Source organism: Octopus sinensis, linkage group LG22 (genome assembly GCF_006345805.1).
Source record: "Octopus sinensis linkage group LG22, ASM634580v1, whole genome shotgun sequence".
NCBI classification, from domain to species: Eukaryota; Metazoa; Mollusca; class Cephalopoda; order Octopoda; family Octopodidae; genus Octopus; species Octopus sinensis.
The window spans coordinates 12,095,165-12,239,343 of record NC_043018.1 but is presented as its reverse complement, the minus strand read 5'-3'; the positions used below and the strand labels follow the sequence as shown (position 1 = coordinate 12,239,343).

General features: G+C 39.0%; 5 protein-coding genes across 9 annotated transcripts in view; 2 read left to right on the top strand and 3 right to left on the bottom strand.

Moving 5' to 3' along the window:
- Positions 1 to 47,549, top strand: part of LOC115223180 (integrator complex subunit 1) — a 71,450-nt gene extending 23,901 nt beyond the window's left edge. Inside the window, exons 16-46 of one of the 2 annotated variants that reach the window (XM_029793625.2) lie at positions 1,633 to 1,724; positions 2,769 to 2,829; positions 4,915 to 4,990; positions 7,196 to 7,320; positions 8,856 to 8,985; positions 10,962 to 11,126; positions 12,655 to 12,804; positions 13,575 to 13,757; positions 14,499 to 14,603; positions 15,350 to 15,514; positions 16,754 to 16,865; positions 17,257 to 17,418; positions 17,735 to 17,989; positions 19,906 to 20,021; positions 20,941 to 21,006; positions 23,006 to 23,059; positions 24,723 to 24,818; positions 26,130 to 26,343; positions 26,859 to 26,997; positions 27,129 to 27,488; positions 28,622 to 28,709; positions 30,009 to 30,265; positions 30,886 to 31,015; positions 33,142 to 33,275; positions 34,523 to 34,712; positions 35,216 to 35,343; positions 37,065 to 37,279; positions 38,738 to 38,808; positions 41,373 to 41,464; positions 44,597 to 44,706; positions 46,124 to 47,549. In XM_029793625.2, coding sequence (XP_029649485.1) covers positions 1,633 to 1,724; positions 2,769 to 2,829; positions 4,915 to 4,990; positions 7,196 to 7,320; positions 8,856 to 8,985; positions 10,962 to 11,126; positions 12,655 to 12,804; positions 13,575 to 13,757; positions 14,499 to 14,603; positions 15,350 to 15,514; positions 16,754 to 16,865; positions 17,257 to 17,418; positions 17,735 to 17,989; positions 19,906 to 20,021; positions 20,941 to 21,006; positions 23,006 to 23,059; positions 24,723 to 24,818; positions 26,130 to 26,343; positions 26,859 to 26,997; positions 27,129 to 27,488; positions 28,622 to 28,709; positions 30,009 to 30,265; positions 30,886 to 31,015; positions 33,142 to 33,275; positions 34,523 to 34,712; positions 35,216 to 35,343; positions 37,065 to 37,279; positions 38,738 to 38,808; positions 41,373 to 41,464; positions 44,597 to 44,706; positions 46,124 to 46,239 — 4,357 coding nt within the window. In that variant the 3' untranslated portion in view covers positions 46,240 to 47,549. The other variant, XM_036512117.1, reaches the window with a different exon arrangement.
- Positions 47,550 to 52,072: 4,523 nt separating this feature from the next.
- On the bottom strand, positions 52,073 to 79,288 carry LOC115223105 (cytosolic Fe-S cluster assembly factor narfl). 2 transcript variants are annotated; one of them, XM_036512118.1, is made up of 9 exons: positions 79,129 to 79,288; positions 69,226 to 69,318; positions 66,984 to 67,139; positions 62,055 to 62,187; positions 58,904 to 59,038; positions 57,752 to 58,000; positions 56,678 to 56,750; positions 55,749 to 55,886; positions 52,073 to 52,880 (listed from the first exon to the last, which is right to left on the bottom strand). In XM_036512118.1, exons 1-9 carry the CDS (start codon positions 79,204 to 79,206, stop codon positions 52,475 to 52,477), a joined length of 1,461 nt encoding a protein of 486 aa, XP_036368011.1. In that variant the 5' UTR covers positions 79,207 to 79,288; the 3' UTR covers positions 52,073 to 52,474. The 2 variants fall into 2 exon arrangements, with proteins under 2 accessions (XP_036368011.1, XP_036368012.1); XM_036512119.1 differs by lacking the exon at positions 79,129 to 79,288 and adding an exon at positions 75,326 to 75,458.
- Positions 75,523 to 118,397, top strand: LOC115223161 (target of rapamycin complex subunit lst8). 3 transcript variants are annotated; one of them, XM_029793589.2, is made up of 11 exons: positions 75,523 to 75,819; positions 91,541 to 91,726; positions 97,144 to 97,195; positions 98,745 to 98,907; positions 100,817 to 100,892; positions 102,985 to 103,059; positions 105,989 to 106,066; positions 108,868 to 108,992; positions 110,255 to 110,397; positions 111,719 to 111,857; positions 117,464 to 118,397. In XM_029793589.2, the coding sequence occupies exons 1-10, from the start codon at positions 75,748 to 75,750 to the stop codon at positions 111,835 to 111,837; spliced, it is 1,089 nt and encodes a 362-aa protein (XP_029649449.1). In that variant the 5' UTR covers positions 75,523 to 75,747; the 3' UTR covers positions 111,838 to 111,857; positions 117,464 to 118,397. The 3 variants fall into 3 exon arrangements, with proteins under 3 accessions (XP_029649449.1, XP_029649448.1, XP_036368013.1); XM_029793588.2 differs by lacking the exon at positions 117,464 to 118,397 and having other exon boundaries at positions 111,719 to 114,171; XM_036512120.1 differs by lacking the exons at positions 75,523 to 75,819; positions 117,464 to 118,397 and adding an exon at positions 91,366 to 91,446 and having other exon boundaries at positions 111,719 to 114,171.
- Positions 118,398 to 125,205: 6,808 nt separating this feature from the next.
- LOC115223214 (seipin-like) lies at positions 125,206 to 127,498 on the bottom strand. The gene has a single exon (XM_029793690.2). It carries the CDS (start codon positions 126,980 to 126,982, stop codon positions 125,747 to 125,749), a length of 1,236 nt encoding a protein of 411 aa, XP_029649550.1. The 5' UTR covers positions 126,983 to 127,498; the 3' UTR covers positions 125,206 to 125,746.
- Positions 127,499 to 134,805: 7,307 nt separating this feature from the next.
- Positions 134,806 to 144,179, bottom strand: part of LOC115223307 (E3 ubiquitin-protein ligase TRAIP-like) — a 12,948-nt gene continuing 3,574 nt past the window's right edge. The window contains exons 2-4 of the mRNA XM_029793818.2: positions 143,339 to 143,581; positions 137,860 to 138,149; positions 134,806 to 135,682 (exon numbers count right to left, since the gene is read on the bottom strand). Of these exons, the coding sequence (XP_029649678.1) occupies positions 134,940 to 135,682; positions 137,860 to 138,149; positions 143,339 to 143,574 (1,269 nt within the window). The 5' untranslated portion in view covers positions 143,575 to 143,581 and the 3' untranslated portion in view covers positions 134,806 to 134,939. The remainder of the gene's footprint in view (positions 135,683 to 137,859; positions 138,150 to 143,338; positions 143,582 to 144,179) is intronic.

The following is a 144,179-nucleotide window of genomic DNA, read 5'->3' as shown; positions in this document are numbered from 1 at the left end:
AAGCACCAACTGATTGTGGCCGTAGCCAGCCTCCCCTGGCACCTGTGCCAGTAGCACATAAAGAGCACCCACTTCACTCATGGAGTGGTTGGCGTTAGGAAGGGCATCCAGCTGTAGAAACACTGCCAGATCAGACTGGAGCCTGGTGCAGCCTCCTGGCTTCCCAGACCCCGGTCGAACCATCCAACCCATGCTAGCATGGAAAATGGACGTTAAACAATGATGATGATGATTATGTTATACTAGCAAGAGCCAGAATAAATACTGAAAGCTGTTTTGTCTGACACACTAAGTTCAAATTCTACCAAATCAACTTGGCTTCTTCTCATCATTCCAATTCACTACTCTCAATTGGTGTAATTGTTAGCAAGTTTAACAAAATACTTTGTAGTATTTGTTCTGGCATTTATATTTAGAATCTATAAGATGGTGTCGTGAAAAACTGGTCTGTATCCAGCCAAAAAAATGATGTTTGGTCAATGAAAAAGCATGGAGAAAATAAATAAGGAACCACTTTTGCATTCTTCCATAAACATTTCAGAACTTTTTCCTGGTAAGGCTCCCGGTGCCGATAATGCTAAATGGAAAATGAAAAGTTAATATAAATTTTCACCAGCATCATCATTTAATGTCCATTTTTCATGCTGACATGGGTTGGACGGTTTGAGAGGAGCTGGTGTGCCGGACGACTGCATCACGCTCTACAAGTAAGCTTAAGAGAATAACAGGAGCAAATCTGTTCAGTTTTGTTTGTAAAATATCTTTTAATATAATTTTGTGTGTTTACTTAATGATTCTCCTCTTATCACTACTTTAGCAAATATGAAAACATCTCTGCATCACTGATGAGATCATAATAAGTCCAAAAATATGTCCACCTCTGACACTTGTCTGAATAAATTCAGTTATTAATCTTGACTAATCCTGTATTTTCCCTTCCTTGTGTATTTCTTTCTAATCAGCTTCTTAATGCTGGATGCATATATTCTGAAAAACTGTTTATAGCATTATACATGTACGTGTATGTACGTATACATGTACGTATGTATGTCAGACTACCGAGAAATTCAAGAAGAAATGTAACAATATAATAAAGACTGATAAAATTGTTAAATTCAATTTATTCTTTTACTTGTTTCAGTCATTTGACTGTGGCCATGCTGGAGCACCAGCTTTAGTCGAGTAAATCGACCCCAGGACTTATTCTTTGGAAGCCTAGTACTTATTCTATCAGTCTCTTTTCCCAAAGCGCTAAGTAACGGGGACATAAACACACCAGCATCGGTTGTCAAGCGATGTTGGGAGGGGACAAACACACACATACATATATATATATATATATATATATATATATATATATATATATATATATATATATACATACATACATATATACGACGGGCTTCTTTCAGTTTCCGTCTACCAAATCCACTCACAAGGCTTTGGTTGGCCCAAGGCTATAGTTGAAGACACTTGCCCAAGGTGCCACGCAGTGTGACTGAACCCGGAACCATGTAGTTGGTAAGCAAGCTACTTACCACACAGCCACTCTTATGCCAATTTGTTGATTTCCAAGATCTATATTTCATAATTTTGTATCTTCCTTTCTTGTCTATCAACCTTCTTCAACAGATATACTCCACCAACCCTGGCTATATCGGCACTTTACTGGAAAGCTTGGAATATGTTGCTTATCATTGTGGCATTCAATCCCAGTACTTTTGGTGAGTCATTTATTTCATTCTTTGGTCTGTAGTTTTGTCACAAAGAACTATGGTTGTCAACTTGGGAAATAGAAAACCTCCAAAGAAGCAGTCTGTAAGCTCCGGATACTGATCAGATTCTCTTCTTACTGTATAGTTGATATATTCTCATACCTCTTCTTATGCTGATCATAAATTTTTGCCTTATGATCGAAGTCAGAAAAATATTCATCGAGGGAAACTCGACATCTCGATCTTATTTCTCAATTTTCAACTGACATACAACATATCTCCAGTTCCTGCAAAACTGCAGCAGATGCATTGTCTCATCTGCCTATAAATTCTTTGTTGTCTCCTCTGGGAATCAACTTTGACTGTTTTATCGTCTGACCAACCTCCACTCGATTTGCTGGACACTTCATCCGCAGCTTCCGCTGCATCTAAGTTCAAGTACATGCTGTTAATCAACGGCTGATAAAGAAATATTCTGTGACGTATCCTTTAGTTCCTGACTCTGTCACATCCTGGCACTGCTGCCTCTGCAAAACTCATTTCGGCTGGATTCTTCTGGCCTCATATGAAGCGTGAAATTACTAACTGGTCTCGTTCTTGTATTCAGTGCCAGAGATCAAAGTGACAGAAGCACATTCCGTGCACCCCTCGGCACTTTTACTACTCCTGACGCTCCTTTCCATCCTATTCACATTGACCTTGTTCGACCCTGGCCTGTCAGTCACGGATTTTCTTATATCCTCACTTGTATTGATGGTTTTTCTTGCTGGCGACTAAACTGGCAACCCCATCAAACTTGCTTGGTGAGGAAGGTGACTGATGGACATCCTGCAGGATGAATTAGCTGTTGACTACGCAGTCCTTGAAGAAAAGAATTCATCAAAATGGCAGCAAAAAGAATAGGAAACTTCAGGGGCTGTAGTAGAAAACTTGGCCTCGTTGCCATGCAGTGGGACTGAACCTGAAACTATGTGGTTGGGAAGCAAACTTCTTACCACACAGCCATTCCTGTGCCTGTTGTGTGTCTTATCTTTAATTTTGTTTTCTGTTTAGGACAAACTGCCTGGGAGAATTACCCTATTTTGAAATGTCTAATGGAAATGGCAATGACCAAGTAAGTTCTTTTGTTGTTCTTATTTACACGAATAGGGAAAGCAACCGCAGCAAATGCGGTGTGTGCAGCCCCATTTTAGAACAGATGCACTGTGTATCTGCATGCTTTAAGGCATGATGGTAAAAGTTGAAAACCAGAAGGGCATCTGGACCTTAAACACCATCTCAAACGAAGGAAGCATACGTCTTGGCTCACAAGACTAATCTATTAAGAGGCAATTTGGCCTTAAAATGTTTGTAGTTGTGGTGAGAGTGTGTGTGTGTGTGTACCCATGAAGGGAAACAAAGGGGAGTGTGACGAATACGTAGATTTAAGGAGAGAGGAAGCAAGTTGATAATTGATGGCAAGTGGACTCTTTTCTGCTCTCCATCGTAAACACAAACAAACAAACACACACATACATGGCAGCTTCTAAATCCTGTTTTCTGATTGGGTGAAAATGATTAAACTTTAAACCTCAGTAACATTTTTCTGCAGTATGTTTGTATGTATGTATGTGATGCATGTGTACGAACAGCCATGCTACATGGTAGTGAAACATGGGCCGTGACTGCTGAGGATATGCGTAAGCTTGCAAGAAATGAAGCCAGTATGCTCCGATGGATGTGTAATGCCAGTGTTCATACTCGATAGAGTGTAAGTACCTTGAGAGAAAAGTTGGACCTAAGAAGCATCAGTTGTGGTGTGCAAGAGAGACGTTTGCACTGGTATGTTCATGTAGCGAGAATGGATGAAGATAGTTGTGTGAAAAAATGCCACACCCTAGTGGTTGAGGCAACCTGTGGAAGAGGTAGACCCAGGAAAACCTGGGACGAGGTGGTGAAGCACGACCTTCAAACTTTAGGTCTCACCGAGGAAAAGACTATCTGCATGAATAGTTGTCTATCACAAAATGAAAGCAAAATCATTAGACGAGGGGGAATTTTTATTAAACAAATGAAAGCAAAGCATTCCAACGACCAAAGTTGTAAGAACTTCTGAAGTTTTAATAAGTTTTTTGTTTGCTTTTAAACTTCAATTCAGTATTAAGTGTAGCAGAATTTAGATTATTATTTCTTTGGGTAAATTGACAAGGCTTTCAGATAGTAGGATTGGATTTTCAGAGGAGCAGGATTCAGATTTTTTATTTTCAGGTAAGTTGACAAGAACAGGAGCTGAATTGCAGGCTTTATTTTTATTTTGCATAAATTTTGAGTAACAAACTAACTTTGCCCTAAAAAGGGCAGGTGGCCCCTCCTGCTTGACAGTGGATGCATTGGCTATTTTGGCATTTAAAAAAATTTTATATTTACTATTCATAAGATCAGATTCTCTTCTTACTCTATAGTTGATATATTCTCATACCTCTTCTTATTTCTTTATTGCTCACAAGCGGCTAAACACAGAGGGATTAAGTCAATTACATTGACCCCAATGCGTAACTGGTACTTAATTTATCGACCCCGAAAGGATGAAAGGCAAAGTCGACCTTGGTGGAATTTGAACTTGGAACGGTAGACGAAATACCATTAAGCATTATCGTCCGGAGTGCTAACGATTCTGCCAGCTCGTTAGCTCTTCTCGTTAGCTCTTACTATTCATAGATGTAGCTCATCTATTTCTTGATTTTATAATAAAATTAGTAAGGAGGTTTTTATAACAGTTGAACTTTCAAGTCTGAGTGGCATCCATGTTATCTCCAAGAGGAATCATTAACTCAGCTAGATTCACTACTTTCTTTCACACCATATGATAATATCCAGTTTCTTTGTACCTGGAATGGGAGAAAATCCTTAGCACCCTGGTAAATCCACAACCACCTCCCAATAGCCTTTCCACTTTTCATTGCTCAGAGAAAGTTTCTTCATCAAACAGATCTGCTATCCTGAACGCATAAAAGTAATGAAATCTTTGGCTGGGTTCTCCAGTGTTTTTTTTCCTTTTTTTTTTTTGCTACTGTTGAGAGCAATTTGGTTCTTTATAGCAGTGAAGAGGAACTTAAGGACCAGTGTCTCCATGTATATCTATTCAGTGTCATTGAATAATTACAATTTGTACAGTTATATATTGTCTTGAATATTTCCACTTTTGTTCACTCATTTCCAGCAATTACAAATTTCCACCTCCAACAACAGCCACTGAAGAGAAACATATTGAAGAGATCAAAAACCATGAAAAGCAGGTATGTTTAATCTATGATTTATCATCAAAAAACCCCATCATTGTTGGGGGTTTTTGGTGAGAAGAAACTAGGTAGTTATGCACAAGTTGGAAACTAGGATCGTATCTTTACAACAGCATGGATCCCTAAACCCTAAAAGCAACTGAAGACCAGTTGGTGATGTTAAAGGAACAGATTCTCTTATCCAAGAACAGGAACCAATCCCCATGGGTTGTTTGTCTCTAAAATTTGTCCCTACTGAATTTCACTCTCAAGGCTTTTGTTAACCTAAGGTTTAAAGGCAGAAGACACTTTCCTATGGAACTGCATAGTTGCAAAACAAACCTAACTACACTGCTAGGCATGTCCCTGCAATCAAGAAAAGCTTCCTTAAAGCTCACACCACAACAAGTGAGGGGAAAAAACTAGGCTACCACTATCAACAACAACGGCAATGATGTCATATCAACAGCTACTGCCAGAGGCAGCTTGGAAATGCCTTTATCAGCTGAGAATTGAAGACAGCGGAGCCAAGGAGCCACTAACAAAAGGATAGAATGTGTGATTGTGACACGGAGCCAGAAAAACAATGGAACAGTTTGGACATCTGCTGAGTTCGTTATGTATAATGGAGATTGATATAATTGTGTTTGTCTTTTGTTTAAGAACATTAGAAACTAAATGTGGAAGGGAGTCCATGAAGCATAACTACTCTTGACGTGTTTATTTATGAAGGTGTTTAGCTCCCTTCTTTATAAAAACACACACACACACCCTTAATTTGGGTGGTAAACTTGATCCATCACTTGATGTAGGTTCCATTCTGTTGTAAGCATTCGGACCAGATCTGTAGTCTGAGGTTAGGTGACTTGACATCTGGATTTGTGTAATCTGTGTAGCTTCTTTGTGCAGCTTCTATTTCCAATGAAGCAATGGTTCCCCTCCCCCCCAACTTCTCTGCTCATTCTGGCAGCTTTGACCCTTGCATATATTTATATATATATATATATATACAAACCTGGAGGCTGTAAATTACGGAGAAGAGCGACTCACATAGGCCCTTTTTAATAATAACTATAATTATATATTATTTACTGTAATATATGCTTCATTTAAAGTGACTAAACCTAGAGTGAGAGAAAGAGAGAGAGAGAGAGTGGCTGACTGGGTAAGAAATTTGCTTCCCAACCACATGGCTTTGAGTTCAGTCCTACTTTATAGCACCTTGAGCAAGTATCTTTTACTAGAGTCTCAGGTTGACCAAAGCCTTATTTGATGATTTGGTAAAAAGAAATACTGACTGAAGCCTATCATGTTTAAGTATATTTGTATGTGTAATGATGTCTCCTTGTCTTGATGTTGCATGAGTGTTGTAAAGGAAAAGTATTCATTACCAATATTCTGCAGAAACATGCCACCCATGAGGCAATATTACCTCTTCTTCGGAAACAGGTAATGGTTGTCAATAGGAAAAGCATCCAGCCATGGAAAACTCTGATCCATGAAAGCAGGCAATAAAACAGTAGTGATGGTCACACACACACACACACACATATACTCTTAGGCTTACTGTACAGACAATATATTCACACATAAACCCATTAACTGTAGACCTGTTAGAAATAGCAGCCAAATCCTGCTTTAGTAACAGCCTAATTATATAATTTCAGATATAAGGTGTCTGACCAAAAGATGAGTTGGGTAGAATGCTGGCTCAGAGCTGGCCTTATTGCTAAACACTGACACACAGACATTTGTTTTCCTCTGAAATGTTATTGATCAAAGATATGCTGGATCAATACTGGCTCGGGACTAAACTTCTACAAGAAGAAATGCTTGATCAGGGTTGATCTGGGAGCTAAATAGCAACTACTAGCCGCCACTTTTGTTCTACATGTGTGTTGTAGTCTGCATGTCATAGCTTGCATGTTCTATTCTATGGTTTCTAATGTACTCTGGTCAGATGATGACATAGAATTTGCTCTCTGATCAATGTCAGGGTTATATATCATATGTACAATAATTAATATTTTACTTTTTCAAATTTACTTATGAAATGAGTATTAATTTTCAAAATAGAAATAATTTTCAAATTTGATGACTGGCATCTGTGCCAAGTGGAGCGTGGCTTCCTGAAACGTAAAAAGCACTATTTGAGTGTGATCGTTACCAGCATCGCCTTACACAAGTGTATGTATTCTAATGTGTGTTCTAATGTTGTTACAGCTCTATGAAAAAGAGAAACATGAGATACTTGAATTTGAGTCTCATTTAGCTGCTGCCACCAGTAAAATTACAATCACAGAGTCAAACAGTTTGCTGTTATCTCAGCTCACCACTATGGATGTCTCGTAAGTTCCACTTTTCATTTTTATTCCTTTGTTCTTTTCTACTTTTGTTTGTTCATTTGCTTCATTTATTTATTTGCATCTATTGATTCCTTCAGGGGTTCATTCTCTTCTTAACCATCCCCTTATTTTATTCCTTTCTTCCATTTTTGACTCATCCCATCATTGGATTCGTTCTTTTATTGATATGTTTGTTAATTTTAACTACTTTTATATCCCAATCGATGACTAGTAATGCCATTGATTATAGGTTTTCAATGTGCCAACCACTAGTTCATTATATTTCTGTGAAGTGGCTGGCATTTGGAAGGGCATCCAGCTGTAAAAACCATGCCAAAAACTGACCTCGACTGTGCCGGTACCACGTAAAAAGCACTCAGTCCACTCTGTGGGGTGGTTGGTGTTAGGAAGGGCATCCAGCTGTAAAACCCATGTCAAAACAGACACAGAAGCCTGATGTAGCCTTCTGGCTGGCTGGCTGGCTGGCTGGCTCCTGCCATGCTGTCCCACCCGTGTCAGCATGGAAGGCAGACTTTAAACGATGATGATGATAAATAACAAGAGAACATGTGAGACAGAGATCACCACTGACTTCATTCAGAAAGCATTCTCTTTCTCTTTGGGGCTTTCTTGCTAAGGTTTACATCCTTTGCTGATATACATCAGTGAAGGATACGCGATGTGCATTTAAACATATATGTAACCAACTGAATTACCTGGTGATACCTGGAAAAGCAAGGGGTTATTTCCAGTTCTCATTTCCATTACACTGTTTCGTGTCCTATTCCATTCCCTGTCCAGTTCCTGTTTTAGTTCCACTCTCATTCCTATCCCCAATCCTGTGGTTATTACCTGTCATGTTACACCTGATACCATTCTCATCAGCATCACTGGCATTGTTGGTGTCATTGTTCTGGAGCTGTAGAATTAGCAGGATTGTTATCTTGAGGTTTGGTGATGACAGGCCTCCTCAGATCTCCAGAGTCTTTTTGTTCTTAGGATTCTTGCAGAATACTGGATGGCACGTTTCTGCTGATCAATAATGCAAGTCTCAATCAATCACGTACCGCATCCATGATCTCACAGCACATTACAGTGGTGGTTTGACTTTGCTTTCTGTGGTGAATTTGTGCCAGTGTGAGAAACTATCACTGTCACTTGATGAAATGAGCAAAGTTGACCTGGGTAGGATTTGAATTTAGAACATAAATGAACATAACCCATTTGGTTGTTTAAGTTAGGTACCTGTATGATCTAAGCTCAAATTGTGTCGTTGTCAGCTTTGCTTTTCATCCTTCCTGGATCAATAAGAAAAATGTACTGGTCAAGTGTGAGGATCGTTTTATATTGCTATCATGCATCGTATTAAATAGAAAGCCTGAGGACAGTCTGCTACGTTGGCCATTCGCCCATCCAAACTGTCAGTCTGTCCAACAGGGTGCCACACAGCTTTCTACTTTACTACTTTCTGTTACAGCTATGTTCAATTGTGTACATTTGAAAATCTTGCCCTTTTTTTTTCTTTACTTCTACAACAGAGGGTCTTTACGCAAACCTCCTTCGACGGTCATTGAGCAGCTCGTGACTTTGAACCAGAATCTGAAAATTGGTCAGCGATTGTGCCGAAGTCGTAACCCAGACTTCCTGCTCGATATAATTCAACGTCAGGTAAATAATATCAGAACAGTGTTTTTATTTTGACTTCTACATTATGTTTTCATGTGTCTTTTAAATTGTTTTTACAGAGGTATAATTCTAAATATTTTATATATAGACTGCGAACTGGGCTTTTGTTTTTTTCCATCTTAGGCTGTGCTTGAAAATGTCTTATATGTAATCTGTCTCTTTCTATGTATTCATATATGCAGTAAATAAAAAGAACACTCAGGGAATAGATTTTCACATATGCCCAGGAGGCTTTCCACAAGAAGAGACTTTCTGTTGCTTAGGTGACCTAATTAATAGTGGTTGCTTAGGTGACCTAATTAGCAGTGGAGAAAGCTGTTCTGAAAGTATAGTAACAGGATGGAGAAAGCTCAAAGGTCCGTCACCTCTGTTAGTAACAAAAGGTTTTTCTCTTAGAGTGAAAGACAGATTGTATAATACTTGTGTATGAAGAGCACAGTAACAGGGTTAGAAGATATGGGCCCTAGATACAAAGGGCATACATTAACAAAACAAGAATGAAGTTGGTATGCACTGTTGGATGTGCAACATCAGTGTATGTGTGTGTGTATGCATATATATATATATATTATATATATATATATATATATATATATATACACACATACACACACACACAACAAAGTGCAAATATACTGAGAGAAAAATGTAATGTGCAAGAAAGAAAATGCCCTGGTTTGGCCATATGATGCTTGTGGATGGGAACAGCTGTATGAAGAAGTTCTTGACATTATATGTGAATAGAATCTAAAAAAGAGAGAATCCCAGGGGGACAAGGGACAAAGTATGAGTGTCATCTTTTCTGTAATGCTCTCAACATTTTGAAATTGAAGGACTGAGGTGCTTGAGAAGACTTGTATCTCTTATGATAAAAGTGAGGTCCTAAAGACATCATTGTACAGACTCTGTTCCTGCACCCAGTCTGCCCTTATCAACCCTTCCAACCCTATCATCTTCCCAACACTCATCCCTTCACTCTTCTAAACATTCAGCTGTTGAAATCATGAGAGCAGAATATGCACAGATTCCGTTCCCATCCTCTGCTACCAGTTATCTGCCTCCTCCCACATCTCCCTGAAACCTCTTCCTCTTGAAATCCATCCATCATTCTCAATATTATGCCTTCTCCACTTTATTTCCCACTGATTCTGTTCCTTCAGTTATGTCCCTCTTCTCTGAGCTACATCCTGATGCTGCAATATCTCATCATTTTTGACATCATCTTCTATCTGCCACTGCTGACCTCCCCAAACCTTTCATCTCACCCCTCACTCTAGTCACTCTCACATACTCTTCACATCCATTTCTGTCTGTACATCTATCTCTGACTCCCTAACCCGATCTCTCTACCAATTTATTATACTACTACTACTACTCCACTCTTTCTATACTACCACTTATCACCTCTTCCTTCCTGAGCCACTCCTGTTTCTTTCACCTGATATTTACCATTGACCACACCTCCGCCCTTGTCTCATTCGTTATGTTCACCTGTACCCCATCTCCAACCGTTTGCCATTCTACACTAACTCTAAATGAACTCTTATTCCCCCAATTTTCGATTCTCTGACCACATTCTCTCTTGTGCTAACCTTCTTGTATCTTGACAGTATGCATAACATCTTATCGCCAGCATTGTCTACTTTCCAGTCTCTTCCACCCACACACGGATCTCTCTATAGCAAGACACCTGTACCTGTCCCTCTATCACACTTTAACCTCTCAACACCTGGTGTGAAGCCACTTCCCTCTCTACTACAACCTCACTCAGTCATGGGGTGTTTTTCTTTGTTTGGGGATGAGTTACTGGGCAACCCCATGTGTCATTGTCACAGCATCCTGTGCACTCTGTAAAGCAGTTTGCATTATGAAGCGCATCCAACTGTGGAACCCATGCTGAAGTAGACGTACTATAATTTAATGTTCTCTAATGACTCTTTTAACACATTCTGATGCAGGGTACCACACAATCTATGCCATGGCTTGCTGAGTTGGTCGAATCCAATGAAGGGTCCCTGGATGTTCTCCCAGTGCAGTGTTTATGTGAGTTTCTACTTCACGATCCACAAGACTCGACAGAAGATGATGATGCAGATTTCGAAGCTGAGAAACAGAAGAAGCGGGTCAGTATTTAGTGTTTATAAGAATATACTTTTTTATTTTGTTTCTATAGGTGCAGGTATGGCTGTAGGATTAAGGAGTTTGCTTCACAGATTCATGGTTTAGTGGCACCTTGGCCAAGCGGATTTGGGAGATGGAAACTGAAATAAGCTTATCAGATATACAGTTGTGGCCAAAAGTTTGGAACATTTTTAAAAAACTAAAATTGTTATATCCAAGTACAATTCAATTCGAATATATACAATGTATATATTTAGGCATTTAATATAAAAATTCTAATTTACAGACTTATGTTCCAAACTTTTGGCCACAACTATAAATAAATAAATAAATAAATATATATATATATATATATATATATATGTACACATACATATATATATACATGAGGGAAAGTAAAAAATTCTGCATCCTCTTGTTTTCTCAGTGTACTTCCACAAAAGCAGGGGATAGACATGTCCTCACCATTTTTCACTATAGTCTCCTTCCTTTTCGATGCACTTGGTCCAGCGGTCCACAAGCTTGTGTATTCCTCCAAGAAGAAGGTTTTTGGTTGGTTGTGCAACCATTTATGCACCACTTCCTTCGCATCTTCATCCATAGGAAATCAACCATCTTTGAGTAGTCCTAAGACATGATAGTCGGAAGGGCCAAGATCTAGGCTGTAGGCAGGGTGTTCCAGCACCTCAAAACCCAATTAGTTAAGGGTTTCAATGGCCTGGGGAAGGGGCAGCTGTGTGTGGGCATGCATCATCATGCAACAACAAAGCTTTCTTCGACAATAGGCGTTTGGGGTGTTTGGTGCAAACTGCTGGCTTCCGTTTGTTGGCCAGCAAAGCACTGTGTCTTGCACTGTTGATTGTGCACCCCTTTTCCAGGTAGTCTTCCAGTTTAGACCCTTTTGAGTCCCAAAAAAGGGTTAGCAACACCTTTCCCATGGAAAACTGAGTCTTGAATCTTTTTTTGTCCCTGGCGAGCCAGGATGTTTCCACTCCATACTCTCTCTCCTGGATTCGACCTCATAATGATGGACCCACATTTCATCCCCTGTGACTATTCTGCTCAGTAATTCCTCACCCTCATTCTTGTAGCAATTGAGTAAACGTTAGCAGACTTCAAGATGTTTGTGCTTGTGCTCTGCAGTAAGCCATCTTGCACAGACTTTATGGAAGCCGAGCTCACCATTGATAATTTGATAGGCAGAACCATGATTAATCTGCAGAGAATGAGCTACTTCATCGATAACTCGCTGGTTCACCATTATCATCTCTACCTGGAAAAGTGGGGTACGATCAACAGTGCAACATACATAATTTGTGATCCTTCTTAAGAAGGGAAAGCACTTTCATGAAAACCCATTCAAATTGTACCCCTCCCCCTTTCCTTACACCAGTAATCCAATTCACTATACAATGGCTGTGCTGATTCTGCCTATAAGAAAGGAACAAGTAATACAATGTGGTTGTGGGTCATAACACCCGGGCAATGCCAGGACGCATTGCTAATGTCCATCTACTTTCTGTTTTTCAGAAAATGAAGAAACAAGAACAGCTGCTGGCCAAACTGCAAATGCTGGTGCACAGTCCATCAAGTGATAGCACCACCACTTTTGAAGTTATGGACTATTTTTTCAAGAGACTATCTTCCAGCCAAGCTTCAAGTCGAAGTCTGGCTATCAAGGTAGGTGTTACTTATCAAAGCAATAATGATAATGTTAAATCAGGTGAGTTTAAACAGAAAACTTTCATTCAAATTCACCATTTTAGCATGCTTCCATGGGCCAGATGGAATTTGTTGAAGCAGGTATTTCTACAGCGTTGATGGCCTGACATTGTTTTTTTTTTTCACAAAGGATTGGAAACAAACAACGTTGCATTTATGACAGTGATGCTCATTCACAACCATCATGTGATGTCAACACACACACACACACACACACACACTGTGCTTGAGAAGCTCCGTCAAGTGAAACCATGGTCTTGACTGATGCTGGTGTCACATAACAGGCACCCATACTAGTGGCATGTGAAAAGCACCCTTTGAACATTGGGCCTCACAGAGGCAATGATAAAGGGACTCAGAACTCTGGCAGTGAACCATGCTTGAGAAGACTTGTCAAAGCAAAGTGGAATCATTGATGAGGCTGAGGCCCTCATGCTGGTGCCATATAAAAAGCACCCATTACACTCTTGGACTGGTTGGTGCTAGGAAGGGTACCTACCATAGAAACCATGTCAGATCAAATGGGAACCTGGTGCAGCTCTCTGGCTTACCAGTTCCAGTTAAACCATCTAACCCATGCCTGCCAGGAAAGCAGAAACTAAACGAGGATGGTTGATGAGGATTAAATACAAAAAACTGAAAATTTTTTATTTCTCTAGTTTTTTACTTGGAATTTTTTTTTTGTTTGTTTGCTTATTTATTTCACTCGTTATCTGATTCATTAACAGGGTCTGTCACTTGTTGTGTCTATGTCTCACATTCCTCCATCTGAGATTGAACCCATCAAAGTGGACGAACAAGAAGAAGAGTTTCTGAAGTTGATTCCACAACACAAATGGTTACTTCTCTACCTCCCCAGTTTACCTTTGTTTGATTCCCTCCGGACCCAGGCCTGCTATGCAATTCGAAAGGTAAGTCTCCTTTTAGTGTTCTTCTCATTTTGTTGAGCCCCCACACACTTTTCTTTCCACTGGTTTGGTCCAGTGCACTGGACAAGCTTGGTCCAGTGCACTGGACTGGACCAATCTTGTTCAATCAGTTTGTTGGTCTCGTTTACCGTTGTCCATCGTTGCTCGGTCCAGCACTCGGCCACCAAGTTGGTTTTGGCCATGTACAGATAGGTTACCATATTCATTTTCTTGTTTCAGTCATTTGACTGCGGCTATGCTGGAGCACTGCCTTAAAGGGTTTTAGTTGATGGAATTAGAGGAGATGAAGCAAATGCTAGAGAAACGGAAAATGATGAAGAGGAATGGGAAACCTGGAACTGCCCCTATTGCATCCCCCCCACCTCTCATTACTTCCTTTGTTTGACACATTATGAGTGTCATCCCTTGCCACTTTATTTTCCATTGAATGCCCCTTTTCACCTCCTCCTTTCCCCCTTATACCAGTGGCAGCCCATCGACCCTTTACCTCATTCTGTCTCCCACTGTTTGAACTCGAACCTCAGAGGGTTGGAACAAATAGCACAAAACGTTCCCTCGGATGCTCTAACAACTCTGTCGATTCAGTGAAGTATCAATATTAAAGCTGCCCATCACATTTTTCCAATCAATATGTCACTGCACTTTTAACTTACCATCAATTGACCACTCTACCACCAATCCTTGTTTTGAACTTGTTGACCGATACTAATTCTGTATTTCCAGGCCTGTCGTGTTGAAACTGACCCAACTCTGGTCAGCGCGTATGTCATCTTCTTAGACCGTCATGTTAAAGATGTCAGTTTACAGAATTTAGATGACCTGGCATTTGTAAGTAATTGCTCTTCTTCTCCCCACCCCCATCTCTCTCTCTCTCTCTCTCTCTTTCTCTGAAACCCTTTTAATACCCTTCATGATTCTATGATACAAACTTCTTGTTCTAATGTGATCTAAATCAAAACCTGTTATCAGAATTCTATGGAATTGTGTTCCTAACATCATCTTGATCGAGACAGTTACCTTACGATATTTTTCTGTATTTTAAGAATGAATTGAAACAAAAGCAGAACATTCCAAAGGAAATATTGGAACACAAAAGGGGTCAATGTTATAAATAATTTTTAATCATCTACGCATAGAGGGAGAACGTTTAGTCTCTATTATTATTTTTTTTTTTTCAGGTGAATTTAGTTGTTTATTTGTTAGGAAGTTTTTCTACAATAACAAACAAAAATAAATAAGTAAATAAATAAAAAAATTTTTTAATTAAAATAAAAAGTGTAGAAAATGATTGTAAAACCTGATTAAATTTTCAGCTGTACCTATTTCTGTTATACAAACACACATGACTCCTGCAAAAAAAATAGCATGGATGTCACAACTTTCAATTGGTTTCCCAAAATCCGTAAATCCGATTCCTTAATGATTTATTCATTTGATTGCAAACAGATTTCAGTCAGTTTATTTTAATTTTAGTTTATTTTAATACAAGTGTGAACCAAATTGCAGGTAATGTTGTAGCAGAAAGTTGCTACGGAGATATTGGTGTGTTTAACTCTGCACTTTTGTACATGTAGGAAGTTGCACAGCTGATTGTTGAACGCACGACTGTGATGAGTCACGTGGTGCCTCCTGAAAGTGACAGACCAGAACTGGCAAACCGAACCTTAACTGCAGTTCTCTCCCTTTATACCAAATATATTCGCAGAGCAAAAGAACCGGATAAAGAGGCTTACGATTGGGTAAGAACGCACAAGAGCCGTCTTGGTTTCTTCATCATTTATCTTCTTTATTACCATCTTCTGGGGTGCCAAGAGCACCATCCAAGCGTGATCATTGCCAGAGCGGCTAACTGGCTTCCGTGCCGGTGGCGTGTAAAAGGCACCATTTGAGCATGATCGTTACCTGCGTCGCCTTACTGGCACCTGTGCAAAAACTTTCGAGTGAGGTCGTTGCCAGTACCACCTGACTGGCCCCTGTGCTGGTGGCACGTAAAATGCACCCACTACACTCTTGGAGTGGTTGGCGTTAGGAAGGGCATCCAGCTTTAGAAACTCTGCCAGATCAAGATTGGGGCCTGGTGCAGCCATCTGGTTCGCCAGCCCTCAGTCAAATCGTCCAACCCATGCCAGCATCAATGATGATGATGATTATTATTCTCATTGTTTTATTCACCATCATCAGCTCTTCAGTTATTATCATTTCCACCATTATTATCTTCGTCATTCTGGTAACTGGAAACTGTACAGAAGCTTCTCGTATGACACACGCACACATATACGTGACTGTGTGGTAAGAAGATTGTTTCTCCACCACATGGTTTGGGGTTCAGTCCCACTGCATGGCACTTTGGGCAAGTGTCTTCTACTATAACCTTGAACCAACCAAAGCCTTGTGAATGTATCTGGCAGACGGAAACTGAAAGAAGCCTGCTGTGTGTGTGTATGTCTCTTTGTGTCTATGTTTGTTCCTCTACCATCTGAAAGCTATTTGAATGGATGAGCCTTACATCTGAATGCTTAAAGGGTTAATGAAATAAGTACTGGGCAAATTACTGTGGTTGATAGAATTGACGAAGATATTTTTAATGCAATGCTCTGACATGGCTGCATTAAAATGGTTGGTAAAAATAAAAAAATATTTTAAAATCTCTTGGGGAATGAAGGAGACGAGTACTTTGTGGTGTCGCATGTTTTTGATCTGTGTTCAAACCCTGGCAGTTAATTATGCCATTCATTTGTCTGAAGACAATACAATAAGTAGTGATTGTATATTGGTGTTGCTTTAATCATCTTCATACCTCCAAATTTATTTCTTTGTGGTAATATTAGCCCCAGGTCAGCCCTGATCCTGCAAAAGCATTACTTGTATGGAGGGGAGGAGATTATCGTTGACACCCCACTCCTTCCTTCTTTCGTCTCATCATAATCTCAATGCATGTTTCTGTAACTAATGGAATGTTTGTTTGCTTCCTCCAACAGTCTAACACTCAGGATCAAATCATACTTCAGTGGGAGTCTGGGGACTCGGCAACAATGCTTGTGCTGGTGGTACATGCCATGATCATTTTGCTGACATATGGGCCACCTAAAGGTATAGCTTTCCCTCTTTCCTTTCTAACTTCCTATTTACTGTTTTTGTCTCAATAACGCTTGGCTGTGTAGAGGCAGAGTTCTTTTTTTTGTTGCCTCGTGGTCTCAAATTCTTGGTGGATGGAATCTGTATGGAAGCCTGTTGTATATGTTTTATTTCTTTATTGCCCACAAGGGGCTAAACATAGAGGGGACAAACAAAGGGATTAAGTCGATTACATTGACCCCAGTGCGTAACTGGTACTTAATTTATTGACCCCAAAAGGATTATCAAAGATTCAAGCCTTTAATAATGGTCAGACAAGCCTGTGTTTTCAGCACAAAATATCTAGCTGTGTCTATGTTTGTTTGAATGTAAAATTAATCTTAACCTGTTGCTATTTTGTTATCAGATGGAGAAACATATTATGAAGAATTACTCAAGATTTGGTTCCCTGAAGAAGGTAGCCCACCTAATGCCTTCCTCCTTGACACTTCAGAAGAGGCTCTTTTACTCCCAGACTGGTTGAAACTACGTATGATTAGGTCCAGCATCGAGAGACTTATTGATGCTGGTAAGTTGTTCATCTTCAGTTTGATGTTCTTAACGTTCACGTCTCATGCCATCTCCTCTTCTCCATTATTTTTTCCTTTTTCTGCCTTTGATTTTTTTTTTCTTCTTTTTACTTTTCATCCTCCTTTTTCGTTTGTGTTTCCTCCTTTCTTCCCACTCTCTTATCTCCTCTCCCTTTTTCTTTTGTCTCTTCTTGTTTTTGTCCCCTACTGTCTTTTGTATCTCCTCTTTCTTTTCTCCTTCACGTCTGTCTCTCTGCTCCCTCCTTAATACTATGTGGAAACATCAACATTTTGCCATCCTCTTTCTCTTTGCAGCGCTTCAAGACCTCGACCCTGCTCAGCTCTTCTTGTTTGTGCAATCATTTGGTATCCCTGTGTCCAGCATGACAAAACTGCTCAAGTATCTTGACCATGCTGTCAAGATGGATTGCTTGGTTCTGGACCAGGCCGGTGTTGACAAGTGTTACCTAGCCCAGCTCATTGATATCCAACACACTCGCGGGGCCGAGGGAGGTCATGTATTTCTGAAGATGCTCAAAGAAAACAGTCCTTCCACGACTAATGAAGAAGGTCAGTCAACCCATGCACCCCTCCCTCCCTCTCTCTCTCTCTCTCTCTCTCTCTCTCTCTCTTTTTCTCCCCCACTGTTTTCCACAGTGACTGCATAAACTAGAAATGAGAAGCGTGGGTGGGTAGGTAAGTTAAGAGTATGAAGAGTGACAGATGGTTAAAGATGGGATAGAGACGAATGCAGTGAGTGGTGAACACAAGTGGAGGGGTGTCCAATCAGAAGAAATAGGAGTGGGTCGGGGAAGAGGACATAAAGAGGGTGGGTGGTGAGCAACAGTATGATAAAAGCATGGACAGTTAAGAAATGTGAGATGATGGGAAGTCTGCTTTCTCTGTCAACTTCCTGCCAGTCCATTGCACTTCTGTTCATAGATTGCAGTGGAGACCCCAAATGGAATTTCTGTCAACACCTTTTCTACATATCCTGAAGAGATTAGTGATTTGTCTGTTTTCCTGCTAACTTTGGTCTGTGTCAATTTAACTTTAAGGCCTTTGATTCCAGAATTTGCTTCCACATTTGGAATGTCTCTTTGAATTCTACTTCATAACAAGGTGATCAGCATAGGGGTATTGCCATAGGTAACCATTTTTAAGCTGCTCTGTTATGGCCTGGAGGACTATGATAAATAGAGAAGGACTGAGAACTGAGCCCTGGTGAACCTCTCTCTGCACACTAAATTCATTGCTTCCTCCAGGTCAGCAGTTTGCTTTTGGCTAAATACTTTTGGTTTTTCTTTATTCGAAAGATAGCATCAATAGCATTTCTCCCTGGCACGAAACCGAACTACGTCTCATCTAGATTAACTCTCTGCAACCCTTTCTGTCACATTCATGCTTCAGTCCAGCAGCTTGATGCCTCCATGGTTACTTCTCTCCTTTACCCTTGCAACAGTTGACTGTACGGCTGCCATACCAGTTGCTAGGTATGATACCTTCCTGATTAATTATACAGGTGACTTTACTGTATCCTATTTCAACTGATTGTTTAAGCATCTTAGTGATAATTCCTGGTAGATCAAGGGCTTTCCTTGTTTTCATATCCTTCACATTAGGAACTTGCTCTTTCACCCATCTATTCTCCACATTTAATGGTATAAATTCCATGCCTCCTTCCTAACTGCAACTCTACTTTTTATCCTTTCTCTACACGTTTCTCTGCCACGATGTCTTCATTCTTCTTTGATTCATTGTCTTGCAATCTGGCATACCTCATGCTTCTGGTTCTCGTGCTGTAGAACATTGGCAAATCTCTTCCTTTCTGCTTCTCTCACCTAGCTTCTCTTCTAGCTACCTGGTATAATTCTCTACTGCATCCATTTTTCCAGTCCTGCAAGAATATTCTCTTTTCTCCTGTTACGTGTCTCCAATTCTTCAATTAGAGCGTCTCTTAATCTCTGACTGTTCAATGATTCTTAAAGCTTCCATATCTTCAATTTCTGAACTAGTTTCTGTGTTTGGGTTTCCTAGTTCTTATTCTGAAGAAACTAATCTATTTTGGGTTTTATATTCTTCACCAAGGAAGGACTTCCCATATGCAAGCATCTACCTGTCCCTGTTTTTGATGAGGATGGAGTCCATTTGTTTATTGTACCTACCAGATTGACAGGTGATCAGACGACTGGCTGGTTTATTGTGTTTTAGTGCCTTGTAATTTTATAGTATACGTGTTACATGAATTGTTGGTGGAGTATAGTATGTGTCGTAGTATTGGGGGTCAGTTATATGTCATCACAAGGTAAGGGCGCTTTGACTATCGTCCTTTCGGGATCAATAAAAGTAAGACTACGTGCTTTGTATGGATGTCTGTGTTTCTGTCATTTATTGTCTGGTAATTGTTTAGAGAATTTGTTGTGTGAGTTTTGTTACTTTTTTTTATCTGGTGAACTGTTGTTTTTTTGTTTTTTTTCGTTGATCAGAAGATTTTGCAATGGATTATGAAGAGTCTAAGTCATCAGAATGGACCCCCCCACCAAAAACTGGTCAAGTAACACTTTCTACCGAGATTAAAGATATGGTAACATATCTGCAACAAGTTAGTATATAAACCTCTTATTTACCTCCTTTATTCAATCCTTTCTTCTTTCCTTTCTTTCTTCCTTTCTTTTCTTTCCTTTCCCTCTTGCTTTCACTCTTTCCCTCTTCTCTGCCTTCCTTCCTTTTCTAATATTCCTTTTTGAGTTCACCATTGCTTTAACAAACCTGTGAACCGCCGTTTGGTACTTATTGCCTCAATGTATTTTGTGAGTTCAACTGAAAACAGTCTGTAGCAGATCTCTGCTGTGATTCAAACTTGGAATTCTTTGGGATTCCTAATATGAAAAGTTGTAACCTGTAGTTTGTCATGTCAGCAATAGTCTGACCAAGGGTCTTGTAGTAATCTTTGGAATCAGATCAAAGTAGTTCACAGATGTGTTGGTGTCAAGAGAAACCTAAGCAACGATGCTCAACAACTACAAGTCATATTCTTTGACTGATGTCAGTGAAAATTCAAATGAATCCAAAATTGTTGATTGAAAATCAGTCACGCTTTGAGTGTGCTTACTACAGCTTTTAAAAAGAATAGTAAATAAGTTGTGGAAAAGAGTCAGACAAGCACAGAGAGAGACTTGATTGTGTTAGTGGTCAGTCAGCTGATGATATTGACAAGGAAACGGATCTATCTATTGATCTCTCTGTCTCTGAAATGTCTATGACCATTTTAAATTCGGAGCCTTCTAATGTTTCAACTTTTCATTCCCACTTACCCATTGATTAATAATCCTTACATTTCTCTGTACTTTTGCCTCATCAACACCTCAATTGCCTCTATTTCCCTTTCTACTTCTCAACATCCTTTTTTTTTCACTTTATTTCTTTTTTCGCTATTTCTACTCTCCCCACCAACTTCACTTACCACATAACCTTTTATCCCACTTCTTACAAATGGCCTTTCATTTCATTCTATTTTTTAGTTATTTGTTTCAAGTCCTGTGAACAGTAACTCTTTGGCTGCTGGACAGTACCAAAAAATATTAAAGGTAATCTTTGTTTTTATAAATTTCCAAAAACTGGTGGGAACTTAATAATACCAGTTTCAGATTTTGGCACAGCGCTAGTATTTTTGAGGGGAAGGCAAGTTGATTACATGAAAGCAATGAAATCATAAAAGAATCATCCATAACTTGAAGTAAGCAACATTGATTAAAATAAATGTATTCAGAACACAGAATAATATTAACAAAAACAATTTGCAAACATATTTACATTCCCATATAACAGTTGAGAACATCACCATTATTGTATTACACACAAGGAGCTTGCTTCCCAACCACGTACTTCCGGGTTCAATCTCACTGCGTGGTACCTTGGACAACTGTCTTCTATAGCCATGAGCCGACCAAAACCTTGTGAGTAGATTTGGTAGACAGAAATTGAAAGAAGCCCGTCATATATATATATAATCATATATACATATACTATCACTATGACCCGGCAACGCCAGGTCATAGTGCTAGTGCTTGCATATACAGCTGCGTGTGTGTGCACATACACGTGAGTACTGTCCAAATCTCCAACCAATCACACACAGCTAGCTGGTATTCAATTGGCGTATCAGGTTTCGGGCATTTTGATTGGGTTTTGGATAGAAAATTCACAAAAAAGTCATTTCTATTGATTTTTTAATGGCTTTGTTGGGTGACTGGGGAAATGTAAAGATGTGCACAACCACCCTTGGACGGTTTTGAATGACCATAGAAAGTGCGAGCCCTCTAACTGAAAAATTGTGGATTTGTATAAAGGACACACACAGACATTTTGCCTTTTATATATAGAGAGATGCACGGAAGTGTTTGTTCGACCAGGTGCTGCTGGCTTAATTATGCACAACTCAAGTTAGAGAAGTGGTGCATATTAAACACAAGGTTTAGGTTTTTCAGAGGTACAGCCCCCTAAAAATCCCCTGCGTATTATACTCAAGGGTGGACTATACTTATGGGATATATGGATAGTCAGAGTTCTGTACATGTGTTTCAGAAGTAGAAAATCCAGCAAATCAGGGGTTAATCTGCCTTCACATCAGGTACACGACTGCTTGTTATCGAAATAGATTTAGTATTGTGTATCAACCGTTACAGGACAAAGAATGTATGACTGAGTTACAAACTGAGTAGGAGTGGTTAAAACGCTTTTCAAACTGTCAATCACATGTCTCTCTTAGATCAACTGCAAAAAGAGGTGTGGTTTCTTTAATTTGTTAAGTCACTGTCCGTAATTTATAGTTCTGTTTGTTCATTTGTTCAGCAACCTCTTACCCTTTCTTTGGCTAAATGCAGTAAGCTGACTCCTCCCTAAATTAGGTGGCCACACAAAATTATAAATTAAAATAAAAGGAAATAAAAATCAAGGATATTTTGTAAACTAAAATAAATTAAAATAAATAGAAATGGTTGAATAATAGTGAATAAAATACAATAATATGATAGAAACATTCAAAACTGTGTCACAAGATCCTTAAAAATTTAGAAAATATAGAAGAATAAGTTGTAAATTCCTAAAACCAAAAGCAAATTATTGTAAAAACTTACATGTCTGTGTACGTGCATACATTTATAGTTCTATATGTGCATCCATACAGATACACATATCTAACCTCATGGGCACATAAGACCATTCATGTACACATCATCTTCATCATCATTTAATGTCCGCTTTCCATGCTGGCTCACATTTGCATATAAATTTGTGTTTGTTTATTGGGCATGTATTTAATTGTCCCCTCCTAGAATTACTAGCCCTGTGCCAATATTTGGAAGAAATATCATCATTATTTGGGGTGGAGGAAGTTTGTGGAACCTTTTTACTTGAATTCACATTAAAACTCTAAAACTGACCTTTTGTCATTATTTCCTGTTTTTGTTTGGATCTTTTTATGTTTTCTAAATATTTTCTTCATCTTTGAAAAAATTGTGGTATTTCTGCAAGTTTCTCAATGTATAACATTTTGTCACATTCTTCTCATTCTCCATTTCTCTTCAGAGTTTGACATCCAGCAATGAAGTGGCATTAAATATCACAAAGGCCCTTAGCTTGGTAAGTAGTGAGTTCTTAAAATTACTGGTACTTTCTGGCCAAATAAAGATTCCAAACAGCATTTTCTGTAGTAGTTCAGAAACAGACTCCTACAGAGTTTGGTCAATGCTCATAGAATTATATGGGAATTGTATACTGTAGACAGCGTTCTGTTGCATTACATTGCTACATGTGTGTGTGTTGTATGTATGTATGTATATAGATGTGTATATACATGTTTGTGTGTGTGTGTGGAGATAAAGAAAATATATTTTTTTATAATGATTGATGATAGCCTACAGAATGGTTTGTGTTTACCGATCATGTCTGAGCAAATCTGACAAAATTGAAACATTCAGCCGGTGATTAACTCCTAACTTTCTACATGATACAATGTCATCTGGGTCTACATTGCTCATCTGTTCATGAAACATGTTGTTACATAAATTGCACTCGAGTTGTTTACATTGCTTTTGGAGGAAGTGAAGAACTTCTTAAGATAAAGGGAAAAAACTCTAATTCCTTCGTCTGTCATTCACTTCTGTAACAAAACCATTATAAATATGACAATTTTCAACAGGATCTTAAGAGTTTGCACCTTGAGTTTTTTTTATTTGATAGTTGCTTCTACTGTTATCAGAAACTAGTCCATGGCCAAACTTTGAAGTCACTGTCAACATTTTTCCTTTGTAAAAATGTTTCACCCAAATCTATTCAGTTTTCAATTAATGTTTGGCTATTCTTTTATGTATGATTGTACATATAAAGAAAACACACATAAGTAAAACTGAAATTCTGGTTTAGCCCCACTCCCTTGCACTGAACATTGCTACAGATAATACCTGACATCTTCTTTAGGGCCCTCAATAAGTTCTTTTTACGTACACATAGATACCATAAAATATTCAACAAACGCAATGTGAAATTATTTGTGAGATCATCTGGTTTCTTGGTTTCACTCAATATTCTTCTAGTTGTTGCTCATCGTCTCTTTTTAACCAAATTCAGTGGTTCACTTTTCCACTGGAGCCTGGATAACACTCATGATGGTATTTGCTTTTGAGCAATATACAGTCTTCAGCGGAGAATAACAACAATGGTTTCAAATTTTGGTTATCATCTTCATCATAATTCATTCATGTGGTTTGCATGGATTCCCGCGATTCTCTGTTGCCATCCAATTCTATTGTTTATCATACTTGGCAGGTTAGTGGCATCGCAGTTTATGCCACAAAAGAATTTCATTTCACAATGCACAAATATATACATGGGCGTTCAGTTTTCTACCAAATCCACTCACAAGGCTGTTGTAGAAGATGCTCACTCAAGGTACCGTGTGTGTGTGTGTGCACGTGTTCGTTTTGACACTTTCATGACCTTTCATCTCAAACCCAAATTCACAGCTCAAAATAATCAAAAATTTGCATAGGTTTAGCAGCAAAATAGATAATTTAAAAAAAAAAAAATTATTGCTCGCATTCATGTTTGAAACACAATATATGTTTATTGACTGAGATCTTACATTATAGCTTTATATCAATCGCAAGATTTTTATATATCGGCAGTTGTGGGTGCTTTGATAAGTAGGAACTTACAGATGGTCTTTGGCAGGTTTGTATTGAAAGAATAAAGCCAGTGAAACATTCAGTTGCAAATTCCTTCCTTTTTTCTTTTTTCTTTTCAGATATTGAACTCTCCTCAGCAAGAAGTATTTGTTGAACAGATGTTGAAATCAGCAAACAAGGCCGGCCCTTTACTGAAGCTGCTCATTGCAAAACAGGTGAGGAATCAAGTGATCTCGTTAATTTTTATCATTAGGTTGTTGAGGTTGTTTAATTTAATATACTCTTTACTGTAAATTCAAGAAGCATTCTGGACAATTGTTTGAAGTGAAGAACTATTGGTATCATCATCATCATCGTTTAACATCCGCTTTGCATGCTAGCATGGGTTGGACGATTTACCTGAGGACTGGTGAACCAGATGGCTGCACCAGGCTCCAATCTGATCTGGCAGAGTTTCTACAGCTGGATGCCCTTCCTAACACCAGCCACTCCGAGAGTGTAGTGGGTGCTTATACGTGCCACGGGCATGAGGGTCAGTCAGGCAGTACTGGCAACGGCCACGCTCAAACAGTGCTTTTTATGTGCCACCTGCACAGGATCCAGCTTATTACCATAGCCACACCTGTAAAAAAAATTACACATAATTATTCATACATATATGTTATAGTTGAAAGACAAACCTTTCAAAAACTTTTGGTCTGTGAGAAAATGTATTTAAACTAGCAGTATCGCCTGGCGTTGCTCGGGTCTGTTTCAACCCTTTAGAATTGGAATTTTTGAAAAGTAAAACTTTTGCATTATGTAGTTTGTTATTCTCTTTAAGAGAACATTTTTCTGGTTGAAATACACCAAAAAAGGGCGACACAGCAGTCAAAAAATTGTAAAAAATAGGGGTCTTCATAAACAAAAAGCACCTTTTTGATGTAAATAATTTTTGGTGTTAACATGGTCCGATTTGAATTTTATCTTCTATGGAATGAAGAGCAAGCCTTCTTCTAACATACTCTCAATTTTGGTCAGCTTGCGCCGCAGGGTCTTGGAGGAGATAGTGTTAATTGAAGGCTACCAAACCTGCCACACACAGACAACTTCAGCTTTATATATATATATATGGATAAAGATATTTTGATAGTTTAGATAAAGTACATCGTTTGACCTTTTTTCTGCATCTTCAAAACTAGTGGGTGGAGGGGAGGAAATTATCCTTCCTCCACTGGGCTTGAATGTTTGCCACAGAGTGGATTATGTTAAAGGCACCCAAGAGGTAAGTGGTGTTAACCCGGGTGACACTAGGGCTGTATCAAGATTTCTCTTGGGCTAAACAGTAACAACTATTAATAAATGTATTTCTCTGTACTGAGTTTTTTTTTTAAATACATTTTTAAATGTGGTTTTTTTTTTGGTTTTTTTACTTTATGTACCAAATGTTAGTTTCTTGTTTGTAAGAAACTAGCTTTACATTTGCACCCGAAACAGAAACAAATTTTTTTATCCGTTTATTAATTTCTGTATTTCTTACTTTACAGCGACAACTACAGGATTCGTTAAGACAAATGATGGAACAACTCTGGTCTTTGTGTAAAGGTCACAGATCTCCAGTGGCAGCTGTGGTTAATCAGTACATGGTATCTTACTGTCACCATTCCTCCAAGCAACAAGCAGGAGCATCAGAAATACAAACCGTAGCTTCAAAAATCTTCAATTCTAACAAAGAACTTGAAGAAGATAAAACTGTATCAGGTGAGTATTTTGATAATGAGAAGAAAAAAGGAAAACATTTAAATAGTCTTAGCAAACTGGTGATTGGATGATTGCTTATCCTCTTCCTCCTCATCGTGATCATCATTTAATATCCTTCTTCCATGCTGACATCGGCTGGATGGTTTGACTCCAGAGAACTGCACCAGGCTGTGTTGTCTGCTTGTTGTTTCTATGGCTGGATGCCTTTCCTAACATGCCAACCACTTTACAGAGCGTACAGGGTGCTTTTTATGTGGCACCAGCACCGACAGGGTCACCAAGTAACTTGCACACCTTAGCTGGGAGAGAGTGTGATGCTGAGGGAAGTGGCTTGTGCCAGTTGAGGGGTTAAAGTATAATAGAGGAATAGAGGTAGGTGTCTTACTATAAAGGAAAGGGTCTCAATATATTTGGATCAGTTTACTTCAGAATATTCCTCTTATACAAAAAGTAATCTTCTGTTTCAGAATGGGGTTGATTTCGATGTATATTTTGACTTGCTTTCTTTTGACTAGATTTCAAAAAACTTGGTTTAGAGAAAGATCCATTGTTTGAGTCTGTGGTTGAATGTTGCATGAAGAATCAAATAAAAACTCAGAAGATGTGTTCCATAACCAAAGTTGCCTGCAGAATGTTGAAAGACAATCAGTTGGGGTAAGTTAGACTATATTTTCTGAATGGGAAGCTAACTTTTGTCGGGATCGTTATTTGTGGTGTCGTTAAAGGGATCTCCAGATTTGCAGGGACAACTTTTAGTCACACACTCTCTTTAAATATATCTCCAGATTGGCAGTGCCATCATCAGCTGCTTGGCTGTTTGTTGACTGGTTGGAACTCATTGATCCTGAAGTAATCCACAATGCTCCAGATCTGCAGATGTTGCTGCTATTTACAAAACAACAACAACAACAATCCGAATCATCATCATCATCATCTAAGATGCTGCCGTCTACCACCAATGACATGAACTCTGTGCCTAGCAACTACTCTGACGGTCACTTAAGCAACAGCATGGTGAAGGAATCCTTTAAGGGTCGTCCACGCCAACAGCAGGCATACCTCTTGGCCCTGCTTACTCACCAAAGCCACTGGGGTACCTTACACAGGTGTATCAGTTACCTGTTGCAGACTGACGAACACATCAAGTAAGTCACCTGGTTTCCCTATTTTGTGGGGGTTTTTTTTTTCACCTTTTATATTCTTTTTCTGTGATCTTCTTATTTGATAACCGACTGCCTCTTAATTGTTGCCTCTCTTAGTGTTGCTGTCTCAGCATAAGTCTGTCATTCTTTTTATACCTCTACTTCTATAGATGTAATGAGTGAGAGAGTGTATGTTGATTGAAGCATATTATATATAAATATGTAGAGTTTACAATTTAAAGGAAAAATCCAGGGGAATAATTACAAGGGAGCTAAATGTTGCTTAAGTGTCCCAGCATTTAAATCCGGGATAGTAAGTCGTATTTAGTAGAAAACAGGAAAAATTGAGCAAGGAGTTGAACTCCCGGGATGTTGTTAAACCCTTTATCTCGCCGCCCTTTCATTTCTCTCCCCACTCTCTGGACTAACTAAACCACAAAGCAACCCACTTACCCCCCGCCTCTCTCTCTTCCATTTATAGCTGCAGTATCAGTAATGCTCAAGTCCACAATGCTCGTAATGCTTCTATTTACAACACCCCAAACACTTTCGGGTACAATGCTCCCTTACTCCTACCCCACCAGTAGAAACAACAACCTGAACAGTTCTAACAGGTATGAATGATGGTAGGTTAAAAGCAAGAACAACTATTATGACACCTGTTACCAAACGATCCTGGGAGCATTTTTGTTCAGGTGCTGAACAACATCTCCCCTTCCTGTGTTACCTCTCATATTTCTTTCCCATTGCATGGCACCTTGCGCAAGTGTCTTCTACCAAGCGGCCCCAGGCTGACCAAAGTTTTGTCAGTAGATTTGTTAGACGGAAACCGAAAAAAGCCCATCGTATATATGTATGTATATATCTATATGTGTGTGTCTGTGTTGGTGTGTTTAAGTCCCCGTAACTTAGTGTTTCAGCAAAAGAGACTAATAGAATAAGTACCAGGCTTGAGAAATAAGTACCGGGGTTGACTCATTCGACCAAAAATTCAAGGTGGTGCCCCAGCATGGCCACAGTCTAGTGACTGAAACAGGTAAAAGAAAGATAAAAGATACACATTATATATATGCATATCTATATACACACACACACACATATTTAGTGTATGTTTCCTTTACTGTTTTCTGTTGCAGGCATGACCCAACCTCTGTGCTCGACTTCCTTTGGGCCTGTATTCACATTCCAAAGTTGTGGCAAGGACAAGAAAGAAAAGGTCAAAAGGTTGGTACATTTTACACCCCTTTTTATTCTCTTTTGTTGACTGGAATATTCAACTGAATCAACTAAGTTAACTTCACTCCTGTCTATGGAAGTATGTGATGCGTATGGATGAGGACAATTGTGTAAAGAAGTGCTGGTTGCTCAAAGTGGAAGGAACTTGTGGAATGGGGAGGGCCAGGAAGACGTCAGAGAAGTAGAGATACTCAGCCCACGGAGAAGACAACAAATGACTGAGAGGATTGGCTGTTTGCTTGAGAAGACCTGCCCACCACAGCTTAAATGATGCCCTAAAAGCATTCTGGTTACACTTGCAATTTATTCTGCCCCATCAAGCATTCCTCTAACACCCAGCCCTCCATCACTCCTCTGTCCATGGCACTTTTTAGTGACTCGTCACTTGAGGGAAATACTGGCACATATTACTCCTCCCTTTTTTTCTTTTCACTACCAGTTAGCTCCTCACCCCCTGAAACCACTCCCATTTCTTATTCCCATCATCCTCCCTTCCTCACCCACACTATTTTCACTGGTCACCTTTCTCTGCCTTCAGGTATCTCTCCTCTATCATACTCCATTTTTATACCTCACATGCACCCTCTCATATCCACCAGTGTGCACCATTTTCTATTGCCACCCTTATGTACTCCGCATTTCTTTTCTCGCTACTCTTACACCCCTTACATATCACCCACTTGCCTTCTCACCTATTTCTCCTGAGCCGTGTCCATCCACCCTGCCTCCACCCTTGTTCATCACTTGCTACATTCACATCTACCTTCATCACTTTCCGTCTCTTGCTCTCCCTGATACTTTTAACAAAGTATCTATTCCCACCACTCCACTCATGGCCCACTCTCTGTATCCTCTCTTATGCTCACCTTTTTGTACCTTGAGAGTTTATCATCACTATCTTCTTTTATCCCTTCTCAAATACTCCCTCCACCTTGGAAGCTGGAGCTTTTTAGTTTTCTTTCTTTTCTGATAATTTGATATAACTTTCAAACATTTACAGAGATGTACTTGCATAGCAAGTGACCTGATCTGAGATTGTGTGCTGGAATGAAAACAATTGCAGCGTGGAAGGTGTTTATAAGCCATTTAAGAAACACACAAAAACCGTTAGATTCTCTTCAACATTTAAATTTAATTTGTCAAAATATTTTTGTCGCTTTGAGACTACAATGACCTCTCCACTGACAAAAATCCGTGAGATGCATCAAACGTTGTTTCCTTTTAAGTAATTATTGTTCCATGAATTGAAAATTTTTTATTTTTCATTTTTGTTTTCTTTTTCTTCAGAGTTTCACTTCAGATGATGTTCTTGGGTTGAGACTTGAGCAAATCTGTACAGTTGTGGACTATGTTGTACAGGAGGCGAGTGAATCTTGTCTGCAGGAAACGGAAGAAGGAGAAGACATCTCTGACCAGAAAGTCTCCAATGACTCTGCCTCTGTGATCAATTGTCGTATTGAGTTAGTGAAGAATTGTCTTAGCAACAGTGATACTAAATTGAAGGGTTTGGTGAGACACACGGAAAAATATGCTCTCAGTTCCAGGTGAGCCAATCCTCCTCTCTCTCCTCCTCCTCGTTATTTCTTTCTTTCTTGGTTGATTAGTGTTAATTATTTCTATAAATCAAAATCGCTGACGTGGCTGGTGACAGTGCCTCCTGATTGGCACTTGTGCCAGTGGAATGTTAAAAGCACATCCAAGTGTGATCGTTGCCAGGGCAACGGATTGGCTCCCATGCCAGTGACACGTGAAAAGCACCATTCGAGCGTGATCATTGCCAGCATTGCCTTATCAGCACATGTACCGGTGGCACATGAAAAACAACATTCGAGCTGTTGCCAGTGCCACCAGACTGGCTCCCGTGCAGGTAGCATGTAAAAAGCACCATTCGAGTATGGTCGTTGCCAGAACCACCTGACTGGCCCTTATACCAGTGACACGTAAAAGAACCCACTACACTCTCGGATTGGTTGGCGTTAGGAAGGGCATCCAGCTGTAGAAACTCTGCCAGATCAGATTGGAGCCTGGTGCATCCTCTGGCTCACCAGCCCTCAGTCAAACCGTCCAACCCATGCCAGCATGGAAAGCGGACGTTAAACGATGAAGACTTGTCTAATCTCCCTGCCTCTCTATGTATCTGTTTCTTCTGCCTCTGTATTTCCAGTTCACTCTCAAATCTCTACCAACATACTCTGCTGGAGCTCTACCTACAGTATCCTTACCTTCTCAGTTGGTTACAAGACACCAGTTTACTGTTAGGAGATGTACAAACCACACAAAAATGTGCCAGTCAGGTAAGTGACTTGGTTCTTCTTTTTTCTTTTCTTTTATTCTTTATATATAATTACCTGTACATTTAAGAAGCTCTGTGTCAGCAGAACATTGGAAAAGGAGTCTACTTGTTGTGACCAAAATAAGACAGTAAGATGGGAGTAGACATTCTGAGTCCAAGATGCAGAACAGCAGGTGGCAGAGATGAAAGATGGGTTTGCCATTAAGTCTGATCATCCTCTTCATCCTTGCTGCTGCTTCTCGTTATCATCATCAAACTTTTTAGTCTGATGTTGAAAACTTAATTTTTTTTTTATATTCTTTTTTATACATGTGTATGTGTATTTTAGTTTTAAGTATCTGATTACAAGTAAGCTTTTTATAAGATGATATTTTGGGAAGATGAAACCTAAAAACTCACGGCATGTCACAGTCATATCAACATCAATTCTGACATGGAGTTGTGGGAATAGCTGGCAAACCAGCAGTCATCATTTCATAATTCCTTTTATGTTCCAAGTTCAAATCCTGCTATGGTCAACTTTATTAGAGTAGAAAATGTTACGTCCTTGCTCAGATGCTGGCAAAGTAGCTGCATATGCACTGGTAATGTGCATAAACAAGGAATTACCAATGAGTGTCTGAAGTCGATTTAATAGCAAATCCAACACCATAACTTCTTTGCTCTTCTGCCAGTTTTTCACCCTCTAAAATACTATAACCGTTTCTCAACTTCTGACTCACCACAATCTGCAAGCGTAGTATCTCTTAGAGTAGCAATATCAATATTATTTGAACTGATTACCTTTACGATTGATGTTGTTTTTCGTTCTAGACTGTCTTTGCTGTCTTGTAAAGTTCTTACATTCTAACAACCAAAGATTTAGGTTTCCTTTATTCTTCTTCTTATCTTTACCGACTGCAATAAACTAGGTGGCTATACATCTGCAGGTAATGCCAAGCTTATTGAAGACAACATGTTTTTTTAGGGTTCCTTTTCTCACTCCACCTCCAGTATCAGAAAAGTTGTGGATTGCTTGCCACACAAAAAAGGACACCAATCTTGCAGGTGCCTTCAGATTCTACAAAGACACAGCCATCATCCGCTCTGCCATCCACATGTGAGACTCTAGCTTGAAACTTCCAGCAACACACTTGTCTGACCTATCACACTCTCCTCCAAAATACCTAGACTCTAGTCTATATATGTAAAAAAATAAAAAGAAGCAGTCTGGATAAAGGGCTGATGGCTTGGGAGCACCCAAGTTGAAATTTGCTCAAGTTTCAATAAAATGATGAGCTCCCCACCACCACAACCACCATGCTACATGGCAGTGAAACATGAACCATGACTGCTGAGGACATGTGTAGGCTTGAAAGAAATGAAGCTAGTATGATCCGCTGGATATGTAATGTCAGTGTGCAAACATGACAGAATGTGAGCACCCTGAGAGAAATGTTGGACATAAGAAGCATCAGATGTGGTGTGCAAGAGAGACGACTGTGCCGGTATGGTCATGTGTTGCATATGGGTGAGGACAGCTGTGTGAGAAAGTGCCACACCCTGTGGAAGACCCAGGAAGACATGGGATGAGGTGGTGAAGCATGACCTTCAAACACTGGGCTTCACAGAGGCAATGACAGGAGACCGAGACCTTTGGAGTTATGCTGTGATTGAGAAGACCTGGAAACTGATGCGAGGAGTGTTGCATGTCCAGCCCATTTAAGAGTACCCTTGATGCATTGGGTGATATGATATGCTTGAGAAGACCTGTTTAGTCAAGTAAAACCAAAATCGTATGTGTGGCCAGTGCCCCCTGACTGGTTCCCGTGCCGGTGGCACATAAAAAGCACCATCCAAACGTGACCGATGCCAGTGGCTAGTAGTAGTAATGGATTGTCAGAATTTTTGCGGCATCAGGCAAAATGCTTCACAGAATCTGTTCTACGGCCCTTTTCTTTTGAATTCAAATTCTGCCAAGGTCAACTTTCATCCTTCAGGATTGATGAAATGAAGTACCAGTCAAGTACTGGGGTCAATAATATTGACAATCCCCCCCCCCCCGCCTCCAAATTTCAGGCCTTCTGCTTTTGTCAGAAACCATTATTACTATTATTTTTGTTGTTATTTTCTTCTCTCTCTCCCCAGCTGGACCACATCTCTCATCGCCTGCTCTCGGCCCTTGGAAATGCTTTACCAGGTAAAGCAGCTGAAAACAGAATGTACGATGCTAACAATGCTAGCAGGAAATTAGCTGCTGAACACCCTCTTCTTATTCTCAGGTGGGTTTATTGTGTTGCTCTTATATCCACTGAAGGTGACACTAAAGGTGACACTATGCACTGAAAGTATAGTTCTACTTTTTTGTTTTTATTTTTGACTGCTGAGACCATCTTTGGTTCCTAGATACAAAATTCACATTAATTTCTATTTCAAGTATTTATATTCAAAATTAAACTTGTTTGCCAGAGATTTAACTTCTGTTAAAGTTATGTCCCAAACGGCTGTTTAATAATGAATAAGTTATTTTACTAAAAATTAAATGAAAGATAAAGCTATGTACTTTTATATTTAACTCGTTCCTCTCTGCTGCGATAATTTATTTTGAAAATAAATTCTCCTTATGGACAATGAGAAAATTTCATTTCTGAAACAATTATCTCAGCAAAGGTGTTTCTACTTTTAGTCTACACAATCGTCCTTGCTTACATTTAATTATTTGATTGTTAAAAAATTCTAAATGAAACACAGTGACTTTCGTTATGAACAGGTTAACTTAATACAGACAATAAATTTCTTTTTATTTCTAATGTTACCAATTTTAGACATTGACTCTTAGAGCAACTGAATGGATCTTTATGCTGTGTTTCTTATACTTGCTAGCAATAGCAGGCAAATCTCTCTAAAATCATAGCATACTACTGTGTAATGAGAGCTCCTCACATTATGTGATGTCTTAAATACCTTGTCTGATGAATATATATTAAGTTGTCCAGAAAGTTTGTGCCGATTTATAGTAGCTTACCTTTCGACTTACCCTCCCAGGCACCTCAGTTCTGGGAAGAGGGTATTTTCAAGTTAAAGGAAAGATGGAGACACATTGTGCAACAAAATGGTTCATATTTGGTTGATTAAAAATGTAATGGCAAGTTTATTGACCTTTTTCTTTCCTTTAAAAATCGGCACGAACTTTCCAGACAACCCAATAGATTGGATGGTCATTAGTAAAATATTTTAATTATAGTTCTATCTGGTCTAGACATAGACAAAATTGGGTTTTAAATAACTAAAACAATAAAAGTAAGTACACATTGGTTAATGTATCCTTAATAACACACAGAGAAAAAACAAAAAAACAGAATTGGGGGGACAGCTGGAATGTCGGTTCAAATGTCAGCTTGGTCAAGATTGACCTAAAGATTGTTTGAATATTATCTTCTTTCTTCTTTGCTTATTGGTTGTTTGGTCTTTTTCCTTCTTGTATCCCATCTTCCTTGTCTGTAACACATGTTTTTGTTCCTTTTTCCAGGCAACTGCCCCTCATTGCTGCACTCCTTCAGGGGAAAACTCATTTCACGATTGGAGAAATGAGAAGTCGTAATTATCTGCTTCTCTTCTCATACGTCCTTGGTTTGTTGGAGTTTCTTGAGCCACACATATTCCGTAAGGAGCACACGGCACTGGATGACGTCTTGGAAGCCTATTTCTCTCTCATCAAGGTGAGCTGAAACCATGAGGATTTTATGGTCGTGTCTGTGTGTGTGTGTGTGTGTATACCATCATCCTAGAACTTAATTAGTACTTTATTTTATCAACTCCAGAGGGATGGAAGATGTAAAAAGCACCCAGTACATTTTTGTAAAGATGTAAGCATTAGGAAGGGCATCCAACCAAAGTAACCTAGTCAAAGCAGATATTGGGCTCAATGCCATCCTCTGGAGAGTCAGATCCTGCTGAACCTCCACCCCCCACATCAGCATGGAAAGTAGGCATTAAATGACAATGAGGATAGAATAAGATACACACACACATGCACAGTTTATTCTTTCACCAGTATCAGTGTGATAGAGTGGCATGATGCAGAAGATGGATATTTAACCTGGTCATATCCAGAGAACCATAGCAAAGAACACCAGAACTCTTGCCACTACCTTCCAAAAATGTCTAACTTATTTGAAATACACTGCATTCTTCATCTCATTCTATTTTATTATATTTATAGAACCATGGCCAAGAGTACAAGAATTTATCTTCTATTATTGTCAAGTTCATCCAGTTTCTACAAAGATTTGTGCTTCATGAACCAAACAGAGCTGTTCATATTCTGCAGAAATATATTGAACTTCTCAGGTCAGTATTCACCTTACGCGTCTGTATCGGTTTCGTTTAGCCATAGTTTACTAACAAAATACATTGTCCGTATCTAGCAATCCAATTTGAAAATAATCAAGATCCAGATAAGTAACAAATTTATTAATTTATTGATGGTCGTTTGGCCGCTGGTCAGTCCTGGTTGAGTAGATCTCCAACCAAGACTGTCTGCTGACCAGTTTTTAATCTTTTAGAGATTCCTAGAATTACGTTATCTAATGTGTTCTTCATTTTTTTGTGTGATTTGATGGAAATAGAGGCATATCGTTGGCACATTCATAAAAGATGTGGTTGTCGTTATTTAGTTCTATTAGAACTATGATCAAAAATGTTCCACTTCTTTTTCAGGCATATTGTATTTATGAATACATTATTCAATCTATATTTTTTTTAAGACAGTATGGTGTTGCATGAGTAAGATTTGGCTGCTATTATTTTCAAGGTGACCCTGTAGAGGCACCCTTTTGTGCTTGAGTACTAATACCTGTTTCATTGTTGATGTTTGGAGATGTGTTTCTGTTGTGTCACCAGTGCAGGATCGTGTAATGTCTCACATATTAAACCAAGAAGGGACTCTCAAATGATTGCTTGACCAATAACAGTTAAATCTTTTTCAAGTCCCACTACTGTTTTAAAATACAAATCTAGCTCTGAAATGTCTTGAAGCATAGGTCTGACCTGGAGTAAAGCAATTATACACACAACAAGCTAATGAGGGGGCCTCCATGAAGTTATTCAACCTTTTAAAAATAGTAGCCAAATCTCCCTCCACATCCCTACCTATCATCTTAAGAAAAAATTTAAAAAACTTCGATAATATAGTTCTAAATATATTTTGTCTTAAGAATGCAGTTGGGTGATCATAGTTAGAAGGTCTTTGATATGCTTCTCAATTAAGGCTCATACAACATTGCGTATATTGTGCACTAGTAGATGAAATAGCAATGAATAATCAATAGTTGTCTACAATAAGTTCTCAAGGAACCTCAGGTTGTAATAACATTACTGAAGACTTAATAACTGTTTTTTTAGGGTAAGGTCAATCATGATAGAAAGATTTCCATGTGCCCCCCTCCCCTTCCTTTTTTTTTCTTTCCAAACTCTTATGTACAGTTTCCATGTATTAAGTGTTACTCACATGATATTGGTCAGCCTCGGGCTATAGTAGAAGATACCTGGCCAAGGTACCATAGAGCAAGGTGTAACCTTAAACCATACAATTGCAAGAGAATGTCATAATCATGTAAAAAGCCCCTGGTATGCTCCTGTAAAGCAGTTGGCATTAAGGAGAGCATCTAACCCTAGTAACCTTGCCAAAACAGATGGCTGGAGCCTGGTGCAGCTCCTGTCAAACCTTCACTAACTTGACAGTGAAAGTGCATTGCTCAGTGGTTTGCTAACAGGGAAAACAAAATCTTTCATATAAATAATAATAATAATGATGATGATGATGATGATGACTATGTAGTAGCAGGAATAATCATTGGAAATTGGGAAAACGTCCAAGAGATGTCTTCTGTATGAAGAACATAGATATAGTAAAGTTGACAAAGAACTTTTAATCAATTGAGATTCTGTGTAATGAGAAGAAAAATCATTAATATCAATTAAGGAAAATCAAGGAAGAGGAATTTAAATTGATTTCTGATATTTTATGCTTTTTTTCCCTTATATAAATTTTTATTCTGTTTTGTTTTCAGTGTTGTGTCAAACTATTATCCAGACTTATCTGTCCTGAAGTCTCTCTTGGCCGGACTTTCTCTGCCTCGACAACTGACCAAGGGTACTGGAGAGGCTGATGAGACTGAAACTTCAGTCACACCACCTCTTGTGAATATGCAAACAAACTCCCTGTGGAGCTTCAATCAGTTGGCACCGTTCTTTGCCAGACTTTCCAAAGACTCTCCCAAAGCTGGTAATCACCCTTTTACCTTTCTAACCTTAAAATTATCCTCTGGCATTGGACTCCTCGCTAAATAAATGTTAACCCTCTTAATGACCCCACTCCCTTTTACCTTTCTAACAACAAAATTTTACCTCTGTCAGTTGCAATTCCTGCCATTAAGAGACCAACATTCTCCCATCTTGCCAGGTCAACAACCAAACTCGAGATTTTTTATTTATCAAATGAAATCCCACCTTTTTGGCTGAATCATTAGAACATTGGACAAACTGCTGTTTTTATATTTCTTCTAGTACATGTTCTGAGTTCAAATCCTGCCAGTCAACTTCGCCATTTATCCTTCCAGGATATAACAGATCTGGCCCCAATCCTTTAAATGAGAAACAATCATTGTTATCAGCATCATCTCCTTTACACAGAGAGGGATTTTATGGAACATTTCTGATTCATCTCTCTCTTCCTTAAGTATCCATCATGCATGAACAATTTTGTTTCATGTTTGGCAGATGTTCAGCATTTTTCATAAATTATCTTTTGTTTCATGACCTGTTTTAATTGCTATCAATTTGGTAGATAAAGCCATAATTATAGAGGTATCAAATTGTTGGACCAGGTGCTGAACGTTAGAGAGAGGATCGTAGCCCAACTAGTCAGGAAGAGAGTTAGTGTAGATGAAATGCTGTTTGGTTTTGTGCCAGGGAGAAGCACCACCAATGCTGTATTTCTGGTAAGGCAGCTGCAGGAGAAGTCTAGCCAAAGAAAATCCCCTTGTCTTTTGTTGACATGGAACAAGCCTTCGGCAAACACCCCCTCCCCCTCTCTTCTTTGGTGGTCATTGCAGAAACTAAGGACACAAACCATGTACAGGGAGAGATGCTGTCAGTAGGGTGAGGGATTCAGTGTAGTCTTCACCCAGAAAATTGTGAATTTTCTAAACGAGTTCTGTGTTCTTCCGAATGTCCTTTCCCTCCCGAGGTTTTCGTCATCTCTCACTTCCTCCCCCAAACAAGTTAGCTGTAACAAGCAGTGTCTTCAAAGAGCTGTTACAGTCATCTCCTTCAATCTAGAATAACAAAAGTTGGCAGGTTAGCTTATTAAATATATAATAACGATGTACTAAAATTACAATAATCGCAGACAATTATAACTGTCTCTCCTGTCTCGAAACTTCTGGAATGCAGTTCTCTCTCTTTCTCCCTCTCATACATACACACACACAAGTTTCTACCAAATTTTGCTCAGGTCTTTAGTAGAAAACACTTTCTCAATATGCCAAATACCAGGATTGAATGTAAAACTCTGATTATGAATTTGTGGGTAGTAAAACGATTTTCGTTGTTGATAACATATCATTGACTGTAGTTTTTACATATTGAACCCTTTATTTGCAAATTAATTGCTGATAATATCAAATAATTAAAGTTCTGCCTGTTTTGGCCATTCATTGAATTATTAAATTTTTTTCTACAGAAATTTTAGGAGTTCTTCAAGATTTAGATGAAGCGTCGAAGAGAAAAGTTAACATCTTGGACAATTTCCAGGTAACAGAACATTATTCTAATTTCATTTCCTTATTGCTTTTATATTTTTATTCATCATCATCATCATTTAATGTCCGCTTTCCATGCTAGCATGGGTTGGACGATTTGACTGAGGTCTGGCGAACCAGACTCCAATCTGGTCTGGCAGGGTTTCTACAGCTGGATGCCCTTCCTAACGCCAACCACTCCGAGAGTGTAGTGGGTGCTTTTTACGTGCCACCGGCATGAGGGTCAGTTTGGTGGTACTGGCAACGGCCACATTCATTTATCATTTATTTATTATTGCTACAGATATAACAGTTAATGATGTGAAATATATTGAAACAGCATCCGTATCATCTTCTTTTAAATCCATTTCAAATCCATATTTGCATGGATTGGATGTTTGGAGATGGAATTAGTTTTGTCAAATATATTCACACAGGAATTCCATGTTATAATTGCTCACAGTCAAATACAGACTACGTATAATAGTAAGTGTAAAATATATTCTCATACATATTTTGGCATTAGGAAGGGCGTCCAGCCATAGAAACCCTGCCAAAACAGACATGGAGCCTGACCAATCCTTCAGCTGGTCAGCTTCTGTGAATCTGTCCAACCCATGCCAGCATGGAAAGCAGATATTAAACGATGATGATGACTTACTATATCAACACAAAATGCAGCCAGACATCGACTGCACCCCTCACTGTTGGAAATTATTCCTTTCGATATTCTTCTGCTAATTTTTTGGTAAATTTCAAATCAAATATTTCTCCCAATGAAGAGGATGGATTCACATTCAACCCAACCCAACTTATTCATCATCATCATCATCATCGTTGTCTAACGTCCGTTTCCTATGCTGGCATGGGTTGGACAGTTTGATTCCATCTCATGCCAGGGGCAAAACTAGTAATCAATAGCTTCCATCATCTAGGTGACCAAATCAGTAGCAGGGGTGAATGGTCAGGTGACCAAGTCAGTAGCAGGGGTGGATGGTCAGGTGACCAAGTCAGTAGCAGGGGTGGATGTAGCTGCTTGAATAAGAATAGGCTGGGCAAAGTTCAGAGAGCTCCTGCCTCTCACTGAGAGTGACAGGCAGACAGTATGCTGCATGTGTGTGAACAGCCATGCTACATGGCAGTGAAACATGGGCTGTGGCTGCTGAGAACAAGTGTAAGCTTGCAAGGAATGAAGCCAGTATGCTTCGCTGGATGTGCAATGTCAGTGTGCATGCACGACAGAGTGTAAGGATCCTGAGAGAAAAGTTGGGCAGAAGAGGCATCAGATGTGGTGAGCAAGAGAGACAACTGGATTGGAATGGTCGTGTGATGTGCCTGGACAAGGATAACTGTATGAAGATGTATTGCACTCTGATGGTGGAGGGAGCCTGTGGAAGAGGTAGACCCAAGAAGACATGGGACGAGGTAGTGAAGCATGATCTTCGAATCTTGGGCCTCGTGGAGGCAATGACAAGCAACCAAGACCTTTAGCGATATGCCATGCTTGAGAAGACCTGTGAAGCCAAGTGAGATCGTGGTTGTGGCTGATGCCAGCGTCGCGTAACTGGCACAAAAAAAGCACCCTTCAAACGTAGGGCGATATGCTGTGCTTGTGAAAACCTGTTAAACCAAGTGAAATCATAATTGTGGCTGATGCAAGTGGTCTGCCTGGCCCCTGTGTTGGTGGTATGTAAAAACCACCATTCAAGCATTGGGCCTCATGGAGGCAGTGACAGGTGATTGAGACTTTTGGTGATACACCATGTTTGTGTATACCTGTCGTGCAAAGTGAGACTATAGTTGTGGCTGATGCTGGTGTCAAGTCAGTGGCACATAAAGACCACACACTACACACTCAGACTGGTTGGCACTAGGATGAGCATCCAGCTGTAGAAACCTTGCCAAATCAGATTGGAATCTGGTGCTGCAGCACCCCAGCTTACCAATCCTCAGCCAAACCCTCTAACCCATGCCAGCATGGAAAACATGTTAAATAATGAGGATTCAGATGGCGGGATGGTTAGCACGTTGGACAAAATGCTGAGCTGTATTTCACTCATCACTCCGTTCTGAGTTCAAATTCCACTGAGGTCAAACTTTGCCTTTCATCCTTTCAGGATCAATAAAATATATACCAGTTGCGTACTGGGGTCAGTGGAATTGACTCATCCCCTCCCCCAAAATTGCTGCCTTGTGACAAAATTTGAAACTATAAGCATGCCGGGTGAAATGCTTAGCGTTCTGAGTTCAAATTCCGCCGAGGTCGACTTTGCCTATTGTCCTTTCAGGGTCGATTAAATAAGTACCAGTTACGCACTGGGGTCGATGTAATCGACTTAATCCATTTTTCTGTCCTTGTTTGTCCTCTCTGTGTTTAGCCACTTCACATTCTAAGTTCAAATGCTGCCTGGATCAGCTTTGCTTTTCATCCTTTCAGGGTTCCATAAATTAAGTACCAGTTATGCACTGGGGTTGATGTAATTGACTGGTCCCCTCCCCAAAAAGTTTCAAGCCTTCTGCCTATCATAGAAAGAATTATTATTATTATGATGAAAATTTGATTGTTCTCTTTACCAGGCTGATTTGAAGAGACTGATGGCTGACCTAAATGATGAGTGTCGCAGTTATGCCTATACCATGGTGATGAGAAGTATCCGTCAGAACCCTTCGTAAGAAAAAGATTCTAGTTTCTTAACCCTTTCGTTACTGAATTTATTTTGAGGGGTTCTGTGTTTCTTACAATTACATTAAATATAACAAAGAATTTCATGAAATAACTTAGTTATCATTCATCTAGTGTTAGGAACATAAATTATGACTAACGTTTGGTGGAAGATTTTAATTCAAAACTTATGAAAACAAGGCATTTGTACTACAGAGCCGGTTTCAGCCGGGTTGGTAACGAAAGGGTTAATTTCTCTCTCTCTCTTTCAAATTGTGACTAAGAGCAAGACTTTATGTCAGTCCAGTGTGCTGTCCTAAGATTTTGGACTTAAAGGGGGGGGGGGCATCTGAATAACATAGTAATCAAAGGGGATCCAGAGATAAAAAAAAAATGGTTGAGAACCCAGAGGTTAGAGGAAGTAGAGGAGGGATTACTGACAGTGCAGAAATGAGAGTTGGGTGGGGAAGAGCAACATAATAATAATAGTAATAATGATACAGTAGACAAGGGTAAAAAGACAGGATGGATGAGAGGGAGGCTAAGATGCATGTCTTGAAGAATTCTGATTTAACCTTAAAAGACATAGATATTATTTTAGCAGCTATGAGAACTATTGTTAAATTTAATAAGTTTTGGATTAGAAAGAGTAGGCAGAATTGTTTTGATATCACCATGAACTCTAACAACTCTGCACAAGTTACAGATTGTATAGGGATGTGTATATATATATATAATATGATATGATATTAAGGGTGATTTTTAGAAGCTAGAAGGCAGTCTTTATAGGGACAATGCTTTTCTCATTATACATAATTCTAATAATACTAGCTTTAATGGGACCGAGTGGAAACTTATGAAGCATTTAAAAAATGTTTGTCTATTACATTTTATGACAACCATAAAGTAGTTAACTGCCTATGTGTTAGATCAAAGCACAATTCTTTTCAACCCTTTTCATAATCCAAATCAGCATCTTAATCACTTTTTGAACCACCCAAGAGCAGTCATATGGGTATATTATAATTACACACACACACACATAACTGTATATACTCGTGGATAGGTCACACCCTTCGTTTGGGGTTGCCAAAGTAGGTATTTGTGGTTGACTTGCAGACAGGTCGCACTGGAAGCTGGAGAATCAATGCCATTAAAAAGATCAACATGCAGACTTCTGGTTCTTGCTTTCGAGTAAAAATAGATGTCACAAAACTATTTCCATAACAACTTACAAACTGAAAACCCAGGGCCCAGAGAATACTCCAGGGTACCACTGATACCCCACCATTTACTTTAGATGTCTATGATGTTGAGTATTTTATACACACATGTATAAAGGGTAAAGATCGCCTTCAATCATGAATGACCATGGGATTGCACCTTGAAAAGTTACCCTCTGATGCACAAGCCTGGGCAGGTTTGTTTATGGAAGACCAGCAGTCGTCCATGCAGGGGAAAGGCAAAAGAATGGTGCAGCTTGGCACCAATGGGCTGCAACTCATTTCTACAGGTTGAGTGAACTGGAGCAACATGAAATAAAGTGTCTTGCTCAAGAACACAACACACAGCCCAGTCCAGGATTTGAACTCACAACCTCATGATTGTGAACTCAACACTTTAACCATTGAGCCATGCAAACATGCTTATGAACAAATCTACATGAGCATACATGTGCATGAAATTCTATACTCATGCATGCCAGCATGTAGTTTCACAATCCACTGTGAGCTACAGATCTGATGGAGGGAAGGTTCCAGGTGTGCTGTTTACATGCCATCAGGTGCACAAACACAAGTAAATGTGTGTGTGTAGCTATATACACACACATAAATATACCTGTACAATTTATGGACAAACTATAGGCATTGTACAGGTATATTTATGTGTGTGTAAGTATTCATTATTGTAAACGAATCCCATTCTGATTGTCTGTAATCTAGCAGTTTTGACGCCAGTAATCTTTGTTATTCTAGGCTGATAGTCTCCCACCTCACCCCCCATTCTTCTTTCTCTCTGTCTTTCTCCTCAGCTTTATCTCTCACCATTTATTTAACATAAATAACGAGTGTCTTTCTTAACAGGTTTATCACACTCATTTGATTGCTGGTTATGTTTCAGTACAGCTGCACTCTCTCAATTATTGCCAAAATGAGAGGGCCAACATTTCTGTATCTTGATAAATTAAAGAATTACGAATTTTGGAAGTTATTTTAAATCAAATTACAGCATGTTTAGTATTACAAGTTAAATGAATGAAAGAGCGATTAAAACTGGAGAAATTTTCTTAGCTTAGCTGGTCATTTTGCATGGGATAATAGTGTCTCTGCAGTGGAACAAGCAGAAGTGGTCAAGTAAAAGGCCGGATTCACTTCGAGAAATAGCGGCCAAAATAGACGCTAGTGGGGCAGAGAGAGAGCGGGAGGAATTTATCGCTGGAGAAATCATGGCAAGTATGAGAAGACATGAGTAATAAAACAAGGAGAGGGAGAGATCACTGGGGTAACACATGGGGTAATCGTGGAGAGACCACTGGGGTGACACATGGGGTAATCGTGGAGAGACCACTGGGGTGACACATGGGGAAATCGTGGAGAGACCACAGGGGTGACACATGGATTATGAAATGGGGGAGAATATTGCTAAACTTACGAGTTTTGAAAGTTATTTTAAGAATCAGAGAGTTACAAGAAGCTCGGGATAGATGAATGGGTTGTAAAAGCTGTACAGACCACGTTGAGGAGAGCTGTGAGGTAAATGTTAACCATGAACACAGTGATGAATTTAGTGCACAAGTTCACCAAGGCTTTGTTCTCAGTCCCATCACTACCACCATCTCTCACTTTCTCTTTTTCAACCAGGTTATCCATGAATCTCTTCCACAACAAGATACACCTCTCTAAGGTCTCATCCCTCAATACTGAAATCCCTACCAATCTTGAAATTGTCCCTGCCATTTTCTTAACCCCTTTTTATCATCCAACCCCACTCTCCTCTCACTTAAGACCCTTTTTACCTCCCCAAATTTCACAATTTTTCATCACTGTCACTCCATTACCCCACTTATATTTTACCTGTCTCACAACACCTTTATATTCTTTGATACTTATTTCTCCCTCCCTCCCCTTTTTTTGTACAGGAACGGTTCCCAATATGTACCTGTGTTAGTTCAGTGTCTTGGTGATGACAGTCCAGATATTGTGATAAGTGCTCTGAGGAATTTAGCGGAATTTGTGGCACTGTGTCAAGGTAAAGTTAATATTTGCTTTTCTGTGTGTTTCATCAACATTTGTGCATTTAATTTCTTCCAAGCTACTTCTGCTATGGCTGCAGGTCATTAATGCCAGGTCTGTCCTGATTCAGCAAGCCAGTAATTAAAGATATTTCACTTGGAGCCATTCCCATCTTTTGGTATATCTAAGACATTCTGACATTGCCTGTCACTTCTTTTGTTAAGACAATTGGGTGTGGTTGGAAGGAGAATTTCACTATTATGTTTAGTAGGTCAAGGGACTATGTCCTTTTGTTGTCTCATAGCAGCAAATATTTTTCAGTTCCGAATCAGTGAAGATAACTTCATGGAATAGAATGGAAAACAAGAATTGAGCTCGATAGTATTCACTGTCAGCCTTCACTGCTCCATGTTCTGTTTAGTAAATTGGCAGAGTTTAAGAGCATCAGACTCTCTTGGTTCTGACTTCAAATCCCTCCGAGGTTAGCTTTGCCTTTTCTCCTTCCAGTGTTGATAACTAAAATACTAGTCTAGAATGGTGGACTGATGGATATGTTAGAGTGCCTTTTGGTTTACATTATCTAATATATCCTTCTGTGTGTTTTTTTTTAATAGGGTATGATTTGAAAGAGATATTGCTGATATTTCTAGCAAGTCAAGTTCAAATCTTATTATTAATCACGTTTTACCTTTTTTTTTTTTTTCTTCTTCCTGGAGTGGGAGGAAAAGAGACTGACAGGTGAGTCATGTACCAGTAATGCACTAAGGCTGATCACTGGCTTCATTGTTGATATAACTTTCTTCCAAAAAGTTAATCCAATTGCTACATAAAGGCGTAGGAGTGGCTGTGTGGTAAGTAGCTTGCTTACCAACCACATGGCTTCGGGTTCAGTCCCACTGCGTGGCACCTTGGGCAAGTGCCTTCTGCTATAGCCTCGGGCCGACCAAAGCCTTGTGAGTGGATTTGGTAGACGGAAACTGAAAGAAGCCCATCGTATATATGTATATATATATGTGTATGTGTTTATCCCCCACAACATCGCTTGACAACCGATGCTGGTGTGCTTACGTCCCTTTAACCTAGCAGTTCGGCAAAAGAGACCGATAGAATAAGTATGAGGCTTACAAAGAATAAGTCCTGGGGTCGATTTGCTCGACTAAAGGCGTTGCTCCAGCATGGCTACAGTCAAATGACTGAAACGAGTAAGAGTATATATCCTTTGTCTAAGCCAGTTTGCAACTCAGTACCTTTATTTCTACCTCAGTGTTTCAATGGACAATTACGGAGTAAAGTGTAAAACACACAAAGGATAAAGTTAAATAAGCTGGAATATTATTATTTAAATCATATCTAATTATGTTGATTTTCAACTGTTTTTATTTATGTGTATTTATCTGCTTCTGACTTTTGGTCTTTTTCCTCTGTTCCCACAGAACACGCCAGTGTGATTCTTGAGAAAGCGTTTGTTGTTGGAATAGTAACAGCCATTGAGACCAGCTCTTATATATCTGAAGCCCTTCAGTTATTGAACTTGGAGACTACACAGTAAAATGTTACTTTTTATAGAGATTGAGAGACAAACATATTCATTGTTTGCCCCAAACATTTGGAATATATTTGCTTCTGTTCTGTGTTGCCCACTTTAATGATGATCCAAAAACAGCCAGAGACACACACAAAAAAACCTGCCTCTAAAACAACAAACTCTGAGTCTCTCCTGATTGTTCCATCTTATTAAGCAGTTGTTAAACATTCCTCTCAATCATTTATTTAGGTAGCAACTTAGCAGACTCGTTAGAATGCCAGACAAAATGCGTAGCGAGATTTTGTCCATCTTTATGTTCTGAGTTCAAATTCCACCGAGGTCATCTTTGCTTTCCATCCTTTTAGGGTCAATAAAATAAGTACCAGTTGAACACTGGGGTTGATGTAATTGACCTGCCAAAATTTGAAACCATTATTATTATCATTCGAATACTTTGCCATGTGGCATTCAGTGATGTTACTCAACATTCTGAGCTCAAACCCTGAGTAGCTCAGTTATCCTTTGTGGAACTGACCCTTCTTTTTACCCTAAACTTGTAACTTGGTATTTTTGTGAACAGGAATGGCAGAATTATTAAAATGTTCAAAATAGCAACAAACTGACAGAATCATTATTTCATTCTGAGTTCAAATACTGCCAAGGGCAACTTTGCCTTTAATCATTTTAAGGTTTATGAAATAAAGTACCAAGTTCTGGGGTTGATGGTATCAGCTAATTCCCTCTCCTCAAACTGCTGGCTTTGGGCCTAAATTAGAAATAATTATTATAATTTTCAGATTTCTATTTAACATGGGTGGGAAAAAAAGTTGTGGCAGCAGCTTCAAGCTTGGAACTCTGAATTAATGATTATGTCAGAATCAGAATCCGAAATCTTTGGTAGGGATTCCAATTCAAGTCAATGTATTGAATCTGGAAGGAAGAATTTCCTTTCAGTTTTCTAAGGTGGATTGGTAGAATCATTAGTGTCAGATAAAGTATCCTCACTAATCATTCTGGCTTTTCACATTTTGAGTTCAAATCCCACCAAGGTCACCTTTGCAATTCATCCTTTCAGGGCTGGTAGAATGAATCACCAGTTAAATATAGGGGTCAGTGGTATCGACGAACAGTCCTCCTCACAAAATTGCTGCTTTTGTTGCTTGAATTAGAAAATTATTTTTATTGATTTGCAATTTTAGTGTAAATTTCTTTTCTATTTCTTGCCTCATCATCCTTCTCAACAAACTTGAGTTTAGCTAATTGTCCTGGTTTTATCAATTTGAGATGTCACCATCCCTCTTCTCCACAAACAAAAGCAAAAAAAATATATATAATGAAGAACCTAATAAAGAAGGAAAAGTCAAATGCAAGTTGCCATCTTTGTGGTTCCCAGATATTTTTCAGCTGCTGATTATGGGGACAGGCAAATAATAATAACAATCAATTTAAAAAAGTAGAGAGATCTTTCACACTCAACCTCTCCTCAACTATATGCAAACTTATTTACTCACACTTTTTTAAAATGGTGACCATGGAGACAAAATACTGTATATTAAGTAAATAAATATATATATATATATATATAGGGAGAGTTTACGAAAAAGACAAAGACAGGTGGTGTACAAAACAAACAGATGTATTAGTATAACGCTCAGGAATAGAAAAAGTTTTTTACGTTTCGAGCCTACGCTCTTCTACAGAAAGGGACACAGAAAAAAAACAAGGAGAGAAACAAATGTGTGTAGAGGCTAACGATCTATCATGGCGAATATATATATATATAACTTCTTAAAAAAATGTCTTTCTATTTACCAATTTGGAAACACAAAACATATTTAGATTGTAAACTCATCTCATATTCATCTCATCATCATTTACCATTGACTCTACTCAAATAAAAAGGTTTATAATCATTACTTCTCTTTGTTGTTTTTCTTTAATTAGTTTGCTTGTTCAACAGGATATGCTGTTGTTGGTAAGCCACCCTTGACTGAGTGGGTGGTTTTACGTGCCACCAGCACGAGGGCCAGTCAGGGGGTACTGAAGGGGAGAGAGAAACAAAATGAGAAAAGGGAGAGAATCAGTTGAAAACTGCAAAAGTTTTTAGGGAAAAAACCCATGTAAAACGCCAGTTTTCTCGGTTTCTCACTTTATGCGGGAGCTCTGGGCAAAATGTTTAGTGCATGACCATCCTTGGGACATAAGTAATGTGTGTGTAAAGTTTGGTGGAAATCAGTAGAAATGCATATGTACTACACATACAGACATCTTTTGTTTTATGCAGAAAGATAACACTTACCTCAGCCACACGGTGGGAGTGAACCTAAAAATCCTAGGATTGCAGTTAACTTCTTAACCCTAAAACCATACATGCACCATTGTTTGATAAATGTTACAACAAGAATAAATTGAAAGATATAACCAAATTAAACCTTTCGTGAACATTTAAAATTTTAATTCATAACACAATTTACATTTGTACATGAACCAAAATTCAGTGGAAATCATTAGAATAGTTTCTCTGTGAAAACTTAATTTCCATAACAGAATATAAATGAATGTTCGTTAATAACGAAAACTCTTTAATATAATTTAAGATTGATTCCTGAGAGCTGTTTTTCTATTGGGTCCACAAACAGCTGAGTCAATGAAGTAACGGGATAACACGGTCATATTAGCAAACACTGTAATATGTCTATGATCTAAAAAGACACTTAGCTACCATGAACCAACTCCTGTCTTGTCATTGACCTGCTAGAAATAGCAGCCAGATTTACATCAAATTTTAGCCATCTAGGGGGGGGGGAAGCAAAAGGAACAGGCTGAATAGTGTAGCGTAATTGTACATGTGCCCCTAAAAGACAGGGTAATCATGGCTGGAGTGTCTTTAAACATTTGCTCAACCAGAAATGACATCAATGACAACTTCATCAAACTGACAAGTGTTTTGATTGGTTTGCAACTCTGGGGTTAATTCCTCTTCTAAAGAAAAATAATTGCTTGTGAGAAAGACGGGTGTCTTATCCAGGAGAAAAAAAAATTCTAATCTTAAAGAATTAACATTGCTGGCTAAAATAGATACCTGAGATACCTGTGAAACTATTTAACATTTTTTTCTTTGTTTTCCATTTAGCAGGGAACAGGTTGAGTGAAGTTGTATATCAGCATTTGATATTGTTACAGGGAAATTACAAGGGAAGTCAAAAATAATCCAAACTTTCGCTACAACGTATCTTTATTATTATTATCACACTGACTTCGGCACATGCATGCAGTACCACATGGTTGGTACTATGGTGGTCATGTGATCGAAGTTTGAGCCTGGTCGTACCGTTTTTCTTTCTGGCTTTACAGTGTAAGCATGGCCACTCCACTAGCAATGTGCACCAAAGAGCAGTGATCCAATTTCTCTGATCAGGTGTGTCAGGTGTGAAATTCATTGGAGCACAATATGGGGAGAGTGCAGTAATGCGTAGAGGTGTGTATGAGTGGATCAAAAAGTTTAAAAGTGGCCGGACAAGCATGACACACGTCAACCTCCACCACTGATGAGAGAAGGTTCAACAAGCTCAAGAGAGGGTAATGGTAAACTGGTTCACCATTACCATCTCTCAGATCTTTGTTCTTCTTTGGTGCACATTGCTAGTGGAGTGGCCATGCTTACACTATAAAACTAGAAAGAAAAATGGTACGACCAGGTTCAAACTTTGATCACATGACCACAATAGTACCATGTGGTACTGCATGCATGTGCCCAAGGCAGAGTGACAATAACAAAGAGATGTTATGGAAAAAATGCAAATAATTTTGACTTACCCTCATTTTTTTTATAGCTAGATGCAAAATTTCATCCTATTAAGCACTGAAAAGAAGTTTGGAAATGATTTCAAATAACTGATATAAGCAATATGTGCAAATGTGGCCAGAAGCATAAATTGGAGGCTTTTTCAGAGCAACAACAGGACTCACCTTGCCAGTAGAAACATAAGATCCAAATGTAGGCTGATAGGGACCAACAGCCTGTTGTCACAGAATAAAAGAAATAGAGGAAAAGAAGAAATTATGAAAAGAGGGGCCAGCCCCATCAGAGAGTCAGGAAGCGATTAATAAAAATTTATAATAAATTTTATGTTGGGTTTCATTGACGCATGGAATGTATTCCAAAGGTTCCCTAAAAGTTAAAATACTGGAAAATGCTGTAGCAGCCAACTTAATCCAAATTCGTTCAACACTCTAAAAGTTCTGCCAATTCCATTTCACCACCATAAATAATCTGCAGAATAATCTACTTGTTCATCCACCCATTATATTTTAGTTGGTTCGAAAGGTGGATGTGGAGTAAGTGAGAAGGAGGGAGGAGGAGTGTGAGTAGAGAAGAAAGAAGTAGAGAAGGCCAAATGTGTCAAATGGTGAGTTGAAGGGAGAGACGGAGAGCAATAGAAGTGTTAAGTACATGCTGTAGGGAAGGTAAAGAGGAAGAGATATGTTTAGGGTTTAATATTTAGTAGAAGGTGATGTTCTGGTGGTGAGGTTAAAGAAAGGCAGATAGAGAGAGAGATGGACAGGTGAGGCAGTTACATTAAGAGAGAGAGAGAGGCAGAGAGCATTTGTATTGTCAAAGTAGAGATACATTGACAGCAAGAAAAAGTAGATATAAACACACAGCTGGACTGAAGTGAAATGAAACGAGTTTTGTTACTGAAAACTATAGTGATGATGATGGTGATGATGGTGATGGTGGTGGTGGTGTTGATAGAGAAAAGTATTGTTTTTTTATTGAACTAAATCTATATTATTCTTCAACCTGTTCATTCACACTTTACACTTTAGTTTGTTAGAGAGGAGGAGGAAGTAGAGTGAGAGAGAAGAAGAGGGAATGTGAGAGAGCAGATAGCCAGCTGATGCATTATGCTGCTATTCATGTGGTTAGTGGAAGTGAGAGGTGAGAAGAAAGACAGAAATATTAAAGACACAAAGAGGGGAATTACATGGTTAAAAAATTGGTTGAAGAGGTAGGTAGAAAGAGAGGAATATAGAAAGGTTTAACAGAGGGAAATTTTAAAATCATATAAGATATTATTGTGACTAGAAGTGAAATAACTTAGCATAATAAAAATGAAAATCATCCTTTCTTAAATAGCTTCTCTTAATCTTTTTCATTCGGTGGAATTTCCACGGGTCCCTTTAGTAATAATAATTCTTTCTAATTTTGACACAAGGCAGCATTCTTGAGGGGTGGGGTAAATTGATAAATTAACTACCATGGTGACTGCTTGGATCAACTGTACACTCTCTCAAAATCTCAGGCCTTGAGATTATGTTAGAAGTTATTTGGAAAAACCTCTAAGTTTAATTCATCATCATCATCATCATCGTTTAATGCCTGCTTTCCATGCTGGCATGGGTTGGACGATTTGACTGAGGTCTGGTGAACCAGATGGCTGCACCACACTCCAATCTGATCTGCCAGAGTTTCTACAGCTGGATGCCCTTCCTAACACCAACCACTCCAAGAGTGTAGTGGTACTGGCAACGGCCATGCCCAAATGGTGCTTTTTATGTGCCACCTGCACAGGAGCCAGTTCAGTGGCACTGGCAACGACCTCGCTTGAATGTTTTTTCACGTGCCACCAGCACAAGTGCCAGTAAGGTGACGCAGGTAATGATCACACTCGAATGGTGCCATCGGCACGGAAGCCAGCTTGTTGCTCTGGCAACGATCTCGCTCAGATGGTGCTCTTAGTGCTCCACTAACACGGATGCCAGTCATTGAATTTGATTTCAATTTCACTTGCCTCAACAGGTCTCCGCAAGTAGGGTTTAAGGTACGCATAAGTGGGCTGGTTACACCCCTGGCATAGGCCACAAGGTTATGGTCTCACTTGAGCTTGCCAAGTCTTCTCAAGCACAGCATATTTCCAAAGGTCCCAGAATTAATAATATAAAGTACCAGTTGTGAAGTCAGGGTTAATTTAATCAATTAAGCTGTCCCTCCAAATTTGTAGCCTTGTGCCCATGTTAGAATATATCATTAAGGACTGTAAATTGGTAGAATCGTTAGCGTGTCAGACAAAATGTATTAAAGCATTCGTTAAGGCTCTTCACATTCTGAGTTCAAATCCCACTTACATTCTTCAAGGATTGATAAAATAAAATACCAATCAAGCACTGGGATCAAGTTAATCAACTATATCCACCCGACCAAATCTGATTAAATAATTAAAACATTAATTAATTTATTTTATAGTTGAAACATTTTCTACCATTTAAGATTTAAAACATTTGTATTTTTTTCTATATGGTGGTACTGGGTGTGAAGCATGGAGGCGCATTTCTCGGAGTCGTGCCCTCCAAGCCACTCAGTGTACAGTTTCTGAACATCTTCAACCTCTGTGGGTTCAATCAGGTCAATAGAGTTGTAAAGTTCTTCAACTTGTAAGAATGTGCTCTTTGCCATTTCTTGTGTGGCGGAGGCAGCTCGGATTTGCCCCCCACCATTGTTACAGCCAGAGGGACAGGCCATAATTTCTACAAAATGGTATGGGCACTTGCCTCGCTTAATCTTCTGGACAATATTTTGGATGTTTCGGAATCCATAAGCAATGGCAAACTTCAGTTCTTTCCCATCTTCTGAAGTTACTGTGATTTCTTTAGAGTCGTTGTTTCTGTGGAAAGAGAAAGGGAAGCATTTAAAATCAACTAGCAGTATCGCCCGGCGTTGCTCGGGTTTGTAAGGGAAATAACTATAAAGCATTTTTAGAGAGCTATAGCCAAAAAATAGCAAAAAAATGTGAAAAAAATAACGGTAAATTTTTTTGAGAGTTAAAAAGGTCGAGTTGCGTCCCCTAGACCATCTGTGGTTTGTGTTTCTGATTGTCGACCCCATGTCGAATTTATCGATCTTTTTCTGAACTGGGGGAACTTTTCAAAATTTTCGCTGCGTTAGTTTTGAATTATGACATTGGGCTATGTGTGTGTCAAGTTTCATCAGAATCGGTTGAAAGCCGTGGTCAGGGTGAGGGTACAACCTAACAGACACACAGACACGCACACAGACAAACTGCCGTTTATATATAGAGAGATAAACAAAGATGAGGAAAAATGATGAAATTATTTTTCCATACAGATGGTGACTCAATTATTTTTCTACAGTCCTATTTTCTTCAATCAATTAATTTACAACCTTGTACATATACTTAGCTATTGTGTCATCACTACTTTGGAAGGCATGGAGAAAGTTATATTTTGCTGATGAGGTCAAAATAAGTCTAAAACATGTCTAAGACTGTCCCCTATTTGCTGGAAAAAGTGAAAATAATATAAGACATTAATCAATATTTCTGACTACATAATATTTTCTAGTTAAACTTTTAATCCTGCACACATTCCCAGTTTTAGAATAGTTATGTTGTAAGAGGGTTAGCAACAAGGAGTGCTGCTGGCTGCAAGATACTGACTCAAAAAGGGAACCATGGCACGTAAAAGAGAAAACTGTCATAGGATACATAGGGCTAACCCTTGATTTAGTATAATATTTCCTTTATATAACATTTTCAGTTGTTCTTTTTTAAAAGTATATTAAAACAAACAATAGTCATTTCTAACAAGAGCACAATGTTATGAATTTGAGAGGAAGGTGAACTGTTGCTTATATCAACCTCAGTACTTGACTGGAATTTTATTGACTTTGGATGGATGAGAGGCAATGTTGACATCCACAGGATTTGAGTGTAACAGGATGAAAAGGTTTGTAACACTGGAGGGGTGCAGCTCTCATCCCTTACGTTAAATTATTAATCAAAGGAAAAGCCAAGACTTCCGAATATCTTCAACAGCATAAATATTTTTATTTCTGGATTCGTAATATATACATTCTTCTTCAGGGCGAATCGGTAGCCAAGGAGCTCGTCGCAGTAGTCGAGTGGAGTGAGCCAAATCCTGTCCGTCCAGGCATAGTGTAGCAACGCCATGAGGCAGCAGTTTGAGAGAGCTGCTACAACACGACCACCCTGTTCAGCTGTCAGCATTCGAGAGAGATCGATACACGGGAAATTTTGCTGCTGCTAGTTTTCTGTGCATGAGGGAACTTCTGGTAGACCCCCTGGAAGAATCCAAGCTCTGCACATGTGTGCTGAAGATTTCCAAAATGGCGTCACTACATGAGCTTAGAATATAAATAGAACATGTTTTGTTCAACACTCTAAAAGTTCTGCCAATTCCATTTGACCACCATAAATAATTCTTTCTAATTTTGGCGCAAGGCCAGCAATCTCGACGGGAGGAGGTAAGTCAATTACATTGATCCTAGTATGCGATCAGTACTTAATTGACCCTAAAATGATGAAAGGCAAAGCTGACCTCAATGGCATTTGAACTCGGGCCATAAAGGCAGACGAAATGCCAGCAAGCATTTCATCCAGTGTGCCAATGTCAGAGAAATATCAGAACCTAACCAGAGATAAAGAGAGTGTGGAAGACAAAGATGGCAGTTGTTGTTTGTGGTAAATGGTGCATGTGGAACAACACCCAAACTGCTGCACCAGCTGAAGGATATTGGAACCGAGACATGCTTTGTCAATCTGCAGAAAAGTGCCAACTTGTATTCTGCAAGAATCCTAAGAAAGATTCTTCAGATTTGAAGAGAATTATTTTTACCAAAATCCAAGATAACTTTTGCCTGCATGTAATAACTTTATGATAATAGAGGTTACTATTATTACCGTTTCTTATTTAGGAACAAGACCAGCAATTTTGAGAGAGAGAGGAGTCTGGTCAATGCCATTGATTGACACTTCATATTATTGACCCTGGAACAATGAAAGGCAAAGTTTGTGGAATTTGAACTCAGAAAGTCAAGAGCTGGGTCAAACACCAAAAAGAATTTTTGACAACTTGCTAATAACTGTGCCAATCCATCGCCCAATAATAATAGTTTGTTCTACTAAATGCACAAGGCCTGGAATTTTGGGAAGGCGGAGGGGGGGGGGGGGGCTAGTCAATGACAACAACCCTAGTGATGAAAGGCAAAGTCAACCTTGGTGACATTTGAACTCAGAACAAAGCCAGAAGACTGATTCTGCCACCCTAATAATAATAATAATAATAATAATAATAATAATAATAATAATAATAATAATAATAATTCTTTCTACTAAAGGTACAAAGTCTGAAATTGCAGGGAGGGTACTAGTCGATTACATTGACCTCAGTAGTTCACTGGTACTTAATTTATCGACCCAGAAAGGATGAAAGGTAAAGTTGACTTCTGTAGAAATGGGCGAAATACTGCTAAGCATTTCATCCAGCCTGCTAACGAGTCTACCTGCTAACGAGTCTACCAGCTTGCCACAGTAATTATAACAACAACAACAATCCTTTCTACTAAAAGGACAAGGCCTGAAATTTGGGGGACTAGTTGATTACATTGACCCCAGTGTTAATGATAATAATAATTTACTTTATATACATATACACAAAAAGACAGGATGGTCACAGCTGGAGTGGTGTTGTTAACCAAGACACTTTCTTCTTACCGTAATGTTTTTAATTCCAGTTCCTCGAGATCTTTGCCAAACAAGTCTTTGGAAGCCATTCTGAGTATATAGTTGAGAAAACCTCCAGACCCACCTCCTGCATGGGTAACTAACTCGTGCGGGGCATCACCAGGACATCTGCAACATGTGGAGTGGAAAGTTGAAGGGAATTAAGTGTTACTTAAGAAGCAAACAAATTAGTAGAGTCTAATAATGGATGAAAATGTGGTGATGATAATTTTGTTTATAAATTTTCAATTTTGGTAAAAGTCCAGTCCAACTGGAACGTATTTAATTGACCCTGAAAAGATGAATGGCTAAGTCAGCCTTGCCGGGAATTAAATTCAGAATGCAAAGACAGACAGAATATTACTAAGTATTTTGGCATTAGGAAAGGCATCCAGCCACAAAAACCATGCCAAATCAGGTTGGAACCCGGTGCAGCTCTCTGGCTTAGCAGTTTCAGTAAAACTGTCTAACCCATGCCATCATAGAAAGCAGAGGTAAAATGAAGATGAACATGGCCTTTTGTTTGTAAATACCTTTCATGATTTATTCAACTTGTGTATATTTGTGAGCCGGAGTAAAATCATTTAAAAGCTCCAGCTTGGTTCTATGAATTCATTGTAGAGTGTTTTTTCTTCAAATGACATCTTCTATTCCGATTTTCTGAACAGAGTCGATATTAGATGGTTTCACCAGATGAGACCACCAATCTCTATACGTCACACAGTTAGGGTTTGAATAGTGACAGATAGAAATTCACTGTGCAAGCTGTCTACTTTCCTTACTGAAGAGTTCAGTGTCCCAACAATATCTTATTATATGAAGTATCTAGTCTCTGAAATAGTTTGAGCTAGTGAAATTTCCAACCCACTTCTTTAACATCAAATGACAATGAAAAGATAAAATATATAGTTGTTACTTACATAGGATCAAGTTCCATTGATGGTATCTCTGCTAACAACACATTCTCCTTCAGGAACATTTTATCTACTTCATCTGGCCAAGAAAAAATAAACAATAGTTTCTGGTATAGACACAAAATCACAAACTTAGGGATTAAACTGATCCAAGTATTTGACTGATGAATAGCAAAGATGATCACAGTGAATTTGAACTCAGGATGTTAAGGGCCATGACTAAATCCCTAAAAGCATTTCATCCAAACCAACTTTGCCAATACAACACCCTATAACAATAACAACAGTCGTAATTAATCATTTCTTACATAGGCACAAGATGAGAAAATTTAGGGGATGGTACAGTCAATTATATTACCTCCAAATACCTGACTAGCTATTGATCTCAGCTGAAATACAGAAGGAAAAGTGCTGTAACTATATACTACAAGAAACTTAGTCCAATGCTTCAGTGTATATATATACTACTACCAAACAAACATGACTTTTATTGAAATCCTAATACTTTTGTTGAATATTTTCTTAAATACTTTCTTGCAAACTGTTTTTAACATTTTCCTATTATTATCATAGAATGTATATCTGTATTTTAATATTTTTGTGATAACCAGGACTTAACACAACAAAGCTTTATACAAAGCTTCACATTTTGCTTTTGACAATCTTTTTCTAAACATTTTGAAAATTCATGTATCGGGTGATACACGAAGGAGTCATACCCAATGACTGGTGTAGCAGCACCATAGTCAACTGCTACAAAGGTAAAGGTGATGCATTAGATACGAATAATTACAGAGGTACCAAGTTGTTCGATCAGGTAATGAAAGTCATGGACGGGGGTCATAGCCCAACAAATTAAGGTGAGGGTTAGTTTAGATGAGATGCAGTTTGGGTTTGTTCCAGGGAGAAGCACCACTGATGCTGTATTCCTGGTAACACTGGAGTCTGGCGCAGCCCCTCAGCTTACCAGCCCGGGTCAAACCATCTAACCCATGCCAGCATGGACAACAGATGTTAAATGAAGATGATGATGATATTAATGTGTACATAATATATTATAGAAACATCTAGATGACTCACCAGTGCTGATAACACAATCAACATCTCTGGTGCTGTAGAGGTCATTGTAGAAGTCTTGGCGTGAAGCTTCCAGCTTTTTATCATAGCATGGCATCACGGTGACATGGTAGACATCACTGGGCCTCTTGCCGTGTAGGTTGGCAAACAAGTCTTTCACATAGGATCCCATGATTTGCTGTGGAGATTTTGTTGTGCTGATATAAGGGAGAATAAATGATCCGTGGGTTTTTTCGGCATAGCAGATCCATCCTTGGAGAAATCATCAGAAAAGAAAAAACAGAGATACTTCAGGAGAGATTAATTACAATTAACATTACTCTTTTAATTGTTTCAGTCATTTGACTGTGGCCATGCTGGAGCACCGCCTTTAGTCGAGCAACTCGACCCCGGGACTTATTCTTTGGAAGCCTAGTACTTATTCTATCGGTCTCTTTTGCCGAACCACTAAGTTACAGGGATGTAAGCACACCACCATCGGTTGTCAAGCGATGTTGGAGGGACAAACACAGACACACAAACATATATATATATATATATATGTATATGTATATATATATATATATATATATATATATATATATATACATATACATACATATATACGACGGGCTTCTTTAAGTTTCCGTCCATCAAATCCACTCACAAGGCTTTGGTCGGCCTGAGGCTATAGTAGAAGACACTTTGCCCAAGGTTCCACACAGTGGGAATGAACCCAGAACCATGTGGTTGGCAAGCAAGCTACTTACCACACGGCCACTCCTGCGCCTTTAACTTTACACACAGCCTTAGAATAAACATTCAAGTTAATTGAAAAGTTAATCCTAATTCTGAGAAGAAATGGAAATGAAGAACAAGAGAGAAGAAAAAAACTTTTAAGAACATAATTTCAAAAAAGTGTAAGAGTAAAACAGACAGACTGAAATAGGTGTCATACAAATCAAAAGTACACACCCGGGTACACACCTGTGTGGTTGCTTAACTTGGTAGAAATGTGTTATTTTTCAAATGAAAAGTTTGACAGATTCTTTGAAGTTTTGGTTTCATTGCCTTTTTCTTGTAAATATAAGTTTTTGGCTTCGTCAAAGTTTACCTTTAAAAAGTACATGTGTGTTGTGTGTGTACATACAACTAACACACACAAACTACTCTTACCTGGACAAGCTGAGGTCAACATGGGGAATGGACTTTGTTTGATGTTGGCAGTCTTGTAGCGATGAAGGAATTCTTGAGCACTCTCAATTAAACTGAAATTTCTTGAAAATGTTGTGTCAAGGATGTAAGCAACACCTGGAATAAACAGGATAGGATATCACCATTTTAAATACAGAAATGTTGATGACAGTCAAAACCGAAGAAACTCATCAGGAAAAAAGCTTTGAGTTTATTGGTGATAACGATGGTGATGATTCTGTAATAAATAGAGGTGTTGGCGTTGGTGAAAACAACAAGGACAATGATGATGATGACAGCAGGTAAGGTCAACCTTCACAGATGGGTGTTAATTTTAATACCCAAGGGTACAAAAATGAGGGGTGACCTTCCAATGGTTGTCACAGCCACCCAAACCATGACTGTGGAATTTAATGTCAATTTATGAGACTACCCTCAACAGAGCCAGGTACATCCAAAGTCAGTCATTCCGGTGGTTTACTGTCTGTTCAATGTCAAATTTCTTTTCATCAGTGAACACCAGGTTGAGCATCATACCTTCAGCAATCTGACGCAGGAGAAGACAACTTCTCTCCAGTCTCATGGCCTTATAAACTTGTGTGAGCCGATGACGGCAGATCATCTTGTAGGGGTGGGTCCTGAGATCCTCCTTCAGCACTCGACACATCAATGTCTGGCTTATTTTTGCTGTGGCAGCCAGTTTTCTGACAGAAGGAAATCACAAAAAAATATGAAATAGTAAATAAGAATATACTTAAAAATATTAACCTTGAGTGTAACAAAATAATGACAGAATATAATATTGATGATTTGACCAAACCTTTTATCCCTTCGAGACCTAGAATATCCCTTAAGGATCATAAACCTAATTTCTGTACTGACCAAAAAGTAAGACTGATTTGCCCAGCAAAATCTGTACTTTACCAGATGTAATAACTCTTCCTGTACTTTTCCATGTTTATAATCTTAAGAATATTATTTCTCTTGCTCGCATTTTTTCATGTGAATATTAGTTCATCTATTAATTTAACCACATGAACAAAAGGAGATAACTCATTATTATTTACAATTATTTCTTGTAAATATGTAGCGTTTTTAAAAAAAAAAAACTACCTCATACCTTTAATTTTTCTTAGCAATAATATTTAAATTCCTCAGAGAAGTTAGTACGTTATCATTTTTTTTATATATCTAATACTTTTTTTTCTGAATAATAGAATCAATTTGTTAGTCCATTGAAATAATAATAATAATAACAACAACAACAATAACAACTTCTAAAATATATTCTAAACTACTATTTTAGTATACAATATGAAATAACTTTTCTCTCTTAACTATAAATTAAAAATATTATAACCAACTTTTATTATTTTATATCCCAAATGAAGGACGTGAAAGTAATACAGCTTTAGCAAAAAAGCTTTAAATTAACCGAACACCAGTCTGGAAAATTGTCAAGAAATTTCAAGAGACTGGTTCCACTGCTGATCGATTTGGATGTGACCAAAAAAGAAGTGTGCAAATCTCTCGGCTTTACAGCAAAATCCTCGTCATTCTGTCAGAAAACTGGCTGCCACAGCAAAATTAAGCGAGACATCGGTGTATCAAGTGCTGAAGGAGGATCTCTGGTTATTATTTGAGAGATATCTAGGAATTTGATGCCCATCCAGAAGCTTTACTCCTTTGGCTAAAAATAACCTTTGGTGATTTGTTCCCAAATCAGTTGGAATTGAACAAAACAACAACAAAATGCATAAAATTTATAACAATCTCGTCATTTGTGCATTAGGAACATTATTGCTCAATATAGCATTTATTTAGGATGAGAGGGTGTGATTGACTTTTGGCTGTTATTTTCAGCAGGTTGAGCACCATGTGTCAGTTCCTTGTTAAAAAAAAATTGTCTGCCTATGAATACTTTTTTCTTTTTCTCCCTCCTCCTTCTACCCTCTCCATATGTCTTAAACTTTCATTTTAAGGAGGATGGCAGAGGAGGGTTTTTCCCTTTTGGTTACACAGACAGAGAGATTGATATAAACTATCGAGAAACAGATTTTTTATTTCAAAAAATATTCAATGGTTTAGTGAGATGAGGGGTAAGCATCTACAGTCCATTCCAAGCCATGACTTGCATGAGGAAGTTATACTCAGATGAGAGATCTGGCTTCAATGCTGGTAACAAAATGACCTCTGCTAAAGACACTTGAGAATCAGACGGTGGTGTGGAGCAAAAGATTAAATCTACCACCTAAGAACAGGAGCAATTCCTGCAATGGGCTTCTACAGAGTTTCTGTTGACCAAGTTTCAAACACAAACCATTGGTTGACCTTAGGTCAAAGCAGACACTTACCCAAGTACTGCATAGAATGATTTGAATCTGGAATCATGTAATTTCAAAAGGAACTTCCTACTAACCACACAATTATGCCTCCACCTTGTGGTATTTAGTTTCATTCTTTTATGTTTTATGATGGGAATGCATATCTTGCTAAGGGTTTTTCTTTGCATTTCACCTTTCCTGAAAGTGATAAAATTAATAGCTCTCAATTACTGAGGAGATAAATTGAAATTGAACCAAATTCGATGACTGGCACCCATGCCAGTGGCGCACTAACAGCTCCATCTGAGCGGGATCACTACCAGAGCAGCTATCTAGCTTCCGTGCCAGTGGCACATAAAGAGTAGTATTTGAGCGTGATTGTTACCAGCATCGCCTTACTGGCACGTGAACAAAACATTCGAGTGAAGTCATTGCCAGTTCCGCTGGACTGACTCCTGTGCAGGTGGTACATAAAAAACACCATTTCAAGCATGGCTGTTGCCAGTACCACCAGACTGGCCCCCGTGCCGGTGGCACGTAAAAGCACCCACTACACTCTCAGAGTGGTTGGCGTTAGGAAGGGGATCCAGCTGTAGAAACTGCCAGATCAAAATTGGAGCCTGGTGCAGCCATCTGGTTCGCCAGTCCTCAGTCAAATCGTCCAACCCATGCTAGCATGGAAAGCGGACGTTAAACGATGATGATAAAGTGATCATTTTAATTAACTGTATCCTTATCTCTACAATATGTTTGGTTTTTATGCAAAATGTTTGAAATCAATGTTATGATACAACAACAGAATTCCTTACCTAAACCTTTGAAAAAGGCTGTTAATTTCTTAGCGGTGTCTTCCAAAGAAAGTTTATAGTTTGCTGCCAATGAAGCTCGAGATTGTGGTGATATTGAGACGATAACGAGTTTCTCGTTAGCAGATTGTTCTCCCTAAAAATTCAAAATAAACAATGGAAACATTTAATTACAACAACAACAAAAAAGAAACAAGAACAATTACAATAAATGGAAAAAAAGATGATTAGATTAAATATATCAATTATAACAAATATTTTAAAAAAGGATTTACTTAAAAACAATAACAATAAAAATAATTATAAGAAATAAAGAAAAATTTTTTGAGTTGTCTGACAAACAATTTCATCTGAACCCATCTGTTGAAAATGAAGCAATTATGTCACGGAAGAGTCATTTTAACCATCAAAAAATGCACAAAAACTGTTACAATTTTTTTCCCTTTTACTTCTTGAGTGCCAAAGTTTTCAGCAACCAAGTTGCATTTGCACGGTGAGCAGTATAAGTGAGAAAAATAAAAGATAATTAACTTTTAAAAAATTCTTTTAGAGTAGAAAGTTGCCAAAGGTGACATCCATTGCTGACTTGGGAAAACATCAGTGATGTTTAAAAAAAAAAAACAGTGGTGGGGGAGGCATAATTACCTACTGCAAATAAACCCAAACTCTAAAAAACCATTGGCATTCCCACAACCATTTATGTTGGTGAGTCTTGAAAAGTTACGATCACAATATCACAGAACCTGAGCAGACTCCATCAAAGATGTCTGGAAAAGATCACATACAGAGACAGAAAACTCATCAATGAAAGATTTCTAGAAAGAGCAGATTCTTAACTTTTAGCAAACATCATCAAGCAGTGCTGACTCACTTCACAAGACATTTTATTGCATATGTCGAACAAAAAACATATGGAAACATCAATCTGTCTACCACCAAACGGGAAGAGAAAAAAGGAGAACCACATAAACTTGGCAAAGAACATTTAGAGAAAATCTAGAGAAACTGAACCTTTTGTGAGAAACAGCTAATAGAAGGAAACGGAGAAGGTTCAGGGACTGATATGTAACACAAGAGGATCTCAGTCTAACTTTGTAGAAAGTTCTAGAATCTGAAGAAAGATCTGGAATGATACTGGTTAGACTAAAATGTTAGAATTTAGCTTTTTTTTCTTCTTTTTTTTTTTAATTGCTTAGTTTTGCAGTGTCTCTGAGAGTGTTGGAAGGAAGAATCTATGAAACATGCGTTATTCCCAGATTGGAGAGACAAATTGGCTAAGCAGGCTAGGGTTCAGGATTCCTTACCAAACCCCGAGAGTCATGAGTTCAAAGTTTACATTGCGCTAACTGCAGTTATTGTTTAGAAAGCCTGGTTTAGTAGTAGTAGTAGTAGACAAAGAGAATAAAAAGTGCCAGAGAATGGACCTTACGTATCCCAGTAGTTCTAGGTACATTAGGAACTATCCCTAAAGATTTGAACAACAGATGGACAGAGAAAATAGTCATAAAATCTAGTTTAGTGCAGCTCCAGAAAACAGTGTTATTAGGATACTTAGGAAGGTTGTGGGTTACTAAGGTTACTTGTAGCCCAGTGATAGGAGTTTCTCCTTTCCACCAGTTCAATCTGTTGTGTATTCTTTTGTTTAAGTCATTTGACTGCAGCCATGCTGGAGCACCACCTTTAGTTGAACAAATCAACCCTAAGACTTATTCTTCGTAAGCCTAGTACTTATTCTATCGTCTCTTTTGCTGAACCACTAAGTTACGGATGTAAACACACCAACACTGGTTGTCAGTTAATGGTGGGGGGACAAACACAGACAGGCTTCTTTCAGTTTCCATCTACCAAATCCACTTACCACACAGCCACTCCTGTGAAATAATAATAATAATAATAAATGCCCTGATGCAGTATCAGGCAGTGGCTCTCATGGCTTCTGATCTTAACTGATTGGAAGTGTTATCATGTACATTGTTTTGTCTTGGTATAAAAGATGGTCTACAGCAAATATTCTGCTCAATACCACAGATTTGCTTGTCAGTTGTTTGACCATAACCAGTTGAGCATGTCCCTTGGTGGCTTACGATATGTGCATCTCTGATCACGAGCAGAAGTAGTGGGGGAGCATCATAGCCAGGTGTTGAGAGGGATTCTTTGGGGTTTGACTAATTCACCTTTGGAAACATGGGTGTTTCATTCAACACCCTTAAACAACTCTTATTTCAGGGGCCTTTTGAGTGGGATGGGCTACTTGACCTGAAGAAAATTCTAACTAGGCCCCACCTACAAGGTCATGCGCTGTTTATCTTGTTATGAGATCACCATGTCGCGCACATATGGTTGTGATGCATGTGCCTGGTGTACCCTTATCAGCAGGTAGTCATGATGGGTATACTGGGCTTTGTATAGTTTACCCCAGTGTCATTTTGATGGCATGCACTGCTCTCTTATTCGATAATCAATCATCATCATCATCATCATCATTTAGCGTCCGTTTTCCATGCTAGCATGGGTTGGACGGTTCAACTGGGTCTGGGGAGCCCGAAGGCTGCACCAGGCCAGTCAGATCTGGCAGTGTTTTCTACAGCTGGATGCCCTTCTAACGCCAACCACTCCGAGAGTGTAGTGGGTGATTTTATGTGCCACCGACACAGGTGCCAGACGAGGCTGGCGAACGGCCACGCTCGGATGGTGTTTTTATGTGCCACAGACACAGGTGCCAGACGAGGCTGGCAGACGCCACGCTCGGATGGTGTTTTTATGTGCCACCGACACAGGTGCCAGACGAGGCTGGCAGACGGCCACGCTCGGATGGGGTTTTTATGTGCCACCGACACGGTGCCAGATGAGGCTGGCGGCGGCCACGATCGGATGGTGTGTTACGTCCCCAAAGCACGGAGGCCAGTCTATGCGGTACTGGCTACGGCCACGTTCGGATGATTTTCTTGTGTGCCACCGGCACTGGTACCACAAAGATACAAATTCCATTTATGTTCATCTTTTGATTTGTTTTGATTTGATTTGATTTTCACTTGCCTCACAGGTCTTCACAAGTGTCACAAGAAGGAAGGTATGCACAGGTGGACTGTCTACGTCGCCGGGTCTTCGGATGGTTTGCTTTATGTGCCACCGACACAGGTGCCAGATGTGGCTGGCGAACGGCCACGATCGGATGGTTTCTTGTGTGCCACCGGTACTGGAACCACAAAGATACAATTCCATTGATCATCTATTTTGATTGGTTTGATTTCACTTGCCTCAACAGGTCTTCACAAGTGTCACGCGGTCACACACTTGCCTCAACAGGTCTCCACAAGTGTCACACACTTGCCTCTGCCTCAACAGGTCTTCACAAGTGTCACACACTTGCCTCTGCCTCAACAGGTCTTCACAAGTGTCATAAGAGGGAAGGTATGCACAGGTGGACTGACTACGTCGCCGGGTCTTTGGATGGTGTTTTTTATGTGCCACCGACACAGGTGCCAGGTGAGGCTGGCGAACGGCCACGATCAGATGGTGTTTGTTGTGCCCATAGCACGGAGGCCAGTCGATGCGGGTACCAGCTACGGCCACGTTCGGATGGTTTCTTGTGTGCCACCGGTACTGGAACCACAAAGATACAAATTCCATTGATATTCATCTATTTTGATTGGTTGATTTTCACTGGTTTTCACTTGCCTCAACAGGTCTTCACAAGGGTCACACACTTGCCTCAACAGGTCTCCACAAGTGTCACACACTTGCCTCTGCCTCAACAGGTCTTCACAAGTGTCACACACTTGCCTCAACAGGTCTTCACAAGTGTCATAAGAGGGAAGGTATGCACAGGTGGACTGACTACGTCGCCGGGTCTTGATGGTGTCTTTATGTGCCACCGGCACAGGTGCCAGATGAGCTGGCGAACGGCACGATCGGATGGTGTGTGTTGTGCCCACAGCACGGAGGCCAGTCGATGCGCGGTACTGGTTACGGCCACGTTTGGGTGGTTTTCTTGTGTGCCACCGGCACTGGTACCGATAATAATAATAATAATAATAATTTCAAAATTTAGCCCAAGGCCAACAATTTCAGGTGAGGGATTTAGTTGCCTATCTTGATTCCAGTGTGCAACAAGCACTTATTTTATCAACTCCAAGTCAATATCAAATAAATTGAAAAAGTGGAGAAATATCAGGGTCTAGCCAAAGAGCTGGGGAGACTGGAAAACTAAGACAACAAGTATTCCTTTAGTAATTGGTAAACTTGACAGAACACCCCAAAAAGCTACCAAAAAGACTGAAAGAGATTGGAATTGAAATTTGTATTGTCCACTTGCAGATAAGTACTATCCTATATTCTGCAAGAATCTTAAGGAAAATTCTTGAGATTTGTGGAGATTTGTTACCAAACTGCAAGATATTAATTCCTGTTAATTAAATTAGTAAGTACTAGCTTAATAACAATGATAATAATCAACTTTCAGATCATTAGATGTATTGTTATGTTTTCTTTCTCTCTTCAACATTGGAAACTTGCTTACTCGTCCACATTGCCCCAGCAATGACATACAATTTTCTTTTCATCAACAATGGAGGCCGACTCTCTCTCTCTCTCTCTCTGTCACTGCTTGGACTAATACTTATTCATTTTCCCCCCTTATTATTAACATTAGGCATATCTGTTATTATATACTGTTGTGTCTGGGGAGAGTCATTTTCTTTTTGTGCCTTATTATGTAACACACTCACTGGTAAAATTTCCACTTATTTCTTATTTTTATTTTCCTAAAATTTTCGTTGCATCTTGCAACCTTTTCAATAGTCAAGACTATTGAAAAGGTTGCAAGACGGAAAATAAAAATAAACTTTAATTTTTTAAAAATACAAATTAAGTAAAAACTGAAAACAAAAAAAAACAACTGAATAAAGTGAATAAATAAGAATTTTTGTCTACCTTTTGAATGGCAGAATTCTGCTCCAAGACTTTGTATAATTCCTCAGAACTTTGCTGTGAGATGAGTACACTTTCTGCTGAGGTGATACATCCACTGCAGGCAAGGCAATCATTCAATGTGATTTTTGCTTTCTTCAATTTATTAGCTTCACCTGACTGAACAAATAATAATAATATAAATAATACATATTGACAGGTTGAGGAGATGAAAATAGGGGAACAGGAGCCAAAACATCAAAGAAAGATGTAAAATAGCAAGTTTAATGGATTTTGCATTGACAATGTGTAAAACACTTGTCTGATCAATATATTGTAAACTGCTAGAACACAAGTTCAACTAGAAAATACTCAAACGTGCCTTGCTGTATTTCATTAAATTTTGTGGCAAGGTATTCCACAGACACTCTTTCTGTTAATGTAATAATCAGGCAGTCTCAGTGTGTAACAAGGCTGGACCTTTGAATTCAAAGCTGCTGCAGTCCATATATCACCATAAGGATCATCATTTAATCTCTGTTATCCCTGCTGACATGGATTGGACAGTTTTGACCAGAGCTGATAATCTGAGCGGCTGCACCAGACTCCTGTTTGATCTGGCAGAGTTTCTACAGCTGGATGCCCTTCCTAATGCCAACCACTCCAAGAGTGTAGTGGGTGCTTTTACATGCCAGTTGTGTAACACCAGTATCTGCTGCAACTATGATTTCACTTGGCTTGATGGGTCTTGTTGCCAAAGGTCTCGGTCATTTGTCATAGCCTCTGTGAGGCCCAACACTCAAAAGGTGATTTTTACATACCACCAGCACAGGTGCTAGTTATGCGACACTGGCATCGGCCACATTGCCTCCGGGAGGCCCAAAACTCGAAAGGTGCTTTTTACGTGCCACAGCACAGGTGCTACTTATGTGCCACAGCACAGGTGCTACATACGTGACACTGCCACAGGTGCTAGTTACAAGCAATTTTTTCAAATGTTTGTTCTTGTTACTTATTGATAAACAACCTTGCCCAGACTTGTGCTTGGGAGGATAAATTTGAAGGTGCAATCCCATGGTCAGTCATGACCGAAGGGGGTCTCAGCAATAACATATATATATATACATATATATATACAGGGTACAGTGAATAAGCTGTCATCTAAATTATGCAAAAATTAAAATAACATCTCATTTTAACAGATGTATTTACCAAAATTACATAAAAAAATCTTGAAATACTAAAGAGTAAATCTATTCAATAAAATTGTTATTCGCTTCAACTATGGCCTCCAGATGACTTTGGAATCTCCTGCAACTCTTCAGGGTGGTCTCCTTGTTTAAGGTGGTGAATGCTGCCATAATCTTTGCCTTCAGTTCATCTTTGGTGCTACAATAATCAAGGCAGTTGCAGTCTGGGGAGTTAGGTGGCAAGATGTTAGGGGTGATGTGGTTACAGAAATTGCCTGACAGCCATGACTGGGTTCTCCTGCTTGTGTGGCATGGTGCAGAGTCCTTTTGCCAGACATAGGGTCTTTCAGCAGCCACCCTCTTGACCCAGGGCATATGTCCTCAGATTGACACCCAAACACTCTGAAATGTTCATAATGAAGTTTCCAGCATGAATGCTAAGCAGCACAGCATGTCGTTTCCAAATTTCTGGTCGAGTGAATTGCATCAGGGTGCTGTTTTTCTCACAGACGGTGCCCAACTGACCCTGTGGTATAATTGACAAAACCAGAACAGACAAAGTGCATGTGCAAAATTGAAAGTATAAAATGCCGACAATTTACCCATCTCACCCTGTATGTGTGCGTGTGTGTTTGTGTGTGTGTGCATGTGTGTACTTGTGTGTGTGCATTACTGTTTCCTTCCATCCAACTCCAAGCATGGAAAAGTGGATGTTAAACAAGGATGATGACGAAACAGACTGACAGACTTATAGATAAATACGTGCACACATAGATATGCAAACATTTAAACCATTGAAAAATGATTTTCACGCAGATACAACTTTGATTTACAGGTATAACCCATCTGACAAGATGGACTCTCAAACTTTTCAGAACCTTCTATACCGGCAAGGTTGCCATAACTCAGAAAACAGAGCAGTTTAAGGAGGGAAAGATGGTCAGAGAGAGATTATAATGTATTTATTTCGAATATATTCTTATGTATCATAATCAATTCTTCCTACTCTAGAATATGAGAAAGAAAGAATTTGCAAAAAAAGGTAGAATCTGAATCCACCGCCTGAATCGACTTACCGTGCTAACTTCGTAGTAGCTTCCATCATCTTCAATCTTGATCTTACCAACTTTGCCAGTCTTTTTCTCAATATTCAAAGGTTTTACACATTGCTGATGGAAGAAACAGAATCAAGAAGATTGAAACAGAAAAACGATGTGAATTTTATTGAGAAACAAAAAACAGTTTCTCCATTGTTTTTTTTATAAAATATTGACACATGTAGAATGTCTTGCTGACATACAAAGAACTTTCAATAGAGTAGGATAATGTAGGAATACTAGCGACAGTTTTTGAGTCTAATGTCTTGATTTTTATTACGGAGATGCCCTTGCATAGCAAGTGACCTGATCTGAGATCGTGTGCTGGAACGAAAACAATTGCAGCACGGAAGGTGTTTATAAGCCATTTAAGATTCACTTCAACATTTAGATTTAATTTGTCTAAAAATTTTCATTGCTTTGAGACTGACAGGTTCACTGACAAAATTCTGCATAGGTGCAGATTCCGTGATGCAGCACAGAATTTTGTCAGTGAACAGGTTGTGGTCTCAAAGCGACGAAAATATTTTGACAAATTAAATTTAAATGTTGAAGTGAATCTTAAATGGCTTATAAACACCTTCTACACTGCAATTATCTTGATTCTTGCTTCTCAGTTACACACACACACAGTTCACAAATTTAAATGCCTGCTGGGATGTTGAGACAGCTGGTTCTATATATTTGTTCACACTCTGTTGATGATACAATCAATTCATTAAAGTGCTTTTCTGTATAATTGCATAATTTGGTTAATTGCATTTTCAAATGACATAAATTTCGGCTAACAGCATAAGATTTTCACTAATCTTGATTGAAGAAATGACTGGTGATATGCAGCATAAAACCAAGCATCCATCTGATTTGATATGAATAATCATTTTAGAGGTTTCTGCTTTTATAACGAATTAAAACAACAGTAGTCATTATGTGGTGCTATATATCCTCTTTTTCATCAAAAGCTCCAAGTAATATATCTCTAAATTTCAGAGGATCCATAAGCTTCCAGATCCTTCTTTTCCATGCTGGTCGTCTTCTGGGCAGCCATTTAACACTGATCCTGATGTCACTGACTCCTAACCTATGTTGTGGGGTGCATTCATCACCTGGGAAAGTTTTGGCTTTTATAAGTAGCCATCTTTCCCGTTTCCTGGTGAGAACATAGTCAATCTGACTAGGGTGCCCACCAGACTGGTAGGTTTCCTGAAGTTAGTATTAAAGATCATAAGATCATTTTCACCACAGGACTCCAGCAGCCTGGTTCCCTCCTCATAGTGGGAACCAAATCAGTTGCCACCACGTACACCATGGAAGCTCACTTCAAGTCAAACATGACTGTTGAAGTCGCCAGTCACAAAGAGGATGTTGTAAAACTGGTCTTGCTATTCATCAGGTAGCCCTGGCTGAGGGGTGTAGGCTGAGATTATGGTTGCTAATCCATGTTGCAGCACCAGTCTAAGCGTAAGTATTCTATCACAGATTCTGACTATCTCGATTACCTTATAAACCCATTTCTTCACTAGGAGTATACCCATGCCCCCAACCCCATCAGTGTTCCCTACGCAGAAAATCTTGTACCTATGTTCTTTGCCTGTGAGGAACCTAGCAGAACTTCCTTTCAGCCTTACTTCTTAGATGCAGCACAATTCTACACGTCTATGTTGAAGCATCTCAACAATCTCACCAGATCTACATTTCAATGTGCCAACTCTGAGGGTGGGGAAGGTGTGGGCCAGGGAGACCCTGGGGTCAGGGACAGCAGCATTTTGCATCTGAAAAGAAAGCTCGTATTTGGCAGATCTTGCAAACATACAAATAGCCTTCAACCTGCATACACTACACCATCATTTTATTCGCTACATAAACACTACGTTCAGCAGGAGACAGACACTAGGTAGGGTTGGAGGAGGGAAAGTGTGCCATATAGTAAGCCATCAGAGGTGCTCAGGAGACAGACATCTGGTGGAGCTCAGAGCAAGAAGACTCCTGGTATAGGTGGTGGTGGTGGTGGTGGTGGGATGGACAGGTGCACCGCAAACAGCAAAGAACTCTGGCTGCCCTATTCCCTAGTAAAAGCCACAGACAAAGCTAGCTACTAATTAATATATATATATAAATATATACGAACTTCATCCAGTTTCCGTCAGCCAAATCCACTCACAAGGCTTTGGTCGGCCCAAGGTGTATATATATCATATATATGTATGTAGAAGACTTATATATATCATATATGTGAAGATGCATAGCTTAATGGTTAGGGTATTCGGCTCACAATCATAAGGTCATGCGTTCAATTCCTGGCGACACACTGTGTCCTTGAGCAAGATACTTTATTTCACACTGCTCCAGTCAACTCAGCTGGCAAAAATGAGCAGTCCCTGTTTTTCAAAGGGCTGTCCCTGTTACACTGAATCTCCCTGAGAACTACATCAAGGTTACACGTGTCTGTGGAGCGCTCAGCCGCTTGCATGTTAATTTCATGAGCAGGCTGTTGATCGGATCAACTGGAATCCTTATTGTCATAACTGATGGGTTGCCAGTTTTAAAATATCTTTTATTCTATTAACAGCTTCAGCCCAGGTGCTGCCGTATGGCCGTTTGCAGTGACACCTGTCTGTTTTAGACTCACTTCCCAGTCCTGTCACCAGAATCAATCCAGGTGAAGTAGTAAGTGGGTCAGAGCTGCACTTGTTTATGTTTTTCACTGTAATGTGAGTTCATCTGGTATATATCGGATAAAAACTTAACTGTTCTTTGACTGCATCTGCATCTCACAGGTTTCTGAGGCCTTTTGGTATGATACTGAAAAATTGTGGACCTTGTTACAGTATTAGGTTCTTCCTCTGACAGAAGAGAGAAAGATCTTTTGGTACGATGCAGTGAGGTCCAGTTGAGTGAGTAGTATGGCTTTCAGTTCTAAAGTTGGGACCAGACCTTCAGGAATCTTCTACATATGTATTACTACATATCTTTCATGTTTTCTCTCTGTGGGATGACGTCAGCAGCTGGGGAGCTGACCTGAAGAGCAAGGGGCAGGAGTGACACGCGCGCAGGTAGGGTAGGATTGGACCTTTTCGATCAGGGTAGCCAACAGAGCTGGACGTGTGAGCGCTTTGTCAAGGTAGGGTAAAAGCAGCTGCTATTTCTAGTGTTCAGGTCGGGCCACGTGGAAGGGCACGTTACCGCTGGAGAAGTCTACGTCAACGAAGAGAAGGTAGGTGTCTATCTCATATTTAAATACCGCTCTGTGCGGCACTGATTCTTCAGCTTGTCCGGATCGGGAAGACATGTACCAAAAAACTGCTTCCAGCAGCGAAACCCTCTTTCCGCTATGGCCTCGACTGTCCGATGGTGCCTCTCTACAATTCCGTTACCGCTCGGCCTATACACTGCTCTGAACAAGTGATGCACTTTCCGCCAGTCGAGCATATCCCTCAATGCTGCCCCGTTGTCCATTAGCAGTTCTTCCATGGGACCCCTCTCTAAAGATATCCCGTTCAAAATCTGTTCTCAACTCCCTCCAAATGCCCAGCCGGCCTGTCCCACTGTCGACCATGGAGAGATACATTCCTTGACAGTAGTGCGTCACATCCACAGCTAGCTTCTTCCAGTTGTGCTCCACCAAAAGGTTTCCTTGCGCATGCCCACACGGAGCAGGGTCAATGGACTGACACCTGCCGCAGCTCCCGCCCACTTTCCAGATGCTTCTCCTAGTAACGGCAGCATCAATTTTCTTCACGAGATACAGGGTCCTGTCCACACCCAGGTGATGCATAGCGTGCAGTCTCTTCAGTTCGGAGTCATCCAACCGACACGCTGCAGCTATCCCTTTCTGTGCCTCCTCTGGTTCCTCCAACCACGCCCTTTTTACCCTGGTCAGTGCGTCTGCTCCTTTTCTCTCCAAAGGCACGAAAACCACGTTCAGCTTCAGTCCAAACTCGGCAATCAATTCACCTAGAACTCCTAGATGGCACTTCACCAACATCTCCGCGGCACCTTTCGTCCGAACTCTCCTCTCACCGGTGAGATCTGATCCTAACCAGCCAAGCACAGTGGCTGAATCCGTCTGGATTTCGATTGTGCACAGCCCCCATTTCAGGGCCAAGTTCACCCCCTTCAGCACTGTGTCTAATTTGGCGACATTGATGTGGTCAAAGTCATCTGCTTTCCGAAGCGAGGCCGCATCCTCCACCTCAGCACCTTCGATCTCTAACACAACCCCTATCGCTATACTGCTAGCATCACACCAGACGGTCCTGCATTCTGTCTTGGGCACGTACCAGTTCCCCCTGACCGGGTCTTTCACTCTCGTCCTCTCTAGGATTTTCTGCATCATCGCCACCATCCCTTCTCCCATCTTGTAGCCCCAACTCTCCCCCTCCGCTCATCTCTTGGTGTAACTGCACGCTGTATGCAGCCATCCAGCGATCGAGTAGTGACCGACCAACTTCCCACACACCGAGAACAGCTCTCTCCTGCTGACGCTGGAACTCAGCTCTGGGATTTCATTCCCTCTCCGGAACACCAATTCACCCAATCTATCTCTTCGCAGCTCCCCCTTCCATCGACTCCGGTGGCTTCGCAATCAGTCTGAACTACCTCGTTGGCTGGCACTACAGTTTCGTCCACCAAAATGTCGTCTATGTAGGAATTGGTGGCCTTTCTAATCTTGTCCTCTTTCCCTAGAAAAGTTTCATCAGAGCCTCGAACATAAAGTGCATACACTCCATGTTCAACGTTGGAAATACTCTAACAAGCCTGCTGCTGTCTCTTGAACCCACAACAACCATAATTACAATAAAGACATCTCCACATGGTCATTCTACTTGCTAAAATGAGCTGCTAAATCTCCCTCAAATCACTTCCCAGTGTCTTACATAGGAGACGTGTTGGACAGTGTAGTACCTGACATAAAGTGATGAGATGGTCAAAGCTGGAACACCTTTGAGCAGGGATCTGTTTGATCAGGGCTCACCTGATTAAATCACGTTAACTAGCAATATCATCATGAAGTGCGTTCCAAGATACTCTGGTAACAAATTATATCGTGGTTGGAGAAAGCGAAAGTTGAAGGCTTTCGAATTAAAAATAATATTTTTTTATTTATTAATCGTCTAAGAAGTCTGTGGACAGTAAAATGACGAAATACAAATGAAAACAATCAAGAAAAAGTGGGAGGTTTACACTGAGTAAAAGAGTGAGGTCGGCAATAGAACTGAAGGACCAATAATGAATAGCAATGCAGAACACCTGAATAACAAGAAAGAGGTCTCCATAGGTGGGGAGCAAGTGAACTATGTAGGACGATTCGGAGCTGCTTATACACGCGCACCAAAGGCTACCTGTTACGAATCACAATTAGTCATCACATAACTGATTGAATACTTGGCTGGAAGAAGAGAAGCTCCAATGAAAAGGTGAAGAGAGAGAGAGAGAAATAGACTGTTTCTCCGTTAGTACATAACAGAAAGTAGATAGCCGGACGAGGGGTAGAAGGCTTTGGCAGAAGCGGCTACGACAGAACCATTGAGGATCGTGCGAGTAGACAGAGTAGGAGCGTGAGAAAACATATGGAAAAGGTTTCCAGTGAGAGAGAAGAAATATGAAGAAGAAAAGGTTTTCAAGCTGAAGAGGAAACAGAGATTCGAGCTAGAGAGAAAGGGGAGGAGGAGGAAGCGGAGATGAATCGAGCAAGTGAAGGATACTAAAGGCGGACTGGAAGAAGAAGACAAGGTGGAGAGAAAGACGGGAGACGACCACGACGAGAGACGACCACGACGGGAGACGACCACGACGGGAGACGACCGAGTGAAAGGGAATTGTGAAGACGAAAGGAAAACGGCATTTTGCTTTCTCCGTAAGAAGAAGACGACGAAATGATTGTCTTGGAAAGTCCAAGCTTAAGTAATGCGTGACTGGCAACGAATATCTTGGCATTGTGTTTCCACCATAACTATTATTACATTGAAACCAGCGCAGAGCACTAACTACTATCACCGCCGCCACCACCACCACCACCACCATCATCCTCCTCATACAATTAGCACATTATGGGGACTCACTCCATTCCATTGCTTACTTTGGTGTTTCCTGCTTTCTTCATTTCCTTGGAGTAAATCAACAAGTACCACCGAGAAAGCAGCATTTCTCATACCACACAAGAGATGGAAATATATACATATAAAATAAATAAAAGAGTTTCAAAAAGCCAATTTATATAAATACATCCCCATACACACACGCATATTTATATATATATATATACATATATATATACACACACACGACACACACGCATATATAGCAGACCCATATTTGATCGATTTGGAATCGGTGTTTATGTAGCAGCAACGGCAGCAACACTCGTGAAAGCAGTAGCAGGAACTGCAGCAGCAGGAATTATCTACGTCGTCAAGTCTTGTGGTGAAACTTTTATCTCTATTCCTTTCCACTCCCCACCCAAAATACTCAAACAACAAAACCAACTCCCTTGACGAACGAATGGGGCTCTGTATTTCAGGGGTTTCATCAGTGATTGGTGTTCAAACGGAGGGAATTAACTGTCTCGGACACGTAAGTGGTTATCATTTCAATATACATGCAAACGCATATACATACATATTTATATACACACACACGTACCGTTTCGAAGTTGTTTAACGAGCTATTTGATATGAGATCGAGTGTTCAACCCGTGACAATTGTTTGTGGCCGATCGTTCATCGTAACCTCGAAACACCCCGAGAGAGAGAGAAAGAGAAAGTTGCAGATGTGTGATGTAACACTTTGATGCTTAATTAGTAAATATATCAATAGTTTTACAAAATAAAACGGTGTGTGTGGGGCTTGAAAGACCCATCATAATTCTGCTCCGATGTAATTTATTACTAGTACTGCATAAACCCTTCTATTGGAGTATTTTGTGTGCGCGTGGATATGACAAGGTTCCTTTGTGTGCGTGTGTGTGCGGTGTTCAGACAGGCCTTTTGCACTTCCACATCTTAATTAGAAATGTCTTTGGATGTTCTTATGAAAGTAAGAGACTGGATGGTGTGCGTCTCCCAAACAGTGAAGTGTTTCCAAAGTGAAATCCGCATTGCATTAAAAACACGAACAACTCGGCGATTTCAAAATCCAGAAAAACGTGTGGCAATCGTTGTTAAGCATAAAAAAATGCACGGAGAGCAAACAAGTTCTGTTTCTCGGTTGTAAATAAGCCATTTTCATTTTCCCTCTTGATATAAATACCAACGTTTCTTAATTTCTCTCCCCCCCCCCTCTCGCTTTCTCTCTGTACTGAAGGTGTATAGTCTGAAAGAGGAGAAGGAAAACACACTCAGCCTCCCCACGAAAATAAACTGCGTCGTTCTATGTTGATAAACACTTACAAAGCTAAACGTTTGTGGAAGCCGCCACAAAACCGACAAACCTTGAAATATGAAAGTAGAAAGAGCATGGATGGGTATTAAATAACTAAGGAGAGGAAAATATATATTTCGACCAGGGCCGCCTTAATTCTCCCTTTAAGCATCCTCTTACCTGTTTCGTTATATATATATATATATTATATCTCTACTTCTTACGACTGATTACCCGTTTTAGCAAATTATAGACTCATGCAGGAATAGAGGATCGCTTTTATCAATGAATAATCGGTTTTCGGAGGGGGGTGGGATGAGCAATCTATCCATGAATGGTAAATATTTCGCACTATTGGTACACTTGTGTAAGTATGCCGGCACTATTGTTATTTGCTTCATTCATTCATTCAGTTCCACCTCCGCCTGCTTCTATTCATTGAGGTTAGAATACTTAGAACCAGTTTTACGAAAGGTGAATAAAATGACCACAGACCTCGACAGGACATGCAGGTACGAGGTCATACAATCTGCTAGAAACACCAGTTAAATTTCCTCAAATAACACCCTACTGTCAAAAAATCGAAACATTTCATAATATAGTTACAATTTGTTGAGATGGTCACATATTGACAGATGGAACCTTTTAACTGATCATAGGTCAGTTCGGTCAGGGCTGATCTGGGGCCAGAGTCACGCTTTACATCCCCAACCGACAAAGGAACTTGGCGGAGAAGGGACTTTCAGAATAGTAAGGCCACGTTAAAACATTTTTTTGGCTAATTACTACTTTAACACTCGGCCACCAAAACAAAAAAATAGGTGTTAAAAGATGTGTATTAAATGAATATGAAAACAAAAATTTGCGTCCATGAACCGGGGTGAGGTCGGGAGAGGACTTTCGGAAAATTCACAAGATCCGATTTTTTCCCCATCATAACTTTTAGGGAAATGGATATCTTTCAATGAAATTTTATATAAATACCTTTCAAACGGCATTGATTATGATTATAAAGAAAATTGTGGGGAAAATGTTTTTTTCCGATGAGGTAGGAGGAGGACTTTCGAAGAGAAAGAAATTCATAAATTATTTTTTTGCTTCAGTGTAATGGAAAAAGGTTGGAAAAAAATGTTTAGATTCGTTTATTTGTCGTTTGAGTAATAGATAAAGGTTTTTAAAAAGATCTTTTGTATCATGATGAGAGAAACAAATTCATACAGTGTTGAGTCTCACTATGGAATAAAAGCAAGGCCGAGTTTTCCCCTTGGAAAAAAATTTTCCCCACAAATTTCTTTATAGTCGTAATCTATGCCGTTTGGAAGATAATCCTATAAAATTTCATTAATAGATATCCGTTTTCCTAAAAGCTATAAGGGAAAAAATCGGATCGTGTGAATCTTCTAAAAGTCCTCCTCGAAAAAAAAAACTTTACCCCACAAATATCTTTATAATCGTAATCTACGCCGCTTGAAAGGTTTTCTATAAAATTCCATCAAAAGATATCCATTTTCCTAAAAGTTATGAGGGAAAATATCGGGTCTTCGGAATTTTCTGAAAGTCCTCTCCCCACCCCAGTTCGTTGGCGCAAATTTTGGTTTTCAGATTCGTTTAATATACATTTTTTTTACACCTATTACACTCGTTTTTTTCGGTGGCCTTAGTAATTAACTAAGAATATTCTTTAATTGAAACAAAGTTTCCGGGTTCATTCCCACTGCGTGGCACCTTGGGTAGGTGTCTTCTACTGTATCCTAGGGCCGACCAAAGCCTTGAGTGGATTTGGTAGACGGAAACTGAAGGAAGCCCGTCGTGTATATATATGTGTGTGTCACCCACCCACATTGCTTGACAACCGATGCTGGTATGTTTACGTCCCCGTAACCTAGCTGTTCGGCAAAAGAGACCGATAGAATAAGTACTAGGCTTACAAAGAATAAGTCCTGGGGTCGATTTGCTAGACTAAATGCGGTGTTCCAGCATGGCCGCAGTCAAATGACTGAAGCAAGTAAAAGAGTAAAAGTATAACAGAAGCAAAAATATCTTGCGCCAGGAGCGAGCACCATTGTTAGTGAACCTCCCAGAAATAAAAGCCAAATCTCAATTCCAATTAAAACCGTTTAAAATTAACAGAGAACAAATGTAACATGGCCCGAGATGAACTAATACGGCAAAGTCATGGATGGAACGCCTTCTAGGCCCGAGTTGAAGTTAAACAGCAGCCACGGTTTACATTTATCTTTTCTTACTCCTATATTTATATATTTCTCTTAATATATTCTAATTCAAAGACATGAAAAAAAATTTTCAAACCCGAAAACTTAGTCACATGCAAAGCTTCTTCCCTTTAAAGATCATTAAAATAGGTGTCACCCGAGAAAAGTCCCTTTTGAAATTATTGCCCTACTACTAAAACTAACAGCACAATTCTCAGCGTCGAACATGGTTAAAGTTGTGAGGCAACTTATTCCCTTTATATTCGTTGCTATAAAATTTTTTTGTTATTTATAAAGATAATTAATCTACCTGTGAAGGTGTGATAAAGTCGTCTAGGTTGGTGAGGAGAACAGCTCCGCTAAAGTGATTTCCTACGCCAGCCGCCATGTCGCGTATAAATAATAGCCAATGAGAAATAGGCGAGCTATTCAGTGCGGAGGAGCAGTGTGGGACGGCGATAACGACGCTTATTGTTGTTATTGATAAGTGTTTCTCTCTCTCTCTCTTCCTCCCTCGCTCTTTCTCTCTCCCTCTGTCTTCCTCCCTCCCTCATTCTTCTCTCTCTCTCTCTCTCTCTTCCTCCCTCGCTCTTTCTCTCTCCCTCTGTCTTCCTCCCTCCCTCATTCTTTCTCTCTCTCTCTCTCTCTTCCTCCCTCTTTCTTCCTCTCTCTATCTCTTCCTCCCTCTCTCTCTTCCTCCCTCTTTCTTCCTCTCTCCCTCCCTCTTTCTTCCTCTCTCTCTCTTCCTCCCTCTTTCTTCCTCTCTCCCTTCCTCCCTCTTTCTTCCTCTCTCTCTCTTCCTACCTCGTTCTTCCTCTCTCCCCTCTCTCTCTTCCTCCCTCCCTCTCTCTCTCTCTCTCTCTCCTATTTTTCCTTTCATTTCATTTGCGGCTTGTCTTAAATGACCTGTTTTTTTTTACCTCCAATTATGAGTGCTCGTACAAACCACATATTTCATTGGAAACAAGGTAAATCCAATGATGGAACCGCTAAATGGTTCTTCAACCTACTCTGGATTAGCAACCAGATTTCCCCTCGGAACCACACCCTCCTCCCATCCGTCTTAAATTAAGGGCACACAGGACAATGCATTGGCCAAACAACAGGAAACGAACAAGTGAGCCAATTCGTCCTCTACAGAATAAAAACAGGACACACTAGATAATGTATCAGACGAATCACGTCTGAGAAATCGAAAATACTGGATGGTCATGACTGGAATGCCTTTAATTACAGATCTAGTGAGGCAAAAACGTGGAACAATGAGAGAATCAAGGAAGTGGCGAGTTTTAAATGTCAGGTTTGCATCGGAAATAGAAAAAATAGTGAATCTAAGTTTACAGATTCATAACAGTATCAACCAGGCCATCAGATACTATTGTACACCGCTGGTCACAATGCACTTCCAATTCTGCCTTGATTGCATCATTTTTTTCCCCTTCTTGATCGAAATCGCTTAACTAAATAATTTTCCTATTGCCTTCCTAATGGCCTTTTCCAATTCCTTGGTTGCCACTTGGCAACTGCAGAACTTCACCTGTTGTCTGTGAGCCTTGCAACATTAGGCCCAGTGAAACTTGTGATTTCAGTATTCTGCGATAACATCGTTCACTCCGCACCATTCTCGAATTTTACTATATTTCGAATATGCTCTCACAATATTCCAAGTATGGATCTTTTCATTGCCCTTTGCGTTGTAGCCAATCGATGTTCTATCCTCTTTGCAGCATAGCACATCCTTTATTGAGGTAAATGTCTCTCTGCCTGCTCTTATTCACTTTGAAACCTCAGCATCCATATTCACTGTGTGCCCTAAGGAGGCATACTCCTTTACCACCTCGATTTCATTGCTTCCCACCTCTATTCGGCTTTGTGCTACATCTTCCAACATACATTTTATTTTCAAACATTTCACTTTAAGGCCTGTTGCTGAGCTCTGAATGTCCAGCTGTCATTATGGTCTGCAGCTGGCCTCCGCTTTCAACGATGAGTCCAGTCTCATCTGCAAGTAAGACGTGTGTTAGTTGCTCACCATTGGTGCTCATGCAGGCAGACAGACATTTACCTCAATAAAGTTTTTCTCTCATTCCTGCTCATCTTCATCCTGTCCATCCATGTCCCACCAACCATAGCCCTCAAACATCTCATCTCAAACACATCCAGTTGCCTCCTTTCCACCTCTCTCAGCCCCCATGTCTCTGCACCATATCACATTGTCGGCACAATCATGCCCTCATACACACTTCTTTTCACTTTCATACTCAGTCTTTTATCTCTCAGCTTACCTTTCACAACTCCAAGTATCATACTCACCTACCTCCCTCGATATCCCACTTCCTCAGCTAACCCCACCATCCCAGATACTTAAAAACACTCACCTCCTCTAGCATCTCACCATTTATACTCACATCCATCCTACCAGCCATTCCATCTCTCCAACATCTCATCCCCTTACTCTTAGCTACATTCAGTTCCAGTTCCCTCCTCTCACACACTTTTCCAGGCTCTACCACCAGTCTCCTCAGTTGCTCTTCTGAATCCCCCACCAGTACTGTATCATCAGCAAACAACAACTGACTCATCTGCCATTTCCCTCCATTTTCTCCCACCATTTGGACTCCCCTACCAAGGGTTCTAGCATTTACACCATCCATATATAAATTAAACAGCCAATGAGACATCACCCAACTCTGTCTTAACCCCACCTTCACATCAAACCACTCACTTCACCACCCACCCTAACACACACCCTACTTTCTCTATAAAAAATAGATGTACATTTTTCATGTCATATTAACTTCTAGCATACTCATGTATGCACACACACACAACTGAAGCACATGAACAAGTATAGTTGTAATGTCTTGGTTGGAAATATTGTCCAGGTAATCACGTGACCGACCAGGCCGTCAGATGTTGTTACACATCGCTGGTCACAATGTGCTTCACATTGTTCTACCCTTCAATGACGCCACCCTGCTGGCTAAGTGAGCAGGCCAACAGAAGAAAGAATGAGAGAAAGTTGCGGTGAAAGAGTACAGCAGGGATCACCCACTCACCCACCCCTACTGGAGCCTCATGAAGATTTAGGTGTTTTTCGCTCAATAAACATTCACAACGCCCGGTCTGGGAATCGAAACCACTATCCTTTGATCGCGAGTCCGCTGTCCTAACCACTGGGCCATTGTCCACGAAATATAATGTATGTATATATGAAACATCCAGTTTTGTGTGCTCACTTGGATCAGACAGTTTTCATATAGCCAGATGTCCTTCCCATTGCCAAACCTTAGTTCTTTCCAAGGAAGGTAATATTTCACCATGGCCAAACACGATTATGTGGAAGATTGAAAAAACAAAGAACACCTCTTCCATAACAGTGACACTTGCTTACAACTACTGCCTGATGTCATGGCAATGAGTCAGTAAAAATACGCACTCATATACACACACACACATATATATATATATATATATAAATATATATATATATATTTATATATATACATACATCAGACTGGTGCCTGGTGCAGCCTCCTGGCTTCTCAGACCCTGGTCGAACCGTCCAACCCATGCTAGCATGGAAAACGGACGTTAAACGATGATGATGATACACACACACACACATATATATTAATAATAATGGTAAGACAACAAAAGAATGAATGAGATCTCGATATTATGTAAATAGAGGAATTTATCTGTGATATAATATGTCACAATTATTTGGTTGCCAAAATAAAACTCAGAGTTTCAGATATCGGGGCAGAAATCTGCTCCAGCATTTTGTCAGTTATCAAGGCAATCAAAAGATGCTATGAAAATGACCGTTGAATAAAGGGAAATGACTATGTAATTGACCGATATTAAAACAAAAGAGCTATTATTAGAATGACCGGAAATAAATAAGCGGAAAAACTGAAGGGGAGAAAGTAAAAAAGTAAAAATGCTCTTGGAAATTGCGTATGTGCGCAGGTACATGCATGCACATGCATGCACACACACCCACGTACATGTGCCTATATGCATATGCTCACTCACACTCACACGAAACATACATGCACACTCACACATACGCCTATATATGCACATATATATATGCAACCATACATGTGCACATACCCATATGCACACAATTATATTCAAATATGCATCTAAAATAAGCAGATGCTATAATGCATATGCTCACTCACACTCGCATGGAACATGCATATATACCCACATATATATGTAACCATGCACATGTACATTTATTCATACCCGCACACACACACACGCACACACGATGTACACATATATGTATATTAAAGTTAGACAAGGGTTACCTTAGGTTTCATGTCCAGAAAGGGGTTAGCTTTATGACATTTCATCAGATCCCAAAACCTGTTGGCTAAAGGCCTCTCTAGTGAGTGGCCAATACCAACATGCACACCACTGCCAACACTCGACCCCGGCAATACATCGGTTGTTCCAGGAACTCGTTCAAACAATGCCTTTCCAACCAGAGATCTTCCTTCAGGATACCAGAAGGGGAATTCGTCACATCATTAGCCAACCATATATGGCAGCTGATAGATGATAGAATTCCATGCACAATATCATGGAGAAAATCCAGGCCCCTAAATTAACAGGATCAGTTGCTATAAATTATGCATAATGGAATAGGCGAGGACCCTAGAGGATTCCCTCGACCCAGGAAACATCCTGAACTTCAGAATGGAGGTCTTTGGACTGTGCTTACTCTTCAGGAAATTCCTGGTAGCCTATTGTAACCAATGGAATAACAGAATCACCAGTGATCGATAGCCAAAGAGATATAATCCCCTTTGTTGACATCGGTGATAGATAGCTAAGGAGAGACAATCCCCTTTGTTGACATTGAATAACAGGGTCCTTTCAACCTCCATATTCAAGAGAGGCCTTTAACCAACAGATTTTGGGATCTGATGATATGCCATAAAGTTAGACCTTTTATGGACATGAAACCTAAGGGAATCCCATAAACCAGCCTTATCTAAATTTAATATATGTTTGTTCCTTCTTGAGCTATGCCTGGCTCATAAGGGCCGGTTTCCCAGTTTTCTTGGTGTATAGGTTCCCCACCTGAACAGGATGCTGATCCGTCACAGGTGAGCTGCTAAATGCAGGAGGAAAGAGTGAGAAAGTTGTGGCGAAAGAATCAGCAGAAGTTTGCCATTACCTTCTGCTGGAGCTGCGTGGAGCTTAGGTGTTTCACTCATAAACACACACATTGCCCGGTCTGAGATTCGAACCCGCGATCCCTCGACTGCGAGTCCGCTGCTCTAACCACTAGGCCATGTGCCTCCATAACATATACTGCTCTATAACTTAGAGTGTGTTTCTTTTTGGGGATTTATGTTTACAGACGATATATATCTATATATAAAACTGAGAATGTGTGTCTGTCTGTGTGTTTCCCTAAAAGTTGAGAACTACACAACCAATTTCATTCAAATTTTACACATGCCTTACTTAGGGTCCATGTAGTTTCATATTTTATTTTTACCTTTATATCTGGGATGCAGAACGTGCCGGATAAAAATTTAAAATGTCCCCACCCACCAGAAGTTGAGGTAGGCTGGATTGTAGTCACACTTCTATACAAGAGGGAGGACAAGATACAATTGATCGAAATTGCAAGAGACGGGCTAACAATTCCAGTCTGTTATATATTTTGAGTATTGTTATCACTAGCAATATCAAGATATAACTTTGTGTTTTGTATTTTATGTGTAGATGTATATATATATAGATGTACATGTAATATGTACACATATATATATATACACATATATACATGCACTAGCACTATGACCTGGCAACGACGGGTCATAATGCTAGTATATATATATATAATAACTAATTCTAGGTTGGAATATTTTGAGAAGTACAGTTTTCCAAGAGAACACACTGAACATTTTTTGGATCTGTTAATATAGGGTCTAGATTTGGTAGATGCAAACTGAAACATACGTATGTAAGTTTGTAAGTGTGCAATAGGAATATATGTCTATATATGTAAGTAAATACTGGCATATTTATATAAAATCAAAATAACAAGATTTCAAGTAGTAATGCAGTACAACTGTTGCAAGCAACTCCATTTAATTGAACAATGCAGTCATTACGTATTTTGATTTTATCCACCTTACTTTGAGGTGTGCAAATAATACGGATTGACTTGGTGCTTCAACTTCACTACCTAATTCAACTGAATCTAATTACTTCTTATATATTCTTTTACTTGTTCCAGTCAATTGACTGTGGCTATGCTGGAGCACCACCTTTAGTCGAGCAAATCGACCCCACGACTTATTCTTTATAAGCCTAGTACTTATTCTATCGGTCTTTTTTGCCGAACCGCTAAGTTACGGGGACATAAACACACCAGCATCGGTTGTCAAGCGATGTTGGGGGGACAAACACAGACACACAAACATACACACACACACATATATATATACATATATACGATGGGCTTCTTTCAGTTTCCGTCTACCAAATCCACTCACAAGGCTTTGGTTGGCCCGAGGCTATATTAGAAGACACATGTCCAAGGTGCCATGCAGTGGGACTGAACCCGGAACCATGTGGTTGGTAAGCAAGCTACTTATCACACAGCCACTCCTATGCATATGTGTGAGCCGGTGGCATGTAAAAAGCACCATCCGATCGTGGCTGTTTGCCAGCCTCGTCTGGCACCTGTGCAGGTGGCACATAAAAAGCACCCACTACACTCACGGAGTGGTTGGCATTAGGAAGGGCATCCAGCCATAGAAACATTGCCAGATCAGACTGGAGCCTGGTGCAGCCTTCTGGCTTCTCAGACCCCAATTGAACCGTCCAACCCATGCCAGCATGGAAAGCGGACGCTAAACGATGATGATGATGTGTATTTCACCTTTACTGAGCATCAAGTTAATACATTCTGTCTGTATGTCCTTGTTGTTTTGTTATTTTTAATGTTTGATATGAATATATATATATCATCATCATCAACATCTGCTTTCCATGCTGGCATGGGTTGGACAGTTTGACTGAGAGCTGGCAAGCCAAAAGGCTGTACCTGGCTCCAATCCAATCTGGCAAAATTCCTACCACTGGATGCCCTTCCTAACGCCAACCACTCAGTATAGTGGGTACTTTTTACATACCACCAGCATGAGGGCCAGTCAGGCAGTACTGGCATCAACCATGCTTGAATGATGCTTTTTACATGCCACCAGCACAGGAGCCAGTCAGGCAGCACTGGCAATGGCCACACACGAATGGTGCTGTTAATGTACCACCGGCATGGGACCAGTCAGATGGCACTGGCATCGACCACGCTTGAATGGTGCATTTTATGTGCCACCAGCACAGATGCCAATCAGCCACAACAATGATTTCACTTGCCTCAACAGGTCTTCGCAAGTGAAGTTTATTCCTCAATGATTGAAGGGTACTCTTAAATGCACTGGCATAGGCCATGGTTACGGTCTCACTTGGCTTGCTAGGTCTTCTCAAGCACAGCATATCTCCAAAGGTCACGGTCACTTGTCATCGCCTCGGTGAGGCCCATCGTTCAAAAGTCGTACTTCACCATCTCATCTCAGGTCTTCTTGGGTCTACCTCTTCCACTGGTTCCCTCTACTGCCCAGGTGTGACAGTTTGTCACACACCTGTCCTGATCCATACACAACACATGATCATACCAGCACAGTCTTCTCTCTTGCACACCACATCTGATGCTTCTTAAGTCCAACTTTTCTCTCAGGATACTTACACTCTGTTGTGTATGCACACTGACATTACACATCCAACAGAGCATAATAACTTCATTCCTTGCAAGCTTACGCATGTCCTCACCAGTCACAGCCCATGTAGCATGGCTGTTCATACATATGCAACATACACTCTACCTTTAACTCTGAGCGAGAGGCCTTTTCTCACCAGCAGAAGCTCTCTGAACTTAGGCCAGGCTATTCTTATTCTAGCAACTACACTCTCAGAGCATCCACCCCTGCTACTGACTTGGTCACCTAGGTAATGGAAGCTATCATCTCCTTGTAGTTTTTCCCCATTGGAATGTGACGTTTTCTGCACATTTTCGTCCCCCTGGAAGCTGTTTTCTGCACATATTCAGTGTTTATTTCAGTATTTTGGCAAGGTATTAAAATATGAGGTAGGGGAATCTGAATGAGCTAGTCTATATAGAGTGGGGTGGGATAATGCTGAGCAGGCAATTATCCTCCTTGCCACCTGTTCCCTCCCTTTATCCACTCTCTCCATTTTTATTTCTCAAGAAATCCAAAATGGCAGGATTCCTTGCCTCATGGAGTTATTACTTCACAATGTCCCTTGAAAAGCTAATTTAAATAACGAAACCGGTTAGATATCACTAAATTTATGAGACTTTTACCATCCATAACATATATATATATTTACTTCTTTTATAAAAAGATATTAAAACCATTCAAAATGAAGGCATTTTTCTCCCCCTTTTTTTATATGTTTTCCACATATTTTCATTGTATATATCTTACATATTAAAACTGAAAATATCTGTGTGTGTATTGGTATGTCCTCGTTTTGCACCAGAACGGCTCAACCGATTCTTCTTAAACTTCACACGCACATTGCTTTTGTGTCTGGGGAGGTTTTAAGTATAAATTGATTTGGAAAAAATGTTCGGGTAAACGGCAGGAGGAACAACATTTGGGCATGGGTGAACAGCGGAAGTTTGCATATGCGTATGTGTGTTTGAGAGTATGTGAGTGCATGTTACTAATGGGCAAAAATAACACCCTCTTGCGGGTAAACGGAGTGAGGAACCATCGTTCGGTGCAACCAGGCTGCACGATACATAAGTAGCAAATGAAGTGTTTTGGCGTACTTTTGGGTTTCCAAGACACGAAAGGAATTCTGCCATTGTTCAGCTTGCTGTCCATCTGGAAAACGGCCAAAGAATGTATTTCAGTGAAGCCGCTGCTGCCCAGGTAGCACAGGCTCCATCGGATACTACGCTTACTGCATTTTTTAAACTTTGTCAGGTTGATCCTTTTGCGTGGACACTCCTTTACCCACAAGTTCCATCCTACTACACCTGGAACATGTGGAGGAGAAGGAAGACAGGTAAAACTGTTGAAGGGCATGAAGGCATTAAGTTTGATGATTGCCTTGGGCACGTTTATACAGTGAACCCAAATCAGACTGAGTGCTTTCATCTCCATCTTCTTCTATACAAAGTAGCAAGCCCAAGTTGCTTTCAGGATTTACCTTTATTCCTCCAGTAGACGAAGCCTAGAGAAACACCCAAGTACCTTGATTTCACCTACTTATTACTTCAGTCTACTGGAGAGATAAAGGTAGAATGAGGTATTTTTGCCTCCTGGCTGAAACAGCTGCAAGATATTTTCCCAATTTATATTCTTGTATGTTATATTTCAATAATTACTGGTATCTTTATATATTAATATATTTTATATGTAAAGCACAATGCTATACATATTCTTGTAATTGTCTAAAAGTTGATGAACCACCTATTGATCCCCTCCATTTTCTTATTGCTCTATAAATTAATGGTAAAATATCTCTTTACCTTCACTCATTTAGTACACTTGGTAATGTAATTGCAATGCAATAAAAAACAGTTGTGTATTAATGATTTGGGTATTCTACCAGCAGTATATTGGATAGATATTATCCCTTAGTGGGTTGGATTCACAACCTCTAACTTTCTTGGAATATATATATATATAAAGTGATATATTTATATATATATATAATATCTGTAAATGTAATATGTGACAATTATTTGGTTTACAGATAAATTCCTCTATTTACATAATATTGAGGTCTCTTTCATTTTGTTGTCTTACCATTTTTATCAATATATATATAAATATATTTATTATATATATACATATTTAAATATATATATATAAAAACAATCAGCCAAAGATCTGGCTTTTCCAGATTTCCTAAAGATGGCCGGTTCTAGGTATCCAGTGATTCTTGAGGGACGCCCCTCCCCCAAGTGTCACCTGTGCCTAGACTTGGGCCACAAAAAGAAGAACTGCTCCAGGAACCAAGCAAGGGTACTGAAGCAGTTAATAGAAGAAGATCTCCCTGTTCCCCCAAGATGGGCTCCTGAATCTCTAACGGAGGGAGAGGAGGAAGAGAAAGTCGAGGAGGAGGAGGTAACCTCCTCGAAAACAAAAGGGAAGAAAAGAAAGAAGGTGGGCAACAATGGCTGCCCACCAATGGATCCTGAGGCAGCGGGAGGGAAGGAGGGACTTCCAAACATGATGGAGGAACTCCACCCTGCCATCGTAAACATAAAGAAAAAAGGAAGAAGAAAAACTGGGCACCGCTGGTGGTTGCTGGTGCACCGGCGGCATGTTCCGAAACTCCTTCAGTGGGACGTGTGCCACCAGAGTGGGGGAAGAAGGCCCCTCCCAGTGGAAATGATGAAGAATATGTGATCTATTTCAGGGGAGGTGCTATAGAGAATTATATAGAAAGTTCCTTTAATAGTCGGGACCTGATAGACTCGACTTGTATTCCAGAGTCGCCTCCACAGGTGGCTGCTCGGGTACTGGAAGAAAAGAACTTCTATCACATAATGGACTCCTCAAAGGAAGAGTACAGATCTTGTTTATGGGACCCCAACTTGCAGCTGCTGGAATGCCTGCAGGAGGCAAGAAAGTTTATGAGGGACTCATTTGTGCAATAGGTTTATCACCTACTAGCAGTATCGCCCGGCGTTGCTCGGGTTTGTAAGGGAAATAACTATAAAGCGTTTTTAGAGAGTTATAGCCAAAAGATAGCAAAAAGAAGGAAAAAAATGATGGTAAATTTTGTTTTTAGTTAAAAAAGGCGGAGTTGCGTCCCCTAGACAGTTTGCGGTTTGTGTTTCTGATTCTCGACCCCATGTCGAATTTATCGATTTTTTTCAGAACTGGGGGAACTTTTCAAAATGTTCGCTGCGTTAGTTTTGAATTATGACATTGGGCTATGTGTGTGTCAAGTTTCATCAGAATCGGTTGAAAGCCGTGGTCAGGGTGAGGGTACAAGAAAACAGACACAGAAACACGCACAGACAAACTGCCGTTTATATAGAGAGAGATTAAATTGTTTATAATTGTAATGGACTTTTTAGTCCATAAAGTGTAATAAAATTGTAAGAGGGTTCATACCTCATTCAGTGGTTTTAAAAAGAACAATGTTTTAGAGAAGCAAAAGTCAGTGGGTGCTTTTTATCTTCTCCCATCCTTATCATCCTTGTATCATTATCATTCACCTCATTAATGTCCATATTCAGCCTGCAAGCTACCTTACTCAATGTACTGCCTTTATGGCAAATTGAATAAAATAAAGTAGCTTGCTTACCAGCCACATGGTTCTGGGTTCAGTCCCACTATGTGGCACCTTGGGCAAGTGTCTTCTACTATAGCCTCAGGCCAACCAAAGCCTTGTGAGTGGATTTGGTAGACGGAAACTGAAAGAAGCCTGTTGTATATATATACGCATATATATATATATATATATATATATATATAATATATATATATATATCATCATCATCATCATCGTTTAACGTCCGCTTTCCATGCTAGCATGGGATTGACGGTTCGACCGGGATCTGGGAAGCCAGGAGGCTGCACCAGGCCCAGTCTGATCTGGCAGCGTTTCTACAGCTGGATGCCCTTCCTAACGCCAACCACTCCATGAGTGCTTTTTACTTGCCAGGCGAGGCTGGCAATGGCCACGTAGGTTGGTGCTTATGTATTATGTATGTGTGTGTTTATGCTTGTGTGTCTGTGTTTGTCCCCCCAACATCGCTTGACAACCGATGCTGGTGTGTTTATGTCCCTGTAACATAGCGGTTCAGCAAAAGAGCCTGATAGAATAAATACTAGGCTTATAAAGAATAAGTCCTGGGGTCAATTTGCTCGACTAAAGGTGGTGCTCCAGCATGGCCGCAGTCAAATGACTGAAAGAACTAAAAGAGAGTAAAGAGTATATAAATATAAATATATTTATCTATGTATGTTTACATGTATATTTATACGTATATATATATTTATATGTATGATATACATACATATATATATATATATATATATATATATATTTTCATGTGTGTGTTTAAATATACATACATATACATATATTTTATGCGTTTCAGTCCAAATGCTGTGGCCATGCTGGGGCACTATATAGGTGTACGTGAGTTGGCACTTAACCAAAATTTGATAATTGTCAACGTACGGAACTCTGAGACCTTGAACCATTTTGTTGTTTCTGCTAAATATTAATAAAAATATACATATACACATATCTTCAGTTCTATTTTTCCTATATACATAAATATATATATATACATTAACATATATATATACATAAACATAAACATAAATATATATATACATAAACATATATACATAAATATATATATATACACATAATACATACATTTACATACACCTATTACAATACGTGCCTATTTCTTTTTGTGTGTTCTCAAGAGCCAGTGTTTCCTTATAAATATGCATGTGCGTGTAATAGTTTCTGTGTCCGTACGTACGAGGAAGTTGGTGGTTGCGTGTGTGAATGTGTAACTGTACGTACACGCTCCTCATTCCTCCCTCCGTCTCCGTTTCAGTTTTGTTATTTTTACCTTTGAATTCTGGCAGCGTTTTTGCTCGTCGTTGTAGGTGATGAGTGATCAGAGAAGGATGCGAGGTGAATACGTACGACGAAGAGTAGAAGAGGCTTCCATGAACAACCCACCCAATTCTGCAGACCCTGTCATTTTGGTGACTGGAGGATACGACCATGGTATAAGGTTTTGGCATGCCTACAGCGGCGTGTGTAGTCGCACCGTCCAGTTCACTGATTCTGTATCCATAAACATATATAAATACATTCATACACATGCATACACAGTATATATATACAATATATATACATGCACACGCGTTTACATGTGTGTTTCTGTATATATATATATACATATATACACGCACATGCTTATACACGCTGCAAATCTTACACACATATGTATATATTTTTTTTTTTACTGATATCTTTATTGTTTATTGTTTGTTTTTGTAGCATTTTATGGATTTTTGGTTTAAAATTTCCGTCTTTTAAATTGCATTTTACATCCAGCATGCTTTTAGATCAAACCAGCCCAGAACTTTATTCTGTCGCCTTTTGTGGAAATATTAACGATTTTGGTGGTTTTTCTTTATTTCCCTCAAGAGTCAGAAATAAGGGGACGAAAATAAACGAGATAATAATAGATTTGTGCCTAATATTTTAAGATTGAGATTAAAGACGAGAGAATTATCTCCAAGATAATTATGTCGACATAATTCGAGGCAGGAAAATGAGGAAAGAAATCCAATTCTTTTGTTAGAATTTTTCTAATATTAAACAAATATTTTGGTTTAACCAAATATTTTACATTTATTTCTTTTCTATTCTAAACAACATTAAAAAAATGTGTCGAAATCACAACTTAACCAAACAAACGAAATATTTGTGTATATTTAATTTTGTTCTACGCAAAAAGTTACGAAAATTAGTTGGCTTCATTCTACGTCAGTTAATTTGCTAGACATAGCAGCCAAACTTCATTTTTTGAAAGGAAAAAGCATTTTAGATAATGTCTTTAGACACATGTTTATATCTAAATAGAAAGTTGAGTTGGTCACAACGGGATTGCCTTATATTTGCTCGATAAGCTCTGACTTGTGTTTGCTTAAAAACAACGTTGAGAAATAATAAATCTCTGAAAAAGCAAAATACAACAAAATACAATGAACGAGCGAGAAAATGTTAAATCCATTGTGTTTATTTGTTTTAAAGATTTATTTACTTTTCGTTTAGTTTTATGTTTATTATCTGAATTTCAATAATTGCCTCAACGTGGCCCCGTTTTTTTTAAAATTATTTTTTTTACACATATGTTCTAAAAAAATCTATTTAGTTTCAAGTAATGCGGGGCAAAATAATAATCTGATGAGTTTCTATTGCTTTAATCTTAGATTTCTGTATAATAATCCCATTGTGTATTTTAATCAGGGTCAACCTTATGTTTGACCTGTTCAGAAATAACAGCCAAATCACGCTTCCGTTGTTATAATGGATAGAATAATCCGAGTTTTCCTAACTCTGTTAGAATTAAATAACTGTTCGTGTATTTGGTGTTATATGATACAACACCATATATATAACTTATAAATGTTTTACATTTAACTTATATGTAAGATATAAAAACTGCATTACTGTAATAGAAAAGTCTGCTAAAAGAAATCCACCGGCGTCTTTATAGCTATTTTATTGATTTCGTGTCTGATTTATTATTTAATAACAATAATTTCGAATGTACGCTTAATTCTTTAGATTTTGTGGGGAGGGCAAAGCAAAAGTTCACATTTTGCTCCTAAATGGTTTCTCATTCATCGATTCGCAGAAGTTTGAATGGCGAAGTTTAATTCTGACAGGATTTGAAATCAGAACATAGATGTCCTAACTAAATACTTGTACTTTGCCTTTCAAAATCTGCAAAACACACAAAATAAAAGGCAGAGAGAGAGAGGGTTGCGTGTGTGTCTGCGACTCTTGGAGCACCTTGGCCAGAACACTTGCCTCCCTTTTGATTGAAGAGTGAACTAAGACATTAATTAAAAAATAATTTCGAAAACTATCTTTTTATTATTACAAAACAAAAACGGGTGGTAGATGGGTAGAATCATCAGCGTCGAGCAAAAATTCCTTGCAGTATTTGTTGTAGCTGGAGGCGGCGAGTTAGCCGGATCGTTAGCACGCCGCTCTGAGTTCAATTCCGCCGAGGTCGACTTTGCTTTTCCTCCTTTCGGGGTGAAAAGCAAAGTCGACCTCGAAATAAGTACCAGCTGAGCACTGGGGTCTATGTAATTAACCCAAAATTTCAGGCCTTGTGCCTACAATGAAAAGTATTTGTTGTAGGTATCAAGTTTTGTGTTCAAATTCTGCAGAGGTTAACTTTAGTTTTCATCCTGCCGGGGAGCATAAAATAAAGTACCAATCGAGCACTATGGTCGACTGATCCCCTCCCCTCAAAGTTATCCCTGGATCTAAATTATGAACAATTATTATTAAGACGGTGGATTGGCAGAACCTTTTAAGTGTTGGTCGAAATGTCTAAGCAAGTTTTTAGTCGCTGCTCTTTACGTTTTGAGGGCAAATCCTGCGGCAGACAACTTAAAGTAGAAGTTCAGTACTGGGGTCAGTATACTTAGAAACAATGAAACGAAAATTTGGAGATTTTAATATACTTTTCCAGCAACAACATAGAATAAAATAAAATTAGTGTAGCAGGATTTTTGAGTGAGATACAAATATACAAGTAGTATACTGTCACGTAATGCATACATATTCTTGTATAAGGGCCATGCCCATTTTTACAACAAGCCTTTCATAAGGTTGGTGAATGACCAGTTTGAACATTTGGAAGAATAAATGTACCCTAGACTATGGCAGCGGTACTAGATATTAACAGTTATCGCCAAGCTATTATGGCAGTCCATAAATATAGGATGGAAGCTGCTGTTGATTAGCTCCAAGAGGCCATCACCTCTAGCTAGCTATATGACACACGAACCTGTGTCCGTTATAACCTTTGAATAGGGGAGGTCAGCCGCTTTCCCTTGCTGGTCAGGCATCTACAGACATGTTTCAGGGTATTTGCCCTTTATCAATGCATTAACAAAGGGCAGATACCCTAAAACATGTCTGTAGATGCCTGACCTCCTCTGTTCGAAGGTTATAATGGACACACACACACAGAGGGTGCACTGCATAAGCTTTGGGCTTTTTTAGGAGAAGCAGTCATAAATGTCTTAGATTAATGTAATTTTATTGTAACTAAACATCTAATAAGGTGACCTGCCATGTTTTGTTATTCTTGATAGAAGGGGACATCTGTAACAGCACTTTAAACACATTCTACTAGCCATTGCTTTTCACAGCTGACTAGTTTTCAGAATGTAGTTGGAATGTGAAGAAAATTTGGAAGCTGTTTATGCAATAAAGTTTTGTGTTAAACTGGGCAGAAACACTACAGCAACTTATGAAACACTGTACGAGCTAAGTGTATGTTTTCCTTTGCCGTAAGAGGCCAGGCAAATAGGTCTACTAGGAAGATGGAGTTAATCCTCTTTTTTGACTTCGACATCCACTGGGCGCCCTCTGGCTTGACAATCAACAAAAAGTACATTGTGGAGGTTTTGAGGGAGTTCAAGAAGGGATTTCATCGCAAAATGCCAGAACTCTTCCACTCAGGTCAACAGCACATGCATTCGTTCACAATTCCATCCTGGTAACCAACTATTTGACAGAAATCGGTATCAAAACTGTCCCGCATCCTTTCCACAGTCCAGACCTTGCTCGCTGTGACTTTTGGTTGTTCCCCAAGCTGAAGGAGAAAACGAAGGAGGCTGTAACAAGGATTCTGGACCCCTTTGCTTACGAGAACTTCCATCAAGGCCTACACGAAGTGGGTGATGTGCCACAACATATGCACTGAAGTCAAAGTATTCTACTTTCAAAGAAATTAGGGTTTTGTGCTTTGAAACTATAAAATGTCCCTCCAGAAAAAAGTTTCAAAACTTTCGGAATGCTCCTTGTGTATATACAGGGTAAATTGTTGCCATTTTATATTTTTCATTTTACACATGCACATTGTTTTTCATTTTGTCCGCTACACAGTATAGAGGGTCAGTTGGGTACTGTCTATGAGGAAAACAGCATCATGACTCAATTCACCCTGCCAAAAATTTGGAAATGACATGCTGTACTGCTTGGCATTCATGCTGGAAGCTCCAATACAAACATTTCAGAGTGTTTGGGTGTCAATCTGAGGACGACGCAACCTGAGGACATGTACCTAGAGTGATAAAAATCAAACATCATGGGGTTTGCAGCCATCACTAGTGATGGCGACATTATACCTCTATTCATCTTCTCACATGGCCTCAGACTCAACACAGAGGCCTACAAATGCCTGGGTTGAGAGGGTGGCTGCTGAAAGACCCTGTGTCTGGCAACAGGACTCTGCACCACGCCACACAAACAGGAAAACCCAGTCATGGCTGTCAGACAATCTCTGCAACCACATCACCCCTAACATCTGGCCACCTAACTCCCCACACTGAAAGTCCCTTGGTTTTGTGGGGGGTGCAGTTGAGTGGGAAATCAACAAAACTCCTTGTAACACCAAAGATGAACTGAAGGCAAGGATTATGGCAGCATTCACCAACTTAAACAAGGAGACCATCCAGAAGAGTTGCACGAGATTCCATAGTCATCTGGAGGCTGTAGTTGAAGCCAATGGCAATTTTTATTGAATAAATTTACTCATTAATATTTCCAGATATTTTTGTCATTTTGGTAAATATATCTGTTAAAATGAGATGTCCGTGTTGTTTTCATATTTGCGTAATTTAGACAACAGTTTTCCCACTGCACCCTGTATATGTGTGTGTGTATATATATATATATACATACACACACACACAGAGTAGATCAAGTCCTTTTGATGTTCTTGAACATTTTATAATTTACTTATCACTGAGTCCTTTAAAAAAACTTTAATTTGGGTGCTAGGTACAGACAATGTACAAGAGGTAGGGCAGCCCCAATTTATTGTAAAACTTAAAAGAGTGTAAATGATGTTAAATATTTGTAAAAGTGAGGAATAAGAAGAAAATGAAACATTTGACGTGGGTTGGATGGTTTGACAAGATCTTGACAGGTCCAGGAACTGCTTTGTTCTACAATGTCTGCTTAGCATGGTCCCTGTTGCTGGGTGGCCTTCTTGGTTCCCAATACTAACCACTTTGCAGTGTCGACTTGGTGCTGTTCTTATCTGGCACCAATACCAATGAGGTTTCCATGCAATTTGCAAGACTGAAATCCCCATCAGATGAGGGCCTACAGTAGAGAGAGGCAGCTTAAAACTAGGGGACGAGAAATCAAAATGTGAAAAAAGGCCACTAGAGGAGGTTTCTTGCTGTTGAGGAGCTGCATGGCCCTTCTTCTTATAGAAAAGTTAGTGGGAGCAGTTGAGGTGGGGCTGGAAAGAGAAATGAAATAGTGATGATGAGGTGTCAGGGCGGACAGTGAAGGTACAAGGAAAATGGGAGTGGGGAAGGGGAACAGGAGAATTGGGAGTGTGGGTGATGTGGTGACTGCTAGAAGAGGAGGACCCTTTGCACTTAACTCTTTGTGATTTTTTAAAAAATTCCATTCCTTAACTGCTTTTCTTCAGCAAGTAAATGATTTAGAAATAACTCCAGACAGGCAGTTTGTGGCCGGAGCTGGTATGTATTGAATATTTTTCTTTTTTCTTTCTTTGATTTTGTTTATATTTGCTTTGTATTAACCATTCATGGTTTAGGGAAATTTCATAAAACACCCAAGGCATTGTATGGCAATAACTTACTTGATAATTTCTGTGTGCTTGTCTTAAAATCTTCATGGAAGAATACAAAGGTGGTTTTCTGTTGTATTCCTTCAGGTGCTTTTTTTAAAGGCACCATGTGGTTGGTTAGAGACCAGATTACCTGAGAAATTAGAATGTAAAGAGCTGCAACGGATACTACAAAATGCTCTGATAATTCTACTGTTACACTGGTATTTTTTTAATTGACCCTGGAAGGGAGAACGGCATAGTTGCCCTGGGTAGGATTTGAACACAGAATGTAAAGAGCTGGTACAAATGACTTCAAGACATTTTATACAATGCTCTAACAAACAATTTTGCTATTTACCACTCTAGACAAATACTTTATTTCCATCAGCACTAGAAAGGAAAGGCAATGTTGACCTTGGTGGAATTTACTCCCAGAACATAAATGAGCTGAAACAAAAGTCTCCATTTGTTTAAGACTGTTTCAATCAATCTTACTCTCTTTGTCAGGATAAAGAAGAGTAAATGTTTTTTTATTTTTTCTCTTTTACCAGACAAAGGATGTGAACCTGAAGCATTTACATTACATTATTACCACGCTTCCCTTTTTTTTTTTGCAGGAGCAGACCCGTGTCTGATTTCTCCAAAAATAGATTCTTACATATATATATGAATATGTACATTGCTGTTGCATATGTCATTTCTAAAGGCGTTCTATTGTATTCCATTTAATATTGCCAGAAGATTCCGGTCCTAAAGTATGTGGTTTATTGCTGTTGTTGTTATTCAGCCGCTCAGGTCAATGCTGATCAAGAAGGCTTACAACCCAAAGAAGGCTTAGCTGTGGCCATCCTATATTTTCTAGGAGTTTTTTTTTTTCACGCATAATGTATCTAGGAGTACATTATCTAATGTCTCAGTGGAATTCCACTGAGGTTGACTTTGCCTTTCATCCTTTGTAGTTGATAAAATAAGTACCAGTTGAACACTGAGTTGATGTAATCAACTTACGCCTCCCCTAAAAATGCTGGCCTTGTGTCAAAATTTGAAACCAATATAAACTGAACATGAAAAACAAACATTAAAATAATATATGTATATTTAGAAAGAGTAAAATGCATTTGTGTCTGCTGTGGCTGGTCATGTGATAGCCGTGGCTGGTCATTGTCATACAAGCAGCGTCATTCGTCCCAGCGTCCTCTGAGAACGTGTTTAGCCATAGGGAAATATCTTGCTTGGAAATTGTTGTGGGTTGACAACAGGAAGAGGTTCCAACCACAGAACATTTGCCTCATTATACTCCATCTGACCCATGCAAGCATGGAAATGTAGAGGTTAAAATGATGATGATGATTTGTGTGCATGTATATACATATATATATATATATACATATATATATATATGTATATGCATGCAATGATGTAATGTGTGTGTCATTGCTTTTGCTTTTATGGTACAGGTTTCCAGCACATTCGAATGTTTGACATCAATTCCAAGAGTTCAAGCCCATTAATAGATTATGAAGGTTTAAGTAAGAATGTTACTGCTGTTGGATTCCAAGAAGATGGTAAATGGATGTATTCTGGTGGCGAAGACATGACTACCCGAATATGGGACCAACGGTGAGTGAAGATGGGACCAACATTTAAAAAATTTTTGTGTATCTTTTTTGCCCTAACCTTCGATTTGTTTTGTCTTTAATTTACGTATTGACTCCCTGTCAAGACACAAGAAAGATGTTGTATCGCAGACCTACCCAAATTGTGCTGCCTGGTTGAGCCTGTTCTGGTCTTTCTGACAATCATGCCACCATTCGTGATTCCGATCCTCCATTGCATTCAGCCGGTCAATAAGGCAACATTTTATGTCTGTACAAAACTAGTCAATAAGGCAACATTTTATGTCTGTACAAAACTAGTCAATAAGGCAACAGTTTGATGGACGCTTGACCTATGCTGGAGTGTCCACAGTAACATCGTGAATGAGTTTGTGCTTATCTCTGCCGTAATGTCCTGTGAAATGTATGCATCATCAACAACATCACGATGCCAGCATAAGGAAAATAGTTGGTGATGATGATGATGAGTGGAAGAGGCTGGGTATAAACATTCTGAAAGTTGCCCTTCTCCCCAAACCCTTGACTAAACATTGTTGTTTAATCCCAGGTCAACATTTATAGTGCTAACTTCTGATCAAAAGTACTTCCATTGTGGCCATCCCACCTTTCATCGTATATCTAGGACAACATTATCTACTGTAGTCTTTAGGTCGTTTTGTTTTAAGACAGTACAGTGTGGTTTGCGGGAGATGTGACTGCTATTTCTAGCAGGTTGAGCAACCTCATAATGACTTCCTCCTTGGTTTATTTCTGTGGCTGTGGATTTCTTGTTCAGGCTGGGTGTCGATTTCACGTGAGGCGAGGTTCAAAAAGAGTTTGGCCTTTGTCCTCCCGCCCCTCACTGACTCACTAAACAAACAAAAAGAGAGATTTAAATATATATACATATTGTATCAATGGTTCTGTTGACATATATTTTACAAGGGAAGGTTGGATTTGGTCCAATGGTTCGTTTCAAACTCATAAGCGACAACATAACATATTTGGCTGTTTTGCTTTAAAATTCTTACTTTGTTCAGTCATGTAAAACAGTCTCCATTTTTGGAATTAACTAGGAAGAGAAATTTGGTAATACTTAAGAAAGGTCATTGCTTCTGAACTGATAAGTATCTATGTTAGACGTTTTCATCATAATGTAACCTCTAAGAGGTCACTGGATCCAACATGTTAGCTTCTATGTAGTTGTACAATCCAGTGAGGTAGTCTCCATATAACTACTTGACTTGCTTGAAATAGCAACCAATCTAAGTCAAATCACACTGTCCACCTTAGCAAAGAAAGGATATATTGAATGCTACCAGAGAAAACACTGAACCACTTGGATTGAGTGGTTTTTCTGGGGTACCATTTTACAGCTGTATGCCCTTTCTGTCACTAACATTTGTCAATAAAGTACCAGTACTGGGCTGGTACTTCATTCATTGAACCTGACAAGTCATTGAAAGGCGAAATGAACCTCAGGAGGATTTGAACTCAGATTGCAGAAACCTGGAGTAATTATTGTAATTAGATGTTTTAATGACTTTGCTAATCAACTGTATTAAAACAGTAATAACTAAAATATTAAGATAAACTCTTTATGGTGAGGAGGTGGTTAGGGTAAATGGAAAGGTAGAAGAAAAGGGATATCCACCTATAAAATAGATGAACATATTTCATCCTGCCTTTTTTTAATATGTGAGCTGGCAGAAACGTTAGCATGCCTGGTGAACTGCTTAGCGGTATTTCGTCTGTCTTTACGTTCTGAGTTCAAATTCTGCCGAGGTCGACTGTGCCTGTCATCCTTCTGGGGGCGATAAATTAAGTAAAAGTTGCGTACTGAAGTCGATCTAATCAACTGGCCCACTTCCCCAAAATTTCGGGCCTTGTGCCCAGAGTAGAAAAGAATATTGTCATTTGATTTTATGTTTTAGGTCTCGAAATCCTCAAAGTCAAAGAATGTTTGCTGGGAATGCTCCTGTGAATTGTGTATGCTTACACCCTAACCAGGTAAATTATTATTGTTGTTGTCATTACTACCCCTTCCCCTTCCTCCTCTTGTGGTGGTGGAGGTTCTTTTCATCTGGGTTACCTATGTCACTTTTCAGCTCCTTCCTTACAGATGCAACTCTTCCTTCAACCCATGAGCTGTTCCAAGTATTTCTGCCAACTGTGTACTTTCTATGAAGTTTGGTATTTTCGGTTTTACATACCAGAACATTGCTTTCCTTGTGATGGTCCCAAATGCACTGACCATGATTGGTATCACACTTACTTTTGAGGCTTTATGGATGTATTTCACTTCCAGTGCTTGCTCTTGGTACTTTTCAACTTCCTTGTTCTCTGTCTTCACAATATTCCGGTCTTCCGTGATGTCTGGTCTGTTCTGTTGCAGCTTCTTATCTGTGTAGATAGGAATATCCCACCTGAGTTTCACCTGATCAGTTTCCTTTACTGGCAAAGGTCAGTGCTCATGCCCCTTGCTGGGACATTCTAGTCCACACTTCCTGCACAACTCCCATTGTATTCCATAATGCCACTTTGTCACGGCGCCATGGTTGGTTGGTTGGTTTTATGCATGTGGCGCTGCATGCGAATGATATAGCAACACCAGGCAACATTTAATAGTAACTTTTATTTCACTGCATGAGTAATATCTAAGTTGGTCATGGATTATAAAGTTTCAACATCAAGTCCATACAACTGAAGGAATAATTCTGCAGCATTTATAATTAGTTGATTACAAAATTTATAATTGGTTGATTGCAAAAGCTCTGTACAAATAGTAATGGAGATAAGCTATCATCTTGAAATATACTTTACCTGATGTTCACCTTCCCAAGTTTTTGCTTTCCTCCAATCAGTTCCATATTCCAATGTTTCATATTGTCATTGACCATTTACTCCATATTTTCTGCCACTCCAACAAGTTCAAAATATAAAATGAAATTAAATTCAAAGATAGGAAACGCTGAAACATTCAAAATTAAACCGGAATACCTGTGTTTCTTTCCAGGTAAAACGATCTCATCAGTCTTCAGTCTTTCACAAAAAGTAGCAGAAGGAAGGAAGGAAAGAAAAAAGAAAAAAAAGGAAAAGAATTATTCCGTCAAAAAGTTTAGTATAAATATGGTGGAATTCAAACTGCCATTTTATTAATTCTTCAGACTGAGATGTCAACAGTTCATGGGTTTCTGAGGAGTCAAAGTGCAGTGGGTTGAAGGTATTTTTTGAGAATGTGCCCTTTCAGATCTTCCTCAAATCTACACCTGTTTGATGGGAAATGCTCCACAAGTTCTGTGGAACCTCTGTTATTGTGCCTGAATTATAACAGAAATGTTACGAATTACACAGAAGGAGGGACCTGTAAGGATTCCCTTTTGGTGTATGCAGCAGAATGTACCAAACGCAAAATGATTTTTGTTGGTTGCACAACAGAATGACTACAAAAAAGATTTAACAGACGCAGGTATGAAGTCAGGCACAATAACAGTGGTTCCATGGAACTTGTGCAGCATTTCACATGAAACAGGTGAGGAAGACCTGAAGATGCAAATTCTCAAAAAATATCCTCACTCCGCTGCTCCTTCAGTCTTCAAAACCCGTGAGGATAGATTTATTTGTAAAATGGTGACATATTAGCTTGGAAGAATTAATAAAACGGCAGGTGAATTCCATCATATTTATAATAAACTTTTTGACTGAATAATTTTTTCTTCAATTCTTTTCTGTCTTTTTTTCTTTTTTTCTTTCCTTCCTTCCTTCTGCTACCTTTTGTGAAAGGCTGAAGACTGATGACATCCTTTTACTTGGAAATAAACACAGTTATTCTGGTTTCATTTTGAATGTTTCAGCGTTTCCTATCTTTGAATTTAATTTCATTTTATATTTTGAACTTGTAAAAGACACACAGAGTGTTGAAATATTGCTCATTTGTTTCATTTTCATCTGAAGAAACAGACTCAAATCTCTATTACCGAAATAACAGTCACACTCTTCTTGTCTCTTTACATTCGTGAATCTTGAAACTTGAATCTTGAAATATTATTATCATTATTATTATTTATTGTTGTTGTTTGATGTTGTTTATCATTTTTTATAGGGTGAGCTTTTTATTGGTGATCAGAATGGTGTGATTCACGTGTGGGATCTGAAGAGCAATCACAAAGAACCTTGTGTAAGTTCTTGTTACTTTTGATATTATTAAGTTACATGGGACAGGTTTTTGAGATTCTAGAGACCTAGTAGTTGTTGCTGCTGTCCTGTTCTTGGCCATCTTTCTCAGAGTAGACCCCTTACAATGACCAGTACTCCAGCTGTGAACATCCTGTCATCTTTAACATGGTGTAATTTGGAGATTTAGCTGATGTCTCGACCAGGTCAAGCAAGTACATAGAGGTTCTCTCATTGGCTTCTTGGATCTGGGTTTGATTTGAACGGCTGAGTGATGGTTGCAATAGCACAAAATTCGTTTTGAGTTTAAATCTATAAAAGATGGGTTTTGATGCGTATGGGGCAGTATACTGAATTTCACATAGCCTCAGTTCACCTAGAGGTGAGGTGGTACATATCATCTGAGAAAGATACTTGAGAGAGACAAACAGGCTATCCAACATTTACCCATCAGTTCTGTGACATCATGGAACAGGATTTAAGCAGTACCCTTTGAAAACCTCCTTGGTTGAGGTGCTTAGCAAACATTCAATTCCTTTGTAGAAGCTTATTTAGAACTGAGTCAGAATTCAAGATATTGTAGTCCAACCCATGCTAGCATGGAAAGTGGACGTTAAACGATGATGATGATGATGATGTCCTTAATGCTTCCTTTCCTGATACTGAACTGACCATTTTTTCCCAGTTCTTCCTCCTTTGTAATTTTCTCTGTGGCACAAGTTTTTACTGCAGATATTGATTTTCTCAAAACGTCGCCCTTTTCAAGCCTAGCCAGGCTCTTGGGCCCAGTTTCCCAGTTTCTATGGTGTATGTGTTCCCCCCAGCTGGATGGGATGCCAGTCCATCGCAGCATTACTCAAGAAAGAGTGAGAGAAAGTTGGGGCGAAAGAGTAAAACAGGGGTCACCACCACTCCCTGCTGGAGCCTCGTGGAACTTTTAGGTGTTTTCGCTCAATAAACACACTCAATGCCTGGTCTACGAATCGAAACCGCGATCCTCCGACCGCAAGTCCGCTGCCTTAACCACTGGGCCATTGCACCTCCACATTGATTTTCTAACTGAACACATTAACCACATCAATCTCACTAGTCTAGGAGTGTGGGCCTTTAAAGATTACAGTCACTACCCGTCCTCCAATTTTTCTGATTAACTTATGAAGAAATGTGTTTTTTTGTCTTCTTTCTTTTTTACAACTGGATCCCCTTTCCAACTACGAAACAATTCCAATGTAAAATGGAAATTACACCATTCTTGTCGTTCAGGATCCACTGAGACTACCAGAGTTATGGCTGTGGTACTTATTAAGTTTTTCAACTCATGAGTTTGTTTATTAGTCGTCAGGTATCTCATTAAACTTCAGAGCCATTTCAGGCATTTATGAAGTCTGTGCGTTATTAGCCATTCGTTTCGTTGGCTAATCTCATGCCATGGCCATTTGGTCTGATGTGATTGGAGACAATTTGGTGACATCAACAATAATAGGCTCTCTACTCTCCAATAATGAAGAAAATCTGACTTTATGTAGACTTGAGTCGGTTGAAAGACTGGACAATATAAATGGGAACAGCTATACTCAGAGGTTAAATATATTTCATGACCTTTGACCCTTTAGCATTCAGATTATTCTGTCAAATGCAATACTTGTTCATTCACATTATTTTGAATTAATCATTCATTATCTTGAGGCTTCAAGATGACGATGTGATTGTTCGTTTTTAGAATAACGTTGTAGGGTAGGTGTGAGAGGCCAGATCTGACCAGTTTGAACTTTAAAAAAAGTAGAATATTTGGGCTGGATATGGCTGGTTTAACTGCCAAAGGGTTAAATGGGCTCCCTTTAACTTATAAAACCAACTTGGTCTCAATTAAGGTCTCAAATAACAGCACCATTCAGTGTATGACTTTGCTGTTAAGAAGTTCACTTTGCAACCGTGGGGTTCTGGGATCAATTCGGGAACCATGTGGCTTCAAACCTGTGCTCTCCAGATGAAGTCTGAGTTATAATGTCTCTCTCTTATCAATTCTGCCATCAGAAATACAGTGAACCAGTGATTGGTCCATCGGAAACCTGTAATCAATGACACTATTGTTTATAAGTTGTGATACAAAATAAATAAATATATAGGTGTGGGCATGGCTGTGTGGAAAGAAGCTTGCTTCTCGACCACATGGGTCCAGGTTCAGTCTCACTGTATGGCACCTTGGGCAAGTGTTTTCTACTATAGCCTCGAGCCAACCAAACCCCTGTGAGTGGATTTGGTAGACAGAAACTGAAAGAAGCCCGTCGTGTGTCTGTCTGGTTGTCAAGCAATGGTGGGGAGACAAACACAATGCTGGTGTGTTTATGTCCCTGTGACGTAGCGGTTTGGCAAAAGAGACCAATAGGATATGTACTAGGCTTATAAAGAATAAGCCTTGGGGTCAATTTCTTCAACTAAAACCCTTTAAGGCAGTGCTCCAGTATGGCTGCAGTCAAATGACTGAAACAAGTGAAAGAGTAACAGAATATAAGGGATAGTACTGCTGTTACACACTTTTACACCCAAGACTGAATCCTGAAGAAGACCATCAAATTACTTGACAAAGACTCACTCTCCAACATAGCACAACCTTTGCCCCACTGACATGTTGCAGTCTCACTTTGACATCTGCTTCCAAACTGTCTCATTTGAAACAACTAAGTCATATGGCAGACCACCTTGACTGTTTCGTCACCCCTTCTCTTTCTCACTCCTTCTTTCTCAGAACATTTAACCTTCCTTTTTAACCCTGAATACATCAACTTGCTGTTCATGTGTTTAAGCTAAACATAATCTGCGTAAGTTTCATCAGTAGTTTGAGACGGGTAGAACAAACAAGGGTGTCATAGAATTGGTATTCTGTCAAAGTTTTAATATTTTCATATTTTTTCTTCCTTTTTATTTTGATTTAGATTCCTGAATTGGATGCTTCAATCCAATCCATCTGTATAGACCCAATGGGAACTATGATGGCATGTGTTAATAATAAGGTGAGTAGATGTGGTAACGATGATGATGTTGATAGTTTTTGAAACTGTATTTTCAATTTCCTGATGTTTTTTAATGCAGGCTGTTCAGAAGTGTCCTCGAGCTCATCTGCCGGATTAAAGGTTTCGAATATGGATTAAATGTTTTGGTGGCTTTGAATCTGTTGAGCTCATCTGTCGTTATGTGTCTCTACTTTGAAACTCTCAGACTGTCTATCGAGAGGTAGTCTTTTATTCTTAGATGTACATGACTTCTCTTTTGGTTTTTTGGCTGCAGCTGGCCCTCGTGTCGGTGGCATGTAAAAGCACCCACTACACTCTCGGAGTGGTTGGCGTTAGGAAGGGCATCCAGCTGGAGAAACTCTGCCAAATCAAGATTGGAGTCTGGTGCAGCCATCTGGTTTGCCAGACCTCAGTCGAATCGTCCAACCCATGCTAGCATGGAAAGCAGGCGTGAAATGATGATGATGATGATATGTAGAGAAGCAGCAGATGTGTGTGTATGATTTCGATATGGACATTGTAGTTTGTCTTTTAAGGATCTACTATAGATTCTGGCATCCAGTTTTTGTTAGGGTGTGAGCATGCGCACGTGTGTGTGAAGAGCAAAGGGCCAGCTACTAGAAAACTTATGGTAGTAATTATATTACTGTTGTTGATTGCATTTTGCGATGGAGGGACTGAGCGCTGCTGAGAAGAACTGTTTCTAATTTCTTTATTGCCCACAAGGGGCTAAACATAGAGGGGACAAACAAGGACAGACAAAGGGATTAAGTCGATTGCATCGACCCCAGTGCGTAACTGGTACTTAATTTATCAACCCCGAAAGGATGAAAGACAAAGTCGACTTTGGCAGAATTTGAACTCAGAATGTAACGGTAGACGAATACCGCTAAGCATTTCGCCCGGCGTGCTAACGTTTCTGCCAGCTCGCCTAGCTGAGAAGAACTGTTTCTATTCACTGATGTTGATTGGAATTAAAACAACAAAAAAAGAATCGTCAACACTATGCAATTCATATAAATAGTGATTAAAGCTATCACTCTGTCAGTTACATCAAGTGTTCTAATTGATTCAGTCAAGAGAACATCCTGCTCATGAAATTAACAAGCAAGTGGCTGAGCTCTTCACAGATACACACACCCTTAACATATTCTCTGGGAAATGACACAAAATATGACAAGGCTGGCCCTTTGAAGCGACTTGCTCAAAGACACAAGGCGTTACTGGGCATTGAACTGAAGACCTTACAATCATGAGCTGAATACCCTAACCACGGAATCACATACCTTTACAAATGGTGGTTAGACGATTGCTTTGCAACCAGGTAGTAGTTCTGGCATGATTCCACTGCCTGGCACCGCTTGTGCAATTGCCTTCTCATGAAGCCTTGGTTTGACCAATACTGTGCAAGCTCATAGATGTTGTCCAACATCTCGCTCGTGGTCTACTCCTGGATCTCTTGCAGGTTGATTTCATCCATAAAACCTGTCCGATGTTCTTTTCCGAGACATTCTTACAACATGTCTGAAGTACGAGAGCTGTGATCTCTCAATTTAAATAAGTAGCAGCTCTACTTGGAGCACCCCTCTCACCTCCAAGCTATGCACTTGACCCAGTAATCTTACTCCAAAGACCCTTCAGACCCTTGGCTGCTTGTATTCATGATCCTATTCTTTCAGTTATTACCCAAGATGTTACTACCTTCATCTGAGTTTCTTGCCATGAGGTAGGCTCATCCAGAACTCTTGACAGGAGGAGGTCCAGTTTTTGAAGGCATCTACAGCCAGCACATGTAGGTTTCTCAGGCTTTGTGGGAGAATATTGTAGAACTGTGGGCCCTTGACACCCAAGCAGCTGTTGCAGTATCTGGTCCTGTATCCTGATGGCAACATTGGAATTTTTGCTACTCTGCAGTACCCCTCCCCCCTCCTGTTCTGCTGTTTGTGTAACTGACAATGCCAAAGTTAGGTACAATTTTTTCCAAGATGTTCCAGATGTATATCACTGCATATCTTCCCTGCCATCATTCTAGGGGGTTGTGTCATAACTTTCTTCATCTCTCTCCCAGTTGCTTACACGTCACATTGAGATGATTTTCTTTGTGTTGCTTTGTTGGATTGCTTTGAGTTCCATTGTTAATTTTTTCACTGTGTGGTGACCATAGCTGTGGGCAGTGGCCTAAAACAGCTGAGGACAAATGTCTTCTAGAGGACCATCTTGATTTCCTGTTCTGTTGTTCTATTTTAATTGGATTAATGTAGTTGTAGGGACACTGTCTAAATAAATGATGGGATGGTCACAGGTGCAATGAAGGCAGGTCAGCTGGATGAAGGCTGACCTTTGACTAAAAAGCAACAACTACATTAACAACAAACTCACACTTAAGCAAGGACTCCCTAATCTTGGGGTCTTCAATCAATAGTCTTATTTACGATACCAATAGATCACCTCCACCTTATGAAAATATTATCCACTTTGCCTGGAAGCTATACTGTATTCTTTCACCTACGCAAACTGTCTCTCTCTTTCTTCCTTCGCTTTCACTTTCCCCTCTGTTTTGTTTTCTTCCTCTTTTCTCTTTCTGTTTTCCTCTTCCCTTTTTTTACATTAGTTTCCCCTGTTTAGTTTCTCACTTTTTCTCAGCGACTGCTTTGCCAGACGAATCAACTTGGGAAGGAGTAGGGATAGGAGATGAAGAGGAAGAGGCTCTGCATGTGTGTGTGTGTGTGTGTGTGGAATGCCATAAATGAAAGAGGTCAGCAAAGATAATTAATTATTAATTCTGCTCTTTTCTGTTGCAGGGACGGTGCTATGTCTGGTCTCTGAGTGGCAGCCATAAGAGCGAGTGTTCCTTTCTCCACAAACGAGCAGAGTTTCAAGCCCACAAGCGATATGCTCTCAAGTGTATGTTCAGTCCTGACTCAACGTAAGAAAGACTTTGTTTCAGGCTTTTCTGCTTTCATTGATTTATTGTTCATTTCTATCATTTGCAATTTGCTTTTCACTTTTTTAACATTTTTTCTCTTTCTGTTTATAATTCCATATCCTCATGTATCCTAAGAAGGTGGGATAGTTTTACAAATTTTGACAGTTTTATTCTGTAGATTTTTTCCTGTTTGTTTATAACTAGATGAGTGTTTCTATCTTTATCCACTGAGTTCCAATGAAGGTCACAGCAATATAAAATGAGAAGCAATAGCAGCTATGTACCCTGTACAGGGGTTCTTTTGAACAATAGAGATTAATTAGTGCAAAACATGGAATTAGTCTCAGAAGGAAATCCATTCTGTTGTAATTGTTATTTTCATATTTATGCCACCACTGAGACAATGGGTCTCACAGAGGCAACAGGCCTCGTGGAGGCAACGGGCCTTACAGAAGCAATGATACTGGTGTCATGTAACAGGCATGTAAAAAGCACCATTCGAGTGCTGTGCCTCACAGAGGCAATGTAATTGATCCCAGTGGCACGTAAAAGCACCCATTACACTTTTAGAGTGGTTGGCAGTAGGAAGGGCATCCAACCATAGAAACCATGCCAAATCAGTCTGGTCAAACCATCCAACCCATGCTGGCATAGACAACAGATGTTAAATGATGATGATGATGATAAGTATTCTAACGTCATAAGTATCATAAAATCATCTTAACCTTATAAGAATCATAGCATCATAACTGCAATATGAATATTATGATACAGCTTTAACATTTTAGCTGTGACATAGCTATAATATCATAACAATTATCATCACTTAACTATTTTCATAATTAATGTCTATATGAAGACCAGAAAGCTGTAATTTTACTTAATATGTGTGTAGACACACTAGCTGTGTTCTTTATACAGTAGTAGGTATATAATGTATAGACACACTAACTGTGCTACATATAGTGAAGGCGCATGGCTGACTGATACCACGTCCAGTATATTGTCCAGATGTCTCTTGTTGTGATCAGTGGCTCACTTTCTGTGCTCAGGACACTTCATCAACCAAGAAGGGGTGAAAGACAAGAACTGGCAGAAAGGTGGCTTCAGGCAGTGCAACAAGACAGACTCTACTTTCAATGCTAAGCTGCTTTTGTAGTATCTTGATGAATAAAGCAAATAAATTTCCAAAATATTGCAAAACTTTTGACTCAACACAATATTATAATAATTATCAATCATAAGCCATTTTTGCATTGCAGGCTCTTGGCCACGACTTCTGCTGATTGCTCTGCTGTGATCTGGAAAACTGCTGACTTTTCAAAGTTAACAGAATTGAAGGACAACACTCAGCGCTGGGTGTGGGACTGCGCTTTCAGTGGCGATTCACAATACATAATTACTGGTAAGGCTGTTTCTCTCTCCACCTCTCTACTCTGCCTCCCACTTTTTTTACAAGATCTCCTCAGGCTTGAACATTTTGTTTTTGTTTTGTCATCATCATCATCATCGTTTAACGTCCGCTTTCCATGCTAGCATGGGTTGGACGATTTGACCAAGGGCTGGCGAACCAGATGGCTGCACCAGGCTCCTGTCTAGATCTGGCAGAGTTTCTACAGCTGGATGCCCTTCCTAATGCCAACCACCGGCACGCTCTCTTCTCCTCTATGGTCTTCTTTTACCTCTTGCCTTCTGTATGGCCTACATTTTACCTCTCCTATATAGTCTATATTTGAACTCTCTCCTATAAAGTTTGTTCTATTACAAAACCACATTCCATGTTGATACTTGCTTTTGCATTTTTACTTTTGTTAAAGTCTGATACCAAAAATACAAAACTTCACAGCTCTGAAGTACTGTTCTATTCCTTACTCAAGGCTATTCGTTAAATATGTTTCCTTGTCATCTTAATATATATTATATATATATATATATATATATATATATAAATAAATATCTGTAAATAGTGACAGTTATTTGGTAGCCATGATAAAACTCTGAGTTTCGGATGCCGAGGTGGAAATCCACAGCACCATCTCTTCAGTTATCCGGCCATCGTAAAAATCTTTTTTCGATGGCCAGATAATTGAAGAGATGGCGGTGTGGGTTTCTGCCCTGACATCCGAAACTCAGAGTTTTACCATGGCTACCGAACAACTGTCACATATTATATTTACAGATAAATTCCTCTATTAACATAATATCGAGGTCTCTTTCATTCTTTTGTTGTCTTACCATTTCTATCAATATATATGTATAAATATACATATATATATATATATATGACGCTAAACGATGATGATGAAATATAAATACACACACACACACATACGTGTATTTGTGTCTCCTTGTTTGGATGCAATAGTTTCAAATGAGCGTCACTCTCATTCAAGCAGGCATTCATTTTCAGTCTTCCATAAAAACATGTCCAGCCATAAATCGTGGCTTGGTGACCGAAAGGGAAAATCTCTCTTAACAAACTCCTTTTAACTCCTTTTAAGCATAGAAGTTAAAATGAAATTAAATGGAATTTATTAAAGCATAGATATTAGAATTAGGATTAAATGGGATTAAGATGATAGCACGTAATCTGAAATAATCTGTTCTGTATGTGAGTGTGGTTCTGTGTCTCAGCTAATTTCCATCTTGTTTTATGCTCAGTCTGTTCCAAACTCTTTGAATGATAATAATCGTGCATTTTCTTTGTCTCTTTCCACTCTTTCCAGCTTCATCAGACAATGTGGCTCGACTTTGGAGCGTGGAGAGTGGAGAAGTTCGCAGGGAATACAAAGGTCACCAAAAGGCCATAATCAGCCTGGCTTTTCGGGATGAAGTATTGTCTTAACTACGTCGCAGGGCCTACTAGTAAGGCACGGCTGATACCAGTTTAGTTGTTTGTTTTTTTGATTTTCCACGGGGGTGCAAACCCAACTTGGCTACTAAAGAGAAGTTTATTCGTGGATGTGCACCTGACTGAGAGTTGGTTCAGTCATTTCCTGCACCCATCAGACATTTTCATTTTATTTTATTTGTTTATTATTTTTTAAGACTTTTTTTTTTTTTTTTTTTGAGAAAATGATGTTTACTTAAAGTCTGAACAATTCTGTAACAATGAAGGAGGACAAGGATTTTTCCCCAGGAATTGTTGCAACTGAATTTCATCATTCCGTGGGTAATAGTTCTAAAGCAGTGGAGGCAGGTGTTGGGGAGCTGGTTTCGAGGTGGAAACAAATTTGTTTTTTATACTTTTCTGTTTATATATTTTTGTGTGTTTATCTTCTCTTTAGTGGTGCTTGTTTGTGACCCTTAATTTGCACTGCTGTGATGCAAGTTGTGCAGCGTGGGAATGTGAAAGGGATTTCAAGCATAAATTAAGAGGAATCAAAATTTAAAAAGAAAAAAATTTTTTTTAATTTCATAAAATAATTTTGTGTGTGCATGTGTGTGGGTGTGTATGCTATTTAATCTCTGGTTGGCCCTGTTTGAGCAGACCTGTGCACAAAGGCATTCCAGTTATGACCATTAAAACTTTTTAGAAGTACCTTGGACTAAATTATCCAATTTGTCCTTGGGGTTTTTTTTTTAGACAGTAGAGTATAATTTGAGAGAGATTTGCTGCTATTTCTAGCAGGGTTAATAATGCTGTAGAAGCTGCCACTGTGTTGAGCAAATGTGACAGCTCAGAAGCATGTATGGTAGGTACAGTAGACAGTTGCCTGTGTTGTCATGGCAACTCACAGCATTTAAGCATTTACAATGATGTTTATTATTATGGAAAAAATGACACTTTGGTGTGATGGAACTGATCAATGTAAGATGCAGAAAGTCGGGTTCGGCACCCAAGTACGAAACCATTTGAAGTGGTCGTGATACTTTTTCTTTTGTGGGGACATTTTTTGTACTAAGTTCAATTTAAAATATGTACCAGTAATATAACTAGAACACTTGTGTTGTAGTTGTGGTGGTGGTGGTGGTGGTGGTAATTGCATTGCTGGAGCTGGTAAAGTTTTACTTCCCTTGGCCCAACCCTTTGTCTCTAAAAAGAGTTTGGTGGTTTGGTGAGGAATCCTTCTCAACTGAAATCCTTGTTATATCTCTTGACCACTACCTCCTAACACTATCTGATCATCTGTCTCTAAATTATGTTTGTGATAGATGGTTGGTGGGTGGTCATAGTAGTAGTGATAGTGGAGGGTTGTGGATCTTTTGATAAATGAAATTTAATGTAAGACCAGAAACAAAATGGTTGGTCTTGACTGAGGATCCATTGGTACCGTGTCTGTCTTGGGGGAGAAGAAATTTGGTGGTTGTTATTACTTCTCCTCAGATCAGTCCTTACTGAGCAGACGTACTCAGAAGTATTCCAGCCATGACCATTAGGCCGTTAAGGAGTACATTGGACTACATTAGCTAATGTTTTCTTATTTAAGACAGTAGGGTTGATTTGAGGGAGATTTTGGTTCTATTTCCCCTTGTCTCATGTTGTTTGTGTCAAGTGAAGATTGTTGTGGTGGCTTCCTCCACTTCTTCCTGCAAGTATAGAAACTGAGCAGTTCACATATCTGTTACATCGAGACGTTCTTGAAAGCCCGTCGGGGGCTGATTTTCCATGCTCAAATGAATATATTTCTCATCCTCAACAATTGGTTGTGGATTGCTGCATATCAAAGTGGAGAGCCTCAGTGCTCACCAGACATGATCCCCACCGTTACTTTAATTGAAAGAACGACACACTTGCAGTTATTGGCTGAGAGAGACCAGTATGTTGAACACCTGGAATGCATCTCAGGAGGACTCTGTCATCTCCATCCCATTAACACTGATGCCACAAGCAAGCCCTTTCAGGCTGCTTGCATGTTCAAATGTAGGGGCCAAAGGAGCTGCTCCCTCATATTTAAGCGCCCTTACCTTAACAAACTAAAGCATTGTTAATAATTGTTACTTACGTCTCACACATTTCTCTTTTTAACCTCGAGCATATTTTGGAAATGATGTTTGGCTGAAGGAGGAAGTGCAAACAAGGAAATAAAGACGATAGTAGGGGTGGGGATAATGATAGAAAAAAGTTCGTTACACACTAAAATTTAATTTTAATTCGTGGAGGTGATTTGTACTCACTTTGTTGTTGTTGTTTAATCTCAGACCAGTTCTCATTGAATAAAAATCAAAAATATTCCAACCATTCTCATCCCATTTCTTTCCCTTCTACGACCAAATCATATAATATGTTCTTTTTTTTTTTTCTTAAGATGGTATGTTGTACATGAAGAGGGTTTGGTGTCCTTTCCAGTGAACTGAATGGCTGTAGACTTCCTTGTTGGCTTGTCCTTACGTTGATGTCAGTGTTTTTGGTGGGGAAGAGTGTTGGGTGGGGGTGGGTGAAGGATTTTCAAGAATCTAGGATTGACTCTAATCATTTCTCTAATCATTTTTGCAGCTGACTCCAGCAATTATGTTAATATTAATAATGATGATGATGATGATAATAATAATAATAGTTAGAATCCAGCTGATGTCAAATTTGCCTTTCAGCCTTAAAGAGTTGATAAAATAAAGTACTATACTCAGTTACTGGTGGGAGAGTGATAATTAATCATTTTGACATCCACTTTTCCATGGGCCAAATGGAGTTTACTGAGGTAGATTTTCTGTGGCAAGTTGCCTTTCCTGTCATCGACACCGGTTTCCAAGTGAGGTAGTATTTTCCCATGACCAGACATATTTTTGCGAAATAATGAAAAGGAATGACCCTGCTTGTATGACATGTTGATGTCAAATGGAAACACAAACACCCACGCCCCTGCATGGATTCGTACATATATAAGCAAGCATGTAGGGCGAGTTATGAAGTTCAACAAGTTAAGAGAGTGAAGATATTTTACTAAATGATTAACACAAAAGAAAAAAATGACTATATGAATATATATGTAAAAATGAGAGAGAGAGAGAAACGGTTTTAATAATTATCATAAAGATATTACAAATAAAAAGAACACAAAAAGCTTTGTGGAATTCAGCAACGCAGGGTTTCGTGGCCGCAATATTGACTTTATTTCCTTATTTTCCTCGCTCGTTAAGTCAACAAAACGGTTTTGTGGTTGAGGCAATTGAGCGTATTTTGAAAATGAAAGTAATCAATGGGAAATAATTAATTGTATAGCAAATATTAGGTAGTTAATTATCTCCCCTTGAGAACTTTTTTTTTTCCCCCTTTTACTAAATACTCCACTTTCAAATTTCTATTACATCAAATGCAGTTACTAAATCGTCTTGTTGACCTTACGAGCTTGAAAAAGGGCGAAATAAATTTGATATTTCGTTCGGGAAGCCATGGGTGGCTGAATGTCACGAGGCTTTTTGCATGTTTCTTGTATATATCAAATCCCCATATATCTCAATGAAGGCTTTGCCCTATATTAAAAAATCGTTAGTAATAATAATTGTAAACACAGGCCAGAAGTGTTTAGGGACAAGGGGTCGGTCAGTTATAACGACTTGACTAAACCCTGATATTATTTGAACTAAGAGCATAAAAAATTTTGAGAAAAGAAGGTTTTTGGATGAAATAGACTCTTGACTGGGATTTGAGCTCAGAACATAAAAACTCAGAACGAATACAACAAGGTGCTCTGCCTGATCGAATAATTATTCTGCCATTCCACTCGTTTACGACAGTGGTTTCTTATTTAGGCTCTCAAGGCTAGCACTTTGGCAGGGATGGGATTAGTCAAATAACCTAATCCCTCAAAAAGATTTTTATTAGATTGATCACAGTACTTGACTGGTACTTTATTTTATTGATCTCAGAACATTAAGAGCCTGGAACAAATACTGTCAGACACTATGTTGGATGTTTCTGCCAATCCACTGCCTTTCTAACTATAACAATAGTAATAATATTAATAATAGTAAATGCAATGACTATAGCGCTGACCATGGCAGTTGTTGGTTAGCCCCTGGTCAGCCTCAGTTGTGCAAACTTACGGTCAAAGGCATTCCAGCTGTAACAATTCCATTATTTGATGATTCCTTCCCTTTTTAAGGTTGTATATATATGTGATTTGGTTTCTGATTCTAGCTGGTCAAGTGATCACAAAGGGCTCTCTTGTTAGATTGTGGCATTTTTTATTCATCACTTCAGGTGCTTGAGATTCATTAGGGCTAATTAGCACCTGACTAACATGAACATTGTTAAGAATGGCAGACAATTTGCATACTTGAATCTTTGCAGAGCTCAAAAGTTCCGTCTTGTTATTGATGTTGCAACAGATCCAGTCTCCCTTTCCACCCTAGTTTTTGCCCCAAGGGGTGGTTTTGAGGCCCAATACAGTTCACCAACACTACACAACATTCATCCCTGCTGTATGTGATTTATATTATCCTGTAGGCAGGTCATCGTTAGTAAACTTTTGGTCTCTGATGACAACAATCAGCACCATGGTGGGACCAAATACACAAGTTGTGGTTGAATAGCCCCACAACAGACAGACATGCTCAAAGGTATTTCATCTTTCTCGGGTATAATGTATTTAGAACTACATTATCCACTGTGTCGGTCCCTTTTCTAAAGATGGTAGTCTGATGATATTAAGCAGATTTGGCTGCTATTTGCCAGTTAAGTGAACATGTACAAATACATGTTGGTTCATCATCATTGTTGATTATTAACAATCTTGTAATCATCATTTTCATTATCATTCTTGTAACACATTGGCATTTTAATAAAAAAATGATATTTAAAAGAATTTTGTTTTTTTTTAAATTTTTTATGAGTATTTTGCTCAGATAATCAAATGAAAATACAAAATGCAGGGAGATAAGAAAGAAACATGAAAAAAAATTTTCTAAACTTTGAGAATAAAAACTTTAACATTGCTTAACTCCAGTTCAACTCTGATCCAAGTGTTCCAGCCAGGACCATCATGTCTTTTATTCAAACACTTTTTGCTAAAGAGATATTCTATAGAAATTATAGCCAGCACTGATTTTTGCCACTTTTATCCAAAGCTACAATATCCAATGTCCTGTTTTTGAAGATGCTATGGTATATTTGGGGAATATTTTCTTCATGTTTGCATTTTAAAAGAAACATCTTGGTGGAAATTAAGGCTAAACACTGGACACATCAGAAGCCGTTCTAGTGTTGGCTTCGTTATTTTGATATTACTGTGAATAATCTCTCTTGTGTTTTGCATATCCAAACCTCACATTGAATGCAGTTACTAAACCTTCATGTTTTTACCAGCTTTGTGAATGGCGAAATACATTATTTCAGCCAGAAAGCCCTGCACAACTATTTCACATGACTTTATGTGGTTTTGATAATAATAATAAATGTATGTATTTGAAAGTATGTATGTGCAGGGTCTCATAAATTAAGACCAATTTTAAGCAGTTGACTTAATGGGTTTAATATTTCATTGTTTGACAAAACCTTGCTTGAAAGTCTAATCCTCCTCTTTATTTTTCAGGTAAATAGCGAACTGATTCAACAACAGAAAGTCATGGAACAACAAAGTTTTCTCGCTGACCTCAACTGCTCAATTGAAGCCAACCCATCCATGACAACTCTTGCAAAGAAATACAATGTGTCCCTTTCCACATTGACCAGAGCTGTGGACAGGAACCTTGGACATGACTGGCTCTGTTCAATGGTGCTGTCACCTCATAACGGCCAAAGTTAAAGCAATCAGAGCCAAGAGATGCCCAAAGCTTCTATCATTTATCAAGCATCAAGATGCAGGAAAAACTCTCGTGTTTGTGGATGAGAAGAAGTTCACTATTGATGCTGAGGTGAATCACAGAAATTGTTAAGTAATGGCATACAACCCTTCTGACATCCCCCCCCCCCAGTGTTTGAGACTAAGAATCCTGCCTCTGTGATGGTATTTGGAGCCGTAGCCAGTGATGGAAGTGTCATGGGTCCACACTTCATTGAGTCTGGCTTGAAGATCAGCATAAAGGAGGATCTGGACATCCTGAAGAACTCTCTGTTACCTTAGATGGAACAGAAGTTTGGGCTCAACAATATGGTGCTTATCCAGGATTCTGCACCATGCCATGGGTCAAAAGCAGCACAGGTTTTTCTTGGTGAGAAAGTGTTGTTTTTTTGTGAGGCCCAACATCTGGCCCAGATCTCAACCTTCTCGATTACTTTTTATGGGGCGTACTTCAAGCAAGGACCAATAGTTCACCACACTCAAATGTCAACAGTTTGAAAACCTACAGCGTGCATGTGACATGCAAAATCAAAAGGGCAGAGGTCATGGCAGCTGCAAAAAATTTCATTCTCATATGGGGGCAGTAATTGCCCAAAAGGGTGACCATATGGAATGATAAATGTTCTTCTTGTAATAAATGTTACATTAAAATTATATCCGTCTACTACCATTTTTGCAGTATTTATAACCAGTTTTATGCATTGTAACAATTGTCTCAATTTATCTGCAAGATCCTTTATATGTGTTTATGTTCGTATGTATTTCGATGTATGCAGTGGAAAATGCATCTGGAACAATGCATTGCTCCAAATGGAGGAGAATTCTTTGAAGGCGATAAAAGTGTAAACATGTAAAACTAGGTGAATAAAATAATATTTCAAAATTCCAGTTTTTTGGGGGGTACCCCCTCGTGTGTATATATATATATATATATACACACACATCTTTACTTTTTGCTTGTTTCAGTCATTAGATTGTAGCTATTCTGGGGCACTGCCTTGAACAATTTGTTTTAGTCAAATGAATCAATCTTAGTGCTTAATCTTTTTGTTAAGTTTGGTACTTATTCTTTCGGTCTGTTTTGCCAAACTGCGGAGTTACAGGAATATAAACACACCAACACCGCTTGTCAACTGGTGGTGAGTAACAGACTCAAAGACACATATATACATATATATGTGTGTGCATTCACACATACATACATATACACAACAAGGTTCTTTCAGTTTCCATCTACCAAATACACTCAAAATGCTTTGGTTGGCCTGAGACTATAGAAGACACTTGTGCAAGTTGCCACACAGTGGGACTGAACCCAGAATGATGTGGTTGGAAATCAAGCTTCTTACCACACAGCCACACACATATATATATATATGTGTGTGGCTGTGTGGCAGATGACTGGAGATATACCAGGGATGCTGTTGGATGACTAGGGTGATACGCAGGTCTTGCATGCTTCTGAGGTATGCATCCCACAGCGACATTACTAGACATCATCTTTTGCTGGAACTTGACCCCTAAATGTTGAATTTCTTCTACACAGTCCACTAGAAATCCAGTCTTCATATGTATAGGGTGTCAAGAACTTAAAGAATATCATTATGAGTTTAAGACTCAACATGTTTAGCCAGCTTGCCAATGCAGACAGTTTATAAAGCCAGAGAGGAGATCCAGATGACAGGTAGAAGCCTGGGGTTGAAAAGCTGTCCTTAATCCTTTAGCATTCAGATTTTTTTCTGTCAAATATAATGCTCATTCATTCACATTGTTTTGAATTATTCAGGCATTATCTTGTATTTTCAAGATACTGATGATGAAACTGCTTCTCCTTAGAATGACATTGTAGGGTAGGTGTGAGAGGCCTGATCTGTTTAGTTTTAACATAAAACAAGCAGAATGTTTGGGCCAGATATGGCTAGTTTAAATGCTAAAAATTTGAAAGGAACTGACAGGCCCTCTGTCCTTCCGAGACACCTAATACCTCATGTGTATGGCATGCCTGGAAAAGAAACATGTTGGTTACAGCTGGAACATGTTTGGTTTGCTTGACGAGGTCTTGCCTTGGGTTTAACAACAACGAGAACTGATAGGATAGAAAGCAAAGTGAATTGAAAATGATTTTGAACAGAAAAATAGATTAAGTAAAGACAGGAAAACCTTTAGACATTTCCTGAATAAAAATGACTGCAAAAGTGTTGTATAGAACAATTTTTATCTCAGAATAAATTTAGCAGTTCAAACAGTAGCTTGGTGCTTATCACATAATATAATTAGCAGATAAAGAATAGCTTGGGATTTATCACATGGACAATCAGCAAAGAAAGAAAATAAATACAGAGAGAGGGTCCAGTTCTTACCAAAGGATTATTTTTTTCTTGAAAAGCAGTAACAGGGGTCACATATTTTGCAGGTAGGTAGAGTTGATTTGACTGACTTTCAATATTTGGCGAGTACTTTAATTTATGGACCCTGGAAGGATGAAAAAAAAAACTGATCTAAACAGAATTTGAACTCAAAATTAAATACCACATGGCATTTTATGCAGTGCTCTCCACCACCCTAATAATAACGGTTTCAAGTTAGGGGAGAGGTTTAGTTGGTTACATCAACCTCAGCATTTGATGAGTATTTTATTTTATCAACACCGAAAGGATGCAAAGTAAAGTTGATCTCGGAAGGGATCTGAACCCAGAACGTAAAGAACCAGAAGAAATGCCACACAACATTTTGTGTCAGTTTCTTGCCTTAATAATATTTCGTCCTAATTTTGATACAAGGCCAGCGATTTGGGTGTGGGGTGGGGTGAGGGGCAAGTCACTTACATTGACCCCAGAACTTGACTGGTACTTTATTTTATCTATCCTGAAAGGATGGAAGGCAAAGTTGACCTCAGCAGCAGAAATGTCACTAAGCCTTTTGTCTGACATGTTTCAAGATCAAGAAAGGGGGGGAAGGGTCAGCAAAACAACCCAAATTCTTGACTGATACTTAAGAGAGGTCAGTTGATACTAAAGACCCAATACTTCCTTTTATTGATCCAGAAGAGGATGAAAGACTAAGTCAGCCTCAGTAGGGTTTCAATTCAGAATGTAAAGAGCTATAACAAATACCACAAGGCATTTTTTCTGACACTCATGGTTCTTGCAATCCACTGCCATTATAATGTTTTCAAATTTTGGCACAAGGCCAGCAATTTAGGGAGGGGTTAAGTTGATTACAGTGACCCCAGTGCTGAATTGGCACTTACTTTAACAAAGCATTTTACCCACTGTGCTAACGATTCTGTCAGCTCAACAACTACAAAAATAATTATCTATTCAAGAAATAATTATGCAAATTAATCTGACTTGAAAATGTTCAAAATTTCCTCGATTTTTGGTGTTCATTCTTTTGTTTTTAATTTTTTTTTTTACAATACATACACAGACATACAGCTGTGCATATACAAATATTTAAAGACACGCATAAACTCACAAATGTGTGTGTGTGTGTGTGTGTGTGTGTGTAAGAAAGTGAAATAGTGAAAATATGTAACAAAATTATTAAATGATAAAAAAAAAACATTTTTTCATGTTTCAATAAAATATTTCTTTAAATTCCAACATTTTGAAAAACAAGCGTAAATAACCCCAAGGTTTTTTTGTCTTTTTAACAATATTCTTTTCTACTCTCGGCACAAGGCCTGAAATTTTTTGGGAGGGGGCCAGTCGATTAGATCAACCCCAGTATGCAACTGGTACTTAATTTATTGACCCTGAAAGGATGAAAGGGAAAGTCGACCTCAGCGGAATTTGAACTCAGAACGTAAAGACAAACAAAATACCACTAAACATTTCGTCCGGCATGCTAACATTTTTGCCAGCTCTTTTTAACAAGAATATCGAGAATAGGATCTTGTGATTTCATGCTTTTACCAAGCATTGTTAGCAGTCTTAGAGAAATAGATCCATTTCGATAAGGACATTGAAAGCTAGATAAAGAGAAATTTATGCCACACTGTGGTGCCATCAACACTATGAAGAGTGTGAGAAGGAGAGAGAGAGAGAGAGAGAGAGAGAGTAGCAGATGCTATTATTATCATTTTGACACTTTCCATGCAATTTTCACAATGATTTACATTATCTTTAATACTGTAATTCTGGTTGCTTTTGTGGATACTTTTGAACCCTAACCCCCATTAAGTTAGATCTAGGACCAAAACCATTGCAGCCAGGGCTATCTTGTAATTTTTGAACATGCAGGGGATCTGAGACTACATCATTATCCAGTGTGTCCTTTTTAAAGATTGTAGGGTGTGATTTAAGAGATGCTATTTCTTGCAGCCTTTTGCCCTAAAGGGGAGTAAAGATGACATTAACGAATAGCTCTTTTCCAAGAGTGCATAGGAAAGAGGATTTGAAGAAGACCTGGCTGCTATTTCAAGCATTCTCTTCATCCACACAGATAATGATAGTGATAATATGATGACAATGATGTGAATGTAGTTTTTCTGTGAAGTGGTGTCTAGTTACACCAAATCACATTTAATCTCTGATATAGACAAACACACACAAAAAAAACTTCTTGGGGGGGGAGGAGGAAGTGGCTGATATAATCTATTCCAACCAGTGAAGCCATGTAAACTAAATATGTTTGATCTGGTTCTCTACAGATTCTAACATCCACTGCTTTCAATAAAGTAACAATGATTTATAATAGAAGCACAAGAATATACAGCAGTGGATGGCAGAAGTAGCGTAATCGATTTAATTTGATGATGGTGGGGACAATTTATTTTATGTTCAGTAGGTCATTAACACCATAATCAGCAGGCCTTAGATAAAAATCTCTGTGAGGAAATATGATATTATGTCTTTCTCAAAACCTTATATATATATATAGGGAGAGTTTACAAAAAAAAAGATGAAGACAGGTGGTGTACAAAACAAACAGATGTATTAGTATAACACTCAAGAATAGAAAAAGGCTTTTATGTTTCGAGCCTATGCTCTTATACTGAAAAGGACACAGAAAAAACAAGGAGAGAAAAAAATGTGTGTAGCGGCTAACGATCTATCATGGCGACTGACTTCGGACAGAAGGGTCACACACGAGAGGTAAGAAGTAGGGGATATATATATATATATATAGTTTACTGTTCCATTATTGGTAAGATCAGCAAAAAAGCACTCCATCCAGTGAGAGATAAATATCATTCATTATACACAGTATTTATATATTAGCTACTAATAATTAGCTACTAATAATTAGCTACAAATAATTAGCTACTAATAATTTCATGTTGTGGAGACAATAATTTGGCAGATTTATATATCATGCTTTATGTCTGCAAGCAATCCTTCCAGCTTCAATGCACATGGCAGGTCTTAATTGAAAAATGATACTAGTCTATGAGAAAACACAAGAAAAGGTGAGACGAAGGTAAATAAAAAAAGTGGAATGTGAAAAGGCAGAACAAGAAAACGAAAGATAAATAAAAAAGAAAAAAAGGTAAGGAGTTGCATCCTCTCTGTCCACCAAAATCCTTTGTATTGCTGGTGTAGAGAAATTCAAATGAGTGGAGGCCAAAGTCTGTGAGACAGTATGATTAATCTGGAGAGAGTAGTTAGTGTCCACCAGTTCAGCAAAAGAAATTTGTCCATATGCTTGCCTGCTTTTGCTAAAAATTTTGGATCTAGAATTAAATAGTGTAGTAGAATTCTTGAATCTGAAAAGAATGAGATCTTTAAGCTACACATAGCAAGGATTTCTCCAGGAATCTCCTCTTGACTGTATGTAGTGAGCAGTTTGTTTTCAGACCCCATATATGGCTAGCCACCTTTGTGGCTTTATTTTCCTTCAGGTGTTGGAAAGACTGCTGGTTGATGTATCTTCTTTTAAAATTCTCTTTACATATACCAACAATTTCTCTTTTGTATTTCAGTATTTTGGAGCATTACTGTAACTTCAACTTCATAAACGACTGAGTTTATCAAGTTTACCTGATTGAGTGGGTAAGCCTCAGGATCTCAGCAGTTATCATTAGGAGTAGGCCCTTGCATGGCTTGCAAGTGATAATGTCCTTCACATTGGGTCAGCAGCTGTAAGAAGGACATTTTTACTAAATGTCTAGTAAATATATACACACACACACACACACATATATATATATATATATATAGGCGCAGGCATGGCCGTGTGGTAAGAAGCTTGCTTACCAACTACATGGTTTCAGGTTCAGTCTCACTGCATGGCACTTTGGGCAAGTGTCTTCTACTGTAGCCATTGGCCAGCCAAAGCCTTGCAAGTGGATTTGGTAGATGGAAACTGAAAGAAGCCCGTTATATAAATATATACACATATATGTGTGTCTTTGTGTTTCTCCCCCACCACCAGTTGAAAACCGGTGTTGATGTGTTTGCGTCCCCCTAACTTAGCTGTTCGGCAAAATACTAATAAAATAAGTACATGGCTTTAAAAAAACAATACGAACTGGAGTTGATTCATTCGAACAAAAATTCTTCAAAGCGGAGCCCCAGTATGGCCGCAGTCAAATGACTAAAGAATATATATATATAACTGATATCCCATAGTGGATTACCCTCATAACCCTTATCTTACTTTGTACTATATATATATATTGAGAGAGAGAGAGAGAGGGAGTGCAACCCGTGACTTATGTATTCTCTGATATCAACAGACGGCCTGTGTCAACACACACATTCGTGATGACAGCAATCAAATCTGTTTTCTAAAAATAGGACACGTTACTTAATGTAGACCGAAATAGGTCTGAGAGAAGGAATAAAGGATAAGCTGGTACTGGCTGGAATGGCTTTGATCATACGTCCGTTAGGTTATCAGGATTGTCCCAGAGGTAGATTGAAGAACAAAAAACAATCGATTGAGGAAATGAAATTGAAAGGAAGATAACTTATGCCAGAGGAGATGTCAAAATCGATTAAGAAAATAAAGCTACAAGTATCAAATAAATAAATGAAGACAACAATTCTGATAATGTTTGTTTTCTTCGGTGGAAAATGAAAGGTGTGAAAGTGGTATTGGTGCCTTAAAAAAAGTGAAAGGATTCAAACTGAGATCGAAACCGAAACCCAATTTTTCAGCTGGCAACATCGGCGCCTCAAAGCATAAAGTCTTTTAAGTAAAAACAGTTGTTATATATTTTGATTTACAATAAGAAAATCCGAAAACTGTGTCAGAAGTTTGTGACCTCGCAGCGAAAGACTGACTAAAGTGCAACATGGAGCTAAAACAAGTGTGGATCCGTTAAATATAGGTTGAGTTCGATCTTCCATCCAAGGCTTGACAACAAAAGGCAGACAAAGGCTAACATAGTCCTGTAAGGTATTGAAGATGCGAATGGAATTATGACAGAAGTAGAAGAATATATTTATTCCCCACCCAACTAAACAATCTTCACATATTTTTCTACCGTTGGAGACAGAAAAATGTGTCACCCTATAAAAATTATAGATGGAGGGGGGGGGGGGTTATGTGTCAATTCGAACGAACATAACAGTTTGTTGACAATATTGTTTCAAATACGCGTATTAAAAACACAAAATACCTAAACGAAGTTAAGATTAATTTGTAGGAAACAGGTGTTGTGCCGTCCAAGTATTCCATCCTAGAAGTGAAATGGTTTTAATTAAGATAATTGCCAGCTCACCTCGCAGCACCCGTTTTGTTCGTTAGTTTTAACCACAATAAATGTGTTATGAAAAGAGCAACAGAAACAAGGTAAGAAGAAAGGAAAACAAAAACTATAAACATAAATCTATAATAAAATAAATAACCAGATCTTTGTAATGTTTTGCTTTCCAGCTGGAATTTTTGATAATTTTTTTAGTGTCAATGTTCAATTTTTTTTCGGCTTCTTCAGTCGAACCAAAAAGGCAATTTTCAAACTTCCTAAAACAAAAAGAAAGTGTGAAAATGTTCCCTTTGTTAGTCTTTTCCAGGGAGATTTTTCTATTTTCTTAGTCTTCTTGTTTCTTACTGTCTTTCTCCACGTCTCTTTCCGACTCCAGATCAACTGGAAGGATGAGACGAAGTTGTATGTCTTTGTCGAAGTTCAAAATCACCTTCGTTCGAGGAACCAACAATTTTCTGAGGGTCTGAATTGCCGAAGCAAGAAGTGTTTTCTTCTGCCAAATCGTGTGAAGAGTTGGAAAGGACGGTGGCGGTGGTGCATTCGTCGGCGGAGCCAGTTGTAGACGATGACGATACATTATGAAGAGACAAAGTTGTTACAGTAGAACCAATAGACTCAGCAGATGGAGGAAGTTCACGATGAACAGTCTCAGACAAATCTCTGCTGACTGTCGACATTTCAACAGAACTGACCTGGAATGCTCGCTGAGACGTATCGACGTTCGGAACCGACGTATGAGGATTCGGTGTGGGGCGGCCCTCGAGGAGAAGCCGAGCGTGCATGTGTCGTCGGCGCTCTTCAAGCAACATCCTGTGGCTGCTGGGTTGCAGTATGTAACCACTGTTGAAGTAATTATACCACGCGAAGAGTGCACACAATATCAGGACAGTCAATATGATTCCTGTGCCCGCCACTGCGCAACTTACAGGCCAGTTGAACATGAGATAGCGCAAACCCGTGAAATGGGCGTATATCTTCACAACAGCCGAATACAGTTGGACGTGTCGATGTGATATTAAGAAATCTACTCCCACTGCGCGGTTGTACGGGTCTTCTGTATACTTGGAGAACAGTTCAACGTGTAAAATTTGCTTTTCTTCGTTGGCTCCGGTGATGAGGAACGGCAGATAGAAGAGAGTCGACATGGTGTGCAACAGACTAGACCGATACCGTAGCATGGTGGTCTTCGCTGCCGATTGTATATAGTGGTTGGACTGGTTGTAGAAATGGGCTTTCACCAAAAACATACCAGTCTTCTGGTTTACTGTGGATTCGGGGATTTCGAGGACCAACATAATTTTGTACGCCTGACCGGAGGAGAGTACATAACGGTTGCTCTCGTCTGTAAGATCGACGCGGGCCTTGGGAAACGAACACACGCCGACGCCGTTGTCGCACACATCAAACACAAAGTTACATGGACGTTCGTGCGACACACTCGGCATGTAGACATAATAGAAGCTGCCATAGACGAACAGGGCTATCCAGAGGAGAGCGATGAAGATCGTGATGGAAATTAGAATCTTGGAAATCGTGTACTTCAGCTGCAGGTATATCCATCGAACCGTGTCTTGCATCCAATTAACGAGGATCCGGCTCCATTCCACAATCATCGTTGATTCGGGATGCAAAGGAAGGAAATAAAGATTTATATTATTATTATTAGTAGTAGTAGTAGTTTCGTTATTGCTGTTTTTTTTTAATGAGGAGACTGGTGACGATAGATGAATGTGTGAGTAAAACAATCGAATATCAAAGAAAACTGTTACAGAAGCACACACTGAGATGTGATAGATTTGTTTTTAAAGTCAAACAAATGTTTAAAACGACATCAATTTATAGCAACAGAATGAAACTGGCGAAGACGAATAAACGGGGAACACATGGGAGAGAGAGAAACGTCAAAATGTGTTCCTCTGACATCGGAACAAAATACGAATCATAAGTATTATTAAGGGTGAGAAAAACCTTCCAAAATGTGTTGTTTATGTTTTCCTTGTTTGTTGTAAGCAGTAAATAACAGTGTCCAGTGGCGAAAGAGCCAGAAAGCTGTTGTTTCCCTCCGACGTCTAACCGCGACCGTCCAACACGACTTCCAGGCGGAGACTGACGATCGGTCGACTAAAGGGCAAGTAATTCAGAGAACCGAAGGTCGCTCAAACTGCTAGAAATAGCAACCAGATTTCCCGGTAATTAATGGAAACTATCTCCGAAGTGAGTAATTTAAATAAATATTTTCATAAAGTTAGTTTCAATGAATTAAGTGATCTATTCAATTTGACGGACAGATTTTTTTTTTTTTTATAACTAAACACTTTGAAACTTCGGATACTGGTAGAATGTGTCACATAAAACAGGGTTTACTCTTAACGTTTTTGACAAAATTTTGTATTTTAGAAGTTATTTCGTGTTAAAGTTATCGTATTTGGGTAATTTTAGCCAATCAATGACGTGTATTCAGCTGAAGAAAATTACTGCTGCAGTTTGCAAACAACTTCCGGGTCCATTGACAAAACGATGAGTCTCCGTCAACAGAAAAATTTAAACTGAAAATCTTTCCTAACAAAACTCTTCTTTAATAACCAGAGATGTTTTTATAGCAACATATGAAAATGTGTCTGTCTATCTATCTATCTATATATCTTTATGTATATAGGGAGAGAATTCACACAAAAACAAAAGACAGGTGGTGTAGACAACAAACGGATGAATTAGTATAACGCCCGGGAAGTAAATAAAGTCTTTAATATTTCGAGCCTACGCTCTTCCACAGAAAGAAACAAGGAGAGAAAATAAGGAATGTGTAGGGGCCAGCGATCTATCTATCATACACACACACAGTAATAACAGGCAGAAGTTTCAGAATGACAATGGCCAAATTCGTGTTTGATAAATGCCAATACACGAAACTCTCCGCTTGGGTCCGAAAAGTGGGTGGGGTGAGGTGGAAGTCTCAGAAATTTCACCCCCACCACCGTTGATCTTTTCACCTGCACGATTTTCACTAAGGAAAACAAAGCTTCCACCTCACTCTATACCGTTTTTCAGACCCCAAAAAAGGGTTTTGTAGTGACTGCTCTCTAGTGTCGGAGGTGGATTAACACAACCAGTCAGCAGCTGCTGTGAAAAAAGCTGGTGAAACAAAAAGGTGGCCAGGGGATGAGGTTAGGGGTTCTGTCCTTTGGTTGAGCCTGGAAGAATTATCTTGGAGTGGGGAAGGTGTGTATTATTAATGTGGTGACGGGGTATGTGATATGTGTAGTGGTGTCAGGTGCATAAGTTTATCCAGGGCTGTAGGTATATATACCTGTGTTCGTTGGTCTGTTTTCTTTCTGTAAAGGATAAAATCATGGGTTGTTTTTTTTTTTGTTAGCGTGTGGTGTGCAATGTGTGGGGGTACAATTTGTGTGCAGGGGTGTGTGTTGGGGGCTGGTGGAAGGCAGTCTATTTGTGGGGTTTCTGCCTTATAGGGGTGTGCATTGGTCAAACTCTTTTTGCTTCCCCATTGGTGGAAGGTCAAGGCAGGGGACCTGTGGTTGCAGTCATGATGGGGCACACAGGTGTACCTCTTTTCATGCTGGCAAGGATTAAACACCTCACTCCTGCTATTCAGATAGACATCCGGGCATTGGGTCCCTTTTAAAATTGCTCTCTTCTCAGCCAGGCATAATCTGCACTTCCTGCTGCAATTATGGTTTGCATTTCTTTTGGATCCGCCACTTTGTTTTACTCGTGGTGCTTTCTTTCAAAGCCCAGACATGCTTAGCTAGAGTTGTGGCATTGCATCTCTCTGGGATGTTGAAGGAGGACTTGTGGTTAAATATACAGGCAAAATAGCTACCTGTAAAATCTCAAGAAGAGATCAGAGTAGTAACTATACTAACAAGTAAAGTTAATCGCCACATCAAAGTGGCCGGTCCATGTTACAACTGGTTTAACCCCAGGCAGATCTTCCACCAGCTGGTTATCAGTGTAGCGCTACACCCTATATATACATATACAGGGTGGTGCAAAAGTAGGTATACAGTAATGAAAAAGAAAACCCATGTACAAAACTCATTTATTTTTATCAAAAAAATTAAATTATGGAGATGTACTTGCATAGCAAGTGACCTGATCTGAGATCATGTGCTGGAACTAAAACAATTGCAGCGTGGAAGGTGTTTATAAGCCATTTAAGAAACACACAAAATCCATTAAATTCACTTCAACATTTGAATTTAATTTGTCAAAATATTTTCATTGCTTTGAGACCGCGACCCGTGCTGCATCAAAATTAAAAGTTATGATAAAAGTATTATGATTAATGACACTGAAAATATCAAAACTGAGACTAATTAGCGTTAACGAGTTAAGCATTATAACATTGATGTGATACCTACTTTTGCCTCTCCACCCTGTATATTGCTAGCAAGGAGAGCAAACCGCTACCATCTTCTAGCAGACAACAGGATCATGAGATTGACTGTTTCAAGCTGGTTGGCTTGTCTTCAGTTGCGAGTACCTGGTCGCCAGAGCGGTAGCCAAGGTCAGCTCCAGCCAGCAATATATTGTAAACAAAGCGACTAGAGCCAACTAACTGGCAGAAGATTTGCCTGGGGCTAAACTAGTAGTAACATGGACCGGCCATTTTGATGGGGCAATTAACTTTACTTATTAGTATAGTTACTACTCTGATCTCTTCTTCAGATTTCACAACTAGCTGAAGAAGTTACAAATCAGTGACCAATGGTCACTTTGTTTTCAATATATTGCTGGCTGGAGTGGACCCTGGCTATTGCTCTGGCAACCAGATACTTGCAACTGAAGATGTGTCAACCAGCTTGAAACTGAGTCAGTCTCACAATTCTGCTGTTTGCTAGAGGATGGCAGGGGTTCACTACCCCTACTAGCAATATATATATATATAAGGTGCAGCACTGCACCAACAACCACTTTGATGACGCGATTAAATTTACTTTATATATATACAGGGTGTTCCAAAAGTCAGTGATGGGTTTCAATTTTGATACAATATAAGGGACAATGGAAATAAGTATGCACAAGTCAAAGTTTGCAACACCACATCTGAAAAACAACACCGCTTAAATGGCACCATAACTCCCTCAAGAGTTTCAGACCCCACTTCTCTGATTTCTCTATTGATGTTCTCCTTCAGTTGCACCAGGGTCTTCAGTTCGTTGACATAAACCCTCTCTTTCAGGTATCCATAATTGAGACCATTTTGTACCTGGTCATTCAAAGTAGACCTCACACATGGTTCCAGCAAAATGGGGCAACTGCTCATACTGCAAGAGAAACAATGCAGTTGCTATGGCAGTGCTTTGGAGAGAGAGAATACCCCCCCCCCACAGCAATGTCAACTGGCCTTCACGTTCCCCAGAATGTCTAGCCTGGATTTACTCCTGTGGGATACCCGAGAGCATTTACGTCAACAAATACTACATCAAAATGCCTTCACCCAACTCATACCAGCATGGAAAAGTAGATATAAAATGAACGAATATGTATTCTTCGTTAAAGCCTCACATTATAAAATGGATAAGGATGTGATTAGAAGACAGAACGTAAAGGAATATATTTAAATATCACCACAAGGTATTTAGTCTGATACTATTGGTGTTTACCAATTTAGCAAAAAGGTTAACACAGCCTTTCACTTTCTCCAAGGCAAACCTCCCACAGCACAGACCACCAATCACCTCACTCTGTGCAAGACATGAGGAATATGGTTTATCTAAGGGAAACATAAGGAAATGATTGCAATGAATAGAACTCCAAGTGGTCATACAATCAGTTGATTCCTGTATTCTTTTATGTGCTTCATTCATTTGATTGTGGCCATGCTGGAGCACTGCCTCAAAGGGTTTTAGTCAAAGACATCAACCCCAGGAATTATTTTTTAAAACTAATACTTATTCTTTCAGTCTCTTTTGCCAAACCTTTTAGTTACAGGGACATAAACACACCAACACTGGTTGTCAAGCAGTGATGGGGGACAAATACAGACACAAAAGCACACACACACACACACATATTGTCGTGATGTGTGTCATCACGTGTATTTAGCGAGTTGGAGAGAGACGCAAAGGTAGAAGCTATGAGTCAGTCAAAGTTTGGACGTCTAGGGGAGAACCACCAGTCAAAGAGAAGAAAATGAAGAAGAAGAACTCACTTCTCTTAAATGACAATTTCTACAACAAACTTTTGCACATATAATCAAACAGATAAAAGAGCTGCTGCAATTGAATTCTGTATTTCTGGTCAGTTATTTATCTTCGTATCTTGATATCGAAGTATTTATCTCCTTTGCGATTACAAACGAAATTTCCACAAGACTCTTACATAAGTGATATTCTTTGTTGCATTGAAATCTGTATTTCCATTCAGTCATTTTTCTGTGTATATATGATACCGAAATATTTATCTCTATTTTGTGTTCATAATCTCCTGGTTTTCACAAGACATCATCTGGCTATATTTATTTATGAAGTCCGTATTTCCGGTCAGCCAGCTTTTCTTTGTATCTTGATACCGAGATATTTATCTCTTTTTATGGTAACAAGCGAACAGTTTCCACAAAATATTAGTGACGAGAATGAGATAAAATAAAATTAATTTTCTTCGATGAATTGTTCGGCACTTTCGTAAGCTGTGACGACCTTCGAAATTAAAGAAATTAGCACATCATATTCTTAAAAAACTGACTTATATTGGTTCACACATATGTATTTTGACGAATTATTTTGAAATATATTGATTACTGTTTAAAATGTTAGCACTTTGTATTGTTTCTGGCCAATGTTGCAACTGGAGGAACAAAACTAGCAGAATTGAGAAAATCATGTTTGTGGAAGAATGGCCAGAATGGAAAGCGAGAACTTTGAATGCAGAGGAAATCATGACTGAAAAGGAAACCTGCAAAACACCCCAAAAATCATTCAAAACTGGAGTCTTGCACTCAGGAAATAAACCAATTATCCACTGGGATCAGTTCTCAAATGTTTGTTTCTCTATCACAAACGCTTCAGAAATTTTAACCACCACCAAAGCGGTGATCAGACTAACACAACAAGAATATCAGGATCAATACCCTAAACAATATCAAAGTTTAGCCAAGAACCTTAGATTGTACAGTGATCAAGAATTGATTATCCGATGTCAAGTGTGACTAAAAAATAAATCATGGTTGAAACTGACCCATATTTTTGCCACCCAAACATAGATTCACGGAACTACTTGCTATAAATGAACTACAACATCATTCTGGACCAATTGGTATTCTGGCAACATTGCACAAAGATTATTGGTTACCAAGAGGATGCACTGAAGTTAAAAGAATGCTGAGAGAATGTATGGTCTGTTGTAAAGATAGGGTGAACCCTTTCCTGACCTACCAGCTGGCCATGTCAATATTAGCAAACCATTCGCCAAAACAGCAGTTGACTCGTTAGGACCAAACTAGTTCAACAAAACTGACAATGACAAGCAGGTTTGGATTTGTCTCTTCAGTTGTCTGTCAAAGAGAGCATTCGGAACTGGCCTATGGGTTGTTGAGTGCTGAAGACGAGTAATTGTCTCTGATGCTTCATAGCAAAGAATGGGATACCACAGAAAGACTTAAATGATCAATTGGACACCAATTACTCAATCCTAACCAACTAATCCTACAAGAAATCTAATGTTCTCTCAACAGCCAACCACTGACATATGTTCCAGCAGAAAACGGCAACACATTGACCTTCTACAACCCAACAGACAAGACATTGCTCTACTCAAATGACCATCCCAACTTGAGCAAGCTAATCCAAATGTAGTGAACAATTTAATCAAATTTTGGGAGATTTGGCAAATGGATTACCTCTATTCACTCAATGAAAGATCCAAGGCACACAAACAAACATGGTCAGTTCACAGGGCAGGACCAAGAAAGGGACAAGTCATTAGGGTAATGGAAGTCAGGCCCAAGGAATCTTTGACCATTAGCAGCCATTATTGATATAGAGACTGATCAAGATACATTTATCCAAACGGTCAAATTGAAAATAATACCAAACAAACGTTATGATGGTCAATTGCTTCTCTTTGCCCCTTGAGGCCCTGAGTCTGGAGAGAAAAAAACAAGTATGTGATTACAGTTAGGAAACAAGACCCAACAGAATAAAAAAAAAGGTAAAAAACAAGGTCTTTGATTGCGCTAATGAATCAATAGAGAACAAATTATTAGTTAACAAGGACCTCTGGCAGAAATATATCCATGTTAATGGAGTAGACTCTCGAAATATTGTTTGAAATAAGTCTGCCGTTAGTTCATGTGCCATTTCTGACAACCTTTTGGTGCTGAGAGGTTGTTGTGACATGCTTTGTCACGTGTATTGAACAAGTTAGAGAGAGACGCAAAGGTAGAAGCCACGAGTCAGTTGAAGTTTGGACGTCTAGGGGAGAACCACCAGTCAAAGAGAAGAAAAGGAAAAAGAACTCATTGCCGTTGAATGAAAATTTCTACAACAAACTTTTGCACATATAATCAAATAGATAAAAAAGCTGCTGCAACTGAATTCTGTATTTCTGGTCAGTTATTTATCTTTGTATCTTGATATCGAAGTATTTATCTCCTTTGCGATTACAAACGAAATTTCCACAAGACTCTTACATAAGTGATATTCTTTGTTGCATTGAAATCTGTATTTCTGTTCAGTCATTTTTCCGCATATCTTTGATAACGAAATATTTATCTCTATTTTGTGTTAATAAACTAACAGTTTTCACAAGACATCGTCTGGCTATATTTATCTAGGAAGTCTGTGTTTCTGCTCAGCCATCCTTTCTTCGTACCTTGATACCGAGATCTCTCTTTTTGTGGTCACAAGCGAACAGTTTTCACGTACATATATACAACAGGTTCTTTTAGCTTCCACCTACCAAATCCGCTCACAAGGCTTTGGTCGGCCTGAGGCTATAGCAGAAGACACCTGTCCAAAGTGCCATACAGCGGGACTGAACCCGGAACCATGTGGTCAGGAAGCAAGCTACTTACCACACAGCCATGTCTGTGCCTGCTGTGCAAGAAGCAGCAATGTCTCCTTCCAATCACATCCAGCTTGATAATTAGGGCAGACTTTGAGAGCCGAAGCAATAGCAGAAGCAGGTATGTTCAGAGGGTGTTGCAAGACAAGTTCATGGGAGCTGGGGGTGGGTGGGGTGATGTATGTCACTTGCACATGCAGCTATCTGACCAGCTATTCAGTAATGGCCAGTTGCAAAACAACACGCAGCTAATGAGGTCTATAAGCATCGCATAGTTGCTAGATAAATAACTGTGTTACTCATAACGTGCTGTCTGCACCAATAAAAAAATGTACACTTTTTGATTTTATTTAGTAAACCTAAAGAGATTAAAATCAGGACTTGAGAAAGACAAGCAGTAAAATTCCTCTTAACAAAAGAATGCATAAAATTTTAATTTTTTTATACAACCTAGAAAATTAAAAAAGTAGACAACAATAGAAAGTTTAAAAAAGAGGGTGGAAAATGTTGGATAACTAATTAAAAATAAAGTAGAAAAAAAAATTAATTTCTTGATGAGAACAGTTTGTGTTTTGTATTAGTGACATTATTATCAAACTGTTTCCTCTTCAGGATAGAAGTCCGACCAAGAGATTGAGTAAAAGAAGTATGGCCTCCTAAGCCATCATAACCACGCCGAATATTCTTCAGAATTGGCACCTGTGGTGAGTTATTGCAAGACGGAATAGGAATAACATTTGATGAACTCTTGCTGGTCAACTTTGGTTTCTTTTGGCATGCAGATGTAATTTTCCAAAAAAAATTAGATTGTGAGTCACTGAAATTTGAAATGCAATTGCTAACGACAGCAGTCTTCTGGGATTTTAATGCTATTGATAATGAAGATGATTGTGGTGGAGCAGATGAATGTGGAACCTTTTCAAAATTTTCAGACTCTGGAATAATCTCATTATCAGGTTCGGATGTCAAGAGTTTTCTTTTCGGCTCAGATTTGGCCAGGCGTTTTCTCAAGGTTGCTATTTCAGCCTCACATCTTGTCAGTTCTTTTTCAGAATTCTTGCAGTGTTCTTTAAGCAGCTTCTCCTGGGTTTTTGTCTCATCAAGGGTCACTCGCATTGAAGCCAATTGCTTCAGGACCTTTTCCAGTTCAGAGCGCTGAGATTTCCTGCTCCGTTTGCACTGTTCATATTCTCGTTTAATGATGGTACAGAGATTAACTAATCGCTCCACTGCCCCAGGGCCATTCATCACATCTTCCAACAGCAATTTACTTTCAGTTTCAGTCACTAAAATAAATTGAAAACAAATAAGTTATACAATAACAAGCAAAACCAATTTTCATTGTAAGCATAATTTTAGTTAATCAAAGCTTCTTTTGGGCTCATGCCATAAATGCATTAATCTGCAATTAAGTATGCATTCTTAATACATAAGACACACTTAGAAAATTCCCAATGGAGGGACATGTCGAAAGGGATATTTCATTCACTTGCTTATAAGCTGTTTCAAGTATATCATGAATTAAGCCCATACGTCATAGAACTGCCTCAATTATGGGAGTCAGCTGGCTGGAAGTGACATAGGGACTCGGAGACGGGAACAGTGGAGCATAGAATGGGTGAACGGGTAGCTTTATGAGCAGATGCTATCATACTTGATGTTGCTGGTTACTGATTTAGAACCAATTCAACCCATCCCGGGTGAACATTCACACAGGTAAGTGGTCAGTCAATCTAACAGGTGCAGAGATTGCAATGGTTGGAGAGAGGTTGAGTTTGGAGGCAGGGAAGAAAAAGATATGACTGTCTGTCAGGGATGAAACTAGAAGAGTTAAGTTACTGTAAAACATTTGATTCTTGTATCAGCAGCATTAATGTGGGATGAATACAAGAGCGAAGAAGAGTTGAGAACAATAAGAGCAAGGGGCTGGGTGAGATAGAGAATGTCTTCAAAGTAAGAAGAGATATGATCAAAGTGATTGGAAGAGGAGTGAGTGTAGCCTAGACAGCAGTAATGGCCTTTAGGACAACAAGGGATGAGAGATTTGTGTCTCAAAGACAAAAAGGATGTAAGGTTTGTGTTAGGAGGTGATGTTCAAGAGGAGGAAACTATAACATTGTGTCAGTTCCTACAAGCAGCAGGATTTCAGTGGTCTTAGGAGGAACCTTCAAAATACTCTGCTTTTACCACCAGATCTTCACTCTTACCATTGTTCGTTTTCCACAACATTTCTCTCCTCTACTCACTCTGATTATTATCTGACCTTATATGAATGGAAACAATATAGATGAGTAAGGAGTCATTATGTCTTGCAAAGTACAAGGCAATCTACAAGTGCTGATGCAACAACAAAATGCATCTGCTACATTTTGTTAAGTGGTTGATAAATAAGCAGAAACATAGGGTCAAGAAAACCTTTAGTTATGTCTCATCAAGGACAACCTTTTCGTTTTTCTATTGGGGCCTCAATAAAGCACACCGTGCACACTTTAAGTGTTTGTGTTCAGAAGAGCATTCAACCATAGGAATCAGGCTAAAACAAAACATTAATGAGATGCAGTCTTCCTATCTATCTGCAAATTGTAGGAACTACAGATAAAAACTGACTCAAATCATAATAAACTATCCAACCCATGGCATCCATGAATGTAGGTGTAAAATGATAATGATGATACAGCAAAGTGGATTGGCTATTTGGGAGTTAAGTTGATTATAGACATAATAAGTATCAACACAAAATTCCTCAAAATGTCATCTTAAATAGTTATCTCCAACCGCATCTACTTGGATACGAGCAATCTTTTAGTTTTGCATAGTTTGGTCAGAAAAGGATGGGCAGAGCTCATGTCCCCTTTTTCAGGGTTTCTGAGCCTGGAGGAAGGAAAACAAATTACAACTCACAGATACCAAGCTACCTTACCTTAGACATGAGACCTCATCTCAATGCTTGCAACAAAAGTAAGCAGACACTACGAAAGCCACTCAAAGATCAGGCGATAGTGTTAAACCAGACAACAGCAATTAAGGCTACCAACAAAGAACATGTAGGCTCCATTCAACAGACTTTCACATAATTTCATTGTACTTAAAAAGAAAAGAAACACTAAACAAATGTCCAGCAAGGTAACCTAAACTTCCTGCAGACCATTCATAGTCTCCACTCATTTGTTAACCACTTTAGTAGTGCACTGGTACAATTTACTATGGCATCTGCACTGGTGATGTTAGTCACACCGACAGGTCCTCTCAACCGTACATTGTCTGGATTGTCTTTCTTTCACTAACAACAGTCTGCATTTTGTCATGGCACTAGCGAGACAGCCTTATTCAACAGTCTCCATTTGTTCAATGCAACACAACCACAAAAGAAACAGCAATGACAAAAACACAAACAAAAGTGAGCAGGTAAAAGGAGAAAAGAATGAAGAAAGCAAAATCTTTTGAAAACATATTTGAAACTCACTTTGAACTAGTTTCTTGATTTGTGCAAAGCTTTCCACTCTATTCTTCAGCTCTACCCGTTCCTTGTCTTTGTCGATCCAAGTCTGTTCACAGTTCTGGTAGTACTGAATCTGTTTGTTTTTTGCCTTCATGGAAGACATCATCACCTGGACCTCAGCAAGTGCATTCTGGTGTGCAATAGATAGAGCTTCTTTTTCATCACAGACATTCTGAAAGTCCTTCTCCAACTGTTTATTCTTCTGTTCAGACTCAGCCAACTTGGCACGCATGCTGTTTAATTCATTGAGCAGTCTGTTAAAAAATATAACACACATTTTATTTGCCACAAGAGCTAGACATAAATGAAGATTTTTAACATAGCCACAAGACCTGAAATTTTGAGAGGAGGGGTTAGCCCTTTTGTTATTAAGCCTGCTGAAACTGGCTCTGAGTACAAATGTTTTGTTTTCATAAGTTTTGAATTAAAATTTTCCACCAAACCTTAGTCACAATTTATGTTCCTAACACTAGCTTCATGATAACTAAGTTATTTTACTAAATTCTTTGTTATATTTAAAGTAATTGAAAGAAACACAAAGCATCCCAAAATAAATACAGCAACGAAAGGGTTAATCAATAATATCAACCTCAGTACTTGACGGGGACTTTACTTTATCAATCCCCAAAAGTCAAAGTTATTCTAGGCAGAATTTGAACTCAGAACATAAAGAATCAGAAGAAATAGCAAGAGGAATTTTGTCTGATCCTCTACCAATTCTACCAACCGACCAATCTTAAAAGTAGAGACACAAGACTAGTAAGGGGAATGGGTTAGTCAATTATACTGACCCAAGTATTAGGGTGGTACTTTTATCGACTCTCAACAATGAAAAGCAAATTTAACCTCAGCAGATTTGAATTCAGAATATAAGGGACCAGAACAAATACCACAAGGTATTTTTCCAATGATCCAATAATTTCACCAATCCATCTGGACCTTCTGTTCTGCCCTGTCAGCAGTTGTACCTCTGTATTACTGACCTTAGTCTTGTGGGACCACAAGGACCCTTTATCATGGTACCAGCACAAGTGAGACAGCCTTATTCAACAGTCATATTGATCCCTCCTGACCATGTCATGGCTTGTCTCTTTGTCTCTCATAACCCATATAAACATTATTCCACAAAAAGCAAATATACACACACAAAGTATGGGGGGGGGGGGGGTTTAGTTCACAGGTGATCTAAACGATTAGGTACGCTAGGTAAGCACTGTAACGGATTACAATGGCTCCAAGGTTATGGCTGAGATGGTAGTTATGGAGCCATTGCAGATTTCTGATGCAATATATATATATATATAACACACACACAAACATCTCTCTCTCTCTCTATATATATATATATATCTATATCTATATATATATAGTGGTTGTCTACTGCTTATGCAGAGTTTGACCACCCCCTATACCACCTATCATGGCACCTGATGTGGCTTTTAAACCAGACAATGTTTTAAAAAGACACCCACATAGACTGCATATCCAGTTTGGACCACCAAGAGTTGCAGTTAAGTTCTGATCTTTGTAGATTTTAAAATGTCTGTCGAGGTCTCTGTTAGATTTGCAGACCTTCTGGCATTCATTGCATTGAACGGTGTGCGCATTAATGGCAACTCTGGAAAAATATTTGCAGTGGTTTTGCAAGAGCTTTCTTGCATGCTTTTAAAAGAATTGTTGGGAGTCCATCTGGGCCTGTTGTAGAGTTTGAGTCTTTCTCATCAATGGCCAACAATACATTCCTCTTCTGTAATGGCAATGTAATCAATGGTCACCCTTTTCTCTTGTAGGTTAGACGTGTTGAAGAACTCATCTGGTCTACTTATTTCCATGTTTACCAGTGCAGAAGTGAAAACACTTTGGAATTGCTTGAGCACTTCACTTTTCCTCTTGGGGTCTGCAGTCAGTGAGCCCCTTTTTATCAAACAGCAGCCCTATCCTGAGGCAGACTCTTTTGTAAACTTGTAGAAGGCTTTAGGGTTCCTCTTTATATTTTCCACCACCCTGGTTTCTCAGTTTACCCTTTCTGTTTCATGGGAGATTCTGATTTTATTCTCAGTCTCTAAGAGCACCATTTGGCTGTCATTAGGTTCCTTGTTTAAGTGATTCGAAATCTTTATCCTCCGTCTCATTCTCCTATCTCGGGGAATAATGGCTTTCTTCTCTGGGACAAACTTATGGCTCACATTATTGATAAGAACTCAATGATTTTCATGCCAGTGTCTTGCATGGACAGACTTTTAAACCAGTTTTGCTGGAGTATCTCTTTGTTCATAGACTGCCAGTCAGCCTTGTAGAAATTCAGGTTGGCCAGCACTTGGGAGCCAGCTGTGTGGTATGACTCTTTAATTAGCTTCAGACCAGATATTGACAGTTCTATCATGTTATGGCCTGAATGAGTTGACGGTGATATTTTTATGTTGTGAATAAGGTCTATATTCTTAGAGAAGCAAAGATCCAGGATGTTGTTATTTCTGGTCGGGGAAAGTACGGTCTGCTCCATGAACATCATTTTCGTTAGATCTACTAAAGATTCTGCCTCATTGCATTGTTTCTATTTGAACCCTGAGGTTATGACAGCTTCGGGTCATCAAATGTTGGGGAAGTTGCAGCCACACATCAGACGTACATTAAGGCATTAATCTAGGTTTGAAAGTACATCTTTTATCTTCCTCAAACTTGCCATCATAGTATGAGACATCAGGCGGCTAATATAATGTGCATATTACCATGTACACACACACACACACACACACATTACTCAAAGAAATTCCAACTTTGATCTTCATGTTTTATTTACTATCTTATAATAATATAATATATAATGATACGGGGAGAATTCACAAAAAAAAAAAAGACGAAGACAGGAGGTGTAGACAACAAACAGATGTATTAGTATAATGCTCGGGAGGTGAAAAAGTCTTTAACGTTTCGTGCCTACGCTCTTCCACAGAAAGGAACAAAGAGAGAAAATAAAGAATGTGTCGTGGCTAGCAATCTATGGCGAATGCCGGACAGAAGGGTCACACAGGAGAGTTAGGGAGAAGGGGAGATAATAAAGCAGTGGTGATCCCAAAACGAAGGTGCGCATGCGTGTGTAAAAGAGATATATGGCAGAATATTAAAGGTTCATGTAGCAGTGGTGACAGTTTAGTGTTACAAATTACAACTGAAGTGAGATGGCTAAATTGTTTGCCTTAAAAACATTTAGATATAAACCAGAAGGTTAATATATGCAAACTGTATCCTCAGCAATCAGTGTATGGCTTTACTAAATCACTGAAGTTGATTGGTGTTTGGTTTAGGCGTCACAGTTTGTTGAACAATGTCAAGAGACCTATATTTTGACCCTGGCCAAAGCAGTAATTGCTTTGCTATTTTTCCTAGGGATTTTTACATTTCAGTTATCATCTTCTTTACAAACGTTGTTGGTGGTGGTGGTGGTGGTAGGAGTTGCAGAACTTTAAACCCAAAATAAGATTAATTTTACTGACTTTTCTTCTGATATAGCTGGCTTTTTCCTGTTATCATGAACACTTTTAGTATTGTTGCTGTTAGTGGTTGTAGCAGTGGAAGTAGTACCTCAGATATATATATATGTACGCATACATACAAGCAGAGATACCCAGCGTTGCACAGGATTAAAATGGCATAGTTTTTTATTGTTTTACTTCTCTCAGTCATATGACTGTGGCCATGCTGGAGCACCGCATTTACACAAAGAAATATGTATATGTATGTTTATATGTATGTATATTTATGCATATGTATATATGTATATATATATATATGTTTATATATATGTATATATACATGTGTGTGTGTATATATATATATATATATATATATATATATATATATATATATATATATATATATATATATACACACACGTGTATATATATTTATATAAAATGTGTATATATCTATGTATATATATATGTTTATATATATGTATATATATATGTTTATATATATGTATATATATATATATATGTATAAAATAGCTTTATTTTGAGATTGCTAGTGTTAACAATACTCGCAAAAAATACCGACAGGAGTTGTAGTCCTCCAAGTGAGCTATATTTCACTTCTTAATTTGAACGGAGGCAATGCAAGTGGAAACTAGAGGAACATAATTAAGCTCCACACTCAAAGATCAAATAGATACATAGATTCCTATATTCTTCCACATTTACGAAACGGATGTATAAATTCCAGATATAAAGACATAAAAATATATATAAATAGATATGAATCAGTGTTATACATAAAACACAGTGAATTGACATTTTAAAAGTTAAAAAATATTGGTATAATTAAAAATTTGGGATGATGAAACATTAAAAGGACATATTAAAAACCCCCGAAAAACAACACAAAAATTAAAAAATTAAGAGTTCCATCTGCGTTTCAGAGACGTGCCAAGCGATATGATATATTTGATATCATCAAAACTGACACTCCCCTCATCAGGATGTTTTTTACAAACACTATACAAAAACAAATACAAAAACAAATACAAAAATACTAATATGCAATTAAATAGCAGCCATTTGTAATCTGTGTAATGACGGATTTCTTTCTGCAGTTGAGTTCCAGATTATCTTTGCAATTTCGGCTGGTTATACTCGAGATTGCTCCAATCTGGCCAGCCGCAAAGAAAAACTAAGCTAAGAGCACTAGATTCCTTAGAAGAAAGCAGCAAATGTATAAGAAAACAAGGACGGAAAAATGGAGAAATGGTACACAAATACAAACAAAAGACATTAACAATACACACACACACACATACATACATATATATATATATATAATCCACATATATACATAAAATAACATAGAATAGCAAAATTTCTAAAGTTTTGCTATCTTTTATTTTATGAATATGATTTTAGTAATTTCGGAAGTTAATTTGGAATTTTTTTAATTTGCTGCTGACTGAAACCACAATTGCGCAGTGAATTTGAGAAATTATAATATCTAATGATGAGACATGTGTTATTCTGTCTCTAAATTATATGTTACTGTTTTGGTGTAGCCACTGAGAACTAGGAAATTATTTTATTTGCTAATTAAAGCTGAAACAAAAAAAACAGGGTAAAAGTTTTTTTATTTTTCATTCCCTTCGAAATTCCTCTTAAATGTAGTTTTGAACGTTTTGACTGCTCCTTCTAGCATGTAAGGCTGCCTGTTAAGAGTCGCCTCTTTTGTGCTTAAATGTATACATTGTCAGATAAAGAGGGGAGGGGAGTTGAGCCCATGTGACAGAAAGGAGCAAAGAGAGAAAATTCCTGTTTACAGCGAAGTCATTTTATTGTCTTTTGTTACAGCTTAAGGTTGTTTCTGTTGTCAACCTCACAGCAAGGTACTGAATACTGAATAACAACCATTCATTCTCCACGGTCACAAAGTGTTAGATGAAGAGAAAACTCATTCTCACCTGGGAGTAGATGTTTCTTCGGTTTCCAATGCTACATTATCAAAGTCAAAATATAACTTTATGGCAACATCTTTCTTTGACCAGCGTTTCCGGCAGGTTGGGCATGTTCTGGAAGTTTCCAACCATGTACCCAAACAGGCAGAGTGGAACGTATGACCACAAATGCCTGCAGCAATGTCCCATTCACCACCAGTTGACACAAACCGGTCCGAACAGATAACACAGTAAGCATTCATTTAAACACTGCAATTGAAGAAAAGCACATATTTAACATGAAGAAAAAAGTGAAAACTAACAGTTGTGAATTTTAATTTCTGGAAAAAATTAATTTTTTGCCTAGTTTTTAAATGAACATCTGTTTGTTTTAGCATAGCCACAGATATGTACCCCACCTGAATTTGTTGCCTCATAACTTCCAGAAAAATGAATATCTTTTAATGAAAATTTATACAAATTATTTTCAAACAGCATAGATTATGATTATAAAGAAATTTGTGGGGGAAATTTTTCTGAGAGGGTGGGGAGAGGAGTTTCGAATAAGGGATTTCCATAAATCCCTACATACTCTGAATCCACAGCATCCAAGCAGTATTTGTTGAAAATTTCATTAAAAAGTATCCATTTTTCTGGAAGTTATGAGGCAACAAAGTCAGGGAGTGGGTACACATCTGTAGTTATGCAATTGCAAAGGAACCAGCTTCAAAAGTTTTGTTTTCGCTTTCGGAAATTAAACTTCAAAATATCTCGTTTCGGTATATGTAACCTGGAGTGTATTAAGAGGAAAGCAAGAACTGCTCGTGTTATGAACTTCTGCACATCTTTTCAGCAAATAACAAAATAA

Coding starts and splice junctions, on each gene's coding strand:
- LOC115223161 (XM_029793589.2), top strand. CDS start 75,748: ATGGGGCTCTGTATTTCAGGGGTTTCATCAGTGATTGGTGTTCAAACG. Junction 91,727..97,143: donor CCGTCCAGTTCACTGATTCT/GTATCCATAAAC, acceptor GCTTTTCTTCAG/CAAGTAAATGATTTAGAAAT. Junction 108,993..110,254: donor ATGTTCAGTCCTGACTCAAC/GTAAGAAAGACT, acceptor TTTGCATTGCAG/GCTCTTGGCCACGACTTCTG.
- LOC115223105 (XM_036512118.1), bottom strand. CDS start 79,206: ATGGCGGCTGGCGTAGGAAATCACTTTAGCGGAGCTGTTCTCCTCACC. Junction 62,188..66,983: donor AGAATTCTGCCATTCAAAAG/GTAGACAAAAAT, acceptor TTGAATTTTTAG/GGAGAACAATCTGCTAACGA. Junction 56,751..57,751: donor TGATTGTGTTATCAGCACTG/GTGAGTCATCTA, acceptor TTTCTTGGCCAG/ATGAAGTAGATAAAATGTTC.
- LOC115223214 (XM_029793690.2), bottom strand. CDS start 126,982: ATGATTGTGGAATGGAGCCGGATCCTCGTTAATTGGATGCAAGACACG.